This window comes from Aquarana catesbeiana, linkage group LG12, assembly GCF_042186555.1.
Source record: "Aquarana catesbeiana isolate 2022-GZ linkage group LG12, ASM4218655v1, whole genome shotgun sequence".
Classification (NCBI taxonomy): Eukaryota; Metazoa; Chordata; class Amphibia; order Anura; family Ranidae; genus Aquarana; species Aquarana catesbeiana.
The window spans coordinates 186314947-186459125 of NC_133335.1; the positions used below are offsets into that span (position 1 = coordinate 186314947).

At 43.0% G+C, this 144179-nt stretch overlaps 1 protein-coding gene across 1 annotated transcript; it reads right to left on the reverse strand.

Moving 5' to 3' along the window:
- Nucleotides 1-32967: 32967 nt before the first annotated feature.
- On the reverse strand, nucleotides 32968-98037 carry LOC141113283 (protein-glutamine gamma-glutamyltransferase E-like). The gene is made up of 13 exons (XM_073606315.1): nucleotides 97882-98037; nucleotides 92432-92605; nucleotides 82798-83040; nucleotides 80276-80394; nucleotides 75179-75307; nucleotides 74922-75093; nucleotides 73889-74027; nucleotides 58778-58881; nucleotides 56668-56910; nucleotides 51725-52066; nucleotides 45369-45526; nucleotides 41840-41973; nucleotides 32968-34452 (listed from the first exon to the last, which is right to left on the reverse strand). The coding sequence occupies exons 1-13, from the start codon at nucleotides 97886-97888 to the stop codon at nucleotides 34269-34271; spliced, it is 2148 nt and encodes a 715-aa protein (XP_073462416.1). The 5' UTR covers nucleotides 97889-98037; the 3' UTR covers nucleotides 32968-34268.
- Between the last annotated feature and the right edge of the window lie 46142 nt (nucleotides 98038-144179).

Below are 144179 nucleotides of genomic sequence, written 5' to 3' on the forward strand. Positions count from 1 at the left end.
TACATTCTCCTTTAGTCTTGTACAAGGGTGTGTGTTGGAAAAGGTTTGACAAAGAATATGCCAATTATGATTACTCAGAGAAGCTCAAATTTGTGTACATTGTTTGCATCTACTGAGAGAAATTACATTTTACAATAAGAAATTAATTGAAAAGAAACAAAATGGGTGTAGGAGTTCAAATAGGCCAATAGGTTAATTAGCATCATTTGGTGCTTGTCATCCTAATTATTTCATGTAACTATCAAAATGTTGGATTGGGTGCTTGTTACAGATAAAAACGTCAGGGATTGATTTACTAAACACAACTAGGCTGTTCATTTTGCATGTGTAATACTATCCTGGCAGGGGTTGCAGGTGACTAGGTTTCCCACTCCTGCACAGCCAGGCAACAAGCATTTTCCACACAGGGAACAGTCTTCGAGCTTGTTTTTGTTGTTTTATTAGGGGTAATACTGGTAATTTAGATGGGGATGCCCAGGTTGTTTGCAACAAAACAGGAACAACTTCCTCTCTATGTACACGCTCCAGAACTGTCTTCCTCCTGAACACTGACAGTCTCTGACAATAAAAGATGCAAAAGCCCCTTAAGGAGTAGGAACTCTCAGTCCCTTAGAAAGTAGCACACAGTGTTGTAGGCTGCATTCCAAGATTCTACTGACTGCAAGAAATACCAGCCCACCTGGCTGCTTCTTCACCAGCCCACCTGGCTGCTCCAAAGATCTCCCAGGGCAAGGAAAAGGAAAGCTTTAAAGGGTAACTCCGCTTTCACAGGGAAAAAAAATAGCAAATAAAGAAAAAATAATATAGTGTGTACAATTGCGACACAAGTCATATTGTTATTGAACTTCTTGTGTGATTGGCTCGCTGATTTTCCCTGAAGTCTGCACTAAAATACAAGTCAGATTAAAGGCATCCCCTGCAACAAAAATGTAATTTTTGGTGAGATACTTTCAATAGGAAATCACATCTAAAGGGATGCAGATTCAACAGCTGTTCTCATTAGAGCTCTGCAGGTGCACAGCTGGTTGATAATTATGAAACCACTCTCATTAGACTCACTCAGAACATGGGCAAAGACAAAGACACAGGGATTTCTTCAGAATAACAAAAGGTAGAAAAGGTAGGAATCTGCAACAAAGTTTGTTAGAATCCCTGTAATGTACATAGATCATCCAGAGGGGAATATTTTTTTCTCAACAAAAGTGGAGTTACGCTTTAAGCACAATGCTGTCTTCCAGAAAGGTTTGCTACAGGTGGCAGTCTCTCCCCTTGTGAGTCCCTGAGTGTGCTGATGTACTACACTATCCTTCTTGCTTTCCTTTCAAACCGCCCTGCTGTCAAGATCCTCCCAAGCCAGCCCCAAGCTCCAGTCCGAGGCAGAGCCTCCCCCAAACCAGGGTCTCTCCTCCAAGGTCACAGACAGTCTCCTCAGCACTCCATCTTCCACCTGACTTCCCTGCTGGCCTGACTCATCTATATTTAAGGGCTGTTTCCACCACCATGTCAGCCCCACTTCCTGGGGGTTGGCTAAGCTCCCCTAAGTAAGCAGATCAACCCGCCTGGCCTCCCCCCTCCAGCTACTAGCAATTTCCAAACTTGCAGAACCAGGGGGAGGTCCCAGAGACCTGCCTGTATAAGTCATCCAGCCTGACCTGCAGTATGACCCAATTCAGACTCAAAATTTAACTAAACATAAACTTGACAAAACATAAATTTGCCTACACTCACACTAGTAGCACACTAGAGGGTGCTACACATGTGAAGTTGCACTTTGCAGGGGAATTTGCTCCAAAGCTTAGTGAATGTATTGAAGTTTTCACCCAGTCATGAGTATACAAAGGCAAGCAGTCACTTCCAGCGCTATGAGGTCTACTGTAGTGTAGAACAGTAAGGACAATGGTAATACCAAAGAACTAAGTGGATGCTGTCCTCCTCAGATGGTATAACCCGATTTGATACTACAAAGAAAAAATATAATGGAAGGCACACGCACCTAGTGCATTACCAAAAGAATATTTATTCAATAATAGGATCAATAAAAAATGAATACTCACAAAATGGCAAATAATTGTAGGCCATAAAAACACATAATGCTGGACAATGTGGACACACATGCCGTATTCACATCGCAGGGTACACAACTGATGCATTTTGGGGGTGCACCCCCTTCCTCAGAGCTCTTAGTAAATCAACCCCACTGTGCCCAGAGCAGAGCCATAGATGTGGGTCATAGAGGTTGTGGCTATTACTAGGCTTACAAGAAACCATCATCTATACCAAGACTCTGTTTCCACAAAACCAGAGAGCTTGTGCCCCCCCTCCAGGAAAAGGAATTGCAATAATTAAAAATATTTAGCTGTGAACAGCTTGAGCTTGGACCTTGACAGGAGAGTTTGAGAGGCTGCTGAAGGTATGCTAGGGTACCCCTGCAGTTTATTGCTGCAGCAGTTTTTGATTTTTTCCCCATAACAGAGTCTGTAATGCTCACGCAGCTTAAATTACACTATTGACAGCAGAGAAAAATTGCTCCTGCGCACAAGTGGATAACCAGACCAATGGTATAAAGACACAGGCCTTGCTGCCTCAAGGATGGGGAATCCTAATAGTCAACGATAAAAAAGAAAGAAAGGGCGCACCAGCCATGTGCATTATCGTTTGGATGTGAATTTATTAAAAGCGATCAAAAGAAACTACTCACAAACAGTCATAGAAGATCTCACAATGTAGAAAGTCATCGACTAACAGCATACAGTCTATGATGAACAGAGCTCTCCAGAGGTCACAAAGGAACTCACAGGGATCACTGCCAGCTGACGTGTTTCAAAGGGAACATCCCTTCTTCCTCAGAGCTCAGCAGTCTGCTGAGATTCTGAGGAAGAAGGGATGTTCCCTTCGAAACGCTTCATAGAAGATCTCGCAATGTGATTCTGTTTATTTAAACAAATTATAAAAACAATCCATAGATCACACTCACATTTCCTGGTACAAATGAAGGCATGTAGTACATAAATACTCCTCTTCCAGATGGCCACTGCTGGGAGCGACAAGTGGACAGGGAACATCCAACCTCCAAAATGCTGGATGGCAATTCACAAACAACTCGGCGTAACATCCGGCATGTGCTGCAGACCATGCATGCACCTGGACCAGCTGGAATGGCGCTGTGGTGATGAACCGATGGAATACTTGGTTCCTCAATGCATTTCACAGGATGTAACTTACTTCCTCAGTAAGATAGGGGAGAGTAATTATTCTGCAAGTATGTAAGTAAACATTTTTGATCATGGATAATTCAGAAACTGATATCCTCATTAGTGCATCACAATACACATAGATAAATTATTAGTACTCACTACATTTGTGCATAAAATCCCATATACATAGTATAGTATCATGTGGACAGAGTATCATAGTATCATGTGGACAGAGATGCTGGTTCTCCCCCCCCCTTTTATTTATTTCTACCTTCTTAGACTTTTGTATGTTTTATTAGTTAGGTAATATGCTCCATGACAATAAATAAATGATTGATGATACCGTTTGGTGATTTTTAGAAGTCTTGTGGGAAATACAATACATTATGGGGGAGATTTACTAAAACTTGAGAATGCAAAATCTGGAGCAGCTCTGCACAGAAACCAATCAGCTTCCAGATTTTATTGCAAAAGCTTAAGCTCTTCCTGCAAAATGACGTACCTGTATGTCATTTTGCTGAAGTGGTGGTACCAAAGTAATGTCTGCAGCTACAGGCATCACCCCGGTACTGTTTTTTAGAGCTGACGGTCGGCTTTTCTAGTAACAACAACCAATGCCGCTAAGCGGGGCCAGGACAAGGGGTGGGCAGAAGGGACGGATTTACCATTTACTGGAGGAAGGGGGGGCGCAGTAGAGGCCATGCTACAGGCCGCCTGTCCTGGGGCCGCTTTGATCTGTGGCTGCAGCGCTCCCCTCCCACCCCCTCCTTTTGTTTGTCACACAGCGCTGGGAGATGTGTGTGTGTGTTCTGCAGTGCCGTAACAAGGTCCCGTCCCCCTAGACCAGCTCATGTGGTAGCAGATTAAATCAGCGTTCCGCCTATCACACGAGCCAGTCTAGGGGGGTGGGACCTTGTTACGGTGCCGCCAAACACACACACACACAGACCCAGCTATGTGACACACAGTGCTGCGGGAGATGTCCGCTGTGTGATCCAGGGCAGGCTATGGTGAGTCTGCATTCATAGGCAAAGTGAGGCTGCTATTATGGGCACTGAGAGGCTGCGATTATGGGCACCAAGGGGCTGCGATTATGGGCACTGAGTGGCTGTGATTATGGGCACCAAGAGGCTGCAATTATGGGCACAGAGAAGCTGCGATTATGGGCACAGAGAGGCTTCAATTATGGGCACCGAGAGGCTGCGATTATGGGCACCAAGAGGCTGCGATTATGGGCACCGAGAGGCTGTGATTATGGGCACCAAGAGGCTGCGATTATGGGCACAGAGAGGCTGTGATTATGGGCACCGAGAGGCTGCGATTATTGGCACAGAGAAGCTGCGATTATGGGCACAGAGAAGCTGCATGTATGGGCACAGAGAGGCTGCGATTATGGGCACCGAGAGGCTGCAATTATGGGCACAGAGAAGCTGTGATTATGGGCACAGAGAGGCTGCGATTATGGGCACAGAGAAGCTGCGTTTATGGGCACCGAGAGGCTGTGATTATGGGCACCGAGAGGCTGCGATTATGGGCACAGAGAGGCTGCGATTATGGGCACTGAGAGGCTATGATTATGGGCACAGAGAGTGTGCTATTATGGGCACCGAGAGGCTGCAATTATGGGTAACGAGAGGCTGCCATTATGGGCACAGAGAGGCTGCGATCATGGGCACTGTGAGGCTGCGATTATGGGCACAAAGAGGCTGCAATTATGGGCACAGAGATGCTGCAATTATGGGCACAGAGAGGCTGCTTTATTAACCCTAACCGATGCTGCTAAGCAGGGCCGGTACAAGGGGTGAGCAGAAGGGACGGATTTACTATTTACTGGAGGAAGGGGGGCACAGTAGAGGCCATGCTACAGGCCACCTGTCCTGGGGCCGCTTTGATCTGTGGCTGCGGCGCTCCCCTCCCACCCCCTCCTCTTGTTTGTCACACAGCACCGGGAGCGCTGTGTGTCAGGGAGCTGGGTCTGTGTGTGTGTTCTGCAGCGCCGTAACAAGGTCCCGCCCCCCTAGACCAGCTCATGTGGTAGCAGATTGAATCAGTGTTCCGCCTATCACACGAGCCGGTCTAGGGGGGTGGGACCTTGTTATGGTGCCGCCGAACACACACACACAGACCCAGCTATGTGACACACAGTGCTGCGGGAGATGTCCGCTATGTGATCCAGGGCAGGCTATGGTGAGTCTGCATTCATAGGCAAAGTGTGGCTGCTATTATGGGCACCAAGAGGCTGCGATTATGGGCACAGAGAGGCTGTGATTAAGGGCGCTGAGAGGCTGCATTTATGGGCACAGAGAGGCTGTGATTATGGGCACAGAGAAGTTGTGATCATGGGCACCGAGAGGCTGCGATTATGGGCACATAGAGGCTGTGATTATGTGCACCAAGAGGCTGCGATTATGGGCACCGAGAGGCTGCGATTATGGGCACAGAGAAGCTGCGTTTATGGGCACAGAGAGGCTGCGATTATGGGCACAGAGAGGTTGCGATTATGGGCACAGAGAAGTTGAGATCATGGGCACAGAGAGGCTGTGATTATGGGCACCGAGAGGCTGTGATTATGGGCACATAGAGGCTGCGATTATGGGCACGAGAGTCTATGATTATGGGCACCAAGAGGCTGCGATTATGGGCACAGAGAGGCTGCTATTATGGGCACCGAGAGGCTGCGATTATGGGTACCGAGAGGCTGTGATTATGGGCACAGAGAGGCTGCGATTATGGGCACAGAGAGGCTGCGATTATGGGCACAGTGAGCGGCATTGATGGGCACAGGGAGGCGGCATTGATGGGCACAGTGAGGCGGCATTATGGGCACAGTGAGGCTGTCATTATGGGCACCGAGAGGCTGCGATTATGGGCACTGAGAGGCTGCTATTATGGGCACAGAGAGGCTGCGATTATGGTCACAGTGAGGTGGCATTGATGGGCACAGTGAGGCGGCATTGATGGGCACAGTGAGGCGGCATTGATGGGCACAGGGAGGCGGCATTGATGGGCACAGCAGTAGGCTGCATTTGATGGGCACTGGTGAGACTGCATTGATCTCTTGTATCACGTCTGCAGTCTCTGATCATCTTTAGTATGATGTCCTCAGTCTCTAACCATCTCTTGCCTTATATCATGTCTGCAGTCTCTGAGGGGAGTTTGCTTAATTAGCAATGGTATTGGTAATATGCAGCAGGAAGGGGGTTAATGCACTGTCACTGATGCATTAGTATAGATCCCATCGGCTATAGGCGCTGTAGCTTTTCACATCGGGGGGGGGCGTAGTTTTTCATCTTCGCCCTGGGCACCGAATGACCTTGTCCAGGCACTGCCGCTAAGTAGCCACTCAGCTGTTATTACAAGGAGCAGGAAAGGATGTCCCCACCCTCCCTCCACCTTCCGCCGCTCCACCATCTCCACTGGCTGGCCAGAGTCCCGATCAAAGCCAAATTCGACTGATCGGGTCTCCGATGTAGAAACCCAGAAGCGAGATCAAAATGTCACTTCCGGTTTAACTAAATAAAGTGGTCTCGTGCAAAAATTATATCACTGAATAACACTGTGATACAGTGTACACACTTAGTGGTATTAAATTAATATCCAAATGGGTAAAACATACAATGTGAAAAATCAATGTGCAAAGTTATTGAAATTCTATACGTATCAATGCATAGTGGTCATGCGGATACGGTCTAGGTTGCACGTGCCACGTCTTATTTTAATGAATTGGAAGAAATTAACAGGTTTGGGCTTGAGACTTTTTAGGCACAGTAATTACTAAATGTGTAATTAAAATTCTAGTTTATTAGAAAATATTTAAAATGAAGAAATAAAACAGAGGAAACAAATAGAATTCAGTTCATGATCACACAGTTTTACAAGTTATACACTCCATACATAGCTAAATGGTTATAAAAAAACAATTTGAACAATGTTTAGAATTGGAAACTCTATCCAATATAGTTACATTGTGTTGAACCAGAAGCTATGCGGTGGTAACAATCAAATTCTGTATTGGCTCGACATGTTGCGCGCCGCATGCGCTTCTTCAAGAGCACAGAACTGAATACTGCAATGAACAACATATTTACAGTAAATAATTCATCATAGTGTATTATACTGTAGTTAAATATTGTTAGATCAAAAGTATAGTAATATCATAAGTACCAGAGAGGCTGCCCCTAAGGCCCAATGGGATGTGCCCGTCCCACAGAGTCCCAGTGATAATCAAGAAATGTGGGGACGTATGTAACATAATAAGAGAATAATATTTAAAATTTGAAAATTCTGTTCAACTCCGACATGGGGTAGGGCTACTGCATGATCAAACGGGAATGAAGGGGGGGAAAGGAAGGGAGGGGGAGGGGGAGGGGAGGGGGAAGGAAAAGGAAAGAAAGGGGGGGAGAAGGTAGAGGGGGAGGGGGGGGGAAGGGGGATGGAAAGGGGGAGGGAGAAACCTTTTTTCCCCCCCATCCCCTTGGTTTCTCCCTCCCCCTTTCCATCCCTCTTTCCTCCCCCCCTCCCCCTCACAGCCCGAAGGATAGATATAGGTGTTGTTATGTATTTATATGTATTTATAGATGGCTTCCCGGTATTAAAGTCTCCCAGAACTCTCACCTTAATATTGTGGGTTAGTAGCTTATAGTACCTGAGATCTCCAATGTTCCCCATAAGTGGGACGGTCCTCTGGTACTTCTCCAATAGGTAAACGAATCCACTCAGTTATCCCAATGTATAGGGAGGGAATACCTCAGTGAGATATGGGGAATAAAACAAAGAAGCCTCCAATAGCGCAGTATGTCAGGACCAAACAGTATATTTATTTAAAAACTGGGCAAAGTGAACTCTTCCATTTCAACATTAAAAACAAGCAGGGAAGAAATTTGGCGTTCCATACCTTCGTACGTCACTTCTGGTGTGCGTCTATCTCAGCCAATCCCTACGCGTTACTTCGCATCTCGTGACTTCAGCTGGGGAACCGGATTGGCTGTTAAGCCATGACTTAAATATTGTATAACCGGAAGTTGTCTAGCGGCCATTTTTTTTAAGTCTGCTAAAAGTAAACATAGCGGCCATTATTCTGGCTGCCTAGTACTATTACGGTTGGCCATTTTCTTGTGGTTTGGTGTCTGCAATGTATGTATATGCAGACCAAACTTCGTGTGTGTTAGGAATAGAATCAACACGTCTGGTTCACTAATATTTTATCATTAAATTCACAGGTAGTATAAAACTAGATACTGATATATCAATAAATACTATAAATAATAGATGGGGCAAATTCTAATTGCCGATCTAGTCGCACCACACAAGTTAGGCAAGAAAGCGTTCTTACAGTAATAATGATCATAATGGCCTAAAATATATATATAGAACATGTCTACCAGGTTAATCATGATTCTATTTCAACATATTATATATGGACCTTAATATAAGGTCCCAACATTGGATAAATATCAATCCATCAATATATATAAAATTTAAATAAAATAAATATAGATCTAAAAAATAGAGAATAAAAAATAATAATTTATAAAAAATAAAAATAAACTGTAGTTGTGAATAAATGAATTAGAAATTGCTGAGGAATCAGTTTAGGTCAAATTCTATATTCATACCCCCAGGTGTAAGTGTACGCATGGTATATATCCATTTTGATTCCTTCTGACTTATTGTCCTGATTTTATGGCTTCCTCTCCATGCCTTTTTATATTTTTCTATACCCCAAAATTGTAGTTGTGAGGGATCTTTGTTATGTTTCAGTACAAAATGCTTCCATACATTGTGCTTGGGGAAGCCATTAATTATGTTTTGTATATGTTCCTGTATCCTTACTTTCAGTGCTCTCTTAGTTCTACCAACGTATTGCAAATTGCAACTGCACTGAAGTACATATACAACTCCCTCAGTGTGACAACTTATAAAATCATGAATGGTATATGATTGTCTTGTGTTTGTGGCCACAAATTTTATTTTGAAATTTTTTTGAGTGGCGACAGGCATAGCAGTTTCTACATGGGTAAAACCCTTTTCCATCAAAGAATGTGAATGTTGGTTTGGGCGGTGGTTAAACTACTGATTTCACAATCAAATCTTTGATCGTAGGTGCTCTTTTATAAACAATGTTAGGGCGGTCAGGTAAAATCTTTTGGAGGTCCTTATCATTTTTTAGGATGTGCCAATGTCTCTGTATGAATTTGGCTATATCCTTATGTTGAACATTGTAGTCCAATATAATATATGGTGCTTCTTGTTGTGGTTTCTTTTCTAGTTTATTTTGTAACATTTTTGTTCTATCCATCTCCTCAACCTGGTGTATTTGGTCCTTGATCCATGTATCATCATATCCTTTGGCTTTAAATCGATACCTATATAGGTATATAGAAATGCATAAGGAAATTAACATCAAGAAATCCATCATGAATAATCCTTGCCTATCTAGTAATACTCTTACCAGAAAGGGTGGACCCGGATGTCAGCGACACCGGGTCAAAAAAGCTTAAATGGTCAAATCAGTCACCTGCTACACATTGCGGATTGTCACTTGCCACAATGTCACCTGCCACACATTGTGGATTGTCACTTGCCACTACGTCACCTGACACACATTGAGAATTGTCACTTGCCATGATGTCACCTGCCACACATTGCAGATTGTCACCTGCCACACATTGCGCATTGTTACTTGCCACAATGTCACCTGCCACACATTGCGGATTGTCACTTGCCACGATGTCACCTGCCACACATTGGGGATTGTCACTTGCCACGATGTCACCTGCCACACATTGCAGATTGTCACTTGCCACTACGTCACCTGCCACACATTGCGGATTGTCACTTGCCACAATGTCACCTGCCACATTGCAGATTGTCACTTGGCACGACATCACCTGCCACACATTGCGGATTGTCACTTGCCACAACGTCACCTGCCACACATTGCGGATTGTCACTTGCCACAACGTCACCTGCCACACATTGCAGATTGTCACCTGCCAAACATTGTGGATTATCACTTGCCACTACGTCACCTGCTACACATTGTGGATTGTCACTTGCCACAACGTCACCTGCTACACATTGCGGATTGTCACTTGCCATGATGTCACCTGCCACACATTGCAGATTGTCACTTGCCACTACGTCACCTGCCACACATTGAGGATTGTCACTTGCCACAACGTCACCTGCCACACATTGCGGATTGTCACTTGCCACAACGTCACCTGCTACACATTGCAGATTGTCACTTGCCACAATGTCACCTGCCACACATTGCGGATTGTCACTTGCCACTACGTCACCTGCCACACATTGCGGATTGTCACTTGCCACAATGTCACCTGCCACACATTGCGGATTGTCACTTGCCACTACGTCACCTGCCACACATTGCGGATTGTCACTTGCCACGATGTCACCTGCCACATTGCAGATTGTCACTTGGCACGACGTCACCTGCCACACATTGCGGATTGTCACTTGCCACGATGTCACCTGCCACACATTGCGGATTGTCACTTGATACAACGTCACCTGCCACACATTGCAGATTGTCACCTGCCAAATATTGTGGATTATCACTTGCCACTACGTCACCTGCTACACATTGTGGATTGTCGCTTGCCACGACGTCACCTGCCACAAATTGTGGATTGTTACTTGCCACGATGTCACCTGCCACACATTCCAGATTGTCACCTGCCACACATTGCGGATTGTCACTTGCCACAACGTCACCTGCTACACATTGCGGATTGTCACTTGCCACAATGTCACCTGCCACACATTGCGGATTGTCACTTGCTACGATGTCACCTGCTACACATTGCAGATTGTCACTTGCCACGACGTCACCTGCCACACATTGCGGATTGTCAATTGCCACAACGTCACCTGCCACACATTGCGGATTGTCACTTGCCACAACGTCACCTGCCACACAAATGCAGATTGTCACCTGCCACACGTTGTGAATTGTCACTTGCTGTGTCTCAAAATGAAGGCAGGCAGCAGAGAGATGATGTAATCTCTCTGCTGCCCGCGGCTGCACAGTAAGGGCAGAACTGCAGTAATGCAGGGAGGGCGGTGAGAGATGATGTCATCCCCCGCCCGCCGGCCCGCTGATTGGCCAACACCTGCCGACTCACTCAACCACCGACCTGCCCGCTGGCTAATCCCCTGTTCTGCCCGCACGCTCCTGCCACCTCGGCACCGGGCTCCTCCACGCTCCACCTCCACATCTGCGCCATGGGATTAGCAGCAAAGCGTCGGAACGGCTGGGTGGCGGGCGGAAATTTGCCACACACCTGAAAGTCCCATGGTAGGGCAGGCCCTGTTGGCATCAATATGTAATTTAATTTTAAAAACTATGTTTTTGAGTATAGTATGTAATTATGCATGTACAGAACATGTCGACGACCTTATTTGTTCTTTACAAGCAGAATCTACTTCCAGCTTTGAAGTGCTATATACGGTAGCAATTGTGCTTTTCTGCTCCTCCTTGCAATAAAAACCTATGAGCCAACTGACTAATTGAAAACAATGCCCTCTCTAAGTGGCCAATTTTTTTTTTTTTTTACAGCTGTCAAATAGGAAAGCTAAATAAACCTGTTACAATGAACTCCCTTCTAGATTTTAGCCCCTTCATGCCTAAGCCTTTTTCTGACATTTGCTGCTTAGAAGGTAAAATCTGTATTTATTACTAGAAAATCTTAGAACCTCCAAACATATAAATATATTTGTTTAGCAGAGACCCTAGAGAATAAAATGGCAATCATAGCAATATTTTATGTCACACTGTGTTTGCGCAGCAGTATTTACATTTTTCTGGAAGAAATACACTTTCATGAATAAAAAACAAAAAAAACAGTAGTTAGCACAATTTGTTTGTATAATGTGAAAGATGATGTTGATGTTACGCCGAGTAAATAGATACCTAACATATCATGCTTTAAAATTGCACACTCGTAGAATGGCAACAAACTATGGTACTTCTGTAGCACTGCTCTCGTGAGGGTCGCAAGTGTAGCAGGCATGTTGTAATGCAATTTCTCCTTTTGGCCACAAGATGGAGACAGAGAGATGCTGAATTGTCCCTCCAGAAAACTCAGACACAAAGCTCACTGGGTAAAAGGGGAGTTTCAGGAAGTGCTGAGGAAAATGAGGAGAGAGAAGTGCTGAGGTGAGAGAAAAGAGAGAGAGGCAGGTTTTCCACACAGCACTACAGAGAGTGCTGACAGGAGACTGAAGAGAGGGAAATGCTGAGATGATTGAAAGAGAAAGAGACATGTTTTCTACGGAGAGAGTGCTGACAGAAGACCTGCGGAGGGCTGTCCGAGAAGAGTGAGGAGAGCGGTCTGAGGTACCAGCTTCTGATTGAGGGGAGAGACACACGCTGACACCAGGGACTGTGTGACCCAACAGAGGGAGAGAAAGCCACGTTTCTCTTGAGACTACTGGAGAGAGTTACCGTGAGGAGAGGGGACAGAGGACAGGAGTGGTGAGGAGACGGGACTGTGTGATGGAACTCAAGAACTGGAACTAAGAAAGAGAATGTCACACTGTCTACCAGTATCTAAGAGAGAGAGAGACATGCTTTTCCCGAGACTGTTGCCAAGAGACTGAGGATAAAGGTGCCAGGAACAGTGTCACCCACACAATCCTCCACCGTTCAGCCCAGGGACCCTGCTCAGCAACTCAGCACCATCTAGCCCAGCGGAAACAACCAACACCCCACTTCGGGGATCACAAGACCCATCCAGGTGTCCTTTTGGCCGTTGTCCCATCACCCTGCCAGTTGAGCTACCAGCCATCCTGATCGGCCCACAGGAGGTGATCCAGTGCCTTACAACATTGCCAGGAGCCTGAACCACCATTTGGGACTTCCGTTGTGTCATCACCCAGAGGATTGATGAGTGGGTGTAAACCCAACATCTTTCTTAGCACAGTACAGACACTGTATGCAGACAGCTATTCCCCTTTCTACTGTCAGAGGATTCTTGTTTGGAGCTGCCACTTTTAGCCATTCTGTTCTTACAAACCACTACCTAACGGGATTTCCTAGAGAATTACTGTCTCACTTTTGATTGATTAAACCTACTCTCTTTAAAAAGGGGCCCAACGTTTGCTAGCAGAAGACACTAGTACCCTTCAACTCAGGACCTTTAACGTTACAGATCTGTGCTTACTGTATGTTAACCCATTTCTTCATTTTGTATTGTTATTTTCTATGGTGTTTGTGGCCCAGAAGCGTCTGTGTTATGGGCATATAGATTACTGCCCTTTTCTAAATTTAAAGTTGCTAAGTATTGAAGATTGTCTTTTCTAATGTAATAATTCTTTGCAGAAAGGTTTAACAGTGTTGTAAGCTTCCATATGCTTTAAACCGTGATAATATATTCAATTTGTTTATCACTACCAGGTGTGTGTCTGTTTTTTTGGTGATAATCCACAGCCAAGATAACAGTATTTTCCACATGTGTCTTTAAATGTGTTTGCAGTAATTTAATTTAACCAGATATGCCAGAGGGGCTGAAGTCATTCTTGGGGTTGAGGTGGAGATCAGAGAACCCAAATTTACCAAGCTACTCCTTTGGGGGTGGTGCTACACGTGGGGGCTCATCCGGTATTTCCTGTTCTGCTAGCAAACCACCAAGACAACACCCTTGAAAGCATCAAGATGGATCTTGATGGGGTGGCACTACACAAGTTAAATCAGTACCCCCCTGGTTGCCTTGACCCTGTGAGTCCTCCGCCACCTCTGACACCCTGGGTTCATCCATTTTCCCTCTTTAGTAACAATAATGAAGAAGTAGGTACACTAGAATTGTTTTAACCAATTAACTTGTTTACTTAGTGAAATGAAAATGATTGGAAAGTCAACTCAAGTTTACAATTCAAAATGGTATTTCTTATAGCAATGTTATCAATAACTAAATGGCAATCACATATCAGATTTAAACATTCAACAGTGAGAACTATAATCTCTGTACACAGCAAGGCACATACAATGCCTAATGTGAACAGGTTACAGGAGAGCAGAGGAATGGCTCTTATTGGTGTCAGGCACCTCTCTTCTGTTCCTCAACACATAGATGCAGCAAAGTAAATACAATGCTTTAACCTTTGGCATAAACTAAATTGAAATTCAACCTGCTGTTTCGGAGCGTTCTTCGTGAATTGTAGCTCTGTGAATTCAGCAAAGACAAATCCCTGAAAGGGGGAAAGAGGTGAAAAGTAGTCCTGTATTACTGTGCGGCAGTCTGGTTGATCTTCAGTTAACCCTTGATAATAATTGCATGCAAGGAATTTTTTGAATGGCAAAGCAAAGCAACCTGAATCAATCTTCCTGTGTTGAACAAATTGCAACTGGATTCACAGTGATTACTGACTTAAAGATTATGCCCTCTGTATAACTACAAGTAGAAGCAGGTAAATAGAAGGTAGATATGTCTGTATATAGTGTCTATGATATTAGGCCTAGATCCTTGACACTAATGCCCCGTACACACGGTCGGATTTTCCGTCGGAAAATCTGTGATAGGACCTTGTTGTCGGAAATTCCGACCGTGTGGGCTCCATCACACATTTTCCATCGGAATTTCCGTCACACAAAGTTTGTCGGAAATTCCGATCGTGTGTACACAAATCCGACGCACAAAGTGCCACGCATGATCAGAATAAATTAAAATTAAATTAAATTAGAAAGCTATTGGCTACTGCACCGTTTATAGTCCCGACGTACGTGTTTTACGTCACCGCATTCAGAACGATCGGATTTTCCGACTACTTTGTGTGACCATGTGTATGCAAGACAAGTTTGAGCCAACATCCGTCGGAAAAAATCCATAGATTTTGTTGTCGGAATGTCCGATCAATGTCCGACCGTGTGTACGGGGCATAAGGCTGATAGAAACTGCAGGATGCAATGGTGTCTATATACAGTGTCTATAAGGTCGGGCTATTGCCCGCTCACCACACTGGAACAAAGGATGACTATGATGATGGTGATGATAATGGTGGCTGTCTCTTGAGAATGTGGCTCAGGGGATGATTTCCGGGTCATGGCTCACCCGAATTTGATGTCACCGCTGGATAGATGGAATAGGAGCGGCCTCCAGGCCGGGGATGCTGCCCGCAGGTGTCCCTCCGAATATCCAATGGATGGTTCCGCTGATGCAGGCCAGGACTCAGCTGCAGCTCACACCATCACAGAATCCCTGCACTTAGATCCAGGCTGTGTCTCAAGAGAGTGCACCAGGCCTCAATCCTTTCCTCTTATAGTCCCTCCCAGCGGTCTGTTCTTCCCCATCAGTCATCTGGTAGTTGTAGTTCCTGATGATTCAGCAAGATGGCAAATCTTTAACTGACAATTGCACGGGCATGCAATATTGTACCCAAACAAAATTTGCATCCTTTTTTTCCCACAAATAGAGCTTTCTTTTGGTGGTATTTGATCACCTCTGCAGTTTTAATTTTTTTGCGCTATAAACAAAAAAAGACCAACAATTTTGAAAAAAAAATATTTTTTACTTTTTGCTATAATAAATATCCCCATTTTTTAAAAAACAAACAAATTTCTTCATCAGTTTAAGCCGATATGTATTCTACTACATATTTTTGGTAAAAAAAAATCGCAATAAGTGTATATTGATTGGTTTGCACAAAAGTTATAGCATCTATAAACTGGGAAAGATTCATGCCATTTTTATGGCATTTTTATTATTTTTTTTTTACTAGTAATGGCGGTGATCTGTGATTTTTAGCAGTACTGCGACATTGCAATGGACAGATCGGACACTTTTGACATATTTTTGGGACCATTGACATTTGATAATGATATTATGATATGTCTCCTCTGCCCTGACAGCACAGGGATTTGTGTGTTTACACACACAAATCCCCTCGCTTACTCTCATGCATGCGATCGCACATGGTCGGCGGCGATCCAGCCACGTACATTGGGTCCCCCCGCTGTGCAGCGGGCATGCGCTCCTGCCTCCGACGGTGCGTGCGCCCTCTGGCGACTCTTAAAGGGAAACCCCGTACCCGTACGGGGTTTTGTGCAGGGGAGCCATTCTGCCCCCCCGTAAAAAGACGTGAGCCAGTCGGTAACTGGTTAATCTAAAGCCTAGTACACACAATGAGAATATTGGACAAATGATCGTCTGTTTTTTGTTTGTTTTTTTGCATGCTTATCTCATATCGAAAATGAAGAGGTTACTATACTTACAAATATTTTCGCAAGACAATAAAAATTCGGAAGTGATATTGTATTTTTATTGCCTTTTCTGCCAAAAATTCTACTGATTAAGCAAAAATCATATGATCTGTTATGGTATGAGAATAATTTTCGTGCTTGTCGGATAATTTTGCATGAATTGTTGTGATCGGCTCTCGAAAGCTGTGTACTAACCATCAGATTATCGTATGATCGCTTCAAAAGCGGTATTTTTCATATGACTTTCTGATCGTGTGTGCAGGCCTTAAAGTGTTACTAAACCCTCAACAGTAAAATCAGTCTGTATATGCCGTAAAGCATGCTTGTTATACTCACTGTGAAACCTAAGGGGTTAATCCTCTGCATTGTATAAAAAGGCTCTCTGATCCTGTCTTCTCTGATCTTCCAATTCCTTTACTGTCCCCAATCCATCTGCTGATAGAACAGAGCCTTGGGGGGACTTTGCACATGCTCAGTTTGGTGTGTATTGCTAGAGAGTTTATTTATTTATTTTTGGGATGATGTGTGTGATCGGCACAGGGCCAATCAGCACTGTCCAGACAGAAAGGGGTCATACAGCCTCATAGGACAGTCAGAGGAGAATGAAATCTTTTCCTACAAGCTTTAACCAGTGCTTGGCCAGACACTGGTAGATGTCACAAGACTTGCATTCCCATGTTTTTTGTACTGTGGGAGACCAGATATAGTTAATGCAGGGTTCTGGGTTTAGTAACAGTTTAAGGAGCACCAAAATGTCCCATAGATACAACACAGGCCTAAGGGCCACCTGTGTTCTCACACATTTTGCCCACACATTTATTTTAGTGGTTAAATGTAGGTGCCCGCCCAGTGCAAATATCCTAGGCACCATGTTTCATGTATCTCTATATTAAGAAGGGAAGACAACTGCAATAAAATTTTCAATACAAAAGCAATATTTCCAAAAAGTGATTCACTGTGGTCTACTGAGCCTCTTGAATACCAATAGTAGTGTGTTCTAAAGTTTTAAGTATCAGAAGGGGGGCAACTTATTAAGCTTTAACCTGAAACAGCATTTTAAACCCAAATGAAGCCTCCCCATTTATTACTGTAATGCAGCCAAGCCGCATATACAATAATAAGTATTGTCCCATATGAAGTGCTGCAGCAAGGGTTACAATTATAGCAAGTGGAGAGCCAGACTGCTGCTCTCACGCATAAGCAGTGGTCCAGGTCTCCAGTGGTCTGACATTTCCCCTTGTACACTATTTCACAGTGATTTAGCTTACTGTTGTTTTTTTTTATCTGATGCAAAAGTAGAAATTCCTTTAACCACTTGACCACTGGGCACTTAAACCCCCTTCCTAACCAGACCAATTTTCAGCTTTTGGTGCTCTCACACTTTGAATGACAATTACTCAGTCATGCAACACTGTACTCATATGAAATTTTTGTCCTTTTTTTCACACAAATAGAGTTTTCTTTTGGTGGTATTTAATCACTGCTGGGTTTTTTATTTTTTGTGCTATAAATCAAAAAAGACAGAACATTCGATTAAAAAAAAAAAATTCTTTGTTTCTGTTAAAATTTATTGCAGAGTATTGGCAGAGTATTGGCAGAGTGTTGGCGAGTATTGGCAGAGTATTGGCGAGTATTGGCAGAGTTTTGCAGAGTATTGGCAGAGTTCTGCACAGTGCTGCAGAGTATTGCACAGTGTTGCAGCGTATTGCACAGTTTTGCAGAGCATTGCACAAATTTGCAGAGTATTGCACAGTTTTGCAGAGTATTGCAGTGTTGCAGAGTATTGCTGACATTGAGCAGTGCTTTGGGCACTAAACATCCAGCCCACAACGCTGCCATCTCTCCCCCACCTCCCCTCTCCCCTCGCACTGTACCGATCAGTACATAGAGGGGAGGGAGGAACCGGCGTCATGATGTGACGCCAGTTTGTTTACATGTGATCGCTCCGTCATCTGACGGAACGATCACGTGGTAAACGGCCGCAAATAGTCACGGATGTTCCCGGGTGAGCGCCCCAGGGGGCGCGCGGGAGCAACAATCTGGAATGACGTCCCACAGACGTCCACCCAGAACTAGCCGACCGTGCTGCAGCCGTCTTTCGGCTATGGCCCGGTCGGCAAGTGGTTAAAGGGTAAACCCAGCTGAAAAATTGTCATCCATTGCTCATACATAATTATACTATTTTTTTTTTTTTTTATATTTTAATTTCTTTATTAATTTTTCTGTATCAAAAAAAGGAAAAATAAACACATAGCATGGATGCAACCTTGCTGTATCATCAATATACACAATTTCTTAATACATTCTTAACACAACCCCCCCCCCCCCAATCTACAGTATCCCTTTCCCTCCCCAGCTACCTTTTTCAATCCCAATCTATCCTATTCTTTTCCACTGATCCTCCTCTCCCAGTATGTATCTATCTTATGCTTCCACAGCTATAGATTATAACCTATGCTCCCATTATTTCTCCAAATCTTATTGTTTGCTTGTAGACAACCCAATCCTGCCATTTCTCTTCATATTCCTCTAACCTCCATCGCTGAACCTTAAATATTCAAAATTTTGGATTTAATTTATTTTGTTACACCAGCTCTTCATGGTGGGCCTTTCTGGTTCCTGACAATGTCTGGTTATAAGGCTTTTAGCCGCGTTTAAAAGCTGGGGGAGCAACATTCTTGCATATTGCTTAGTTGGCATTCTTATCCCGTGGAATAGGCACCCCCACGGGTCATCGGGAATCTCTATGTTGGTTATCTCTTTAGTTATTTTTCTAATCTGCTCCCAGAATTTTTTTTATTTCAGGACAATGCCACCAAATATGGGCCATGGTCCCAATTTCTTTACACCCTCACCAGCATAATTGTGATTTTTCACTTTTTGGCATTTATGTGCCTTGTCGGGGGTGATGTACCATCGGGCCAAGCACTTATAATTTAACTTTATTATATTGCTATTGACCGAAGTGAGATTAACCCGCCTCAATAGCTGCCTAATCTCGACTTTATTTACTGGTGCTCCCAGTTCCCTCTCCCACTTCTCAATGTATATCGGTATCCCCCCATTCTGTCCGATCATTCAGCACTCTGTAGATCCTAGAGATCGCCTTCTTCTTCCCTTTGTCAACACAGATTTTCTCAAAGGGAAGCAGATTTTCTGCCGATCTATTGGGCTGTGACAGAGTCTCGGTAAAGTGTTTTAATTGACTATACCGCCATACATCTATCCCCATCGACTCCCGTTTATTTTTTCCTTGTCAAAAGAAGTTTATTGAGTATACAATATTATAAAGATACATAAAGTAAGTTTACAAGGATCTATAAAGTAAGCTCATTGTTTTACAGTAGGGTTTATATAGGTAAATATCATGAAATTTCAAATATTAAACATTGGGTTCACGTAAACCTAAATTAAAGATATATATCATTTCCTTAGTTACTTTTGTAGGTATTTAAATGATTTATACCTACTATACATATTGTTTACAGGTAGAGTGTATATAGGTCAAATAAATTCTGATAATGAGCTTTAATCGTAAGGTGGAGAAAAGGAAAGAGAAAGAAGAAAAAGTGTAGAAAGGCAGAGGTATGGTCCACAAGGTTGTCCCGCTCGTCAGTTTATTATTCTTTTTAGTTCTCTTTGAAGCCTTAGAATGGGTGTCTCTGTAAGTCATTTAATCTGTTACCATGGCAACAGGACAGAGTCATTGAAATTTGGCAGGAACTGTTGTTTTATCCAAGGATGCCAAAGTTTTTCAAATTTTGGAATTTGATTTTGATCGATGGCTACCATCTTAGCATGGGGCATTGTATTATTCATTCTGTGAATTGTTTCTGCTAGTACCAATGTAGGAGATTTCCATGCCTTGGCCACTGTTTGTTTTGCAGCCGTTATTAGTTGGATCATAAGTTTGAATTGAGAGAGTGTTAACCATTCCGGTTTTAGATTAAGTAAAGTTATATATCGATCTGGTTGTATTATTTTTTTAAATATTTTAGATGCAATCACGAAGACTTCCTTCCAGAAGGTTTGGATTACTGGGCACGTCCACCATATGTTCCCGTTTATTTTTTAATTCCTGAAAAGTGAGTATTTTACCATTGTACATTATATCTTTTAATTGTGCGTTCTCTTGTTTTATCCAATTACCGAACAGTGTCTCTATTCCTGGTGTGAAATATTCTGTATTTTTCAGTGGTATTAAAGGTGAGTTATACTCCCACTTCTCCCTTTTGTGTATATTGCCCCATATTTTTAATACATTCCTCGTGATCGCGTGTGTGTCTTTACTGAGATTCCTATATTGTGCCAGGATCCATATTATTTTACCCAATGTGACCATGCTTATTGTGCATTCCATCTTTACCCATCTCTTTTCCTTATTATTGTTTACCCATTCAGTTACCCATTCATAATTATACTATTGATCCTTTAGCTACAAAACAATGGTGTCTAAAGATTTCATAATGTGACACAAAATTAGCAATTTGTAAATGAATCAGTGATTTCTGTATGTAGGTTTACCTACCTATAGTTCTATGAACCTTAGGCTCCATTCACACTTGTGCGACTTCAAAATCGTGCAGTTTCCATTGCGACATTACAGTGCAACTTTATACGACTTAGATGCCATTTGGATGTGATTTTGGATCAGTATGACTTTGTTGCGACACAATTCCTTTTCCTGCTGCAGTGTTTTCCTGTTCCTCTTTGCTTCCTGGTTTTTGTGGTGTGGTGCAGTGTGGTGTGGTGTGGTTTGGGAAAATATATTTGCTAATGGGTGAAAATGTAGTGCTGATAAATGTAAACAGTGTTAATAAAAAACTGTGCAAACTCGAACATATTAGTCCCAACTGTGTAAGAGTAAAAGAACAACTAATAAGTCCCAAGTGGGTAAGTAAAAAAAATGGCGAATTCACCACAGACACATGGTTGTTCACGCAAGAAAGAAATGATGGGCTGAGTTGTATAACATCCGGAAAACAGTGACATCCAAATTGGAATAAGAATGGTTACTCTTACCGGAACCAATGGACCCGGATGTCAGTGACACCAGGTCAGTCAGGCATGCATATCCAGAGATCTCTCTGTGGGCTCTCAATGATGGAGACAACTGATAAGCTGTGAATAACAGGATGGAAGGGTCAGACAGACTCACATCAAGGAGGATATGCAAAAAAGAAGGGGACTTCCAATGGTGCAGATCAAAAAGGTGGGTTTTTATTCATAAAAACCAACATACAAGACAAAAATGTGATCACAGGTAAAAATGCAATATGGGAAGTGGTAAAAACCAAGCCCTATGCGTTTCGTCCTACTAGGACTTCTACTGGGGCATCTAACAGCGCCCTCATATTGCTTATATATATCTATAAATATGTGAAACCAATCAAAGAAGCAATAAAAGGTCAGCAGTAACGGGTTCCCTGATAGGGGGAGAACTGGTCACATGACAGCCCATGTTCCAACCTCCTAATAAGGACCAATTGTACCACAGTATACATGGCCCTACAATCAACTACAAGGTCACCCGGAAGTGGATAGATCCACACATGGTGCAAACAACGTGGGTGAAAAGCCCGCAAAAACGGATGTAATAGGCACGTGATCAGCACCGTCAAATCACTATCAATGCTATGGACGGGATAAGCATGTAACACACCACAAATCAGGATTAAACAATATACATATATCCGGAGCGGGTCGGCGCTTGCCTCACAACGAGGCTTAGAACGACAACCACATACTCGAACTGGCATCATATGTTGGTCACGCCAGCGTGATGATGCATGTAGTGCGTCAGGTGCAAGGCGTGAAACAACAAAGGGGGGGCACGTGACAAGGACGACCGACACCACATGACAGGGCTGGCCAATTACACCGAACACTCAGCAGTAATGGTACAATGGAAGTCCAAGTCACATGACCCACAAGGTCCGGAGGCACGGTCGGTAACCACACTGCACAGCCAACATCAAGTTAATCGTCATAAATATGACAAACCAAAAACATATATGTAATTAAAAACAAGGACATAAATACATCAGAGACATGATGTCAAAATCCTAAACTGACATAATAAAAATCACAACATAATAAGGTTAACGATGGTATATAAACTTAACAAAAGTAAAGGAAAAACAATAATTGTATGACGACAGAGATGATCACCCAAAACTAGGAGAACCTCACACGTCAGCAACCCCTAAATATCTGCATTCTATGAAATGTGACTGAGCAAAAAAGTATTAAACAGTATAATAATATCGAAGAACAAAATGGATGCGATAAGAAAACCATTAAGCTTTATTTATAAATGTGTTAATGTCCCACTTGATGTTCATGCCGAACAACAAGTAGGTCCTAAGCTCATAAATCCAATAGGTTTCAAGGCGAGATACCCCGTGGAGGCGGGACTCGCCCCTCCAATGAGCAACAAACTTGTCAATGACATCAAATTGTGTTCCAGTGGGATCTCAATCATGGTGTTCCAAATAGTTCCAAATCGTTTGTAGCTGCTCACTTGTTCCCTTTTTTTTGGGTAGCGCAATAATTATTTGCACTTTACACTGATCTTTTGACCTTTTTTATTGCTGCCAATATCTGACTATCTTCTAGTCACCATGGACGTTTTTGAATATAGAACCACTAGGTTACTCAATACAGATGGTGTATTCACCACTACTGGTTCTGATACAGAAATTAGTGGTATGTTCATTAGGTTGAAAAATACATCTCCAATGGGACACAGCCTTCTTGGAACAGTACATTAAAGAACAAATGGTTCCGAGAGGCCTCCGTTGGGACGTGTTTCCACAACAAGGGGACCCTGACATCGAGTCTTGGTTCAGATATTTTAATGAGATTGGGATTAAACTTCTTGGCTTCTTAGTAGACAAGAAACAACTTAAATTGTCTATTATTGATAAGGAGATCAAGGATCTCAAAGAGAAACTCACTCCTTATAAAACTACCTCAGAATATATTTCTCTTTCTACCAGTTTGAGAAATAATCTAAAGAAAGAAGAAAAAGACCAAAGGAATAAGAAGCAAAAGAAACATAACTGTGATATAGTAGACTACAAAACGAACCTCGTTTTCAATTGGCAGAAAAAGATTGGCTCTTTGGTGCCATCTGAAGGCGAGATTTCTGAGATGGAAGTTGCTAATCCTGTTATACAGAACCCCGATAGGAGGCTTGTATACGAGCCGAATGCAAAGGAAGGTTCAAGTAAACTACGAAACACTCCACAGGGCTCTAAAAGTGGAACCAATAAACTCCAAGATTCCAGGAAAAGGCCCTATTACCCTTAAAATCCTTACCTGGTACACCCTCCCATTGTTAGAGGCAGAGGTGCCAAGAATAATGGTAGAGGAGTGTCTCGCGGGCAATCAAGGAATTCATATTATAATTAGGGAATGAGAGGACCACCACCAGGGTGGCATGATTCATGCGATGATTATAATCGAGGTAGTCATGAGAATGACTATATGACACGGACACCTATCCGCACTCATAATCGTTTTCTCCCCCTTCCGGGGAAGGGACCGAGAGAAACATACCAGAATTCCTATGGGTATGTAGATAGAGAGGAAGACCTATTTTCTAGGTCTCCCTATCATTATAACCAGAATCAACCTGGGCCCTCCTACAAATCAGGTTTTCCGGGGTCCACACAGGATTACCTGGGAAGTGCAGAAAGAAGAGAGGTACCAGAGGGGGTGGAGGATCCAAAGCAAAAAGAAAAAGAACTTGATAGGCTCTGGTATCTTTAACCTGAGTTCGGTTATTCTGACGGATGAGGAGAAGTTAGTGCTCGATAAATGACTGAAATGCGTTCCTCCTACTAAGTCACTGAATAAATTTTTCCACCTTTATAGACATCCAAAAATTCATCCGGAAACTCAGTATCCAGAGACATTTTCTTTCCTTCCCCTCCAGTACTAGTCCTGCCATTAGTGATGGTCAAACACATACAGGTTTTTCAAACCCGTCTCTATTCAACCCTTCGGGGGCTATGGCACCCGCCTTAGTGTTTTTCGCAGACTTTTATTACGATATCTAGACAAATTACCCAGCAAAAAAAATATACAGATCCCAATAAAAAGAAGGGGCTTAAACAATTATGCGAACAAAAAAATTTGATTATTCGCCCTGCCGACAAAGGCGGAGCAATAGTCATATTAAATAAGGAGGATTATATTATAGAGATGAATAAGATTCTTGGAGATTCCAATACCTACAGTCTTATTCACACTGACCCTACTACTACTTACGAGCGGTCCCTCACTGAACTTGTTAACGAAGGTTATTCTTTGGATATCCTGGACAAGAAGGAGCAGAGTTTTCTTGTTCCTCTTGCACCTTGGTATCCCGCTATATATTATCTCCCGAACGTGTATAAAGATCAGGTCAATCCCCCTGGTCATCCCATAGTCATCGGGATTGACTCGGTGACATCTAGGATCGGGAAATATGTCGACTTCCATCTGCAGCCACTAGTGCAGCTAGTACCCTTTTATTTAAAGGATACTGGCGATACTATTAGGCTGCTAGAGTCCATTGCATACCAGAAGGGCATATTCTTGGTCACAGCGGATGTGGCCGCTTTATATACCTGCATTCTGCATGATTTAGGTTTAGGTGCTGTAGAGTATTATTTATCTAAAAATACCACTCTTTCTTTGATTCAGCGCAATTTTATTATGGAACGCCTTAGAATTGCCACACAGCATAATTATTTTTGGTTTCAGAATAATTTTTATTTGCAGACTAGAGGAGTGGCCATGGGGGGCAAAGTTTGCCCCTGGTTTAGCCAAATTGTTTATGACCAAGTGGGAGGAGGATGTCGTCTATGCCCTTAAGAGACCTGAATTGGTCCTTTGGGCTAGGTATATAGACGACATCCTCCTCCTATGGAAAGAGGACCGTCAATCCCTTGATGAATTCATGTCCCTCCTGAATCTAAATGATAGAGGTATACATCTGAGCTATGCGACTAGTCTTATCTCTATTCATTTTTTGGATCTGGAGATAAAAATCTGGAATTTAAAACCTATTTCAAACCTACTGACCGAATGGGTTCATTCCGGTAGATAGTTGTCATCATCCTCAATGGTTGAAATCTGTTCCCCGTAGTCAGTTCCTTTGGATTTGGAAATTGATAGGATTTCCAAATTAGATAGGGACTTATTGTTGATGTCCGGCCCCAAAACCGCCAAGGATGACAAATTCAGATGGTCATTTTTTACCTCATATTTGGTACAATCAAGACAAATCAAGGAGATTGTTAAAAAACATTGGGGAATTCTCCAGAGTGACAGATTTTTGGATCCAGCTATCCCAGATAGTGTTGGTGTTATATTTAGGGGAGCACGTTCTATTCAGGGACAAATTGCACCTAACGTGATAGATCCCCCTAAACATACTCCCTTCTTTCAACAATGCAGGGATTACTATCCGTGCCGTAAATGCAATGTCTGCCTTCACAACGTTTGTGGCAGACGTAAGAGTGACACTTTTCAATCCATGGTCACTCAACTCATTTACTCTATGGAACATTTTACCACATGTGCCACTAAATTCGTAGTCTATCTACTGACTTGTTCTTGTAACAAGCAGTACATAGGACGTACTATTAGAACATTCTCCATCCGGGTTAATGAACATCTAACCAATATTAAAAGTGGGAAGACCAATCATAGTGTTCCCTGTCACTATTTGGAACACCATGATCGTGATCCCACTGGAACACAATTTGTTGTCATTGACAAGTTTGTTGCTCATTGGAGGGGCGAGTCCCATCTCCGCGGGATATCTCGCCTCAAAACCTATTGGATTTATGAGCTTAGGACCTACTCGCCGTTCGGCATGAACGTCGAGTGGGACATTAACTCATTTATCAATAAAGCTTAATCGTTTTCTTATCGCATCCATTTTGTTCTTCGATATTATACTGTTTAATACTTTTTTGCTGGGTCGCGTTTATTAGAATGCAGATATTTAGGGGTTGCTGACATGTGAGGTTCTCCTAGTTTTGGGTGATCATCTCTGTCGTCATACAATTATTGTTTTTCCTTTACTGTTGTTAAGTTTATTTACCATCGTTAACCTTATTATGTTGTGATTTTTATTATGTCAGTTTAGGATTTTGACATCATGTCTCTGATGTATTTGTATCCTTGTTTTTAATTTCATATAGGTTTTTGGTTTGTCATATTTATGATGATTAATTGATGTTGGCTGTGCAGTGTGGTTACCGACCGTGCCTCCAGACCTTGTGGGTCACGTGACTTGGACTTCCATTGTACCATTACTGCTGAGTGTTCGGTGTAATTGGCCGGCCCTGTCATGTGGTGTTGGTCGTCCTTATCACGTGGCCCCCTTTGTTGTTTCACACCTTGCGCCTGACGCACTACATGTGTCATCACGCTGGCACGACCAATGTATGATGCCAGTTCGGGTATGTGGTTGCTGCTCTAAGACTCATTGTGAGGCGAGCGCCAACCCGATCCAGATATATGTCTGTATTACATGTGTCGGGACGCTGGTGTGATCAACACATGTCAGTTCTGGTATGAGGTCGCCGCTCCAAGCTTCGTTGTGAGGCGAGCACCGATCTGATCCGGATATATGTATATTGTTTAATCTTGATTGGTGGTGTGTTACGTGCTTATCCCATCCACAGCATTGATCTTGATTTGACAGTGCTGATCACGTGGCTATTACGTCTGTTTTCGCTGGCTTTTTACCCACACTGTTTGCACCATGTGTAGATCTATCCACTTCTGGGTGACCTTGTAGTTGATTGTAGGGCCATGTATACTGTGGTACGATTGGTCCTTATTAGGAGGTTGGAACATGGGCTGTCATGTGACCAGTTCTCCCCCTATCAGGGAACCCGTTACTGCTGACCTTTTTTTGCTTCTTTGATTGGTTTCACAATTTTATAGGTATCTATATATATATGAGCAATATGGGGGAGCTGTTAGATGCTCCAGTAGAAGTCGTAGTAGGACGAAACACGTAGGGCTTGGCTTTTACCGCTTCCCATATTGCTTTTTTACCTGTGATCACATTTTTATGAATAAAAACCCACCTTTTTGATCTGCCCCACTGGAAGTCCCCTTCTTTTTTGCATATTCTCCGTGATGTGAGTCTGTCTGACCCATCTGGTTATTCACGGCTTATCGGCTGTTTCCATCATTGAGCCCCCAACGAGAGATCTCTGGACCTTTCTGGACCCCTTGGACTGTTTCTGTTGATCCGTAGATCTGGATATCCATGCCTGACTGACCTGGTGTCGCTGACATCCGGGTCCATTGGTTCCAGTAAGAGTAACCATTCTTATTCCAATTTGGATGTCACTGTTTTCCGGATGTTATACAACTCAGCCCATCATTTCTTTCTTGTGTGAACAACCATGTGTCTGTGGTGAATTTGCCATTTTTTTGGACTTACCGACGTTGGACTTATTAGTTGTTCTTTTACTCTCACACAGTTGGGACTAATATGTTCGAGTTTGCACAGTTCTTTGTTAACACTGTTTACATTTATCAGCGCTACATTTTCACCCATTTACATTTATGAATTTTTGTCACATTCATTTGTAGTTGCTCACTTGTTCCCTTTTTTTGGGTAGCGCAATAATTATTTGCAAAATATGTTTGCTGCCTGTTAAATTGCTGCAGCAGTTGTCATGGCTGCTGTAGCAGTGCATGAAGAGGAAGATGAGGTGAAGCGGTGGTGGAGAAGACGTCTGTACTGGGTCCATCCCGATATCGCCAATCATGAAAATAGAGGATAGTTCTATGATGACCAGCATGCACATGAAGAAACCTTTTAAAATTATACACACATGTCAATTACAAGGTGAGAACATGTGCTTAACCTCACACTAGGCTAACCCTAAGTCCCACCTAACCCTAAGACTAGCCTAACCCCCACACTAGGCTACCTATGTCCCTCTTAACCTTAAAGCCTCGTACACACGGTAGGAAAATCAGAAGGGGATTGTCCTTTGACAGGCTGTTGTCCGAAGTTCTTATCATTAGTACGCTCCTTTCAACAATTGTTTTCCAATTTTCAGCCAACAAATGTTGGATGACCGGCTAGTAATTTTTTGTCAAACAACAGCTTCACGTTAGATTTTCGGATGGTCAGTACACAAATCCGTCACTCAAAAGTCGAAAGTTTTTTGCTTTCTGGAACTTACTTTAAACCCCATAATTGTATATTTTCTGAATATTTTTTTAAATTAGAGATCCTGTTGAATAAAGTGGTGGCAGTTGCATTATTTTAAAATATCAAACAATATTTGCGCAGCTGCCTATCAAACACATGTTTTCGGGACAAAAAAAATACACTAAAATGAATTTTAATGCAAACAAACACAATATTATACCCAATGTGTTTTAGTAAAATACAAAAGATGGGGTTGTGTTGAGTAAATAGATACTAAACATGTCAAGCCATAAAACGACACCTTCTTATGAATTCACAAAAAAAGTGTGATACCAAAAATTCACAATAGGCTTCCACAATGGTTTCCATAATTTTAGTTTATATTGTCTCTATTCTGGGAAAAGGTTGCCACCACCCCTAATTACAAATAGTTTATCTCATTTAACCTCCATTGGAAGTTTGAAGGCAACCAAACAAAATGAACAATATCATATTTCATAAAAAATTACATCCTTAATATTGAAGTCAGTAAAAAATTATTTTACAAAATTTTAAAACCACAAAAACGACCACTGTTGACATATGTATGGTTCACATTAATTGCATATGCATGTTAGGTAGAGTACCACCTAACATATATATGCAATTAATGTAAACCGTACATAAGTCAGTTGTGGCTGTTTTTGTGGTTTTACATTTTTGTAAAATTATTCTTTATTGACTTCAATATTAAATATGTAATTTTTATTGAAATAATGGTTTCCATGGAGTAAGGCTTGGGAAACAACAAGAAAGGATAAAGCTGGCCATAGATGGATGGAATTTTTAACAAAAAATCTCAGAAAAAAGATTTCTTCAGAACATTTTCTACATTTTAAAATGTTGTTTGAAAGATTTTGTTTACTTTTAACATTTGATTTTGGAATGAATGGACTTTTTTAATTTGAGAAACATTTTCCATCCTGCTCCGTAGAATTTGCTCATCACTGCGGTCAAAGATGAGTGTTAATTTGACCCACTAATGATTAGAAAAATGAACGCACTTTCTTAGAACATCCTTTTCCTAAGAATTTTTATTCAAAATTCTACACATCTTTAGCCTGATTTACTTGACAATTTACAATGAAGACAGGCTAAACAATACCAAAAAACCCTCTACTCAACAAGTGCCAAGATCATGAAACAGAGGGTATCTGTAGGTCTTACTTTCATCACAATCCCAAATAAAAGTCATGGCTGTCAAATACGGCAATTGTGGCTACTGAGAAACCTGACCATCGCCCAAATCCAGCAGAACATGGGTGCATTATTGAAATGTATTCCATAAAGAGGCAAGAATCTAGAAACTGTGGTGAAGAAAGCCTCCAGCATACTTTATTTTATAACTAGTTCTTCTAATGCCTGCCTGACACTTGTTATCACACCTTGATTGGATTGTTGCAAACCACATCAGAACTGAAGAGATTACTTTCTTTAATTGGACTGTATATGATCACTTTTGGCCTTCCTAGGTACCAGAACTTAATAGAAAAGTCCCCAGATTTATGCCTAGAGGTCTTTGTTCTTTAGCACTGAGGCAAGTGTAATAAGGATCTTATATGTGTGATCCCTATGCTTTACAGTATACATGGGCAAAGAATAAGCCAGTCCCCAAGTGCCAATCAAAGTGGTCAGAATGGCAAGCTCTCTATACAAATTAGGGATTGGACAAGATATTTGTTTTACACACACACACACATATATTATGTGTATATATATATATATATATATATATACACACACACACACACACACAATATCCCACAAAAGTGAGTACACCCCTCACATTTTTTGTAAATATTTTATTATATCTTTTCATGTGACAACACTGAAGGAATGACACTTTGCTACAATGTAAAGTAGTGAGTGTACAGATTGTATAACAGTGTAAATTAGCTGTCCCCTCAAAAAAACTCAACACGCAGCTATTAATGTCTAAACCGCTGGCAACAAAAGTGAGTACACCCCTAAGTGATTGGGCCCAATTAGCCATTTTCCCTCCCCAGTGTCATTTGACTTGTTACTGTTGCAAGGTCTCAGGTGTGAATGGGGAGCAGGTGTGTTACAATTGGTGTTATCACTCTCAATCTCTCATACTGGTCACTGGAAGTTCAACATGGCACCTTGTGGCAAAGAACTCTGAGGATCTGAAAAAAAGAATTGTTGCTCTACATAAACATGGCCTATAAGATGATTGCCAAGACCCTAAAAGTGAGCTGCAGCACGGTGGCCAAGACCATACAGCAGTTTAACAGGACAGGTTCCACTCAGAACAGGCTTCACCAGGGTCGACCAAAGAATTTGAGTGCACATGCACAGCGTCATATCCAGAGGTTGTCTTTGGGAAATAGACATATGAGTGCTGCCAGCATTGCTGCAGAGGTTGAAGGGGTGGGGAATCAGCCTGTCAGCGCTCAGACCATACGCCACGCACTGCATTAAAATGGTGTGCATGGCTGTCTCTCCAGAAGGAAGCCTCTTCTAAAAATTATGCACAAGAAAGCCCGCAAACAGTTTGCTAAAGACAAGCAGACTAAGGACATGGATTACTGGAACCATGTTCTGTTGTCTGTTGGGACCAAGATAATTTGGTTCAGATGATTTCAAGCGTGTGTGGCGGCAAACAGGTAAGGAGTACAAAGACAAATGTGTCTTGCCTACAGTCAAGAATGGTGGTGGGAGTGTCATGGTCTGGGCTGCATGAGTGCTGCCAACACTGGGGAGCTACAGTTCATTGAGGGAACCATGAATGCCAACATGTACTGTGATATACTGAAGCAGAGCATGATCCACTCCCTTCGGAGACTGGGCCGCAGGACAGTATTCCAAATGATAAGGACCCCAAACACACCTCCAATATGACCACTGCCTTGCTAAAGAAGCTGAGGGTAAAGGTGATGGACTGGCCAAGCATGTCTCCCAACCTAAACCCTATTGAGAATCAGTGGGGCAGCCTCAAATCGAAGGCGGAGGAGCGCAAGGTCTCTAACATCCACCAGCTCCATGATGTCATCATGGAGGAGTAGAAGAGGACTCCAGTGGCAACCTGTGAAACTCTGGTGAACTCCATGCCCAAGAGGTTAAGGCAGTGCTGGAAAAATAGGCGTGCGTACAGGGTGTGCCAGGTGTGCCTGGGCACACCCTAATCGCCTTTTGTGGTGCATATTCCCCCCTGTTTAGACCACTGATATTTCATCCAAAAAAAAAAAATGTTACAAAATAAAATAATTTAAAAAGAATAAAAATAAAACTACTGACACTGTCCACTGCCCTACTGACGCTATCAGTACATATACACATGCATACGTATTTGAGCTTTGGGGTGCACACCCTAATGCAATAGGCTGCGCACACCTATGGCTGGAAAATAGTGGTGGCCATGCAAAATATTGATACTATGGACCCAATTTAGACATTTTCACTTAGGGGTGTACTCACTTTTGTTTCCAGCAGTTTAGACATTATTGGCTGTGTGTTGAGTTATTTTGAGGGGACAGCAAATTTACACTGTTATACAAGCTGTACATTCACTACTTTACATTGTAGCAAAGTGTAATTTCTTCAGTGTTGTCACATGAAAAGATATAATACAATATTTACAAAAATATGAGGGGTGTACTCACTTTTGTGATATACTGTGTATATATATATATAAACCAGACTTCAGACATTGTCAGATTTGGCTCTGAAGAAGAGGGGCTGCCTCTCAAAATGCACAAGCAATATTGGACGAAAAAAGAGGTCTTCCTGCCCTATAGGATTTGCGTTGCTGATCTGGAGATAGTTGGCTCTTGGTCCATTAATATGCTTGTTTTTATTTAGCAATAAATGGTGTATTATGGTGAGGCAATAGACTGGTGTGCCCTCTTTTTGTTTTGTAGTGCTGAATATGAAGGAATACCCATGGCCCCAAGAGGGCTGGAAAGCTTGTGAGTGCTACAACTAAAAAGAGTTAAGAGCCTGCCCCTAGTACCACATTCCAGCACAGAAGATAGAGTGTACAAATTATTTGCTTTGTTGTATTGGTTGTCCTAATTCCAGAGGAGTTACATGGTACTGGGGGGAAGGAACTAGGCAATAGCTGTTCTATCATTTATTAATAACTCTCGGACAAATATACAACATGATGACTTGTATTACAATGGGCATGCAGTAGCCAAGTAGAGTAGCTCTTGAGCTATGTACTGTATATATCGTATTTTATGTAATTTAACTGGATAAGAATGATTCTTTTAGGGTGAGTGTTCTATTTGCGTGGTATACCTAAAGTATATGTACAGCCAATTTTTTTTTTTTTTATAATTGTATTTTTATTAAATTCTACAAAATTTAACAAAGGAACAGGTTTACAATTTAATTTTATCAAAGACAATAATGGTCATAGTAGATCAAGATACAGGCACAATGAAAGCAGAACATAGTAAAGTATACAGTCTGCTGGTGAGCAACAATTAGGAGAAGTATACAAAATGGTCCAAATGTCAGCTGCAGGATCTTCCAACTATGGTTTCTTCTGTGAGCTGAGATAACAACATGTAACCAGGGGAAGAAGGTAATGGAAGGAGGAGCAAGGAGAAGGGAAAGGGTATAAGGAAAACAACTAGGGACAGAACATAGCAAACCCAGAAAACAATATAAAGTATGTCAACCTGTAAGTCATCAGAAAATATAACAAATCAAGTTCTACCTTTAGTTAATTTTTCAAATTTTGGATGGAGCTGGGAAAGATTAGAACCCTATCAATATTGCTGCCTGTGTCCAGCCTGGGAAGATTCACCCTCTTTATTTGTGATTATTAGCACTGGTACAGAATGCAATAGGAAATCCAAAATGTTACAGTAGATGACTAGAAATTTTCCAGGGATATCTCTTCTGGTAACAATTGTCTAAACAGGAATTTCCTTCACTTTGTAGAGATTTTATCTTACTTACCATACATGGAACGAAACACAGACAGTACAGAATAAACCGAAAAAAGGATTTGCTTTACATACGCTAAATACCTTTCTGATGTCCTACTCAGACTTTGTGACATTCCTTTAAAGCAGAGCTTCATCCAAAAGGGGAAACTCTGCTTTTTGGCCCCTCCACCCCCCTCCGCTGCCACATTTGGCACCTTTTGGGGGGGTACCTGGGGCAAACTCAGCTGAATGTTCGGCCCCCCTCCTCCTTCTCCCGCAGCTGTCCCATTCACAAAGTATACTGCTCACTGCTGGTTTCCCTTAGTGTAGATGGCAGCGGCGGCCCCCGATAGCCAACTGAATAATTGGCCCCAGGTGAAGACACCACTGGATTCCTGGACAGGTAAGTGTCCTAATATTAAAAGTCAGCAGCTACAGTATTTGTAGCTGCTGACTTTCATTTTTTTCTGCAGGAGGCTGGAGCTCCTTTTTAAGAATATCTATGTATTCTATTCTTGGGACATTCCAATACTTGTCTGTTATCATTCACTTTTTAACTTGTATAGTCAGCATAGCTTACTTTTAAATTAAAGATACCACTTTTTTCTTAATTAATTAAACAGGCTTTCATTTATTTGGAAATAAATGCAAATGACAAAATGCCTAAAAATCTTTTTGCATGGTGATGTTTCCATGTACCAACAACAAATGAGGCTTCTAAATTAGGTTTATTTTCTCTTCCCTCCGGCAGTTATGGCTTTTTGTGATGAAGCCACTGAAACTGTTTGAAAGCCCTTCACATTTGGAAACTTCATAGAGGAGAAATCCGCTAGGAGACATCTGTCACCTTCTCTGTGTGGGGTCATCTCGAACTGAATTGTAACCCTCTGATTTGGTTTCAGACATGGTACACTAGAAGAAAAAAAGATGTTTATTAGTAAGTTGTGGGAAGTATGTAATTGTTTATGTAGATATACAGAAAGGCAGGCAAATGGGTGGAAATATTGTATTGCAGTAATTTTTTAGCATACACGTTTCTCTATTCCTATGAACTTCCATGCATGGAATGAAGCCTATTTTGTTAGAAGGGATCTTGGATCCTTTTATAATGGATGTCAGATACAACTTTTCATGAAACATGCTGGATAGATAGATAGATAGATAGATAGATAGATAGATAGATAGATAGATAGATAGATAGATAGATAGATAGATAGATAGATAGATAGATACTAAACTTAGGCTGTATAATTTGTACCATAAGGTGCAGTAGTACACTTTGGTATTATGCAAACTCCTTAATGTCCAAAGCAAACCATTAATAGGGCGTACACACGGTCGGACTTTATTCGGACATTCTGACAACAAAATCCATGGATTTTTTCCGACGGATGTTGGCTCAAACTTGTCTTGCATACACACGGTCACACAAAGTTGTCGGAAAATCTGATCGTTCTGAACGCGGTGACGTAAAACACGTACGTCAGGACTATAAACGGGGCAGTGGCCAATAGCTTTCATCTCTTTATTTATTCTGAGCATGCGTGGCACTTTGTCCGTCGGATTTGTGTACATACGATCGGAATTTCCTACAACGGATTTTGTTGTCGGAAAATTTTATCTCCTGCTCTCCAACTTTGTGTGTCGGAAAATCCGATGGAAAATGTCCGATGGAGCCCATACATGGTCGGAATTTCCGACAACACGCTCCGATCGGACACTTTCCATCGGAAAATCCGACCGTGTGTACAGGGCATAAGGGTGCACAGGCACTGCCTCCCCTTTGCATCACCGCCGCCACCCCCTATTCATGCGCCCGGCCCATTTCAGGATGCCACAGGCATAAATTACAGCGGCAGGGTTTTTTTTTTAAGCACCTGATTAGAGCCAAATGCTCTAATAGGCTTCAAAATAGGGCGTGCTGTGGACGCAGAGTATTGTGTTAGAATAGCAAATGAATATTCACTATTCTCACACTGCATCACCTCTCCGCCAATCGGGAAGCAGGGGTGTGAAACGCGTTTCCCGATTGTCCGGAAAGCCGGGAAAGCCGCCCAAGGTTGAGGTAAGTGCACCTACCGACTCAATTCGGGGTCGGATGCACGGTTTGCCGCCCCCCCCCCCCCCAAAAAAAAAAAAAAATGACCACCAGCCGTCACTGGTCAAAATATCATTGAAGCCTAGATGCCCAGGCTAAATTCAATTGTGTTTCTATCTGCTGGTTAACTTTAAAGGATGAGTTCACCTTTAGTAATATAATACATGTTACACCCATATTTGCCAACCTCCCCCTCTCGGGAGATGGACAGGAATGTGGAGGTCCCCCCCCCCGCAAGGGAGACGGACGGAAATGCAGGGTGATCAGAGGCCTCCTTACCTTAGGAAGGAGGCAGATCAGGCAGAGATGGATCCAGGCTGCAGCTCTTTGCTCTGGTACCATTGCTTCTCCTCCAGGCCACACAGGAAGTGGGTCCTGACTGAGACTCCCTGGCTAATCGGGTCCCAGGAACTGCTTCCTGATTGGCTGGGAGGAGAATCAGGAAGACAATAGCAAATATTATCACACAAGTGGGTGGGCTCGGGTGGCGCAGTGCTCTGCGCCCGAGCCCACCCTTTTTTGAAGCCAATTAGAGCCTCAGGCTCTAATCATGTGCTTAAAAAAAATAAAAACCCCATTGAAATTCATGCGTCCGGCGTCCCGCATGTAGATTAGGGGGCCAGATGCATGGATGGGGGGGTGCCTGTGTGCCCCCTATGGATGGGCCGCCACTGGTGAGTACTCTAGTAGTTCATTGATCTTACTGCAATTCAGTAACTGACTGCTCCAATGCTGCAGGATCCTGGCATGGCTTTACATGGCACCGAGGTATTGAGGACCAGTGCTGTTAATTACAGATGATTCTGACAGCTAGAAGCTGTGCAAAGTGTCAGCTGCTAGCTGTCAAAGGGATATGGTAAATTAACATATCCTCAGCAGGGTTATCATGAATTGGAATATTGATCTACAGATTGTGGGCAGAAAGTGGTTCAGGTACCCAAGTTTTGGGTATGCAGAGAGCAAGCAGATCTTCTCTATGCCACAATGTACCTGTGCTGCAGCAACCTATCACCTTATTTGCAAACCACCACATCAAGATGGCCAAAGACTGACAACCAGAAAAAGCCAGGAAGAAGATGCTTGTGTTGACAAGGGAGGAGAGGAGCCTGTACCTTTGAAAAACAGGTTAGCGTTGCTACTTTAACGCTAGTAGTTAGACACGTTTTCATCATCAAACTAAAATTAAATGTGATTTACTTTCTAGAACATTATCTATTATTTAGAACATTCAAAGGAATTTTTTTTTCATCTGTCACAATTATTTTGCTAGTTCCCTAATAGAGAGAAGGTACAGTATTATGAGCAGATATCCCGTGGGAAAGCCAGCATATTCTTCTTAATATGCTCATAAAATATGCTCCTCCCGGGTATGACTATATAATTTTGCCATTTAGAACTTGATTGTTCTTGTTGGTTCAATTTTTCTTTTTTATTAGTCAACTGTCACAGCACATATTTATACTATATTATCTTGCCATGGATATCTCTGTGGCTCAGGTGTATCATTTTGTTTATTGAACTATTTTTTTCTCATCATTGTGAAAGATTTACTTTTTTTTTTCACCATAAAATTTGTTTATGTTATCAAATAAGAACATGACAATTAAAGTTGTTGCAAATGGTACATAACATTATAATAATAAACAAATTGAAAAGGCATATAAAATAGGCTTCGATCAGATCTTGATGGCCTATTCCAGCCTCCAATTATTTAAAAGAATGCAAACTCTAAATTACCCCACAGCCTGAAATAATGCCTTCACCCAATTAAGTAATATGTGGACGTAGAACATTACTTATGTTGCCCTCTATTTTCTGCTTTTCCTTTTTTGTTACCCTCCCCCTTCCCAATTGATTCCCCTACTTAAAGTTGTACAGGCTGACTAGCGGCTCAAAGTGATGACCTCCCCAGACCTACAGCCCTAAAGATTTACTTTAACCACTCGCGCTGATATACGTTGGCAAAGTGGCACGGGTGCACAAAACCACGTACCCGTATATCACTCCGTCATCGGCGGCTAGCGGGCGCGTGCGCACGCCACCGGCGTGGCGCGCGTGCCCGACCCGCATCCCTGGACCGTGCCCACGGACTCGATGTCTGCTGGTGGCCCGCAATCGTGGCATGGAGAGGCAGAACGGGGAGATGCCTATGTAAACAAGGCATTTCCCTGTTCTGCCTAGCAACATGACAGGGATCTACTGCTCCCAATGATCTGTCATGTTCTAGTGAGCCCATCCTCCCTACAGTTAGAACATGCTGAGGGAACACAGTTGACCCCTTGATCATCCCCTAGTGTTTAACCCCTTCCCTGCCAGTGACATTTACACAGTAATCAGTGCATTTTTATAGCACTGATCGCTGTATAAATGTCAATGGTTTCAAAATAGTGTCAAAAGTGTCCAATCTGTCCGCCGCAATGCTGCAGTCATGATAAAAATCGCAGATCGCCGCCATTACTAATTAAAAAAAAAAAATTAAAATGCCATAAAATCTATCTCCTATTTTGTAGACACCATAACTTTTGCACAATTTTTGCGCAATTATTTTTTACCAAAAATATGTAGAATAATACATATTGGCCTAAACTGAGGAAGAAATTCGTTTTTTTATAAATTTTATGGGGATATTTATTATAGCAAAAAGTAAAAAATATTGCTTTTTTTTTCAAAATTGTCGACCGCGCAATTGTCAGTTAAAGCGACATAGTGCTGTATAGCAAAAAAAGGAGGTAAGGCAGGGGGTAAATCTTTCCGGGGCTGAAGTGGTTAAAGTTCTTTTGGCCCTACTTTTCCTGTGTGTCAAATGAGTGTACTTAGTTCTGCACTCCTGTGACCCAGATTCTACCAACAGTGGGCTAAAGACTACTGTCGTCTAACATCACAGATGTCACGGAGCTGGTCCAGGCTCTGCAGGCATCCTGACGTTTAGGGTTGCACCGATACTAGTATCGGTATTGGTGCCGATACCGAACATTTGCACGAGTACTTGTGCAAATGCTCCGATGCTTGACCCGATACTTAGGCAGCCTCAGGGGTGATCGGTACGGCGGTGGGGGGGGGAGTTACAAGCACCGATCTCTCTGTATAGATTTTCTGGCAGCTGCTTTTTAGGTAGATTGGTACTTGTAACTCCCCCCCACTTTCCCCCTCTGTGCTCCCAGTGTCGTCCTCCTGGTCCTCCTGCGTTCTCCCTGGCTCTCCGAGTCCTCCTCCGGGTCCCAATCCAATTTATCCTCAGGGTCCACCGCTTTGTCCCCCTGTGTCCTTCCTGGCTCCCTGGCTCCTCCATCAGTCCCCCATGTCCTCCTCCAGGTCCCCCTTGTCCTCCTCTGGGTCCCCCTGCATCCTTCCTGGCTCTCCGGCTCCTCCTCCAGTCCCCCCATGTCCTCCTTCTGTCCTCCCCTGGGTCCCCCTGCATCCTTCTCGGGTTCCTCCTTTGGTCCCCCCATGTCCTCCTCTGGTCCCCCCATGTCCTCCTCCAGTCCCCACATGTCCTCCTCTGGGTCCCCCTGTGTCCTCCCCGGCCCTCCGGGTCTTCCTCAGGTCGCCCCCTGTCCCGGATCTGTCAGGAAGGAGAGCGGAGTAAGGAGCCGGTAAATCTGTATTTTTCTGACTCCTTCCTTTTCCGAGTGATCCCTGACTCTGTTCATTCATAACTGTCACTGAGCATCGTAAACTGTTTACGATGCTTCAGTTTATGAATGGAGAGGAGCCTCTGTTTCCTGTTAATTCATTTTCAGTGCAGCTGAAGCTGCAGAGAAAGGGACTGGGGAATCTCTGTCCTCAGTCCCTTTCCCTGTCTCAAAGGGGAGATATCGGGGGTCTGTTTGGACCCCTGATATCTCACCAACCCCCCCCCAACAGGGCTGAAATTTCAATGTTAATTATTAAAAAAAACAATAAACACTGACACCGTCCATTCCCCCACCCCCCACAAAAAAAGAAAGCACTGTAAAAAAATAACAGAAAAATATAAAATTGTAAAAAATAATTATATAAGAAAAAAATTGTAAAAAAAAAATACTGACACATGTGCCACTGTCACATGACACTAAAAAAAAAAGTATTGTTAGTCGGTATCGGCGAGTACTTGAAAAAAGTTTTGGTACGTGTACTTGGTCTTACAAAAGTGGTAAGCATTCCTGACAATAATATCAGGATTGGCACAGATTCCTGACTGGCAAGTTGGCTCAGCCTCTCAGTGCACCACCAAGAGCCTGAGCCGGAGGGTCCAGCCCCTTCCACAGCCAGACAGTGTAGAGCCTACAGGGGACAGCATGTTTGGATTTTGGTTTCCCACACTTCTCTTTTGAAGTTGAACTCCTGAATCAATCAGCTTATATTCTTAAATTGGAATTCCATCTATTGTGGAGTAATTGTATTCTATGATTAATCTATAGTAGGGAGCAAAATATATCATATGAAAGAATGGATGCAGTATCTCTGCTGTTAGTATTGCATGTGGAATTAAAAGGAGTGTGACAAGACCTAGAATATTGCCTGCGCCCTCGGCTTAAAGGATAAGTTCACCTTTGGGAACATGTTACACGTTGCGCACGATGTTCCTGATCTTGAAGCTGCTCCCCAATCCCTGTACTCCCTGTGACAGCAGGTCGAGGATCTTCTCCCCATACTTGCTGTCTCTATTTGAAAAGAGCGTGGCCGTGCAGGGCTCTGCCCATAACAGCCACATAATTGATTCACAGATTCCTGTGAATCAATGAACTACAAGTACCAACAGCCTTTGCAGCTGTCAGCTCATAGTTCTCAATGAACTACCAGGGAGCTGTTGAGCGCCGTGGTAGTTCATTAAATCTTCCTGTCTTTGTGAAACTGCCTGGCTGTACTATGAGTCCTGCATGGCTTCCACAATCTGCTGATCGCGGGTGCAATGCTTTCCTAGCTTCATCGAGAAAAAAAATTATAAATGCATTTTTTTTACCTGCAAAAAAAATGTGCATTTATTATTTTGTTAAAAAAGTGAACTTATCCTTTAAATGTTTCTTGAGTCCTTTCAGCAGTGAATTTGGCTCAGTAAAGTGGCACTACAGCAATTTATTTTTGGTGTAAGTAGAGAAAGGTTAGCAGTAAGCAATGTCAGGTTTGTATTTCTTTCTCTCAGAGTACTCCATACTTGTCCTGATGATCACTGTCACCGGGACAAAACATGAGGAGAAACCCAAAATGTTACATTTGACAAAGAGGAAATCGTCCAAGATTTCCTCACTTCCTGTTGTATCTCTGGGACAAGAATTGATAAACAATCTCTCTACTTAGGAGGCAGACAGCCTCTAACCTCTCTTTACATTGTCTAAAGCTTGGTTTTAGCTAGAATTCCACTTATATTTGAACTAGTTTTCCAGTGAAAGGATTTGCAATTCTGCTCAACCAGTCTTGTGACATCCGCTGCACATCCAGCAGGTGACAATTGAATTTTGTGGACTGCTTTTATAGCTTCCGGAGTCGCCAGCACCACCAAATGCTAATTCATTTGTCCAGTCAGCAGAAACGCTGAACCAAAAGATGGATCCCATCTTATGTATAGCAAAGGCGTGTTAAAGCGGTTGTATACCCGCACATAAAAAAAAAAAAAAAAAAAACTGCAAGGCAAAGGCATAATAAGCTAGTATGCAGTGCATACTAGCTCATTATAAAATACTTACTTCAGATCGAAGCCCCCGTATCTGAGCCCGATCCACGCTGAGGGAGCTGACATCTTGTCCTCGGCGTGTCTTCCGGGTACACGGCTCCGGCGCTGTGAGTGGCCGGAGCCATGATGACGTCACTCCCGCGTATTCGCACTGGAGTTTTATTCCCGGCAAGGTCCAGCATCGTCTGCCGGACCTTCAGCCGGACATTCAGAGCACATGAGCCGCTGATGTCAGCAGCTGCATGCAAAGGGAATATCTCCTAAACCGTATAGGTTTAGGAGATATTAATTTTACCTACAGGTAAGCCTTATTATAGGTAAAAATGTCAAATTTGGGTATACAAACACTTTAAGCACAAAACTAGCTGAACAAAACGGCATATGGTAGACCACTTTTATAATAGGCCATGTCTGAAAACTGTCCTGTCCATTCAGTACTGGCTAAACAGCCTACCATGCCTGGCATTGGTCAAGATAGTGAAAAAAAAAACTGCTTTAAGCTAAGTGCATATTACATTTTATATAATTTTTCAAATAATATTTATACTCACTTGACAAATAGTTGGTCACGCAAAAGGCCACTCCCCTCTACAATCAAAATGCTGTTCGGGACATCCTCTTTGATTGGGTTAGTAAATATGCAATCCACACGTGCAGTTTTGTCAAATTTGACTTCTTCAATAGGCTATAAATAAAATACATATACAATCTGTATTATTATTAGTATCAGTATTATAGTAGTATTATTAGTAGTAGCTTTAACATGCAAAATAATATGTATAAATTAAAGTGTATAGCAACCCTAATAATGCACTTCTCTTCGCTTCCTTTCAGCATGTTAAGATTACATTTATATTACATGTTATATCCTTGGCAGGTGATCCTGCCAGAATCTTGTGAAATGCTAACTTCCTGTGCTGCACTCTTACATGAAGTTTACACTAGCGTCAAGAGCAGGCATTTCATCTGCGTTTTTGAACGCTTGTCAATGCTCTGTGTTACTTACATGTATTAAAGCGAACAGTGTTGTTCTTATGGTTGCATTTGCTTCACTTTGTTGTGTGTTGCACCAAAATTTATCTCACAAGAAACATGCGCCTGGCTTTACTGCTCCCCAAATGCCTCCATTAATGTCAATGTAAATGCTCTGCAAACTCACTACAAATGGCCCTATGGTGCTTACAGTGCATTTGAGATGCTATTAGAAAGCTTTACTAGCCAAGATGATTGTAAACTAATTTATACGAAAGAAAACCAACACGAAAAAAGAACCTGGAAAGCATCTAAAATGCATACAGAATGCATCACGAATGAATAGTAACATGATAGGCACATTAATGGGCATCCATGGTATCTAAAATTTCAAAGAATGTCTGAACGAGCCCTTATGAGTTATCATTGTTCCCATCTTTCTCTCTGTGGACTACAGTACACTTTCCCTCTCTGTAATGGAGATGGGGAGAGGGAGAAGTTATCAGAAGTTATTAGTTCTGTGCTAAGGTGACAATGCTGCTACTCCATATATAAAGTAAAAACCTTGGATTGAGAGTAACTTGGTCTGAGAGTGTTTTGCAAGACAAGCAACATTTTTTTATAAATTTTAACATGAGAAACAAGCAAGTAGTGTCATCCCTTCCATGCTGCACTTCAAGCCTCACTTTCAGATCGTTCTACACAGGGCTTTTTTTCTCAAATAGGTGCTGGAACTTAACCACGGCCCTACAAAATCCCTCCACCTACACACACCCTCCAAATCACATCAAATAGTGGGTGTGTTCAGTCAAATTTCACGAAAACAGTAGAAGGGTCTTAAAGGGGCATTAAATACCAGGATTGCACTACATACAGAGTGCAGAGCTGTCACTTGTAAACACAGAAACCAGACTTCTGTGTTTACAAGTGATTGTGGTGAGCAGGCACCAAAGGGTCTGAGCCAGAGGTGGTGGAACTGAGTTCCACCAAGTTACCCCTGAAAAAAAAGCCCTGCTTCTACAGCAGAGTAGTCTTCCAGGTCACAATTGCAGGCTGACAGCGGTGAAAGTTGGCAGTGCGGGGGATGGTCTATGTGGACAGCTTTACCTCAGATGCCTGCATACTTAGATGTGCCTCTTTTAATCATCAACCATGTGAGTTGCTAAATGTGGTACCTTCATTCATGCAGGAGTCACTGTGGACATTTGGGTACAACGTCGCACGACCCGCGCAATTGTCAGTTAAAGCGATGCAGTGCCCTATCGCAAAAAATGGCCTGGTCATTAACCACTTCCCTACCCGCGTATAGGCCATATGACATCCACAGATGGGATCTCCCATCCTGGGTGGACGTCATATGACGGCCTCAGGTTCCCGGCCGCCTAGGGCTAGGGGGCGCGCGCGCGCCCGCCGCGTTGCTCGGGACCCGGTGCGTGTGCCCGGCGCCTGCGATGTCCGACGGGCACCCGCAATTGCCCGTTAACCGGCCTGGACTGTGGATCTGTGTGTGTGTGTCAGCTCAGAGGAGAGCGATCTGTGTTCCCAGAACAGCGGAACACTGATCGGTCTCCTCCCCTTGTGTCCCTCCTCCCCCTACAGTTAGAAGCATTCCCTAGGAAACACATTTAACCCCTCCCCGCCCCCTAGTGGTTAACCCCTTCACTGCCTGTCACATTTACACAGTAATCAATGCAATTTTATAGCATTGATCGCTGTATAAATGTAAATGGTCCCAAAAATGTGTCAAAAGTGTCCAATGTGTCTACCATAATGTCGCAGTCACGAAAAAATCGCGATCGCCACTATTACTAGTAAAAAAATAAATAAATAATTTTTTTTTAAAAATGCCATAAATTTATCCCGTATTTTATAGACGCTATAACTTTTGCGCAAACCAATCAATATACGCTTATTGCGATTTTTTTTACCAAAAATATGTAGAAGAATACGTATCGGCCGAAACTGAGGAAAAAATTTGTTTGTTTTTTTTTTAAATTGGGATATTTATTATAGCAAAAAGTAAAAAATATTGTGTTTTTTTTCAAAATTGTCGCTCTTCTTTTGTTTATAGCGCAAAAAATAAAAACCGCAGAGGTGATCAAATACCACCAAAAGAAAGCTCTATTTGTGGGGAAAAAAGGACGTCAATTTTGTTTGGGTACAACGTTGCACGACCGCGCAATTGTCGTTTAAAGTGCAGCAGCGCTGAAAACTAAAAATTGGTCTGGGAAGGAAGGGGGTGAAAATTGCCGGTATTGAACCGGTTAAGTGGGTAAATCCTTCCGGTCCTTAATTGGTTAAAGTTATGGTCAAAATGTGCCATTATTACAGATGGTCAAAATTCTACCTGTACAAACACCTAAAAAGGTAAATGGTGTCACACAGAGGCGTTGGCCTCAGAACTATGCAGGAGGCATGAAATAGGAGGTCTGTTGCTGCAGCCCGAGGAACCCCTAGCAACCTTTGGAGGAACTCTAGTTGAGAATGTCTGCTCTATATGATCCAATCTCACTCTCAGCACTATGTTCGTCTGTGTGGAAGTTTGCACAGAGTTAATGACCTCATCCCTTAATGGAGATTGGTTTTCACTGTTTGGGAAAATACAGTATGTGGGTATAGTGCCTCTTTTCCTTCCTCTTCCGCTTTTTCTCTCTCTTCCTTCCTTCCTCTCAGTATAGAAAACTAAGAGGCTCATTTATAGGAATGAACTGATATGGCTATGTGCTCTTCATTATACTTTGCAGACTGCGCACTATGGTTTCCCATTCATAAAATATGGGTCACGGTATGCATCCTATGTATTCCTATGCAGCAGAGAGAGCTCTGTAATTAGAGAAAAGCTGATCAGATGAGTAAGAGGTCATGTGACTGTGCTCTCCTGCTGTTTTTTTTTCTTCTTCTTCTGTTCAGTAATATTGCAGAAGTCAGGTGCCACAGGAGTGCAATGCAAAGTTGTATTGCACACCGATGTTTTATAAATGTGCAAATGTATTTTGTTTTTTTTTGTTAAAGCAGTGGTATGACCCATGGCATGGCCATGGTTTTGTAACTAGACCCCTTATTGTACCTCTGGACATTGGAGTGCAGTAAGAAGATTGAGCGTCCTACCCTTATCAGCAGTGCTGGATTCATCAGTGTAGTCACTGTTTGTACTAGCAAGTTGCCTCCCCTTTCATCGGTACACACAGCTACAACTTGAATCATGTTGTCTGCAGTTATGGCATCTCTATAAAGAACATATGGTAATTTCATCTCAAGACTTTTCTCTGGAAAACAAGTACATAAAGAAAGGTTATGAAAAGGCATCAAAGTACAGCAAAATATGGTTTCACATGTAGGCTGAAAAAGTACAGGTTCATCAAGTTCAACAAATAGAAGAAACCCACAGTTCATCCACAGTTCATCCACAGTAAGGCTAAAGACCCATATAAAGCATGGTCTAGTTTGCTCCAATAAGGGAAGAACTTCATTCATTTTCCCCTAGTAAACATGCTCAACCTGTGGCTGCAGGGATGATCACTAAATCAACATACTACAGCATGTGTCAAAAACAAGGCCCATGGGCCTAATCCAGCCCGCCAGACCATTTCATGTGGCCCTCACACCCAGGGCTTTCTTTCGAGTGGAACAGTGTTCCACCATTTCCGGCTCTCACCCTCCGCTCCCCAATCACCACTGTCACTTGTAAACACGGAAGCCTTCTATGTTTTCAGGGACAGCTTTCCTTTCGGGAGCTCTCACAGATCCCTGCCTGTCCTGCACTCACAGTGGGGACAAGGGAGATGCAGATGTAGGTGGAGTGTGGGATGGGATATCACGTGGTAAGCTGCACTGTGATCCTCATTTGTGCTGACCAATGATCTCACTGCAACAGAGAGAGAGAGGTGAAGCCGCCTACACTGCCAGGAGGTGCTACAGCCGGGCCAGATAGGTGAGATGCACTCTGTACATAGCACACCCCTGAATTCTGCACTCTGTACATAGCACACCCCTGAATTCTGCACTCTGCACACAGCACATCCCTGAACTCCGCACATAATGGACTCCTGGTATTTACTGCCCCTTTAAGATCCTCCCACTATTAGTGCATGTTGGTCACACACATCGTTCAATGAAGTTCGGGGGGGGGGGGGGGGGGCGTGGTGGAATTCCTGCACCTATTCTCTGTGGAAAAAAAGCCCTGGATAAATTTACATATAGTGTTACAGATACAACTGGCCCTTTGAGGGCAATCATAATGCTGATGATGTCCATGATTAAATTGAGTTTGACACCGCTGTCATTAATATAAACATTAATAATGAGTTACATTCTGTGCATTTAAAAGCACATCTGGCTTTTTTCTTTTTAAAGCAGAACTTCGGTCATCTCAGAAAAAATGCAAAGTGAGAACGTCTCCCCCTACACTGCAGATGTTAAAGGATAAGTTCACTTTTGGAACATGTTTTTAAAAACAGTGGACAGCCACATCATTAATTCACAGATTCCTGTAAATTAACTGCAAATACCATGTTCCACTGCGGCAGATAGACTTGTAGTTTCAGTGGGCTACAGGGGTGCTAATGAGCACCCTCATAGTCCACTGATACATCCCTAAACAGAAAGCCTGTATGGAGGTAAGGGCTTAAACCTGGAGGATATATCTGCAGGAGCTCATATTACACCTGTGATTTACTGATCATGGGTGCAATGCTTTCCAGGCTCCTGCAGGAAAAAATAATAAATGCACATTTTCTTGTTTCTGCAACAAAAATAGATGCATTTATTATTTATTCTGTAAAGGTGAACTTAGCCTTTAATTGCTCAGGGGATTGGAATAAGCACAATATTATATATATATATACAGTATATATATATATATATATATATATATATATATATATATATATATATATATATATATATATATATATATACGTAATCAGGTGTATAAAAATCTTCAATTAACCAATATGAGGATAGGAGTTACCTATCTATAAAATGTCCTGTCATATATGTAAATAGAAGGTGCAATCAGCGCAAAAAAATACTAAAACCCCCCAAAATGCAAGCTGGACACTAAAAGATTTTCACAAAAATCAATAACAAATAATAAAAATATAAGAAGTGCAGCGTAATCAAACAATAAAACACAGTCCAAAATGCTGGTGAACAACAAATCCCAGAAAGATGAAAAGATGACTCCACCAGTGAAAATCAGCATTTCAATAATGGTGACAGACCCTCCACCTTCGATATAAGTTCTACGCTCACCTCAAAGCATGGACTCCTGAGCTAACAGGTAGTCATGCAGGTCCCACACAAAAGGTTGGTAGTAAAACAGATCAAGTAGAACTTCTCCTCCAGATCAATACTCTCAGTGGGGGCATCAAACCGTATGTATAAAAAGAAAAGTGAGATCTAAGTGCTCACTGTGCAAACATTAAAAATGTATTTAAAGAGGGAGTCCACCCAAACCGCAAAAAAAAAAAATATTAAAAGCCAGCAGCTACAAATACTGCAGCTGCTGACTTTTAATAAATGGCCACTTACCTGTCCCAGGGTCCAGCGATGTCGGCAGGCGACGCCGAGAACCCGCTCGGTTCTCGGCAGCTGCCGCCGCCATCCTGGGTGAGTGAATCAGGAAGTGAAGCATTGCGGCTTCACTTCCCGGTTCCCTACTGTGCATGCGCGAGTCACGCTGTGCATCGTAAGTGGTCCCCGCTATCTCCTGGGAGCTGTGTGTTTCCCAGGAGACAGCGCAGTGGGGACGGGATGAGGCGTAGACTCCCATGGGAGTCTATGCCAGAAGTGGGTGCAAATACCTGTCTTAGATAGGTATCTGCACCCCCCTCCCCCCTGAAAGGTGCCAAATGTGACACCGGAGGGGGGGAGGGTTCCGAAAAGCGGAAGTTCCATTTTTGTGTGGAACTCCGCTTTAAGTCCAAATACGGACTACTCACATACTCACTCACTCACGTATCGTTGAAAACGATACAGGCATATAGTACAACCGTGTGCTGTTTGTTTCAAAGGATGGCAGTGTGTGACGTCGTCCGTGCGTGGCTCCTCCCCGTATGCGTTACGTTTGTCAGAACTTCCTCAGCGGGGCGGGAAATATTAACACTGATCTCTCTCTTCCCCTAGTCAGTCCCATCCCCCTACAGTTAGAACACACCTAGGGAACACAGTTAACCCCTTGATCGCCCCCTAGTGTTAACCCCTTCCCTGCCAGTGACATTTATACAGTAATCAGTGCATTTTTATAGCACTGATCGCTGTATAATTGTCAATGGTCTCAAAGATGTGTCAAAAGTGTCAAATTTGTCCACCGCAATATCGCAGTCCCCATAAAAATCGCATATCGCCGCCATTACTAGTACAAAAATAATAATAAAAATGCCATAAATCTATCCCCTATTTTGTAGACGCTATAGCTTTTGCGCAACCCAATCAATATACGCTTATTGTGATTTTTTTTTTACCAAAAATATGTAAAAGAATACATATCGGCCTAAACTGAAGAAAAAAAAAATGTTTTTTTGAAAAAAAATGTGGGATATTTATTATAGCAAAAAGTAAAAGATGTGTTTTTTTTTTCAAAATTGTCGCTCTTCTTTTGTTTATAGCTCAAAAAATAAAAGCCGCAGAGGTGATCAAATACCACCAAAAGAAAGCTCTATTTGTGGGGAAAAAAAGGACATCAATTTTGTTTGGGTACAGCATCGCACGGCCGCGCAATTGTCAGTTAAGGCGACGCAGTGCCGTATCACAAAAAAATGGCCTGGTCATGGAGCAGCCAAATCTTCCAGGGCTGAAGTGGTTAAAATACATGCATGTGTTCTGGCTAGATATGCTGATCATCCACTAGGGGGCAGTGGACTGACTGGGAACACATTTTTAAATACTTTTTTTCTTTATAGGTCTATTTTTGAACTAATTGCAATTTTAGTAATTTATTTGCATATATAACAGTATTAGGGCCTGTCCTGATGCCCGGACCACAGACCGGCTGCTATTTTATGTCTATTTACGAGCCTCGCATATCGCCGCTCGTTTGTGTACTCCGTTGGTATGACAACAGAACACTATAAGTAAGCTGCTGGGTGACGCCGTGGCCCCGCCCCGCTGAGGAAGTTCTGACGAACGTAACACGTACGGGGAGGAGCCACGCACGGATGACGTCACACGCTGCCATCCTTTGAAACAAACAGCGCACAGTTGTGCTATATGCCTGTATCATTTTCAACTCATGTGAGTAGTCTGTATTTGGACTTAATTAAATTTTAAATGTTTGCACAGTGAGCACTTAGATCTCCCTTTTCTTTTTATACATACGGTTTGATGCCCCCACTGAGAGTATTGATCTGGAGGAGAAGTTCTACTTGATCTGTTTTACTGCCTACCTTTTGTGTGGGACCTGCATGACTACCTGTTAGCTCAGGAGTCCATGCTTTGAGGTGAGTGTAGAACTTATACCGAAGGTGGAGGGTCTGTCGCCATTATTGAAATTGCTGATCTTCACCGGTGGAGTCATCTTTTTATCTTTCTGGGACTTGTTTTTCACCAGCATTTTGGACTGTGTTTTATTGTTTGATTACACTGCACTTCTTATATTTTTATTATTTGTTACTGATTTTTGTGAAAATCTTTTAGTGTCCAGCTTGCATTTTGGGGGGTTTTAGTATTTTTTTGCGCTGACTGCACCTTCTATTTACATATATGACAGGACATTTTATAGATAGGTAACTCCTATCCTCATATTGATTTATTGAAGGTTTTTATACACCCGATTACGTAGGTATCACATTAATATTACAATTGTACGTTTATGGTAACAAGGGGCGTATCATAGGCAGGCTAATTCTAACCAGGACTCGAAAGAATTGAATATATATAGAATATATTATTCTATTCTTCACTCCCCCAGCATCCATTTCTCTCTAATGCTCCTGGTATGTGGGAAGGCCCTTGGAATTCTGGTCCTACATTATACATGACGACATCAGGCTGGGACCAGAGAGAAGTGGCTTTGTAGACCAGTTGTATAGTAGGGAGGAAGCCTGAAGGAGCCAAAAATAATTTCAGTTCCTTGATAATATGAGCAAATAACCCTAAAGCCATGTACACACGGTCGGATTTTCTGATGGGGAATGTTCTATAGGAACTTGTTGTCAGAAATTCCGACCGTGTGTAGGCTCCATCGGACATTTTCCATCGGAATTTCCGACAAACAAAATTTGAGATCTGGATTTCAAATTTTCCGACAACAAAATCTGTTGTCGGAAATTTCGATCGTGTGTACACAATTCTGATGCACAAAATTCCACGCATGCTCGGAATCAAGCAGATGAGCCGCACTGGCTATTGAACTTCATTCTTCTTGACTCGTCGTACGTGTTGTACGTCACCGCGTTCTTGACGTTCGGAATTTGCGACAAGATTTGTGTGACCGTGTGTATGCAAGACAAGTTTGAGCCAACATCCTTTGGAAAAAATCCATGGATTTTGTTGTCGGAATGTGGGATCCTGTGTACGCGGCATTACAATGCAGGGGAAGGGTGTGTGTGAGTATAAGGTGAATTTTAAAGATGCCAGGAATGTAGGTTTAAAAGAAAATACAGTATTGGCTAGGTCTACCCAACTTCGGGAAAAAAAGTTTCCCTTCCCCAATAAAAATAGTGCATGGTAAAACAAGGAGCGGTATGTTATAAAAAAAAAACAACTGTGAGAACCCTGGCTCTATCCCATGCTCTCTTAGTGTATGGAATACAGATTTCCAGTAATAGTGTTAAGGCTAGTTAAAGTGTTTGAAAACCTCAGACATGACACCTCTAGAGTGTGTGCTTGTCTCAATCCAGAGCACTAAGTATCATTTCTCTCTGCTACACTGTTCCTCTGCTATCTGCATGAGTCACTTCCGACAAGTTTTCCTGACACCAAGAGAAAAAAAAAGTGAGAGGGAAGGGAGCTCCAACACACAGCCTGTGATTGACAGCCCCATCTCTCCTCCTGTGTGCTGCGTGAAGGGGGATGTGTCTCTTCCCTCCAATTAGCTCTCCTCAATGTAATTTCAGCCCTCTCCCCTCTGGGGTACCGGCGACTACCTGCAAGTGCAGTCTGCATCCAAAGGCCGATCACTCACAGGTAACTGCTGCATGGTGATTACATGCGAGAGGCACCAACCGGGCGTAGGGTCAGCGACAAAAAGGCAAAAACTGGGCATAAGGTCAGTGACAAAGCACAGGGAATTAGCAACATTGGTGTCAGCCAATCACAATGGTCATGTAATCAGTCGGGTCTTTCTGCCACCATTTGTAACATACTAACCAACGTTCACCTTCAATGGGAATCTTGTCCATTTACCATTTGTAGAACAGTGGCTTTATGTATTCCCTGGCAGAAAAATTCCCCGTGTGCAATACTGTATTTCTGGTTTATTTGTTTATATATACAGTACATTGGCATACATACATTGTACCTACCTTCATTAGGTCCTAGTGAAACAGAGTGGGATTTAGTGAGAAAATCTTTAACTGGTTTATTGTTGTATATTATGGCGGTGGCTGTCATTTTGATCTCTATCTTCTGGGGGTCAGTTACAGTGTTTTTGAGTATCAAGGTGAGTTCCAGGTCTTCACCAACTTGTGTTTCAGCGGCCTTTTTAAAACTGCCAGAAAATAAAGGTTTTACAGGAGCAGAGTCATCAGCGGAAGTAGCAGCAAAAGCAGATTCACGCAAAGACATTCGAGACATTGTACGTAATGGTCTGGGTGGCTCTGCTATATTTCTTGCTTTTTCAAACACCTCTCTTTCCTTAGCAGAACCTGCAAATAAATTTGATATAACAGTGAGTAAATGTGGACTTTAACATTTTTTAACCCTTTTTTGAGCTGAAGAGCAGAAAAACCTGGAATGTGCCTGAACATGTTTAAACACGCAGAAACATTAGACACATCTAGCGTTTGAGTTTGAATGCATTACAATGGCTAGAAAAATGAATATTGTGGCCAACAGAATGCAATAATGCTCAAATGCTAGACGTGCCTAAACACATGTGCAATATGCGGCTTTTAGCTCATTTTAACCACGTGCCTACTGGCTTATACCCCCTTCCTAACTAGGCCAATTATCAGCTTTCATCGCTCTCACACTTTGAATGACAATTACCCAGTCATGTAACACTGTACCCATATAACATTTTTGTCCCTTTTTCACAAAAATGGAGCTTTCTTTTGGTGGTATTTAATCACCACTGGGTTTTTTATTTTTTTACACTATAAAAAAAAGGCCGAAAATTTTGCTTGTTATAAAATTTTGTAAATTAGTCATTTTTCTTCATAAAATTTTACCAACATTTATACTGCTACATTTCTTTGGTAAAAATAACCAAAATAAGTGTATGTTATTTGGTCTTTGTGAAGGTTATAGAGTCTACAAGCTATGGTGCCAATCATTGAAAATTGATCACATGTAATCACACCTGATGTACTGATGGCTTATCTAATTTCTTGAGACACTTGACCCCTTTTTGGAAAGTAGACATTAAAAAGGTTTTTAGTAAGAAGCATGGTGAGTTTTTTGAAGTTGTAATTTTTTTCCCACAAGTCTTAGCAAAATGAAGATTTTTTTTCACAAAATTGTCATAATAATAGGTTATTTCTCTCACATGGCATATGCCTACTTGAAATAAAATTACACCATTTACATTCTGCTACTCCTCCTGAGTATGGCGATACCACATGTGTTAGACTTTTACAAAGTCTGACCACATAGAGAGGCCCAACATGCAGGGAGCACCATCAGGTATTCTAGGGACATAAATTACACATCTAATTTCTTGACAACCTATAACACTTTTGAAGTCCCTGGAGCACCAGGTCAATGGAAACACCCAAAAAATTACTCCGTTTTGGAAACACCCCAACATACATTCTATAACGCATAATCCTTTGTCCTGAGTCCTTTGAACCTGTCATTTTTTACACATTTTTATGGGACTGATGGGCATATTGTGCACTACTGGGCACTAATAGGGCACTGTAGTGGCACTGATGAGCACTAATAGGGCACTATATTGGCACTCATGAGCTCTGTAGTGGCACCGATGCTTACTTAAGTGGCATTGATGAGCACTTTAGTGGCTCTGATTAGCAGTCACTGATGGCACTGTAGGGCACTAATGTGCACTGTAGGGCACTGATGGCACTGTAGGGCACTGATAAGCACTTGCTGATGGGCACTGTGGGGCACTAATGACACTGATGGGCACTGTAGGGCAGTGATGAGCACTGCAGTGGCACTGATGAGCACTGTAGTGACACCGTAGGGCACTAAACAGCACTGTAGGGGCACTGATGAGCAGTGTAGTGGCACCGTAGTGCACTGATGAGCACTGTAGTGGCACCGTAGGGCACTGATGAGCACTGTAGTGGCACCGTAGGGCACTGTAGTGGCACTGATAGGCACTGTAGTGGCACTGATATTACTGTAGGGGCACTGTAGTGGCACTGATGGTATGATAGTGGCACTGAAGTGGCACTGAAGGTACTGTAGGGGGCACTGATGGCACCGTAGTGGCACTGATTAGCACTATAATGGTACTGATGGCACTGTTGAACACTGTAGTGTCACTGATGGCACTGTAGGGCACTCAGGATCATGCCAACTCACGCTGCTGTGGTGTTTTTCTCTCCTCGCCTCACACCAGTACACAGAGAGAAAAACATTGCAGCAGCGTGAGCTGAATCGGGCATGATCCCGAATTGTTGATAAAGTGATCACTCCGTCATTGGAAGGAGTGATCCTGTGGTAAAGGGTCGCTGTGATTGGCCCTTTACCCTGATCCGTGATCACGGACATTTCCTGGATGTGCACCCACGAGAAGTGCGAGCATGGGAGGACCTCAATAGCCATGCTGTAGTCGCCATACGGCTATAGCGCTGTTGGCAAGTGTTTAAAGTGGAGGTCCGCCTACCACTGCAAAAATGAAAAGCCAGCAGCTGCACATACTGCAGCTACTGACTTTTAATAATAGGACACTTACCTGTCCTGGAGTTCAGCGATGTCGGCACCGCAGCTGATGTTTCCATCGGGTGCTGCCGCAGCCTTTGCGGGTAAGGGAACCTGGCAGTGTAGCATTACGGCTTCACGCTGGGAACCCTACTGCGCATGCACGAGGCTCTACTCCTCCTTCCTACTGGCCTGACGGCGGGGGGAAGGAGGAGGGAGCCGAGCGGTGACATCAACGGCCACGGCCAAGACTCCCGGTCACAGACAGGTATCCTCTCCCCCCAAAAGATGCCAAATGTGGCACTGGAGGGGGGGGGGGGAGGAGACAAATGAGAGAAAGTTCCACTTTTGGGTGGAACTCCACTTTAAGCAGCATTTTGCTGTCAGGGGTGCTGGCATTCAGAGGGGCTTAAATAGACTCAATTCAGTAGAACCCTGTTTTACATTTGTGTCAGATCTTTAATATTTCTTTGATTTCTTTAAAAAAAAAAAAAGCTTAAGTATAGGTTTACACATGCAGAAGTGCTTGCCGCCCTTCTAAAAGGCAGTCTGTGATGGATTGTGATGGAGTTGCTCGGCAGGCGGTGACACTACCTGTTTTAACCCTGTGTTTCAATAAAGCCTAGAAGCTACAGAGGAGGCTCTTCTTGTTACTTAACAGAAGGGCCATAGTTCTTACTTATCCTGTGGAAAGCTCTATTATATAGGTCCATCCCGATTCCTAATAGAAACGGGAGAAAGCTGGTGGGCTTCGTGTTCTTGGCAGCCTGGCAGACACTAGCTAAAGCTTGGAGACGGTAGCTGAAGTTAAAGTGATATTAAAGGCATTTTAAAAAAAAAATAACAAACATGTTATACTTACCTGCTCTGTGCAGTGTTTTTGCACAGAGCAGCCTCGACCCTCCTCGGGTCCCCCACCGGCCCTCCTGGTCCCGCTACTGCTGAGTGCCCCCAGAGCAAGCAGCTTGCTATGGAGGCACCCAAGCAGTCTTACTCCCGAGCCACTGCTCTGCATGTCCATACACACACAGAGCTGGATCAAGATGGGGCTCGGGTAAGTATTGGGGGAGACTGGGGGGTGCTGCTGCACACAGAAGGTTTTTTATCTTCATGGATAGAATGCATGAAAGTAAAAAACCTTGAGCCTTTAGAATCACTTTAAACAGAGGCTTATGGGGACTATGACACATGAGAAGCTCACTTCCAAACCTAATGACACACTACATTTCTCAAGGTTTGGGATCTGAGGATGAGCTATAATGATCACTTGAGCGTGGACCGCTCCTTACTTTCAGTGTGATCGGATACATTAATTATGGTGGATGCTGCCGCCTGGTCGGGCCTCAGAAGAAAATCTCTGTGTCTTTGTCTCCCCTTTCTCTCTTCTTTTTTTCCCATGTCCAATTTTTTCTTCTGTGCGTGTTCTTTTCCTCTTCCCTTCTCCTTTTCTACCTCACTGTTTCTATTTTGTCTTCCTCTTTTCTAGTTTTAGTGTCTCATGAGTGAATTAATTCGCTCCTTCCACTCTCTTTCCACTCTCCACAGGGACACATTACAACTGGAACTTAAACATTTTTTTTTTACTTTTTGCTATAAAACTTACTTATCCAATAAAAAATGTAAAAAAATCTAATTTCTTCATACATTTAAGCCAAAATGTATGCTGCTAGATGCCTTCATTAGAAAAAAATCCCTATACGCTTATATTAATTGATTTGCGTGAAAGTTATAGGGACTGTGATAGTGTGACGGACAATCTGACGCTAACTGCCACTGAGTGTGAACTGACTAGCTGCCACTAACATAACCGGTCACACGAATACAGTGATCAGTACTAATACTATACTCTGTAAAAAATCCAATGACATCTTTTGTGAAACAGATAGGCCTTGCACCACTAACACACACTTGCAAGTGGTAAAGTAAACCTATTAAGATAGAAATGCAAGGGAAACTTTTGCTTACTACTGAAAATGCTATTTGCTGGACTGTCAGGCCTACCTAGGGACTCACTATTTGCTGTATCATTGATCTGTAACAAGAGTACAGGTCAGCGATATCAGAAAAAAATGAGAATTCCTGATTTTCACACTTGTCCTGAGCCAGCGCTTTCGAAAGAACTGAAGTCAGAGGGTCAGCATGAGAGCCAGAAAGATAGCACTTTGAGAAGTGGGTCCAAGGCAGCCTCTGCGTCTCTCTCAGTTCTTTCTTACATCTTTACATGCATATATACAGTATAAATAACAGTCGGCTCAAAGCTTGGCTTGTTATTGGAGTTTTATCCCCTGACCCATCATATTCATCCTTTGTGCTGCTTATTTCTTCATCATATGACAAGTATTTAACTCATACGCTTCAAACAAGATTTGAACACATTATGCTGTCATTAAATGAGCCATATCAACTTAAAAGATACCTTCGGGGTATTTGTAGTCACTGGTTACATCCTTGCGTTCAAAGGTACCAACGGCTTTGGTGCTGGTGAGCTTCCCTACAGCTGCAGTATCAGTGTAAACCTTTCTCTTGGTTCCATCTCTGCTTTTTACCCAGGTTACTGTGTCTGCATTCACTTCAGCAAACACAAATAGCGTATCGTGAGGTTTGTCTACATCTCCTTCCTTCACAGCATACAATGAGGTTGGTCCCAATCGGTATTTACCTGTATGAAAAAACAGTCATGTATTGTTTGTTAGTATAACATGATTAGATCTGTGTTTAGATACGTGTTAAAAATTATGGAATGTACTACTTCATAAGAAAGTTATTCTCCTTAATCTTACATTACATACACAGGACACAGAATTAAGGTAAAATTGCTTCAGGAGATCAGAGAAAACAAAGTTGTAAGGACAGCCCAAAATAACCTTTCCCAGTCTTAGCATGCCTTGGTTTTATGCTATTGTCCTAGGAGAATGAACATCTCTCCTCTGCTAGAAGGAAAAGCTTTACTTTACTCAAAATGTATTTTTGCCACTAGCACGTTTCTAAAGTTGCTGCAGAATCAGAAGGCGATCATTTTGAAGCTTTCCAGATCAGCTGATTCTTGGCATTGCCATGCTGGCACAGCCTCTCCCACCACCCCCTCAGTAGATTCCTCTGATGGGGTATATGGGCTACACGACTACCTCCAGTGATGAATCACAGATGGGATGGTAGTAGGCCTTTCTTGCTTCTGCAGTTTTGCTGTGAGTACCCCTCCTGGCAATACCTAGAGTATGACCGTTCACAAGCGCAATGGCAGCAGTCCCGAAGCCCTGCCAGTATGCAATCCTCTAACTATTTAGTTGGGGAGGGGGGGCAGATAGGGAGTGGGGCTTGCACTGTAACTTTTAAAGAACCTGATGCTGATAGCCCAGATCGTTGTCTCCTGCTTGATTTGCAGTATCCCGGGTCTTCCTTCTCTTAAAAGAGCACACAACTTATTAACGATCAGTGCCACCGGGAAGTGCCACTTAGGCGACACTGATCAGTGTATTGTGATGGTGGGGAAGGGACCAATGGTTCAGCAGGAAGGATTCCCTCATCCACATGTCATTTTTTTTCTTAAACCCTCTGGTTGAACGAAAAAAAATAATAATGTATGGACTGCTTTACTTTTGGCTTCTGTATGACGTAACATTAATTTGGGTGAGTTCCTGGGACAGATGAGGTTCCCAAATATCCTACACAGTATAGCAGTATCTTTTCGAAAGATTTTGGATACTCTGTTTTCCCAGATCTCGCTCGAAGGGCTGTTACGTCACTTTCTTCAGTTTGAAATTTAGGATGTAAGTTAAGTATATTTTCTAACTTTTTATGCAGGGTTTTTGGCAATAAAACTAGGATGATAAATAGACAGGGTAGCCCTGATGTAATAAGGGGGTTTTGCAAAAGAATAAAAGGTATTCTTTAGGCTTTGAATTTGTAAATCTAACATGCCAGGATTCAGATCTGCTGATCTGTTGTTACCTAGTTCCAAACGGATCAAATTATTACATAAGTAGATGCTATTGTCCACCAAATGTATGTAGCTATCTATTATTATTATATTATACAGGATTTATATAGCGCCAACAGTTTATGCAGCACTTTACAATACAAAAGGGAGACAATTCAGTTATGCCGCGTACACACGGCCGGAATTCCCGACAGAAAAAGTCCGATGGGAGCTTTTGGTCGGATATTCCGACCGTGTGTATGCCCTATCGGACTTTTTCTGACGGACTTAGATAGAGAACATGTTCTATCTTTCCGTCGGAAATGCCGACAGAGGTTAGCCCGTTGGCAAGTCCGACCATGTGTATGGGGCTTTATAATACAATAAAATACAAGAGGATTAAGAGGGGCCTGCTCAGAAGAGCTTACAATCTATCTATCTATCTATCTATCTATCTATCTATCTATCTATCTATCTATCTATCTATCTATCTATCTATCTATCTATCTATCTATCTATCTATATCTGTCCATCCAGTATATGTAAATAATAGAAATGTACTTTATGTGTATTTATACAGAGCACATTTTTTTTAATCTCAGTCACACACCCTCGCTGAGTTCCTGTGGAGTTGCATCATATATTTGCCATCCACCATAATTGGGTCCAAGATCCTTTCTTGCTAAATAGGCTTCATTCCATGCATGGAAGTTCCTAGGAATAGAAAAACATATACATCATAACTAAAATAAAAATGAACACTTCTGACCTACTGCAACACAATTTTTTGAATGGGCCCTCAAATAATCAACTTATTAAAGGATTAGTCTATCCAAAAATATATATTACAATTTTGGTAGATGCTGGAGAGTAAAACTAATTGACAATTTCTTATTTCTCTTATATATTTATCTCAGGGACTCCATTGGTGTTATATCTGCAACCGAGTTCCTGAACACCTACTGTAATAATTAGGAGAGCGTCACATTCTCCTTGTTGACATAATAGAATAAGATTTCCATACCAGTATGGGACTGTTACGGTACCAAGAATGAAAACAAGGATTTACCTAAAAAAAAAAAAAACACACCGTAGAGAGAGTAAATGATGATCATCTTGGGTACATCTAATTTAAGGGATGCCATACCACAAAGTACAACTATTGTATAGACACATCACTCTAATTCATCCCAAAGGTGTTCTATAGGGTTGAGATCAGGACTCAGTGCAGGCCAGTCAAGTTCCGCTACCCCAACTCGATCATCAATGTCTTTATAGACCTTGCTTTGTACACTGTGTGCAGTCATGTTGGAACAGGAAGGGACCATCCCCAAACTGTTCCCACAAAGTCGGGAGCATGAAATTGTCCAAAATGTCTTGGTATGCTGATGCCTTAAGAGTTCCCTTCACTGGAACGAAGGGGCTAAGCCCAATGCCTGAAAAACAACCCCACACCATAAACCCCCTCCACCAAATGATTTGAACCAGTGCACAAAGCAAGGTCCGTAAAGACATGGAAGAGCGAGTTTGGAATAAAGGAACTTGACTGGCCTGTACAGAGTCCTTTCCTCAACCCAATAAAAAACACCTTTGGAATGAATTAGAGCGGACACTGCAAGCCAGGCCTTCTCGTCCACATCAGTGCCTGAAATCACAAATGCACTTCTGGAAGAATGGTCAAACATTCCCATAGACACACTCCTAAACCTTATGGACAGCCTTCCCAGAAAAGTTGAAGCTGTTATAGCTGCAAAGGGTGGGCTCATTTCTCATCAAAAGTATTTGTGTTGAGATGTTGTGTTACACCCACTTAAAGGGTCATATGAAGTGCCAATCGCAATCTAAAGACAGCTTCCACTAGAACACAGAGGGGTCTTTGGTGGATTGTAGGGGGAGAAGGAAAAGGGAAGTATACCAGCTCAACAATTATGAAAAATGTATATATGTGAATATACTCAAACATAACCATCTTTTTTAATGTGATGTGTCTATACAAGAGTTGTACCTTGCAGTATGGCTTCCTATCCCCTAAATAGGATGTGTTGGTGATCAGCGCCATCTTTAATATTGATTGGACCCTGGGCAAACATTTTCTTGGGGCCCCCCTCCATGCAAATTTTCTCTCCACCCCAACATTCCAAAAACACACGTAAACTTATGTATTGAATTGTATTGTAACTGTACCGTCTGCCCTCATGTTGTAAAGCGCTGCACAAACTTTCGGCGCTACATAAATCCTGTATAATAATAATGATGATGAGGGTGGGGAGATAAAGTAGTCCAGGATGATGGTTAGGGGGGGTGATAGCGGAGTGCAGGATGATGGGGGGGAGAGATAGGGAAGTCCAGGATGATGGGGGAGATAGGAGAGTTCATGATGATTGGGGGGGAGAGATGGGGGAGTTCTAGATGATGCGGGGGGTAATAGTGGAGTCCAGGATGATGGGGGGAAGGGGGAGATAGAGGAGTCCAGGATGACACACAGGGATTGGGAGTGTGTACCGTGAGGTGTTTGTATCATACAGGGCACAGAAAAAATCAGCACAAGGGGCAGTAATTGCATATTCTCCCCCCTCCCCCAAAATAACCATCTATTGGTCACCTCTGCACACCACTTTGCTTACCTCTGCACCCTCATCCACAATTCACCTCTGTACCCCCCTCCATCCACAGCTCACCTCTGTACCCCCTCCATCCACAGCTCACCTCTGTACCCCCCTCCATCCACAGCTCACCTCTGTACCCCCCTCCATCCACAGCTCACCTCTGTACCCCCTCCATCCACAGCTCACCTCTGTACCCCCCTCCATCCACAGCTCACCTCTGTACCCCCCTCCATCCACAGCTCACCTCTGTACCCCCCTCCATCCACAGCTCACCTCTGTACCCCGCTTCCATCCACAGCTCACCTCTGTACCCCCCTCCATCCACAGCTCACCTCTGTACCCCCCTCCATCCACAGCTCACCTCTGTACCCCCCTCCATCCACAGCTCACCTCTGTACCCCCCTCCATCCACAGCTCACCTCTGTACCCCCCTCCATCCACAGCTCACCTCTGTACCCCGCTTCCATCCACAGCTCACCTCTGTACCCCCCTCCATCCACAGCTCACCTCTGTACCCCCCTCCATCCACAGCTCACCTCTGTACCCCCCTTCATCCACAGCTCACCTCTGTACCCCCCTCCATCCATAGCTCACCTCTGTACCCCCTCCATCCACAGCTCACCTCTGTACCCCCTCCATCCACAGCTCACCTCTGTACCCCCCTCCATCCACAGCTCACCTCTGTACCCCCCTCCATCCACAGCTCACCTCTGTACCCCTCTCCATCCACAGCTCACCTGTGTACCCCTCTCCATCCACAGCTCACCTCTGTACCCCGCTTCCATCCACAGCTCACCTAGGTACCCCCCTCCATCCACAGCTCACCTCTGTACCCCCTCCATCCATAACTCACCTCTGTACCCCCCTCCATAGCTCACTTCTGTACCCCCCTCCATCCACAGCTCACCTATGTACCCCCCTACATCCACAGCTCACCTCTGTACCCCCCTACATCCACAGCTCACCTCTATACCCCCCTCCATCCATAGTTCACTTCTCTAAACCCTTCCATCCACAGTTCACCTCTGTACCCCCCTCCATCCACAGTTCACCTCTGTACCCCTCCATCCACAGCTCACCTCTGTACCCCCCTCCATCCACAGCTCACCTATGTACCCCCCTACATCCACAGCTCACCTCTGTACCCCCCTACATCCACAGCTCACCTCTATACCCCCCTCCATCCATAGTTCACTTCTCTAAACCCTTCCATCCACAGTTCACCTCTGTACCCCCCTCCATCCAGAGTTCACCTCTGTACCCCTCCATCCACAGCTCACCTCTGTACCCCCTCCATCCACAGCTCACCTCTGTACCACCCTTAATCCACAGCTCACCTCTGTACCCCCTCCATCCACAGCTCACCTCTGTACCCCCTCCATCCACAGCTCACCTCTGTACCCCCCTTCATCCACAGCTCACCTCTGTACCCCCCTCCATCCACAGCTTACCTCTGTACCCCCCCTCCATTCACAGTTCACCTCTGTACCCCCCCTCCATTCACAGTTCACCTCTGTACCCCCCTCCATCCACAGCTCACCTCTGTACCCCTCCATCCACTGTTCACCTCTGTATTCCACATTTACGTCTGTACCCCTCCATTCACAGCTCACTTCTGTATCCCCTGTCTACCTCTGTACCACCCCCCATCCACAGTTCACCTCTGTTTCCCCCATCAACAATCACCTCTGTATCCCCCCATCCACATTCACCTCTGTTTTTCTCTGTCCATCTCTGCACCCCCCCCCGTCCACCTCTGTACCCCCCATCCACATTCACCTCTGTTTCTCTCTGTCCATCTCTGTACCCCCCTGTCCATCTCTGTACCCCCATCCACGTCCACTTCTGTACCCCTCTATCCACAGCTCACTTCTCTATCCACCTTACACTTCTGTACCCCCATCCATGTTCACGTTATACTTTAACACCTTCCCCTCCGGCCTATTGTAAAATGACAGCCAGGCGGGAACATTGTTGTTCTGGGAAGACATCAGATGGCATTCTCCCAGGATCGCGTCTCACTCCAGTGCGATCTCTCACCCACTGTGTCCAGCTGACATGGTCAATGACAGATCACTGTACTGGCCTGATGCCCGTACCATGTGACCACTGTGGCCAATCACAGCAGATCACATTACAGTTGTAAACAATAAAAGGCTTTGATTTATGTCTTTCATTCTGTACTATTGTGATGAGCTCTGTGATTGGTCACAGTCATTACATGGCCAATCACATCTAATCACAATAGTAAACACCCAGATAGCGAGGATAACTTGCCACAAATTTGTTGCAGTGTTGAATTGTAAGTCTGTTAACGTGCTGCACAATTTCACTGGCAATTTGTACACTGGCAGAGCACTTGAAGCACAATTTCTAGTTGAAACTTTTCCAATTTTCAGCAAATTTGCGTGGCAAGTCTTTAGCAAGAGCAAAGTTGCAATGGTTAGTCTACAGCAAGAACTCTGCAAGTCTAAAGCATTAAAATTCTGCCACAGTGACCCCTGTGGTGGGATGACTTTTCACAACATAACTGAACCAGAACTTGCAGCAGACTTGCAGAATGTTTGCAAAGAAAGTTGATCTGGAGTCATGCAATGCTGACTTGCTGCAATTGTGCAACGAACTTGTGAAGAATGGCAAGTCTAGGAATAGCTTAGCAATTTATTTTCAAACTTTCAATCTCAATTGCTTGCTATCTGGGCACTGAATGAGTAGTTTTCATGCAAAAAAATGGTTGCTTATAACTGTAAAATTCATAGTTTGAAGCTACCATAGTGTGTAAAAAAAAAAAAAAAAAATCCTGATCATCTCCCCAGAGTAGTACAGTGAGCACTGTATTACTATGGCCACTGTATGGCCACAGTTTTTTTACATACTGTCACCAGTCAGTGTCCCTGATCACCATACACCAGTTATATGATGATGCTGTACTGCACTGGTGACAGTATATAAAAGAATAAAAAAAAAAGTGACAAAAAAGTACAACTTCAAAAAACTTGCCATGCCTGTTACTACATACATTGGACTGCCTACTTTCCAAAAAGGGTCATTTGGGGCATATTTGTATAGTCCTGGCATTTTCGGGTCTCAAGAAATTAGATAGGCCGTCAGTACATAAGGACTGATCAATTTTCAGGTATATGTACCATAGTTTATGGACTCTATAACTTTCCTACTGACTAAATAATATATACTGATTTGGGATATTTTCACCAGAGAAATGTAGCAGAATACATTTTGGCCTACATTTATGAAGAAAGCTTATTTATTTGTAAAATGGCATAACAGAAATGAAGAAAAATATTTTATTAATATATAATATATTTATTATTTTTTTTTCAAAATTTTCTGTCTTTTTTCATTCGTTTTGTAAAAAAAAAGAAAGAAAAACAGCATTGCTGAAGGCAGAGCTCCAACCCCCTCTCCAAAAATTGAAAGTCAACAGCTACAAATACTGTAGCTGATGACTTTTAATATTGGGACACTTACCTGTCCAGGGATCCCCCCGATGTCGGCACCCCAGACGATTTTTCAGTCGGCTCTCGTGTGCTGCTGCCACCATTCCTTGTAAGAGAAAGCCTTGCAGCTTCACAGCCGGTTTTCTACTGCACATGCACGAAGCGTGCTGCGCTTTTCTGAATGTACCGGCGGCGGTGGAAGAAGGAGGGGGCGAACTTCTGGCGAGGTCTCCCGGATGTGGGGACAGGTATCTGTCAAAAACAGGTACCCACTCCCCCCGAAAGGTGCCAAATATGGCAGTGGAGCGGGGGAGGAAGCAAACAAGTGGAGCTTCCCCTTTGGGTGGAGCTCTGCTTTAAATACCACTCTAAGAAATCTCTATGTGTGCAAAAAGTTTCACATGGGTACAGTATTGCATGATCGCGCAATAGTCATTCAAAGTGTGACAGCGCTAAAAGCTGAAAACTGGCCTGGGCAGGAAGGTGGTAAAAGAGTCCGGTATTGAAGTGGTTAATGCCAGTGACAGGCCGCTATATTTATATATCATTTTTAGATTAGGCCAGGACTCGTCAAACCTTTTTATACAAAGCAGTACTGTACTGTGCCATCAAACGCAGCCACTGTGCCCATCAATCGCAGCCAGTGTAACTGTGCCCATCAAATGCAGCCACTGTGCCATCAAATGCAGCCACTGTGCCCATCAAATACAGCCACTGTGCTCATCAATTCTAGCCACTGTGCCCATCAAACGCTGCCACTGTGCCATCAAATGCTCCCACTGTGCCATCAAATGCTCCCACTGTGCCATCCAATGCTGCCACTGTGCCATCCAATGCTGCCACTGTGCCATCAAATGCTCCCAATGCTGCCACTGTGCCATCAAATGCTCCCACTGTGCCATCCAATGCTGCCACTGTGCCATCCAATGCTGCCACTGTGATCCCCCCCCCACCTGCTCGCCATCTGCCTGGCATTTACCCTGTCTCTGTGGGGCAGCAGGTGACGGCGAGCGGTGTCTTCCATGCGTCTTCTCCCCTCCATGCGTCTTCCCCCCTCCATGTGTCTTCTCCTGTTCTCTCCTACTGTCCTCTCCTATGATTGGACACCTGATAGGCGTCCAATCACAGCGCCGGACGTTTCAGCCAATCAGGCGACCGGTAACAGACCCGGCAACCTGACTGGATGAGAAGCGGGTCAATGTTAGCAAAGCGAATTCCTTCGGCTTTGCTAACATTGAGCTGAGTGACAAGGAACGCACAGCGTTGCACCCGCTTTTCACTTTTTTGGACGCCTATTAGAGCATACGGCTCTAATCAGGTGCTTCCAAAAAAAACACCCCCATCGCTGTAATTCAGGTGCCCAGTGACCGAAAAGGGGCCGGACACCTGAATAGGGGGTGTCAGCAGCGACCATAGATAGATTCATGTAATGCATGAATCTATCTGTGGTGATTAGACAGTGACAGAAGGGGGGGGGGGCGCTCCTGCGCCCTTATGGACGCACCACCACTAATACAAAGGATCAGTTTATTGTCCTTCAGACTTCAGAGGGGCCGGACTGTGGCCAGAGGGAGAGGACATTTTCCTGGCATCAGTGGGAGCAAACATCACCACAGTTGTTATTAGGGGGAGCAATTGTACCCCATCGCTGGCATCATTGGGTGGAATAGTGACCCAAGATTGGTGTCAGTGGCAGAAATTGGGCCCCATAGTTTGTGTCAGTTGGCATAATAGTGTTTTGTACCAGGTGGAGTAATAATGCCCAAAGGCTGGGTAAAGGCCAGCAACGAGCCACATCTGGCCCTAGGGCTGCAGTTTGGAGACCACTGGTTTAGACCATAGTTACATTTAAAGGAAACCTGTGCTGAAAGACGTACGGTACACTACGGTTGCTGTCATTGCTAATCTCTTCTTCAGAAATCTCTAACTACCCAGCTGTCATGCTTATCCAAGGGCTTCAATATGTCTTGCTAACCAGAACCCGCTATGCATAATAAATGCTCTGACTGCATACTTGTTTAGGTTTAGTGACCCTAAATGTATTGAACCAGAGACAGTCAGACGACTAGCATTTTTCAGAAGGTTAGCACTGGCAGACTACATACAATATTTATTTTAAACTAAAATTGCCTTGGATCTCAACAATTTACATTTCACAGATCAGAAATGTAAATGATCAGCCATGCTCATCTCTAATCTCCATTTTTGAATATATTAGCATTCAACAGACAACCTGCATATGATAATTGCCAGTTAGCAATATCAGTAATTCTAAAATTTTTCTGCAAGAGGATTTAATTTTAGGTGTGTTCTTCTTAGAAACAGAGATGTTGTGATAAGCATTTCATTGTAAATAGTTCTGTTAAAAATGCATATTATTTATGATAATTATCCATGCCAACAAAGACATCCCCAAAAATGAAAGCCCAACCCCATTTTTTTTTTAGTTCTGAATAGAATGGGGAAATGTTAGAACCTCTGTCAACTATCTAAGGCCCCTTTCACACTGGAGCGGTTTTCAGGCGGTATTGCGCTAAAAATACCGCCTGCAAACCGCCCCTAAACAGCCTCCGCTGTTTGTTCAGTGTGAAAGCCCGAGGGCTTTCACACTGAAGCGGTGCGCTGGCAGGAGAAGAAAAAATCTCCTGCAAGCCACATGTTTGGAGCGGTGAAGGAGCGGTGTATTCACCGCTCCTAATCTGCTCCTGCCCATTGAAATCAATGGGACAGCGCGGCTATACTGCGGCAATACCGCCGCTATAGCCTCGCTGTACGAGTGATTTTAACCCTTTTTCGTCCGCCAGCGGGGGGTTAAAACCGCACCGCTAGCGCCCGAATACCGCGGTAAAACAGCGCTAAAAATAGCGCTGTTTTACCGCTGACGCCCCCTACCACCCCAGTGTGAAAGCAGCCTAATAGGATCTGTGACCTTGTTTATAAGGTTGCTTTTCACTTCTTGTCTGGTGTCAGAAAAAGGAAAAATCTTTCAATAAACATAAGCATCAGTATATTTTATTAATATATAATATATTTATTATTTTTTTTTCAAAATTTTCTGTCTTTTTTCATTCGTTTTGTAAAAAAAAAGAAAGAAAAACAGCATTGCTGAAGGCAGAGCTCCAACCCCCTCTCCAAAAATTGAAAGTAAACAGCTACAAATACTGTAGCTGATGACTTTTAATATTGGGACACTTACCTGTCCAGGGATCCCCCCGATGTCGGCACCCCAGACGATTTTTCAGTCGGCTCTCGTGTGCTGCTGCCACCATTCCTTGTAAGAGAAAGCCTTGCAGCTTCACAGCCGGTTTTCTACTGCACATGCACGAAGCGTGCTGCGCTTTTCTGAATGTACCGGCGGCGGTGGAAGAAGGAGGGGGCGAACTTCTGGCGAGGTCTCCCGGATGTGGGGACAGGTATCTGTCAAAAACAGGTACCCACTCCCCCCGAAAGGTGCCAAATATGGCAGTGGAGCGGGGGAGGAAGCAAACAAGTGGAGCTTCCCCTTTGGGTGGAGCTCTGCTTTAAATACCACTCTAAGAAATCTCTACGTGTGCAAAAAGTTTCACATGGGTACAGTATTGCATGATCGCGCAATAGTCATTCAAAGTGTGACAGCGCTAAAAGCTGAAAACTGGCCTGGGCAGGAAGGTGGTAAAAGAGTCCGGTATTGAAGTGGTTAATGCCAGTGACAGGCCGCTATATTTATATATCATTTTTAGATTAGGCCAGAACTCGTCAAACCTTTTTATACAAAGCAGTACTGTACTGTGCCATCAAACACAGCCACTGTGCCCATCAATCGCAGCCAGTGTAACTGTGCCCATCAAATGCAGCCACTGTGTCCATCAAATGCAGCCACTGTGCCCATCAAATGCAGCCACTGTGTCCATCAAATGCAGCCACTGTGCCCATCAAATGCAGCCACTGTGCCCATCAAATACAGCCACTGTGCTCATCAATTGCAGCCACTGTGCCCATCAAACGCTGCCACTGTGCCATCAAATGCTCCCACCATACAAAGTTTGTAATGCTTTCCCACATTATTAAAGGTTCACCTTTCTTCACATTTATTTTTCTTCTAAATTCCAGCTCCCCTATGTACCAATTTAGCATTAATGTACTTCTTTTGCAAAAATAAAACAGCTTTCCATTTATTCTACACAAGCTTACCTCACTATCTTCATAGCTGTTTGAAAACACTGCTCAATTACTTATGCCTTACTTCCTGAACAGACTTTAGAGCATGAAACAGGAAGGATTTGACCAACTAATTAACTGTGCTAATGAGGTCAGCTGGTCAACTCTTTCCTGTGTTATGACCTAGTCTGACCAGGAAGTAAGGCAGAAGTAATGGAGAAATGTTTTTAAACAGTCATACTCAAACAGTGAGGTAAGCGTGTGTAGAATAAATGGAAAGCTGTTTTATGTTTGCAAAAGAGGTACAGTAATGCTCTATTGGTACATAGGGGAGGTGGAATTTAGAAAAAAAAGTGAACGTAGCCTTTAAATTCTGAAAATAAACGGTTTCGATTAGAGTTGAAAGGTGAACTCCAGGAGAGTGGCTAAATAGTTAAAGGTTATTGCTAACCTTTTTACAAAAATTGAAAGGGTGAACTTACCCCAAATATCCTGGCTGCCCCTCCAAACCCAACTACACATAGCTGCCATGATATCCCATGCCTTATAGTGAGTATCCATCATAATGCTTGCAATGGCATATTTCTTATTTCATGAAAAGGTGAACTGAAAGTGATTCTAAAAGGTAGAAATGAAAAACAAAACAAAAACACAAACATACTATACTTACCTGTTCTGTTCAGGGGTTTTGCACAGAACAGCCCGGATCCTCCACTTTTCGGCTTCCCTGCCGGTGCTTCTGGCTTCTCCACCCTCCCGAGTGCTCCCGTAGCAAACGGCTTGCTATGGGGCACTCGTGTGTGCTTGCTCTCAAGCTGGCTCTGTGTTTCTATTGACACACAGTGCCGGATCAACCCCTCCCCCTGCTCCCTCCTCATTAGTTGTAATTGACTGTAGCAGGAGCCACTGAGCAGAGAGACAGTCGGGAGAGCCACTGCTCTCATGCACATCGCTGGATCAAGATCAGGCTCAGGTAAGTATAAGGGGAGGGGGCTGGGATGGGAGCTGCTTGCCAAAGGTCCTCTACCATAGTGCATAGAATGATGAAAGGATTGCATCAACATAATTCCTGCAGTTTTATCAACTGCACATTCATGCTGCAACTTTCCCCATTTTACCACATCATAAAGGTGTTCTGTTGGATTCAGATTCAGCGATTGGCCTACCATCAGTGTACCTCTGTGAAAATCAAGTTTCATAAATCCAGGCTACAATTTACCAGGCTTTAACTGTCCAGTTTTAGTGACCCTGTACTTTCTGTTATTGTCTGTCAGGAGTGGAACCCAATGTGGTCTTCTGCTGTGGAAGCCCATCTGCCTCAGGGTTTAATGTGCTGTGAATTCTGAGATGCTTTTCTGCTCACCATGGTTGTAAAGAGTCAATTTCTGAGTTACTACAGCCTTTTTATCAGCTCATCCAGTCTGGCTATTCTCCTCTGCAGGTCTACAGGTGTTCTTAATAATTTACTCAGTACACACACACACACACACACACACACAGATATATATATATATATATATATATATATATATATATATATATATATATATATATACACAGTATCTCTCAAAAGTGAATACATCCCTCACATTTTTGTAACTATTTTATTAAATCTTTTCATGTGACAACACTGAAGAAATGACACTTTGCTACAATGTAAAGTAGTGAGTGTACAGCTTGTATAACAGTGTAAATTAGCTGTCCCTTCCAAATAACTCAACACACAGCCATTAATGTCTAAACCGTTGGCAACAAAAGTGAGTACATCCCTAAGTGAAAATGTCCAAATTGGGCCCAATTAGCCATTTTCATCCCCCCGGTGCCATATGACTCACTAATGTTACAAGGTCTCAGGTGTGACTGGGGAGCAGGTGTGTTTAAATTTGGTGTTTTCGCTCTCACTCTGTCATACTGGTCACTGGATTTCAATATGGCACTTAATGGCAAAGAACTCTCTGAGGATCTAAAAAAAAAAAAAAAGATCACTCTGCATAAAGATGGCCTAGGCTAAAGTAAGATTGCCAAGACCCTAAAACTGAGCTGCAGCACGGTGGCCAAGACCATAGAGCCCTTTGACAGGACAGGTTCCACTCAGAACAGGCCTCACCATGGTCGACCAAAGAAGTTGAGTGCACATGCTCAGCGTCATAAACAGGGATAAAACTTTTTCGCAGAAGAGAGTTTACTAAGACTCGTGGCCACTCATTAAAATTAGAAGAAAAGAGGTTTAACCTTAAACTACGTAGAGGGTTCTTTACTGTAAGAGCGGCAAGGATGTGGAATTCCCTTCCACAGGCGGTGGTCTCAGCGGGGAGATTGATAGCTTCAAGAAACTATTAGATAAGCACCTGAATGACCACAACATACAGGGATATACAATGCAATACTGACACATAACCACACACATAGGTTGGACTTGATGGACTTGTGTCTTTTTTCAACCTCACCTACTATGTAACTATGTAACTATGTCATATCCAGGGGTTGTCTTTGGGAAATAGACGTATGAGTGCTGCCAGCATTGCTGCAGAGGTTGAAGGGGTGGGGGGGGGGGTCAGCCTGTCAGTGCTCAGACCATACACAGCACACTGCATAAAATTGGTCTGCATGGCTGTCATCCCAGAAGGAAGCCTCTTCTAAAGATGGTGCACAAGAAAGCCTGCAAACAGTTTGCTGAAGACAAGCAGACTAAGGACATGGATTACTGGAACCATGTCCTGTGGTCTGATGAGACCAAGATAAACTTATTTGGTTCAGATGGTGTCAAGCATGTGTGGGGGCAACCAGGTGAGGAGTACAAAGACAAGTGTGTCTTGCCTACAGTCAAGCATGGTGGTGGGAGTGTCATGGTCTTGGGCTGCATGAGTGCTGACAGCACTGGGGAGCTACAGTTCATTGAGGGAACGATGAATGCCAACATGTACTGTGACATACTAAAGCAGAGCATGATCCCCCTCCCTTTGGAGACTGGGCCGCAGGGCAGTATTCAAACATTATAACGAACCCAAACACGCCTCCAAAATGACCACTGCCTTGCTAAAGAAGCTGAGGGTAAAGGTGATGGACTGGTCAAGCATTTCTCCAGACCTAAACCCTATTGAGCATCTATGGGGCATCCTCAAATGGAAGATGGAGGAGCGCAAGGTCTCTAACATCCACCAGCTCCGTGATGTCGTCATGGAGGAGTGGAAGAGGAGTCCAGTGGCAACCTGTGAAGTTCTGGTGAACTTCATGCCCAAGAGGGTTGAGGCAGTGCTGGAAAATAATGGTGCCCACACAAAGCATTGACACTTTGGCCCAATTTGGACATTTTCATCTAGGGGTGTACTCACTTTTGTTGCCAGCGATTTAGACATTAATGGCTGTGTGTTGAGTTATTTTGAGGGGACAGCAAATTTACACTGTTATACAAGCTGTACACTTACTACTTTACATTGTAGCAAAGTGTCATTTCAGATATTTACAAAAATGTGAGGGTTTTGTGAGATACTATATACATACATATACACACACACACACACACACACAGCTATACCAGCTTCAACTCTTCTGGGAAGGCTGTCCACAAGGTTTAGGAGTGTGTCTATGGGAATGTTTGACCATTCTTCCAGAAGAGCATTTGTGAGGTCAGGCACTGATAAGGATGAGAAGGCCTAATGCCCCATACACACGAGCGGAATTTCCGTCGGAAAAATCTTGGATGGTTTTTCCGACGGAATTCCGCTCAAGCTTGACTTGCATACACACGGTCACACAAAAGTTCTCTGAACTTTCGACCATCAAGAACGTGGTGACGTACAATACTACAACGAGCCCAGAAAATGAAGTTTAATGCTTCCGAGCGTGCGTCGAATTGTTTCCGAGCATGCGTGTTTTTTTGCGCGTCGGAATTGCATACAGACGAACGGAATTTCCGTCAAGAACTTTTTCAGTCGGAAAAATAGAGAACCAGCTCTCAATCTTTTGCTGGCGGAAATTCAGACAGAAAAATTTGGATGGAGCATACACACGGTCGGAATATCCGACCAAAAGCTCTCATCACACTTTTTTTGATGGAAATTCTGACCGTGTGTATGTAGCATAACTCACAATCTCCGCTCTGATTCATCCCAAAGGTATTCTATCGGGTTGAGGTCAGGTTTCTGTGCAAGCCGGTCAAGTTCCTCCACCCCAAACTCACTCATCCATGTCTTTATGGACCTTGCTTTGTGCACTGGTCCAAATCATTTGGTGGAGGGGGGATTATGGTGTGGAGTTTTTTTATTAGGGGTTGGGCTTGGCCCCTTGGTTCCAGTGAAGGCACTCTTAAGGCATCAGCATACCAAGACATTTTGTACAATTTCATGCTCCCAACTTTGTGGGAACAGTTTGGGGATGGCCCCTTCCTCTTCCAACATGACTGCACACAGTGTACAAAGCAAGGTCCATAATGACATAAATGAGCACGTTTGGGGTAGAGGAACTTGACTGGCCTGCACAGAGTCCTGACCTCAACCCAGCAGAACACATTTGAGATGAATTAGAGCAGAAACTGCAAGCCAGGCCTTCTCGTCCAACATCTGTGCCTGACCTGACAAATGCGCTCCTGGAAGAATGGTCAAACATTCCCATAGACACACTCCTAAACCTTGTGGACAGCCTTCCCAGAAGAGTTGAAGCTGTTATAGCTGCAAAGAGTGGGCCAACTCAATATTGAACCCTACAGACTAATGCCGCGTACACACGATCAGGATTTTGGTCCGGAAAAAGATATGAATTCTGCTCAAGCTTGCCTTGCATACACACGGTGACACAAAAGTTCGCTGAACTTTCGAGCGTCAAGAATGCGGTGACATACAACACTACGATGAGCCGAGAAAATGAAGTTCAATGCTTCCGAGCATGCATGAAATTGTTTCCGAGCATGCGTAGGAATTTTGCGTGTCGGAATTGCTACAGACGATCGCATTTTCGGATAGGAACTTTTTCCGTCCGAAAAATTGAGAATATGTCCTCAATCTTTTGCTGTCTGGAATTCGGCCAGCAAAAGTCCGATGGAGCATACACACAGTCGCATTTTCCGACCAAAAGCTCTCATCGGTCTTTTGCTGGCTGAATTTCCGATCGTGTGTATGCGGCATTAGACTGGGATCCCATTAAACTTCATGTGCATGTAAAGGCAGGCATCACAATACTTTTGACAATATAGTAAAATATATATATATATATATATATATATATATATATATATATATATTTCTTGTGCCATTTTCTTTTAGATTTACCAAAACCATATAATATGAGGTCAGATCTAAACACTTTCAATTTGTATGCAATCGGACAGGCTTTTGTACTACATAGTTGAAGGTCAATCTAAAAGAAATTTAATCAGAAAATAATATATTGTATGGCCAGCCTAAATCTCCCCCATGAGATTGCAGACAGCGATAAAAACCTGACATAGGATAAAAAGTTTTATTTTAAGTCTAATAGTCCAACAACAGTTTTTTTTTTTTCATTAGGTGCACCTGAGACACTTACCAAACGCTGTCCTGACTCTCATATTCATCCCTTACACCATTTTCATCATAGACCTCATCAACAAGGAGATTTCCATCAGTGTCATGAGCAGACTGGAAATTTATGATTACACGGGCTGGTATTCCCAAACATCTGAGCACTGGGCAACAAAAGAAAAAAAAATATTATTGCAAAACTATTTTCCATTTATTCATGTCATGTAGATGTCCATTAGAACGTCTTTTCATAGATTGAAAACTTTCTCTAAGTATATTTATACAATATTAATCGTATATGTTATAAATATATTTTTTATGCTCTTGTTGATTATGGCTGTTCAACTAAAATAGTTTGTATTTCAAATTTATTTTGGGCAGTTTGGGGTTGAAAGCCACCCTGTCAGGTCTTTTTATACCCTTTCCTCTTGTCTTTGCAAAGTGCTCACAGCCAGGACAAGCTGCAGCTATGAATCAGCCCTCTCCTTCAAAGCTGTTGTCAGATCAGCCATGGCAGGAGGAGGGGGGGGGGGGCAGGTTGGAACTTGAAATATGGTAAGAAAGTACTTTGCTAAACAAAAAATTATAATGACAGATCTTTTTCAAGTTATGTGTATTTGATGGGTTTGATAAAGAAGAGCAAACATATTTTAGAAATCTGAGACAGATTTTGAAATTTTGTCAGTGCTTTATTGCTTTCCATGTCCCATAGCTGTGGTGAGGGAGATTTACACTTTTAGTCTGATTTAGACTTCTATAAAATGTAGGTTTAACTATCAAAAGTGTCACTGTATGCTGTACTAAACTTTTTATCTGACCTTCAAATAATTGCATTTGTTATTTTGAAAAGCCACCATAGAAAAAAGTGGTTAAAAAGCACTGGAGAGTTTAACTAATCATTTGCACATTAGGTTTACATAGAGGCATGGCGGAGTGTGCCCTTTGTGCTAAATGCTTTCTCATCTCAGAAAGTTGGTGCCTCATATCTCAACCTTCCCCACCAAAGTTCTACTGAAAAGGATTATACTGCTAGTCTAAATAATTTTGAAAAGCTGCACCTGTACAAAGTACTCCTGCATATACCCAGCACTGCCCAAATCTGACCGGTCCTCTCTGCATCCATTGGCGGAGAATGGCAGCACTTCCGTTCCATGTTGTTGGGCTCACTCCACCACTATAGTCTCCGCTCCATCTCCCAATAATGACTCCATTGTCATCATTGCTGTTCACCTATAGAATATATTCAAATTACTTTGTCGAGTTTATTTAGAGTTAAATCTTTCTAATTATGACAAGTTAAATTTATTTCACCCACCATAGCACTTAGTACTCTTCCCACGTAAATGGGATCATTTCTGCGAGACACATCTGTAGCTGGGTTCCTCTTGTAGTCTAGACTCTTGTCAAGCATGGAGAGGGTGATGTTCAATATGTCTTTTTCAAACTGTGTGAAGGTGATTAAAACAAAATAATATACATCTCAACCAAAGTCACAATTGAAACAGTGATGTCATAAATAAATAAAGGCATATAGTAGAGGCTATACTCACAAATATGGTATATCTAGGCAAGAAAGCTATTTAGGACAACGTTTAGTGAGAAGGATGACTCCACCATGCCTCACTACATTTTTAATATGTACATTTTAAATTAGATCTCAACTCTTAACTGGACAGAAATTAGTTTTCTAGATTATGTGTATCATAAACAATTGCCATTTTTTTATTTTACCAAATATTGTCTTTACATTTTTTAAATCCTCTTTTGCATCGCCTTCAGCCTCTTCTTGCCTATATACTGTACACTTGCTCCAGCATTGGCTGCACATCGTTGCTCGGAAGCAGCTTCCTCACAGTGACAACGGTGGATCAGGCCTGCACTACGTGTGTCAGCACAGCTGCTTGTAGTCACCGCCAGAGAAGCAAGGAAGAAACACCAGGTAATACTTGTATAGTTACATAGAAGGTGAGGTTGAAAAAGACACAAGTCCATCAAGTCCAACCTATGTGTGTGATTATATGTCAGTATTACATTGTATATCCCTGTTACGGTCGTTCGGGTGCTTATCTAATAGTTTATTGAAACTATCGATGCTCCCCGCTGAAACCACCGCCTGTGGAAGGGAATTCCACATCCTTGCCGCTCTTGCAGTAAAGAACCCTCAACGTAGTTTAAGGTTAAACCTCTTTCCTTCTAATTTTAATGAGTGGCCACCTGTCTTGTTAAACTCCCTTCCACGAGAAAGTTATATCCCTATTGTGGGGTCACCAGTACGGTATTTGTAAATTGAAATCATATCCCCTCTCAAGCGTCTCTTCTCCAGAGAGAATAAGTTCAGTGCTCGCAACCTTTCCTCATAACTAACATCCTCCAGACCCTTTATTAGCTTTGTTGCCCTTCTTTGTACTCGCTCCATTTCCAGTACATCCTTCCTAAGGACTGGTGCCCAGAACTGGACAGCATACTCTAGGTGCGGCCGGACCAGAGTCTTATAGAGCGGGAGAATGATTGTTTTATCTTTGGAGTTGATCCCCTTTTTAATGCATGTCAATATTCTGTTTGCTTTGTTAGCAGCAGCTTGGCATTGCATGCCATTGCTGAGCCTATCATCTACTAGGAACCCCAGGTCCTTTTCCATCCTAGATTCCCCCAGAGGTTCTCCCTCTCCCCGTGTATAGATTGCATTCATATTTTTGCCACCCAAATGCATTATTTTACGTTTTTCTACATTAAACCTCATTTGCCATGTAGTTACCCTCCCCATTAATTTGTTCAGATCTTTTTGCAAGGTTTCCACATCCTGCGGAGAAGTTATTACCCTGCTTAACTTAGTATTGTCCCCAAATACAGAGATTGAACCCCCATCCTCCAGGTCGTTTATGAACAAATTAAATAGGATTTATCCCAGCACAAAAACCTGCGGGACCCCACTACCCACCCCTGACCATTCCGAGTACTCCCCATTTATCACCACCCTCTGAACTCGCCCTTGTAGCCAGTTTTCAATCCATGTACTCACCCTATGGTCCATGCCAACGGACCTTATTTTGTACAGTAAAGATTTATGGGGAACTGTGTCAAATGCTTTTGTAAAATCCAGATACACCACATCTACAGGCCTTCCTTTATCTAGATGGCAACTCGCCTCCTCATAGAAGGTTAATAGATTGGTTTGGCAAGAACAATTCTTCATGAATCCATGCTGATTACTGCTAATGATACCATTCTCATTACTAAAATCATATATATAGTCCCTTATCATCCTCTCCAAGAGCTTGCATACTATTGATGTTAGGCTAACTGGTCTGTAATTCCCAGGGATGTATTTTGGGTCCTTTTTAAATATTGGTGCTACATTGGCTTTTCTCCAATCAGCTGGTACCATTCCAGTCAGTAGACTGTCAGTAAAAATTAGGAACAATGGTCTGGCAATTACTTGACTGAGTTCCCTAAGTACCCTCGCGTGCAAGCCATCTGGTCCCAGTGATTTATTAATGTTAAGTTTCCCAAGGCTAATTCTGTCCTCTGTTAACCATGGAGATGCTTCCTGTGATGTGTCATGAGGATAAACACTGCAGTTTTGGTTACTGAAGCCCCCCGATTCCCTCGTGAAGACTGAATAGAAGAATAAATTCAATACCTTCGCCATCTCCCCATCCTCTGTAACCAGATGACCTTCCTCATTCTTTATGAGGCCAATATGGTCTGTCCTCCCTTTTTTACTGTTTTCTTGTTGCATTCCTTATAAAGTCTGAATGCTGATGATGATCCCTCAACCTTGTATTTTTTGAAGGCTTTCTCCTTTGCTTTTATATGCATTTTTACATTGGAGTTAAGCCATCCAAGACTTTTGTTCGCTCTTTTAAATTTATTACCCAATGTGATGCATTGGCTAGAGCCCTAATTTAATATGCTCTTAAAGCAAACCCATCTCTCCTGTGTTCTTTGTTCCTAAGATTTTATCACATCTCTCACATTCACTTGTACATTATTCTTGATATATAGACAGACCTCTCCCCCTTTTTTACCCTCTCTATCCCTGCGATATAGGGTATACCCTTGAATGGTTGCCAGCCAATCATGAGAGCTGTTGAACCAGGTCTCTGAAATTCCCACAAAATCCAAACCCTCCTCGTACAACAGTATCTCTAGTTCATCCATCTTGTCCGCCAGGCTCCTGGCATTGGTGAGCATGCCACATAGTTTAAACTGGTCGCATACTATCCTCTTATTGGGTGTTCCGAGATTGCATCTAGGACTTGTTACTATACTTACTTTGGGTTTATGTGCTTTAGTCAACCTACCACTAATGTCTCCAATACTACCCTCTGGAATGTGTTCCGTGCTGACAATCTCTACCTCTGGGCCCTTCCCCCCATTGCCTAGTTTAAAAACCCTTCTAACTTTTTGGCCATCTTTACTCCCAGCTGATCTTTAATGAGAGCTTTTGATTTAAAGGGGTTGCAAAAACACCTTGCAGTCACCGGCCCCCTAGCCCCCCGTTTTACTTACCTGAGCCATGAAATTCCGTCGCTGCGTTCCCACTGTCCCTCTCTCCGTGGGTTCCCGGCTCTTGATTGGATAGATTGATAGCAGCGCAGCCATTGGCTCCTGCTGCTGTCAATCAAATCCAATGACCCGGGCGCAGGGAAGCGTGCCCGCAAGGTAACCCCCTCAGGAGAGCGCTTCTCCAAGGGGGTTATCTAATGTGGAGGAGCCTCAAGAGCCGCCGAGGGACCCCAGAAATGGATGTTCGGGGCCACTCTGTGCAAAATGAGCTGCACAGTGGAGGTAAGTATGACATGTTTATTATTTTAAAAAAATAAAAAGCGATCCTTTAGTATCACTTTAAAGAGGCTAAACAACTTTTGGATATTACCTTGTTAAAGCTTCTATAAGATTTTAGAGTCTGGATTTACCACTTTAAATTTCAAATATTTGGGGCTAATTAAACAGTGTGACCAGTAAGACCAGCTCTCATAAAGGATACCACAATGAGAGTGGTCATTCTAGTTTACTGCCTTAGAAATTGTGGGAAAAGGGCTGTGGCCGAATGGAGTTCTGCCACCTCCAGCAGTGGCTCTGTGCGCACCATTAATTAATGTCACTTGTAAACACAGAAGCCTGGCTTCTGTGACAGCACATCTCTCTTGGCAGCTCCCACAGAACCCTCCCTGCCCTGCACTCAGGGAGGGTACAAGGGAGGGACAGCTACCGGAGTGCAGTGTGTTTATGGACTGCAGGGATGGCATCCCATGCTCAGCTGCAGCCTGGTGCCTGGATAGCAAGCCCCCTGTTGGATGATCTTGCTGCCACTGCTGGCCAACGGGGGAGAGGCAGAGCCGCAAAATGAGTGTGCACTGGGTGGGAAACGAAGAGAGGTGGCTGTTGAGAGGGGAGCAGATGAATTTTGTGTGCAAAGGTGAGGACTGTGGAGGTGCACAGGTCAGACTTGAAGATAATGCCTGCAGAGCTTAGCAGAGGAAAGGTTGGGGGGTTGCAGACATAAGCTGTGGAAAAAGGGTGCAGAGGTGAGTTTTGGATGTAGGTGTAGAGGTGCACCCACTGCACAGTGCACTTTTGAACCCTGCATTCTGTGCATAATGTACTCCTGAACCCTGTATTTTATACATAATACACTCCTAAACCCTGCATTCTGTACATAACGCACTCCTGAACTCTGCATTTTATACATAATACACTCCTAAACCCTGCATTCTGTACATAACGCACTCCTCAACTCTGCATTTTATACATAATACACTCCTAAACCCTGCATTCTGTGCATAGCACACTCTCAAACCCTGCACTCTGTACGTAATGCACTTTTGAACCCTGCATTCTGTGTGTAACACACTCTCGAACCCTCCATTCTGTACATAGGTTACTCCTGAACCTTGCATTCTGTGTATAATGCACCCCTGGACCCTGCATTCTATGTGCACCACACTCCCACATCCTGCACCCTTATGAACCCAATGGAATGTAAAATTTTTAAAAAGTTATGTTTTAGGGCTTTCTTTATAATGGTGAATAGATGACATTATCAGACACAAAGAACACCAAATTATTTCCACAATGCACCTACTTGATATCCAAGTCACATTACCTATTAAATACTTTATTTTCATATTAAAGTGTAGGTGCAACCAAAATATTTTTCTTATTATTTGGATAGAGTGAAGGAGGGCTAGATGTCGAAATGTCCCTACAACCTGGGGCTCTGTTGGAGAGATTTGTCTTTTCTTCTTCTGCAGACAATATTTTACTAGGCAAGAAGTGAGTGAAACTCTCCAACAGCAACCCAAACATAAATAAAAATGCTTCAGGCTTGTTGGCCATCATTAGTGTAGTGCATGGAAACAGCGTATTCATACTAATTATAAGACAAATATTTAGGAATGGCAATCACCTGTGCATAATCCCATCTTCTAGATCCATAACTGGTCACATTTCCAAACCAGTAGAGTCCAGTCTCATTCAGAACGTACTCTGTTTTCTCTGCTTCATTGCTCATGTACACCTCATCAGCTGTGGAGACAAAGGAACCTTCAATTATGTATTCATTAAGCAAGAATAGTTGGAGTAGGGCATGGTGAGCATAACATGTAAAAAAATAAATGTCCCATCCACCCATTTAAAACATAAAACATCAAGTTCTGAAAATGTTAGACTGTCCTTCAAGCTAAACTCTGTCCAGGGATAAAACTCTCTTTGTTACTCTCTGCTCACTCCCAGGCATTCTATAACTTTTATAAAAATAAAATAAAAAATAGTTTCTAAGATACTAACTTTAGGCCGGGTTCACACTGGTATAACATCACAGTCGTACCACTTTGGATCCGACTTTGACCTGTGACTTGAAGTCGGACATGCTTTTGACTTCAATGAACAAGGATCCGACTTTGATCCCCGACAATACCAGGCACTGTGTCTGGTATGAATCTTTAGGGGGAACTCCATGCAAAATGTAAAAAAAAAAAAAAAAAAACGGAATGGGTTCCCCCTCTAAGAACATACCAGGCCCTTTGGTCTGGTATAGATTTTAAGGGGAACCCCCACGCCAAAAAACGGCATATGGGTCCCCCCAAAAGCCATACCAGACCCTTATCCGAGCACGCAGCCTGGCAGGTCAGGAAAGGGGTGGGGACGAGGGAGTGCCCCCCCTCCTGAACCGTACCAGGCCTCATGCCCTCAACATGGGGGGGTGGGTGCTTTGGGGGCAGGGGGGCCTGTACCCCCCCACCCCAAAGCACCTTGCTCCCATGTTGATAAGGACAAGAGCCTCTTCCCAACAAATCTCACCATTGGTTGCCAGGGTCTGCGGGCGGGGAGCTTATCGGAATCTGGAAGCCCCCTTTGGGGTCACAATAGTGGAAACGTAGACTAGTATTCCGTTTCCACTAGTATAAATTGTCATGTGACTTTGGGCATATAAAGTCGCATGACAAGTCTCACCCCATTGATTTTAATGGCCCCCTTTTCCCATCTATGCAACATTGAAAATCAGCGACTTTGAAAAGGTACCTGCAATACTTTGATGCAATTTTTGATGTGACTTTGATCCAGAGAGTGTAAAGTTGAATCAAAGTTGCACTCCAAAGTCGCACTCTAGCCTTAGGCTATGTTTTCACTAGTGCAACCCCAAAGCTTTGCGATTTAGAGTGCAACTTTGAGTGCAGTTTTGATCCAACTTTACACTCTGGATCAAATTCGCATCAACAGTTGCATCAAAGTAGTGCAGGCATCTTTTGAAAGTCGCTGATTTTTAAAGGCGCATAGATGGGAATGTTTGCCTTTGAAATCAATGGGCTGTGAATTGTCATGCGACTTTATGTGTCCAAAGTTGCCTGTCAAGTCACACTATTAGAGACAGAGCCTTAAACTCATTACTCACATGTAGCCTACTCAGCTGGGCGTGTGCCACACCATGCACACAGCGCCCATCACAGTGCCACACCATGCACACAGTGCCATCACTGGGCCACACCATGCACACAGTGTCATCACCGGGCCACACCATGCACACAGTGCCCATCACAGTGCCACACCATGCAAACAGTGCCATCACCGGGTCACACCATACACATAGTGCCATGCATAAACAACCAGAAACTGCTGACCAAAACGAGGCAATGAAGACAGGAGGAGATCTGTGAAAGAGAGGAGGGATGGGGCTGGGCAGGGCTGGGCAAGACAGAGGCGGTTAGAATGAACAGTAGGCATGCCTGTGTAGAAGAGAAGGACAACGTTTTCAGGAAGTGAGAGGCCCCCATGCAGAATTTAGAAATAAGGAAGTAAGGTTGTCCCTGAAGAACAGGAAGAAGCTGATTGTCTAGCTTTGGTTAGACTTTTAAAGCTAGACAATCAGCTACCCAGAAAATGAATTATGTCAAAGATAAAGATATTTTACATACAATTAATAGAAAAATTGTCATTTTTGACTGGACGTCCACTTTAATATATTTAAAACAAAAACTTCTCCTTCAGTTTTAGATAGTGTGGCTATATTAGGACTCCTGTAAGGTTTTAACCGCTCATAAAATAGAAAAAAAAAAAACAACACCCTATAATGAACCTCAGTTGTTTATTGAGGGCTCATCAAAACAGGTAACAAATACAGTGTCAAAAACATGTTCCTCCATTGCCATTTTGGGGCCACGCAGGACCCCTTTCTCAAGATGACACACCATATCACAGGTAGTCATGCACTCCCTATCCGAGACTTCAGGGTTAGGTGCTGGTTGGATTTGTATATAGGGTTTAACTGCCATCGGTGATAATGCTGCAGAGATTTACCCTCCAACTCAAGATGTGTGTGTGTGGGTATGTGTTGTTGATGACTAGTGAGTGTCTCTTCAGTTGTTGCACATGCTAATCATACTATCAAGTAAACAAGTAAAACATGCTTTCAAAGCAATTTAGATAACCTACCATTTGCCCATGGGTTAAACAGCACAATGAAGGTTCCCAATCTGGAGACATTTGGCCTTCCTCCACTGGTAGTCTGTAGACTCATGTTATAGCGGCCAATAACTGCATTGACTGGAATATTTGTTGTAATGTTCATGACGTTGTTACTGCTTGATCCACGTACCGCACTCCAGGATGTCCCACTACTAGAGCTGGACACTGGCATTTCTGCCCTTGTATTTGTCTGCGTTGATGGAGAGGGGCCTGACAATAAAAGTCATTATTTGTTAAAATGGAAATTCTATACTTTTTATATACTATTTTCTTAAATACATGTGATGAAACCAGTTACACATTAGCCATTGCAATCTAAACAACATCTGATTAGTTATCGTGGCATTGCCTTGACTGAGGGACCGACAGAATGCAGAAGCTCTAATTATCTATAAAACATTAATCACTTGACCAATCCCCCCTTCCAAAATGACCAGACGACACATTTTTATTTGGAGTCGAATAGCCATAGCAGCCTTTTATTACAAATCATTAACCATAACTTCAGCTTATGCCCGGTCTAAGGTCTTTGAAGGCCTATATACTCACGATTAACCAGTTGTATCTGCCACCCAATCAAAGGCCCCCAGCCACAACTACACCGGCTCAGGGACAATTAACCACTTACGTACTACCAGATACAACCTAATTAATACCCTAATTTTACCACCGTATTGTTAGGAAGGGACACCCATACCTCAGATGGGCCCAACCTACAATTTTCCACAATTATTTAACCAGCACCGCCTTCAAAGACCCAATAGACCTCCTGCCTGCTGCTATGACAAGAAAATAAGGTCTAAGGTCTAAGAGAGTCTATATACTCACAATTAACCAGTTGTATCTGCCACCCAATCAAAGGCCCCCAGCCGCAACTACATCGGCTCAGGGACAATTAACATCAACATGTACTACTAGATGCAACCTAATTAGTACCCCAGTGTTACCACCGTATTGCTAGAAAGGGAAACCCGTACCTCAGATGGGCCCAACCCACAATTTTCCACAGTTAAGAAGGGGCACCCATACCTCAGATGGGCCCAACCCACAATTTTCCACAGATATTTAACCAGCAACGCCTTCAAATGCCCAACAGACCCCCTGTCTGCTGCTATGACAAAAAAAATAAAAGGACCAAGAAATTGAATGGCAAGCTAACAACATAAAACCCGAAAACCCACTACAAATACCCAAGCACCTTGAGAAAGTAGGACGCTCCCTAAAACCAAAAACAAACAAGGGAGGAAGGGTGGGAGAAAACGGTCTGATGCTGTGATGAGCTCTGACTGAGCTGTGACACAATCCCCCTGTTAGCAGAGTATTGAAATCATGCTGGAAGCTTGTGGTATGCAGTAATACGGTTTTACTTTCTTGGAGAAATATCAATGCATGTCTTTACAGAATGGAGAAACATGAACACAGGAACAAGGAGCACCCAAGTACATAGAGAGAGGATAGACAAACATCCTGTTATATCATAGATAACATACCTATACACTATAATACTATAGCGCCACCTGCTGCTTAGACAGGCATAATGCATATGCAGTATATAGTCAGTTTATAAGCAACTTTGATGTTGTACTTTTCCAACCCCCCCTCCTCTCTACCCACTACAGGACACACCCTCTGCCTTGAACTCTTCAATCTGCTAAGCAGCCTGCATCATATCATAATCACCCACTAATACTCCGCCTCTTCTGCAGGCCCCAGTCATGCTGGCCCTCCTCCCAGTTTCACTCAGCTCCAGGCCATATACTTTCTTTATTTCTTTAGGTTTAAAGCGGAACTAAACTCGATTTAACAGTTTCAAAAAGTTACATTATCAGCACTTGCCGGAAATGTACAGTAACTGTCACATTGGTTGTGCTCTCAACCACATTGTCAAACAATCAAATGGCTGGTATTAGACATGTGCACACTGAAATATTTTGTTTTGGAACTTCATTTTTGTTTGAAAAATAAATTTATTTAGTTACTCCTGAAATTCGTTTTCATTTATTTAGTTTTTCGTTAAAAATTGCATTCGTCCGAAAATCCAAATTAATTAAGGTCGAATCTGTCATTGAAGGCTTATGGTGTTGTTCGAATGTTCAAAGAAGATTCGACGGAGCAGCTAAACTGTATGTGTACATTTCCAGTCGAATTTTCTGCCTACAAGCTAGCTGTAGTAGAATTCTCATGTTGTATGACTAGTAATAGTTATATTTATTAATTATTTTATTAGTCAACCAACATCAGAATTTTTCTATAGCCTATGGGCGGATACATTTGACCGGAAATGTACGATTGCAGCGTCGTACAGTTTAGCTGCTCTGTTGAATCTTCTTCGAACTTTCGACAGACACCATAAGCCAAAGATTCCACGTTTGTATGTTTTTCGTTGCTTTGTCGAATCTTCGTCGTTCATGTTGAATGGTCTACTCTACCCCAACAGTCAGCCAACTTTCACATTCGTTTCTCAATCTCCAAGTGCAATGGCGGGCACGGCATTCGACGTTGTGTCAGATATTGATATGGCATTATAATATAGAATCTATAATTATAAATCCCCCCCCCCCACACAACACGGGCAGCCTCTGAGGCTATCACAACACTAGCAACACTAGTATCACTATTAAGTTCACAAAACTAACACAATAGCAGCAGATTATTATGAAAAAGTTAAGTTGAACTGTCGCTTGCTTCACTATTGTTCTGCTGCTGTGCTTATGCTTAATTGCTAAATAATTCAGGTTCTCTGACAAACGGACCAGCTAAGATTGACTGTCTTCTGAAAGGATTCAGTGTGTGTGTCTCTCTCTGCTAGCAAATCATAAGTGAAAGTAAGTTGGCTGTACGTGTGTACTTAGTTCTAGCTATTTTACTGCCCCTCCTCTTTGGTACAATCAGCCAATAACATTCATCATTATTTTTATTTTACTTCCCCCACCCAATTCCAGCAGCGATCTTTTCTCTCTATGTCGAATCCTATGTCGAATCTTTTCTCTCTATGTCGAATAATCTTATGCCCCGTACACACGGTCGGATTTTCCAACGGAAAATGTGTGATAGGTTCTTGTTGTCGGAAATTCCGACCGTGTGTAGGTTCCATCACACATTTTCCATCGGATTTTCCGACACACAAAGTTTGAGAGCAGGATATAAAATTTTCCGACAACAAAATCCGATCGCATCAATTCCGACCGTGTGTGGCTAGTTCCGATGCACAAAGTGCCACGCATGCTCAGAATAAATAAAGAGATGAAAGCTATTGGCCACTGCCCCTTTATAGTCCCAACGTACGTGTTTTACGTCACTGCGTTTAGAACGATCGGATTTTCCGACAACTTTGTGTGACCGTGTGTATGCAAGACAAGTTTGAGCCAACATCCGTCGGAAAAAATCCTAGGATTTTGTTGTCGGAATGTCCGAACAAAGTCCGACCGTGTGTACGGGGCATTAGACTAATAGAGTTAAGGTTAGGCACATTCGACCCCAGGTTCGATAGACACAGATTGTTATTGTCAGCGTCATGTCGAATCTCCTATCAAACTGTTGTCGCAACGAAAATGAAAATAAAGCATTTGTTTATGTTGGATCTTTTGGTTTTCGTATTCTGCACTTTCGTTATCGTTTGTTAAAACGATAACGAACATACCTGAAATTTGGACGAAAATGCATTCGGACGAAAAAGAAAGCACATGTTTAGCTGGTATCATAAACGATCACATGTGTAGCATCATAGCAGTTGAAAATCAAACAGAGGCCAAAATGGCAGCTTATTTGGCCTAAAACAATTGGAGGGTTTAGTTCCGCCTTAAACAAAAATAACTTCACATTTCTGCTGTAAGTGAAAACTGGCATAGAATGGATGATCTAATGCATACATTTTTCAACTAGTTATCTACTATCTAAAGCTGAACTCCAAACTGTTAATGTACATGGCTCAAGAGCAGTCGAGAGCCACAAGTGTGGAAAGGTCCCCCAGCTTCTTCCTGGTTGACATAACGATGCCTATACACGCTATCCTCTCCTGGTACTTACACTCCTCTTACTGTGGCTCTCATAACCTCTATTGTGTACATTCCACTAGCACCCAACAGATTCTTGCTTGCCATATTGTCACCTACACACACAGTAGGAGATATTGCTCTTTTGTGCTGTGAGCATCACTATGTCAACAAGAAAGCAGCGTGGAAGGTAGGTGCTAATGGAGCACAGTGTGTGTGTGTGCATCAATATGGGAACCATGAAGCAGCTGAGGCACCGACACACACTTTCACATTCATTGCCACTGCACCATATTGAGCTGTCCTACCTGCTGCCACTGAATTGATACATAGTTCTGCACTTGCTGCCATTTCACCAACATACATGACCTCATTCAGGCCAATGCACTGATGTGCACCTTTGGATTTACTGCAACTGCACCACTGTGCATGCAGGACCCTATCAACTGCTACTGCATTGATCTGACATTACATTTGTTGTCATTGTGCCAATGCATCTTCATTTACTGCCACAGCATTTATGTGCACTACTCCACTTGCTGCCTCTTTATCTATGTGCACTACTCAGCTTGCTCCCACTGCACAAAAAAAGCACTACACCACTCTCCACCACTTCAAACACATGTCAATGCACCAATGCTCTGTATCCCACTTGCCATCATTTCACCAATGTGCACTTCTGCTCTTGCCACTACTATGCCAATGTTCACTACTTAAATTGCTCACAACTAACACTGAACAATTCTGCACTTGGTACCACTGCACCATTGCACATAACCTCACTCTTCACCACTACACCAAAGTGCACTGCCCTACTCTTTGCCACTGCACAAGCATGCACTTCTGTATTAATTCTGTTCAGTGATCAACACAGTGTTGCTGGTATTGAAAACTTTAACACAGTTTTCACTGAACGCTACTTCTTCTTTGGCATTTCCCATATTTAGCTGATTAGTCTGCTCTATCCTTATCTATGCTATCAAATGTTAAATAACTTTCTTTTCTGTAAAATGTATCAAGTTTATTGAAGAAAATGTTCTTACTTTTGTAACTATGCCCTTTAATGTCCAAATATGTCCATAAATGTTTCGGTTGTAGGTCCACATCTAGTGATATTCACATAACTTTTTAGATTTGACTATTCGAAGTGAAGATGACACATTGGTCACCTCCACGTATTTCAAAACGGCCGATCGAAATTCGTTTATACCTCAAGATAGTTGCCTTCATAGCTCATGGCTAGACTTAGTCCCTAAAAGTCAATTTATTCGTATGAGAAGAAATTGTACAAAAGTCGATGATTTCGATTTACAAAGTAGAATACTCAGAGACAGACTCAGTGACAAGGGTTATGATATGACCACACTTAATGATAGAATTGTGGAAGTTCGAATGTTAGACCGTGATCTTCTATTGGCAGATAAACCTGCAGTTTCGGTATGCGAATCTAATAATTTCTCTTGTCCTTTTATTTATGCTATTCTCAACAGCACTTTTCTATTAAAAAGCTTATATGCAAGCACTGGTACATAGTTAAAAACGACCACGTTTTGGGTCCAGTGCTCCCCGTAGGCCACAGGTGGTATTTAGGGGGGGTCCTTCAATTAAACAACTGGTGGCCCCCAGTGTTTGTGATCAACCGACCAATAAACCAATGTTCTTTCAGAACCTAGTTGGGTTCTGTAGATGTAACAACTGTGCTGTTTGTTCTATCAATGGCACTAAGGTTAGGAAGACCACACAGTTAATTTCTAGAAGAACGAACCAAACTTTTCCCATTAAATCCTTTATAACCTGCTCTACTCTCTGTGTTGTCTAACTCCTGACCTGCCCATGCGGGCTTCAGTATGTGGGCCGCACTGTACACCCACTACAGGTCAGGTTGAATGAACACATAGGGAACATTAGGAGAGAGTTTAAAGGTCATCCATTTTCCAGACACTATCTAGAGGTTCACCAACAAAACCCTAAGGGTACCTCTATAATAGGGATTGATAGGCTTAGATTACCTTGGAGGGGTGGACCAAAGAGGCGGGCTATCTCAAAGCTCGAAATGAACTGGATATACAAAATTAGATGCCTCAAACCCTCCGGTTTGAATACAGATATAGAAATTAATGCTTTTATTGACAATTCCTAAAACTTTTTGATTATTGCCAAACTGAATAGTTTGTCAGTATTTTTGTTATTCAGTGATTATATCATTGTGTGTTTGTACATAAGCATTTTTGATGCAAAGTTAATCTGGAGAGAATCTCCCCTTTCGCCTTCTTTTTTCCCTTTCCTTATTCCACATCTGGAGTAATTACCAAGTTTGCACTAGATGGATGCTATTGCTGTATAAGTTTATAATGCATTATATGTTCATTCATGATATGTATGTATTAATATAAAATAGAAGCGCTATCATGTGACCTGTATGAATTTCAGATTGAGGTCTGGTTTCCACTTGCGTTCCATATGAGCTCTAGATCGAGGTCTGGTTCCTGCTTGCGTTCCATGTTCTTTCTGAGCTCTAATATGGCGCCTGAGTGAAAGCGAGGTTTGGTCTCGGCTGTATGTTTCTGAGCTCTAATATGGTGCCCGAGTGAAAATGAGGCTTGGTCTCTGCTGTATGTTATTTAAGTGATGTGTCAGCACATCGCCCATGCCCCAGGAAGACCCAAGGTATTGCGAAACATGTAGGACGGTGCATTGTGCTGACGCAATCACACCACGTGTGACCCCGGCACACGGGTGTTCTATTTGTTTTTAGCTAGCTGGCTTTTTATGTAACCTATTTGTATATGTCCTCTTGCGAGCTCCTGCTCGTTTTATTTAGCATTAAAGCTTTATTTTTTAATCTACTACACGATCGGAGTCCCTCTCTGTTTGCTCACTCGTGGCTTTAAGCCCGAGTGTGTTTTTTTCCAGATTGTGAACATCCATCTGATGAGTGCATCATCGCAATTTGGCGAATTCTCCCCCAACTATCTGAGGCAATCGAAGGATTGGAGACATTGAAGGATCCACATGTCCCTGCAGAGGGCTTAATCTGTCTGATTTTATGACCCTGCTCTTTAGGGGGTTCACCAGCTCTGGTAAGGGTTCTCATATATAGAGCTTCACTTCCAGGTTGGGACCCCTTTTTTGTCAGTTGTGGCATTAAAGGGCGAGGGCGGTCACCCGGAATTTCTACCTGTTGTGGACCTCATTGACCAAATTTACCCATTCCTCCACACACTTATCAATTGTGTATTCATTGTGTACACATTTTTAAAGGACACTATTTCCTGCACTATTGGTGTATATGTACATTCATTTTATTTTCATATTTTTTATTTTTGTATTCAACAATGCAGTATTGACGCATATGGACACTTATTTTCATTACTTAATTTATTTACTGTATATGTTTGCATTATATGATTGATTTATTTTGTATGTTTCACCTCTACTTGGTCTCTTTAAAGAGATTATTTAATGTAGCGCAACTTTATTTATAACTTGTACACTAGCACCATTATTAGATGGTTTTTGCTGCTGCTTTTTGCTTTATTCTAAGCGCGGTATTTTCTTAATTTTTTATATGCACATAACTACATGACCATTACTAGCTGCTCATTCCTCACAAACAAACTCATCAGGTATGCCTGATGTGTCAATGTCTTCTTCTGAAAAACTGGAGGTACTCCCACCCCCCAAGTCACATTCAAATTTCAGCTTGATTGATGGTTGTTGGGAAATAGCTTCAAAAAGATGCATCTGACCTGATTGTTTACTTTAATGTCAATGGATTATGAAATTTGATAAATTCTAGGCTAGGCGAGACAGGGAGTGAGACAATTCTTGAAAGACTAGTTTTAAATCCCTGAGAGAATGTAATTTTCAGACATCGCCCCTTCGGGTCACATAAGGATAGTGTTAAGTTCTTCTCATGTTTAACCATGGATATACTTTTACAGAGAATTGGTAAAAACTTGGCTTAAAAAAAACTGAATAGTAATGCTTTAACCGGTTCAATACAGGGCAATTTCACCCCCTTCCTTCCCAGGCCAATTTTTAGGTATCAGCGCTGTCGCACTTTAAACGTCAATTGCGCGGTCGTGCGACGTTGTACCCAAAAAAAATTGACGTCCTTTTTTCACCACAAATAGAGCTTTTTTTTGGTGGTATTTGATCGCCTCTGCGGTTTTTATTTTTTGCGCTATAAACAAAAGAAGAGCGACAATTTTGAAAAAACACAATATTTTTTACTTTTTGCTATAATAAATATCCCAATTTTTTTTTTTAAAACACATTTTTTCCTCAGTTTTGGCCGATACGTATTCTTCTACATATTTTTGGTTAAAAAAAATCGCAATAAGCGTATATTGATTGGTTTGCGCAAAAGTTATAGCGTCTACAAAATACGGGATAGATTTATGACATTTTAAAAAAAAAAATTTTTTTTTATTTTTTTAGTGGCGATCGTGATTTTTTTTTGGTGACTGCGACATTATGGTGGACACATCGGACACTTTTGACACATTTTTGGGACCAATCACATTTATACATATGTAAACATATATATATGTATACATATATAAAATTGCATTGATTACTGTGTAAATGTGACAGGCAGTGAAGGGGTTAACCACTAGGGGGTGGGGAGGGGTTAAGTATGTTTCCTAGGGAATGATTCTAACTGAAGGGGGAGGGGACGCACTAGGGGAGGAGACCGATCAGTGTTCCTCCGTTCTGGGAACACAGATCGCTCTCCTCAGAGCTGACAGGCTGTGGATCTGTGTGTTTACACACACAGATCCACATGCCGGCCCGGTTAACGGGCAATCGCGGGTGCCCGGCGGACATCGCGGCCGCCGGGCACACGCACCAGGTCCAGAAGAGCGCGGCGGGCGCGCGCGCTCCCCCTAGACGGCCGGGAATCCCAGGACGTCATATGACGTCCACCCAGGATGGGAGATCCCATCTGTGGACGTCATATGACTATACGCGGGTATTGAAGTGGTTAATTAGAACTCTGCGGTCTTACTTTTGAAGCATTTATATGTTCTTTATTAAGTTTACTGACTTTGCCTAAACCTGACTCCTCAGTTTCTGAGTCAGAAGTGGCAAATGCACCAGAATTGTGACTACTGGTAAACTCCTGAAAATGAATAACAGGGTCATTTAACACAGTATAGTAGTTAAAGTGCATCTAAATCCATTTATGTTACTTGTAGTTTTGCATAGAGTCAAAAAGGGTGAGAACCCCATAGTGCCCCCTACCAACTGCGCCCCCCCCCCTCCACTTTGCTGCCAACTCCACCTCTGCTGCTTACTGAGTTCAGATATTATTTTGCCTTGCACATCTCTGCAGGCGCCATACACTCTACCAAGAAGGGTCAGCCCTAGTCTCCTGAAATGCATAGGCTGTATTTTTTATCATACATTAAGAAAATGTTTATTTTTCTCCTAGCAGTTCCAAGATTTTGATGATTAAGACACGGCACCACTCGCTGACCTCCACAACCTCTTTCATAATGACATTATACCCCCAGTTTGTTCTGCTCAAATCATTGCCTATGTGTATTCTGCATCTGCTTCTTGGGAGCTAACAGAATAGTCACTTTAGAAAACCATATTACCTGTTTCCACAATTATTTTAAGCTCATCTCTAGAAGTTATTTGTCTGTTGAATGTAAGAGCCATTGTAAATGGCTGTCCCCTTCTGAGCACCATATCACTGGTGTCGTAGTCTAGGGTCTTGTGAGCTGTGGCATTTCTGACTTTGCTGAAGTCAGTATTGGTCACCAATAGATCTGAAAAAAAAAGATTATTTTATGTTACAACCATATAAAAACACATTTGCAATGTTAATCCTGACCTGTTTCCAGTGGAAATGCATGCACTGCTTTGAAATGCATAGTGTTTGCTGTCATTGCATTATTAAGAATAATTATAGAAAATTTAACAACTCTTCATATGCATTGTCAGATTATGTAAAGTAGGTTGGAAAGATTTTGCTGCATTTGGCACCTTCAAGCAAGCAAGGTGTGGTGGCCTTTATAGGTTCTATGGCCTAGTTTTCACAGTGCAATCAGAGCAGTACTTTATACTTACAGCAGACTCATTAGAATCTTTTAATATATAAATTAACTTGGTATGAAAGCGCAAATCTGGCCAGAGCTTAAACTTGTATAGACTAGAGAAATGGTAAAACCATAATTATTTTACTGCTAACTTTTTCCCCACGTGGGAGATTTATCCTCGTGTAACTGTGACCACAAAGGAAGTAAGGAGAATTTTGTGAATGCAATAGTGCTGTGTGCCGTTGCTCATTGCAAATGTGTGCATTAACACTGTAGTCTGGATGAGTCCTCAAATCTTTTATTTTTCTGCGAGTTTTGACCAGGGCATCCCAGTACTCCAGCAGTGGGTTTGGTATTATGAACCAATCTAGAGCAGATGATGTCTACAATTGTACAGTATAGAACAGGGGTCTCCAAAATTTGTAAACAAAGGGCCGGTTTACTGTCCCTCAGATTTTAGGGGGGGGCCTGAGTGGCCAGTGGAAGTAGAAAATGCCCCAGCATCAGTAGGAGTAAAAAAATTACACAGTGCCTATAGTATGTAGGAGGACTAGTGTCCTATTACTGGAATTATGCCCCTGTGTGGGTGTCAGTGGGAGGAATAGTACCCCATCATTGGTGTCAGTAGGAGGAATAGTACCCCATCATTGGTGTCAGTAGGAGGAATAGTGCCCTATCATTGCTGTCAGTGAAAGGAAAAATGCCCCATTGTTGGTGTCAGTGGCAGGAATGGTACCCTCTTGGTTTCAGTGGGAGTAAAAGTGCCCCGAGGGCCGGATCAAGGCAAGCAAAGGGGCGCATTTGGCTCACAGACCACAGTTTGGGGACCCCTGGTATAGAATAAGCTGGAAAGAACTAGTTCTAGTCGTAAAGTATGAGTTTATTATATATGGGGAGCAAGGGGAAAAGGGAATGGGGAAAAAGCAGTATGTGAGAAGGGAGGGGAAGAAAGAGGTAAAGAAAAAAGGGGAAGGGAGGAAGTTAAGAGGGGCAAGAGAAGTGTGGTTGACTGACCACTTACCCAAAGTTAAATATGCAAGGTTCCAGGGTTACCTTGGTAGTAGTCTATTCATGGGGACCAAATTTTAAGGAACCTCTCATGTATCTAGCAAGATAGCTGTTCATTTGCTGTTATTCATTGTTTCATTTAGTTGTGCTTTAACTACAGTAGGGCTTCTATGGGGTTCTTGCATAAATTACAACTCAGAACTATATATTGTATATTAAAGAGTAAACCCAAATGCAAAGTCCTTGGGCTTTCAGCCGACCATAGACGGTTCAGATGTCAGCTGGTTTAGCAGGAACCAGCCGAAATCCGAACGATGTATGGGCAGGCTGAATCTACCCAAGTTGATGGATCAATCAACGTGGGAACAACCAGCCTGTCGGATTTTACATGTGATTATTGCTAGTGGCTGTTATAGCCTGTTATAGCCTCTGTGTTCTCCCGGTGGGTACGGTTTTCTCCATCAACACTGACCGTGGCTGGAAAGAAAATTGCTCTGTCTATGGCAGGCTTTAGGGCATGAACACCAAACATGTAACCTTTCACCTTCCTGTCCCGAAAGCAAAGAGGTGAATAATGAGGTACATGTTTAGCAATACAAGAGGGAATTAAATACCATGAATTAGATTCTTATACACATTCTCTGATGTTAAAATATTAAACTCCTAGTCTTAGAAGATTTCTGTCCAGACTTTATCTGATAAAGTTTTGCCTAATTTTGCCTCCCAACGCAGCATATAAATATTTTTAAAGCAAAAGTGTGGGAATGCAAAAAAAAAAAAAAAATGAGCATACATACACGCCCCTATGCTGCAGCATCAGTCTGGCTCTAAGCCTGAGAACTGAGCAGTCACATGACTGTTGATCGCTCGCTCAATTCTTAGTCTTCCTAAAGCAGAGAACTATGACTGTCACTCACTGCTCTGTGCTCTGCCCATTCAGCACTCACTGGAGCGCTGGGCTGGGAAGGGGACGAGAACCCAGGATCTCAGCAGCATGTTTTAGCCCACTGTCAGCTGATTCTAGATCACAGGAGATCACTCCTGCACTCCTGTGACACAGAAGAGAAGTATGGGCAAAAAAACTTTGGCCATGGTTCTCTTTTAAGGGGCATCTTAAGCAATTGGACGATTGAATGGCAAAGATAAGATTCTGTGGAGTGGGAAGCAGTCCGGCACTTACTTTCAAAGCTAGGGAGGATGATTCTTTTTCAGAAGAGTAAAAATAGAATATTGTAATTGTAAATACTGATGGAGTCCCTAACTAGGTGCCCCATGCTTTTCGTGAAAATACTCAAAGGATTTGATATCAAAGGCTAAGGGCAATATACATCTGTGAAACCTTTTGGGTCTATCGCCTGAATCTTTTAAGAGATTGCTATCCAGGCGGGGAATAGAGGTCATTTTAATAAACACAATGAGGGCAGGAGGGGAGAAAAAACACCTCCTGAGTACCATACTTTGTCCCACACTTTAAGCAAGTACATTATTGAAGGGAATAAGGTTGTTGGCCATGCTTGGGGTGGTAGCTAAATGAGGGAATCCTAACAGTATCATGGTATTCAGTGGAGTCGTCAAGACCCAAATAGGGATTTCTGTTTGTATATGCAAGAGAGCTAATGTGGCTATATTCACTACAGCAGTCTGCCAATACCTATATGCCTAAGCCTCCATTAGTTTTATGTTAAAGTGTAGGCCTATTGTTTTGCACAGAACCCCATATAAATTTTAATATATTGGTCTGAAGTGACTGCAATATAAATCTAGGAACCACAATGGGCAACATTCATAAATAGAACAGAATAGGATGAAACACCATATTAAAGACATTACTGATCCAGAACAAGTATGATCAGATGAACCAACAAGTGTGATCAGACCTATCAACTGCACACTACTTGTTCTGGATCACTGAATTAGAAACATTTAAACTCTGGGACAGAAAAAATAAGAACCATTTTCAGAAGATCAGCAATAGCATATAATTCTTTGGGTAAAGGTTTTTTATTTAATTTTCTCGGTCCCTAATCTTTTTAAAGAAAACCTGTGCTGAAAAAAAACTTAAGATTGCCATTGATGTCCTAATTCTAAATATGCTAGAGTAAATTGGCTGTCATGCTGTTCTAGTGGCTCCAGTATTTTTACAGTCATTATTGCGAGCGAGCATGTGGTAAGGGATGTCAGCAATACGTCAGAAGTAATCTGTAGACTAGTTATTGGATCAGCATGACAGCCAGCCAAATAGCATTTTCAAAAAAAAAGATCAGCAGTGGAACCTACATGTTCCCGCAGTACAGGTCTCCTCTGTGCTAAGATGAATGGAATGTGTAGGTGATCCAAGGCACTCACCACTCTAATTTGTTTAACAATATATGAATATACAATGCTCAAAAGATCTTATCTATGTGATGACTGCAAAATATTTTTTCTTTCATCCATAATACGGGCACATAAACAGATAAGCCTGTAGTCTTAAAGTGGTTTTAAACCCAAAAGCAAACATTTATTATATTGCAGCTCACAAATTCTTAGATATGATGGCTGCATTTGTTTTCCTTTTTGGGCTTTCTTTCTTTTATTTTCATCTGGTGATCCAGCCAGTAAGTCTGTTGTTTTTCAAAAGAACAAGCTCTCTTGCAGATGTATCAGTTACAGGCATGGGAGAAACCATTTGCCACTGGCAGGGGTGCTTACAATGGAAAAGGAAAAGGTAACAGCGCTCTCTGCAGGGACAACCCAATTCATACACCAGGTCCACTCACAGGTGCCGAGGTTCGATGTATCCCAACACACTCCAATGCAACAATAGTAAGAAGACCCGGCAAAACTGTAATCCTTGAAGTGTCTAATAGCATTATTGTTTTATTGTCACTCTGATGTACCAATAAATGACACTTCAAGGATTACAGTCTTGCCGGCTCTTCTTGCTATGGGTGCTTACAATGGTCAGCTTCTATTTATTTATGTAAAACCTTTATCCCAAAAGAAAGATAAACTGTTGCTCTAACTGCTTATAAAGTGTTAGCTGGAGTTTGGCTTCAATTTGTTAGAGCATTTAAATCTTCTAGTCCATCTAACACTCCCCCCCCCCCAGATTGACAATGCTACTATCCAAAGGTGCCCCCTGTGCTCCTTCATATAGAGTGGCCACTCTAATACAGGAGGTGTGTTACTGCCCAGATCACCAGTTGAAAACAGAAGGAAAAGAGCCTAAAAAAGCAAACCACCACATCTCATGATTGGTAAGCTGCAATATATTTAATTTTTGGTTTTAGAGTTAATATCACTTTAAAGCGTATCTTTACCCTCCCTCCCCACATTTTTTTAACCCCTGCTGGTCCTACACAGTTAGGATACTCACCCACCCAGCAGACCCAGCGTTGTCCTGCTAAGATCCTCTTTTCTTCTGCCCCCCACTCGGTCTCGCTTCACCATCTGCGTAACATGATCGGGAAGCTGCAGACTCTTCCAGGTTCAGCTGATTATATATATATATATATATATATATATATATATATATATATATATATATATATATATATATATATATATATATGCATTATGGGGTCATGGACCCATTGGATTGGACCCCCTGAGGACATGAACGTTGATACTCCTCTGTACCCTATAGACAGGGTGTCATTAACTTATTTTCATACTGAAAACTTTTATGGTAACAATTACATCTTGCCATCATGACATACCCCTGGCCTAAAACTCAGCGTAAATGTCTTTTTGATAGTTCAATCAATGATGTTTTGCAAAATTTAACAGAAGCTTGTAATATTGTTAGCATTGTCAGTATTTACAGCTTATTGAGCTATATAAATTTGTTAGATTTTTTTATATTTTAGATTGTTTTTATGTTTTAAAACTTCTATTACAAAAGTATTTAAAATGCCTAACTAGTATAATTATTTATATTGCTCTGCCAGTCACTTATTCAATCATACAACATTCAGTAGGCTACCAGGTACACACACCCATATATACACACTTACTTGACATCGTGCTCGTTGTATCTCCGTGTATCAGTCAGTCTTTGGTATACTTGTATCCAACATTGTTGTTGTGTGTTCTTATATTGTCTTCAGTATGCAAAACATCTGGGTGAGGTTTTTTCCTCCTTTTTTTTACTACTGTACACTCATATTGGGGTTGCTCAATGCTGGATATATAATTACTGAAGTCTCATAGTCACAACAGCCAGAACTTGTCTGGGGACATGCCAGTCAGAGCTACTCATACATATACAAATTATTATTATACATGATTTATATAGTGCCAACAGTTTGCACAGCGCTTTACAACACGAGGGCAGACAGTACAGTTACAATACAATTCAATACAGGAGGAATCAAAGAGCCCTGCTCGTTAGAGCTTCTATTCTAGAAGATGTACTTATAGCTTCAGTAGGGAGATTACATACATACATACAGCTTGATCACATGTTTTATATTTAATTACAAATTGGAGGATTTTGTATTACTTGGCTGGACACCATTTCCTAAAGGAAACTTGTGCTAAGAGAAATAATAACATGGCCATCATTACATTACTGCCCCACCTCTCTATCTCCTCCAATCACAAAATTGAGTTTGAGACGCATTCTCTGAATGAGGCCCTCACAGAGAGAGCACCCACCCGTGGGTACTATGGCAGGGCAGCCACTTGGCACATAACTTGGAAAACTGTGGTGATCACTATGGTAGCAGGAAAGTCTACAGTGATTTCCAGCTTCCACAGGGATCCCACAGTTATGAAATATGCATACCTACATTGGTCAAAGCAGGACAATACCATACCTGGATTAGACCTGTGCAATTCGTTTTGTTACTAATTCATTTTCAGACTAAATTCTGCATTTTCGGTAATTCGGAAGCATCCCAATGAACAAAAGATTCTTTTGGTGAATGCATATGAAAACTAATTGTCAGAAAGAACGAAAACCCGAAAGAACGAAAATCCAAAAGAATGAAAATCTGAAAATACAAAAATACAAAAGAACGAAAAACGATTCAACCTACGAGTTTAACGAATTGTTTACATTCAGATAATTTTGATTTTAGAATTTTCTATTATAATTCAATCATTAACTATTATTATAGTTTTTATTATTATTATTTATTATAAATGTAGCACTCTGATGTTTAGGCAGGGTTGCTCTTAAATTTACCTGCCAGGTATAGTAGCCTTGACCAATTGATTTCACCCTAAGCCTGGAATTGTTGCACTTCTCCCTTGTGTCACTAGATGGCTGGGTATCTGGTAACATTAGATGAGACAAAGGCAAAGCAAGGACAGATTTGGAGTATATGGGGTATCTCAGCCAATGGGCAGGGGTTTTCTTAAAGTCCCTTGGCCTGCTGGGAGAACCTATATGTTTGGGTGGAGTCAGATGATAGGTGTTCCGTGCCACCTGGATGGCTGTCTGGGTGGAGCTGCCCGGGCTGGATAGTTTAGGCCTATCCTGGGTACATCTGGCTACCAGGTCTGAAGGCCTATCCAAAAGCAAAAAAGAGCAGCGTAGCTTGCAGTTCAACCAGAAGTCACAGTTCTGCTGGCCGGAGAACCTGTCATGGTCGGAGGTAGAGGGGAAGCTGTCGCCACTAAGGAACCAACCACGTTATTTCCAGGGACCACAGTGAGTAGCTGAAGCAAGTACTGGAGCGGTAGTCTCATCAATGGGGGACAGTGAAGAATCGGGAAAATTCAGCAGGTGCCAAGCCATGGACCCAGTCAGTGGGGTGATGCTTGAGGAGTATCTGGAGTGCCAAGCCAGGGACCCAGCAAAGAAGCGGGGATGACGCCTGAGGAAGATACTAAGTAAGAAGATTGCAAGAGCTCACGGGATTCAGTGGCAGTGAATCAGCAAGTCTAGAGAGAGAGATTGGGAGCTCAGTGGCCTGAGAATCTACAAGAGGCGATTGTAGAGGAAGTAAAGGAATTTGTTACAACTTGTGTTAGGAACTGTTATAAGACTTTTGTCATAGGAGACAGAGATCCTACACATGCAGATGTGGTGTCTTGTTGGATGCCTTTCCCTGCATGGCTGTCTACCTGTAGAAGTCTCGGAATCTGACAATTAACATTGCAACTGCCTAAGGTGTGTCCTGGCCCTAACCCTTTCTCCCACTGTTCAAGAGAAAATAAATCTCTTTGCATTCAAGAAGTGTCTGGTGCCCATAATTCTATCTTGCACTACACCCACCATGCCTTGTAACCCACTCTATATAGAAGGATGCCAGCTGTCTCTTGCTCTGGGGGTTCTTATTAGACTAAAGGAGGCCTGGGACCTCGCTCCATAAACTATTAAATTCTAGGTAAAAAAGTCAGTAATTTTTCTGTTCGGGTCTCTGCACCATAGTAGCTAATTTGGGATAGATTAGATTTCCATTTTATTAGAATTTCCTTTCCAATTTTCCTAAAGTGGCTGTTAGTGAATGTAACAAATACGAAAGCATCCGAAGTTATGAATTATCCGAAGTAACGAATGCCACATCTTAACGAATGGAACGGAATGATAATGAATACATCCAAAGTTACAAATGATCCGAAAGTAACGAATGCCGATCATAACGAATGATGCGATAAATAAAAAACGAATGAAGCGAAAAGGAAGCAACAAATTTTTCGGTAGTGCACATGTCTAACCTGGATATCGGTTATAAATAATCTTTACTAGGAAATACAATTGTATATAAAGGATTGTGTCAATAGGCTTTGGGCTTGAGTTGACAGCATACATTTTTCATCAGTTCCAGATCCTGTTGAGATTATTGAGAATATACTGACAGGTATATTTGACCAACAGTTTCTTCTAACCAGCAGTTGTCCTCCTCTTGACCTGCACTTGACCTGCTTCAAGCAAGTTTTGAATCCAATAAAGAGAACAAAAGACCATTGACACAGGCACTATGGGAAGAGTTGAGCAGCCCATATATGTTTCGATTTTTTTTCTTCCAAGAACACTGCTCGATTTCCTTATCAATACGGTCAATGTTAATGGGGGAATCCCTTCCGCAACACTATTGTGTTCTACCAGCCAACAAAACACAATGATTACTGCTATAGCCTCCGGCTGTAATCATATGTACAAAATCCAAAAGGCAGTCGGTGAATCCACTTGGGTACAATCAGCCTGCTCATACATGGATCGAAATTCGACCATTCCCTACCAAACTGGCTGAGTTTGGATCCATGTATTAGAATTAATCAGTTTTCCCTTGCCGCATAGCAACAGCCTGGCTTCTCTCTTAATTAAATCATTCTCTCTAGTCAATGTAAACCCATATGTGATCAGAAGGAGGGGTAGTGACTTTATAAAAGTAGTCACTAGTTCTTGAGTAAGATCTTTTAGTGAACAGTAATACAAGTGAAATACACCCACCATGTGAGGGTGAGTCAGTCTTTTATCACAGTTACGTTAGCTGTGTTTCCCGGAGCATTATGTGGTACTTCTTGGTGGAGGCTATCCAGAAAAATAACAATTAACTTCAAAAGTCATGCTAAGAAAAACAGCTGCAGTATCAGGGGTTCTGCATATCTGCTTCAATGCAAGGTAAGTTGAAAAAGAAAGTTCAGTAAAAAAAACTGTTGAAGTGGACCTTAACCTAAAAATTAGAGTTTCATCATTCCCTTCCTCCCCCAGCCTGCTCAGAAATCACAGATATTTTTATTTTTTTCATGAAGTGAATATTTTTTTTTTTGAGGATTATGTCACCTTGGCCAGTCCCACTTTCCACCCCATCCACAGCCACCTGGGATCTTGACTCACTTCCTAGGCAACAAAGTAATAAAAACAATTTTATTAGTACAAATATACAATATACATAAGAATAAGGCTAAAGCAATAACATTGAATATACAACAAAGTAGTAAAATGAGGAATATACTGATGTAGAGATCGAATGTATATTCGTGTAGTCTTCCACCTGGGCCTACGCGTTTCGGGACTGCCCATAGAGACCCTTCATCAAGGGCAACTTGTAGGAGGAATTACACTACATAATTTTTTTAATTCTTTTTCTCCTTTACAAGGGATGGTGGCAACCTATATGACCTAGTTGGATGGTACTCCCCTCCCCTTTTTATATTGACTCACTTCCTGGGTGGCTTCAAGCCTAGTCTCACAGCTGGCTGCCATCTTGTTTAGAAATGTAATAATAAAATAGCCTTTACCAACCTACCTCTTTATACTCTGAATTTGGTTTAGCCGATCCTAGTGCGCAAAAGAATTTTTAGAGAGGTAAGACTTAATGACAATATTCTCCCTATACAAACTTCAGTGTAATGTTCTAGAAAGCTTATATTCAAAAAAGAAAAAGTAAATTTGGGACTTGAAATGAGGCTGGCACCAAAGAGATGCTTGCCTCCATCCCGGTCATTGGTTTAAAAAAAAAGAAAAAGAGAAGTGGGACTTTAAATGAAGCACACAGCAGCACAAAAGCAGGTCAAGTGACCAAAATGCATTTATTTGGTATAATCCATGGTATGTAAAAAACATTTTGGGCATCCAACCTCTAAAATGCTGTGGGCATCAAGCCTCTATATAATAAACCATGGATTAATTATACATAAATTACACAATAAATTATGATCCGTTGTCACACACAGATAGCAAAGATAACAGTCAATATACATTTGTTACTATGGTTGAACCCAAAAAGACCCATAAAAAATAAAGACAGAAAATTCAAACAATAAGAGACTTAATGCCATAACAGATACTTATGGGGGTAAGTGGAATCATTGAATTCTTGATATTACATGATAAGGGAAGATTGGTAATATTCAAAGCTCTACATGTTTCGAGGTATAACAACCGCTCATCAGGAGCATACATCATGGAATGATTCTAAAAAATATTTAAAAAAAAAAAAATTTTTAGATTCAATAAATAAGCAGGGGATGAAAAAGGTTTTTTATATAAGAATAGTTTGATTGTATAGAATTAATTAAAGGTTGTGCGTCCAAACTAACGTCTGCATCAGCAATCCAGTAAAACTGCATTCAGAATCACAGAGAGCTGCAAAGCAACGCCGCCGGATGCCAGGGTGATCTGCGGGAATGAGAACATAAACAATAAAGGCTGGTGAAAAAGATGAGATGAGGAAAAAAGGAGACAATACCTGGTTTGCACAGAGTGGACAATTCCATACACATGAGTTTGATGCTGAACAGAAAGGAAGGTAAAGTGTTTGAAGCCCAGCCTTGGAGAACAACCGCCATAGGCAAAACCGTAACTGGTGGGTGCAGTGAGTGTAGAATGTGGACCTCCATGTGGGAAACCTAGATGGAAAAAAAAAAAAAATCGCAGTGATGTGTGATGATGTGTAAGTGTGGGAAAATGTAAAAAAGGAGTGATGTAGTGACAAACAGGGAAATAAAGAGAGAGGGTGTGATAGGAAGGAGTGAAAAAAGGGTGGAAAAACAGAGGATAAAATGAAGCCAAGAAAAAACAAACAATAAAGACTGGTGAAAAAGATGATATGAGGAAAAAAGGAGACAATACCTGGTGTGCACAGAGTGGACAATTCCAGGAAGGTAAAGTGTGTGAAGCCCAGCCATGGAGATGCCTATATAGGTGTTCCATCATGGCCCAACCCCCAACGTCAGGTCTACAAACAACACCTGAGAGTGGAGCACTTTCACCTGGGTGGCTCAGCCGTCAGGCAATTAGCGCCTATCCATCTCCCCAGTGTGCTGAACAATGACACACTGCCGGAAACACTGCGCCACAAGGATGCCTGGTGACCGGAGCATGTGGCATGATGCAGAAAGGGAGGGACCATGCATCCGCCCCCTCCACAACACCAAACGGGCAGGGAGAGGGGGGTAGGAGACCCACATGAGACATCGCAGCTACCAGAGGCGAGCAAATGCAGACAGATCAGCGAAAGCAAAAACACTGCCAAAGGGATCGAAGATGCAAACTCGGCAGGACACAACAACCAATCAGTATGGAAAATTGATTGTAGGACCGCTGATACCAACGGCCTACATGGATAGAGGGAGTAATTGTGTGACTGCTGCTGTGTGCTTCCATACCGGGTTATATATTCAAAAAAGGAAAAATAAATTTGGGACTTTAAATGAGGCTGGTACCAAAGAGATGCTCGCCTCCATCCCGGTCATTGGTTTAAAAAAAGAAAAAGAGAAGTGGGACTTTAAATGAAGCACACAGCAGCACAAAATCAGGTCAAGTTACCAAAATGCATTTATTTGGTATAATCCGTGGTATGTAAAAAACATTTTGGGCATCCGACCTCTAAAATGCTGTGGGCATAAAGCCTCTAATAAGCCATGGATTAATTATACATAAATTACACAATAAATCATGATCCATTGTCACACACAGAGAGCAAAGATAACAGTCAATATACATGTGTACATTTGTTACTATGGTTGGACCCAAAAAGAGCCATAAAAAATAAAGACAGAAAATTAATTTAAAGTCCCACTTCTCTTTTTCTTTTTTTAAACATTCTAGAAAGCTTGTTCCTTTATTCTAAAAGGTTCAATAGCTTGTAATGTTTAGTTAAAAGCATGTATAATGGTTTTAGGAACTAAACTGCATGTGAGTGAACTATAAATTGAAGACTAACTGAGCAGCATATGTAGACTGTGAAATGGCTGCTGTATATGAATAAGGGCCCTTTCATTGTGTTGCAGATTGATAGTGGGTTACACCTGCAAGGAGTTTGTTAAATTTCCTCTTTCAGTATGGCATTCCTCCAGCTACATAGATGCCAGCAGCTTGAATAACCAATTGACTTCTGTCATCAAGTAATATATTGAGTTAAGGGTGTTAAGGGTGTGTAATGAGCAAAGCACAAAAAGCAGAACGTATAAAGCAGGGATATGCAATTAGCAGATCTCCAGCTGTTGCAAAACTACAAGTCCCATCATGCCACTGCCTCTGGGTGTCATGCTTGTGGCTGTCAGAGTCTTGCTATGCCTCATGAGTAGGGATGAGCCGAACACCCCCCTGTTCGGTTCGCACCAGAACATGCGAACAGGAAAAAAGTTCGTTCGAACACGCGAACACCGTTAAAGTCTATGGGACACGAACATGAATAATCAAAAGTGCTAATTTTAAAGGCTAATATGCAAGTTATTGTCATAAAAAGTGTTTGGGGACCTGGGTCCTGCCCCAGGGGACATGGATCAATGCAAAAAAAAGTTTTAAAAACGGCTGTTTTTTCAGGAGCAGTGATTTTAATAATGCTTAAAGTCAAACAATAAAAGTGTAATATCCCTTTAAATTTTGTACCTGGGGGGTGTCTATAGTATGCCTGTAAAGGGGCGCATGTTTCCTGTGTTTAGAACAGTCTGACAGCAAAATGACATTTTGAAGGAAAAAACTCATTTAAAACTACCCGCGGCTATTGCATTGCCGACAATACACATAGAAGTTCATTGATAAAAACGGCATGGGTATTCCCCAAAGGGGAACCCCGAACCAAAATTAAAAAAAAAAAATGACGTGGGAGTCCCCCTAAATTCCATACCAGGCCCTTCAGGTCTGGTATGGATATTAAGGGGAACCCTGGCCAAAATTTTAAAAAAAAAATGACGTAGGGTTCCCCCTAAATTCCATACCAGACCCTTCAGGTCTGGTATTGATTTTAAGGGGAACCCCGCGCCAAAAAAAAAAAAAAAACGGCGTGGGGTCCCCCCAAAAATCCATACCAGACCCTTATCCGAGCACGCAACCTGGCAGGCCGCAGGAAAAGAGGGGGGGACGAGAGTGCGGCCCCCCCCTCCTGAACCGTACCAGGCCACATGCCCTCAACATTGGGAGGGTGCTTTGGGGTAGCCCCCCAAAACACCTTGTCCCCATGTTGATGAGGACAAGGGCCTCATCCCCACAACCCTGGCCGGTGGTTGTGGGGGTCTGCGGGCGGGGGGCTTATCGGAATCTGGAAGCCCCCTTTAACAAGGGGACCCCCAGATCCTGGCCCCCCCTGTGTGAAATGGTAAGGGGGTACAAATGTACCCCTACCATTTCACTAAAAAACTGTCAAAAATGTTAAAAATGACAAGAGACAGTTTTTGACAATTCCTTTATTTAAATACTTCTTCTTTCTTCTATCTTCCTTCATCCCATGCCGTTTTTATCAATGAACTTCTATGTGTATTGTCGGCAATGCAATAGCCGCGGGTAGTTTTAAATGAGTTTTTTCCTTCAAAATGTAATTTTGCTGTCAGACTGTTCTAAACACAGGAAACATGCGCCCCTTTACAGGCATACTATAGACACCCCCAGGTACGAAATTTAAAGGGATATTACACTTTTATTGTTTGACTTTAAGCATTATTAAAATCACTGAAAAAACGGCCGTTTTTAAAACTTTTTTTTGCATTGATCCATGTCCCCTGGGGCAGGACCCAGGTCCCCAAACACTTTTTATGACAATAACTTGCATATTAGCCTTTAAAATTAGCACTTTTGATTTCTCCCATAGACTTTTAAAGGGTGTTCCGCGGCATTCGAATTTGCCGCGAACACCCCAAATTGTTCGCTGTTCGGCGAACTTGCGAACAGCCAATGTTCGAGTCGAACATGAGTTCGACTCGAACTCGAAGCTCATCCCTACTCATGAGACTAGTAGTTCTGCAACAGCTGGAGGTCCGCTAATTGCATATCCCTGGTATAAAGTATAAGTTTAATTTTATCCAGACTCTTGTATTTTAAAAGCCTCTGTGTTTCAGGGGTTTAAAGGGTCCCCTAGTGCTCTGTTTGGGGTGTCTCGATTCTAATGAAGAACGGCTAGGTCTTAACATAAGGTTTGTGTTTATTTACAAATAGGGATGCAAATACAATGCCTTGAAATGTAGTCATACCCCTTGAAATTTTCCACATTTTGTCATCTTACAACCAAAAACGTAAATGTATTTTATTGGGATTTTATGTGATAGACCAACACAAATTGGCACATAATTGTGAAGTGAAAGAAAAATGAAAATGTTTTTTAAAATGTTTTACAAATAAATATCTGAAAAGTGTGGCGTGCATTTGTATTCAGCCCCCTTTACTCTGATACCACTAACTAAAATCTGGTGTCACCAGTTGCCTTCAGAAGTCACCTAATTAGTAAATAGAATCCACCTGTGTGTACCGTATTTTCCGCACCATAAGGCGCACCGGATTATAAGGTGCAGTCTCAATTACGGGGACTATATCTGTACTTGACCATACATAAGGCATTATAAGGCGCATGCTAAAACATACGGTCTACAAAAAAACAAGCAAACAAAAGCCGTGGGGGGTAAATGCCCTACCCTTACCCAGGGCCGTGTATATGGGCTTCAATGAAAGCTTGCTTTAATTTCCGGTATCTGCAGACAATGCCAAAGTAGTAAGTAAAACTTACTGGTCCCTGCGGGAATGATCAGCGGTATCACCAAAAGTAGATTGCCCAGCTCACAGGTAGGAGAAACACCGGCCACACTGCACTGCAGATACAGTTCATATGAAGGGACGAATGACTTCCCGGTCCGTACGGGGATATTCAGTAGTCTCACTGAGATTGGGGCGCTCCACTCACACAGTGATACACACACCAGCCGTGTAGCACTGGAGTAGGAACCCACTTGATATGGCTCCAGGTGGAGACTCAGAGCGCATCAACAGTGTGCTAGTGCCCAGGTGTAAAAGGGGTTTGATGGATCTGTTTAGATTCTAGATCTCCTTCAAAGTGCAGTGCTTGGTTTATCGCTGCCAGTGTACGTCCCTGTGTCAGAGCGGGAAATGATTTTGGAACTCAGTGCACATATAAGGCGCACGGCCGATTTGGAGGAAAATATAAGGCTTTTAGGTGTGCCTTATAGTGCAGAAAATACGGTAATTTAATCACAGTATAAATACAGCTGTTCTGTGAATCCCTCAGAGGTTTGTTAGAGAACCTTAGTGAACAAACAGCATCATGAAGGCCAAGGAACACACCAGACAGGTCAGGGATAAAGTTGTGGAGAAGTTTAAAGCAGTGTTAGGTTAAAAAAAATATCCCAACATTTCACGGAGCACTGCTTAATCCATCATCTGAAAATGGAAAGAATATGGCACAACTGCAAAGCTACCAAGACATGGCCATCCACCTAAACTGACAGGCCAGGCAAAGACAGCATTATTCAGAGAAGCAGCCAAGAGGCCCATGGTAACTCTAGAGGAGCTGCAGAGATCCACAGCTCAGGTGGAAGAATCTGTCCACAGGACAATTATTATGGGGAGTACACATGGTCTGACTTTTCGGCTACAAAAGTCTGACAGCCCGTCCGACAAACTTTCGATGGACTTTTGGCGGACTTGCGGCGAACTTTCTAACGAACGGACTTGCCTACATATGATCACACAAAAGTCTGACAGATTCGTACGTGATGACGTACGACTGGACTAAATTAAGGAAGTTGATAGCCAGTAGCCAATAGCTGCCCTAGCGTGGGTTTTTGTCCGTCGGACTAGCATACAGATAAGCGGATTTCTGGGTCCGGCGGAGTTACGACGTAAAGATTTGAAGCAAGTTCCAAATCTAAAGTCCGTCAGATTTGTGACTGGAAAAGTCCGCTGAAAGTCTGGGGAAGCCCACACACGATCGGATTGTCCGCCGGATTTGGCCTGTCGGCGTCCGTTGGACTTTTGTAGCCGAAAGGTCCGACCGTGTGTACGTCCCATTAGTCGTGCACTCCAAAAATCGGACCTTTATGTGGCAAGAAGAAAGCCATTGTTGAAAGACAGCCAAAGGAAGTCCCGTTTGTAGTTTGCGAGAAGCCATGTGGGGGACACAGCAAACGTGGAAGAATGTGCTCTGGTCAGATGAAACCAAAGTTGAACTTTCTGGCCTAAAAGCAAAACGTGATCCCAGAGCCATAGAAAATTCAATCAGTTACATCAGCATTAGGTGCTTGATAGCTGCTGATCCAGGACTGATTAATTTTTATAAATGTGAGCCTATCAACAGAGTCTGTGGACAGGCGCACTCTTTGATCCATTACAAACCCTTCAACAGCACTGAATGTGCGTTCAGAAAGCATGCTGGATGCAGGACAGGCCATTAGCTCAATTGCATATTGAGCAAGTTCTGGCCAGTGGTCCATCCTGAAGACCCAGTAACCCAGTGGATGCTCTGTCGGAAAAGTCTCCAAGTCTGCTCTTGCCCCTAGATATTCCTGCACCATATAATGCAGACGCTGGCGATGGTTGCCAATCAGACCCTGGCGCTGAGGACTGAAAAATTGTTTAAAGGCATCAGTCAGCCAGCCACCTTCTCCACCGCTCTTCCTAAAGCCTCAGAAACATGTTGTCCAGCACCAGGAAATGGTAACCTCCCAGGGTCTGGAAATGCGTTACACAAACTTTTCTTCAAGGCCTCCTGAAGATGTTTCATTCTCTGCTCCCTCTACGAAGGCAGGATGAGTTCTGCAACCTTACCCTTGTAACGTGGATCAAGAAGGGTAGCCAGCAAGTAATGATCCCTCTCCTTGATACCACAAATCCTAGGGTCCTTTTGCAGGCTTTGCATAATCAGGGAGGCCATGCAGCGTAAGTTTGCAGAGGCATTCGATTCTGAGTCCTCTGGTGACTAAGGATCACATTATCCATAACTACGTCCTCCCAGCCACGTACAACTCCTTGGGTTTCTGGGGACTGAAAACCATCCCTTGAAGACTGCTGCATGTTATCCTCGACATTTATGCTGACACAATCCTCTTTCTCCTCCTCTTCTTCCTGTTAGTTTGGCAGCCCCACCTGAATGCTATCTGGATAAAAGGGGCCTTGAGAGGAAAGGAAGTCCTCCTCTTCCTCCCACTGTTCTGTCTCAAGTACCCTCTCCATGATTCCACAAAGTGTGTGCTCCAGCAGGAAGACTAGAGGGACAGTGTCACTGATGCATGCATTGTCGCTGCTCACCATCCTTGTGGCCTCCTCAAATGTTGACAGGACAGTACATGCATCCTTGAACAGTAGCCACTGGCGTGGCGAAAAGAATCCAAGCTCCCCTGACCCTGTCCTGGTACCAAACTCGCACAGGTACTCATTGATGGCCTTCTGCTGTGTGTGCAGCTGCTGCAGCATTGCCAACATTGGCTTCCACCTGGTGGGAAAGTCGCAAATGAGGCAGTTGGTGGGCAGGTTGCATTCCCTTTGAATGTCAGCCAGCCGGGCACTGGCATTGTATGACCGGCGGAAATGACCACAGACTTTTCTGGCCTGACTCAGGAAATTTTGCAAGCCTGGGTACCTGGTCAAGAAATGCTGCACCACCAAAGTGAAGACGTGTGTCAAACATGGAACATGGGTCAAGTGTCCCTGTCGGAGGGCAGAGAGAAGGTTGGTGCCATTGTCGCATACAACCATTTCTGGCTGAAGCTGGTGTGGCGTCAACCACCTCTGAGACTGCTCCTGCAGAGCTGATAGAATCTCTGGCCCAGTGTGTCTCCTTTCCCCTAGGCAGACCAACTCAAGCGCCACTTGACATCTTTTTGCCTGACTGCTTGCGTAGCCCCTTGAGCACTTAGGGAGCACTGCTGGTTCAATTCTGCAGAAGAGGCTATAGAGAAAGAAAGAGGAGGGAGGGGAACATACAGATGTTGTGGCAGAATCACCACTAGCTTTTTGGAGGCGTGGTGGTGGAACAAGTTCCAACACTGAACCCTGTCCTGCATCCTTCCCAGCTGCCAGCATGCCCATGCCTGCTGGACCATGAGTCAGCGGTAATATGAACCTTACTTCTGACCACCCTGTCCAACGTGGCCAAACCATTGCCTTCCACATGGCGATAGAGAGCTGGAATGGCCTTATGTGAAAAGAAATGGTGTTTTGGAACCTGCCATTGTGGTACAGCACATTCCACAAATTCATGAAAAGGGGCTGAGCAGCAGTTGCAGTGCTAGCAATTCGGCCAAGCTAGCATTTAGATGCTGAGCATGTGGATGACTGGGAACAAATTTCTTTTTATGGTTCAGGAACTGGGGCAGGGAAATTTGCCTGCTGAAATCAACTGGTGGTGTACTGCTAGCAGATTGGCTGCAAGTACTTGTGACACCTATTGCTATACCTTCCTTCCTCTCAGTGCAGGTTTGAGAGGACTGGAGGTATAGTAGGGTTTGAGATCCCAGATGAGGAGCAAGGAGAAGTCCGCCTTTTTCTATGATGTGGGTATTTCAGGTGCTGCTGCCAACAGACTGCATGGCAGGTCGTCATATGTCTGGTCAAGCATGTGGTGCCCAAGCGGCTGCTGTTCGGGCCATGCTTGATCCGCTTCAGACATAGGTTGCAAACAGCAACTGTGTGCTTTGCTGCACACATGTCGAAAAAGGCGCACACCAAGGAACTTTTCAAAATCAGCGGGGAGTCAGCCGCATCCTGCACCTGCGGATCTCTCCGGTGTGATGCAATAGAGCGGCTGCCCTTAAGCTGCTCCCTGGAGGACATCCTGCCTTGTTGGAGTTATGCCTCCTCCTCCTCACTCTTCTCCTCTCTTCTCTCAGGCACCCAAGTAGTCAGTGACCTCATCATCCCCTCCCTCCTCATCACTGGAGCAAACTTGGTAGTATGCTGCAGCTTGGGAAACATGAATGCCAGTTTTTTTGTCCTTCTGTGGCACCCCCTATCTAGGCTCATGTTACTCCCTTCCTCAACCTGGGAACAAACATAAGAGCATTCAAATTGCTGCGCATCCTGCAGCAGCATGTAACTGAAACTGTGGTTGAATAATTCTGGGGACTCCTCCATGCATGATGTTGGGGCTACAGAAGGAGTAACTGTGGACAAGGAGCCAGTGGAATAGGCCTGGGTGACAGAGGAGGAGGACGGCTTTGTTATCCACTCCACCAACTCTTCTGCATGTTGTGGCTCAATAACATGGCCAGCAGCAGAAAAAAAAAGGACAATCGTGCCGCACGGCCACCTGCAGAGGATGCACCATGTCCACGACCACCACTGGTGACTGTAGACACAGAGGCTGCTTGCCCTCTTTTAGTGGCCTGTGAGCGTCTGCCTCTCCTTGGTGGCCTTCCAGACATGATGGGGATTTTTTTCTTTTCACAGCGCACTACACTGTATTATATACTGTGTACACTGCCTGAAGCATATGAGGAACTGTACACACTGTATTATATAATGTGTACACCGCCTGCACTGTATAAGAAACTGTACACCGGCTGCACTGTATTATATACTGTGTACACCGCCTGAAGTGTATTAGGAACTGTACACACTGTATTATATACTGTGTACACCGCCTGCACTGTATTAGAAACTGTGCACCGGCTGCACTGTATTAGAAACTGTGTACACCACCTGAAGTGCATTAGAAACTGTATACACTGTTTTATATACTGTGTACACCATCTGCACTGTATTAGAAACTGTACACTGGCTGCACTGTATTATAAACTGTGTACACCGCCTGAAGTGTATTAGAAACTGTACACCGGTACACTGAATGCAGAGTATATATATATATATATATATGTATATATATATATATATATATATATATATATATATATATATATATATATATATATATACACACACACACACACACACACACACACACACACACTAGACATATATATATATATATACACACACACACACACATACACACACACATACACACACACACACACACATACACACACAGAAAGTGCAGAAAAGGGCAACCTGTCAGAAACCATGAACCAGACCGAAACAGAAGTACAGTAAAATCACACTTGTTTATTAATAAAAATAAAAAGGTAAATAGAGTAAGCGTAGTCAGCCAAGTCAGAGTTCAGTAACCAGATCGGGTAATCAGCCAGACCAGAAGTCAGGGATCCAAGTAGAGGAACAGCAAGCAGGATAAGGAACCAGAAGGGATGTCAGCAAAGCCAGTCTTTAAACAGGAACGCAGGAGATGGTTTCTTTTTATGTGACCAAGGCGAAGGCAGGGATCAAGTGAGCTGGACAGCTTTAAGTAGGCAGGACTGACAAGCAGAATCAACAACAGCTGGGTAACTGTGGAGAGAGATGGGAGCTGGCAATTAGCCGACAGCTGAGCGGCCAGCTCAGAAAAGGAAGAACTGAGCCCAGCCCTGACACAACCAAACTGATAAGAGGCATGGAGGAGCTCAGCTATGAGGAAAGATTAGAGGAACCGAATCTATTTCCTCTTGAGAAGAGGAGATTAAGGGGGATATGATCAACATGTACAAATACATAAATTAATATATTGAACTTTTTACGTCTAGAGGAAAAAGGATTTCATCTCCAAATAACTAAAGGTTTCTTCACATTAAGAGCTATGAAAATGGGGAATAGACTCCCTCCAGAGGTGGTTCTGGCAAGCTCAGTAGATTGCTTTACAAAAGGCCTGGGTTCTTTCCTAAATCTATATAATATAACAGGATACTGACATTTATAGATAAGGTTGATCCAGGAAAAATCTGATTGCCTTTCGGGGGATCAGGAAGAAATTTTTTTTCCTGCTGTAGCAAATTGGAGCATGTTTTGCAGGGGTTTTTCGCCCTCCTCTGGATCACCTGTGGGTGAAGGATTGTGTATATGGGATTGTATTTTTTTTTGGTTGAACTAGATGGACTTGTGTCTTTTTTCAACCTATGTTACTATTGTCATGGCCGAGATACATCAAAATATTATATTTTTTATGTAGACTTCAGCTAAGAAGTCATCATTCCAGGAGAGCGTCCCCCCCCCCCCACCCCAACAGAGAAGGCTGATTAAATTATCCTATCCAGTGGAGAGCTGAAGTCAAGATACAAAACTTATATTGAAACAGAGTAACCTGGACAATGGTGCCCCCTTACACAAAACCAACTGACAATGGTCAAATTTGTGTTTTAAGATCCGTATAACAAAGCCTTTGATTAAAGGAAGAGGTAGGGTAAATAACCCCATTGTGTCAAAGGGTGAGATCGCCTCCCTAGTAAAAACCCAATGTTGACTCTCACCTGCTGCTTTTACCCAGACAATGACTGACAATGACTGAGATGCGAGGTTAATGATACACCAGAACGACAACAGTCACAAGATCTGGACAGTCAAAAATGATAATATGTCTAAAATTGCCTAAAAGGAGGAATTGTTTGTACACCTGAATGCTTATCTAAATCTTCATTGAGCCTGTCCAAGGTTCATTTCAAATGCTTTAGGAAAACACTTAAATCCTGGATACATGTGAAATTTTAAATACGTATGATTATAAGTAATTCAAATTCTATATTAGATTCCAGGTCACAAATACAACTATGATTTTAGTATCCACTGACCCAATGAATACTCTATCATAAGGTAGAAATATAATACTTTGAGATAGAACAAATTAGGAATTGTGTTAAGATACCCATCATTGTTATAAAGACATATAAATCGTGACCGCATCTACATAAAAATACCCATATAGCATGTGTTGTCCCAAGATAAATAGGTCTTCATATGATATGCAGGAGTTATACATTTATCCATATAGACAATCATTTTATGTGATATTGATTAATTAGAATTATACTGAGCACATTGTATATTGTACCAGTTGCCTGAGTCCCTAAATAATATAGATATATATTCATAAACCCCAATATACAGGCAGATACCCATCATGAAAGAGAACATATTTTCTTTTAATAAATAGTTCAGAACACATTTTTTTGGCCTCAGACACACCTAGTGGCTGAAGATGATATTACCTGGGCTCCCCAGGTAAATCAATAGAGTTCTCCAACCAATGGAGAATAAGCCAAACCTTCTGGGCTAAGCTCATGAAATTTTATGAGCTTATTGTCCCAGATGGTATAAAGTATGTGAGGGCCATAGAGAGTGGATCACAGACCCACACGCCGGATACACCCCCTAGACGATCCAGAAGCTTGCTGATACTTGACCACTCTCCATCTTGCTGGACCTTGTTACTGAAACTACTCAAAGTACTTATGATTTGTCGAATATATTCCCCTTTTAAGCTGTGGTAAGATACAGACCATACAAATATTAATTAATCTTTTCCTCTCCAAATTGTAGGGATTGTATTTTACAGTTTATGTGTCAACCTTATCATGTACAAGTGTGTAGGGTAGTTTTATAATTAATTTTCCCATATTGATTGTCTAGGCTGTATGTGTTGAAGCTGTGTTTGGAGGGATTTAGATATAAATCTGTATTACAACAATTTAGATTACTGTGGTCCCAGGGAAAGTATTTATCGCCCCATTCAATTTAGTTGCTCTGTTGGATTAATATTTCTTTCAAATTGACAATCTATCTGTTGACTTTGTGAGACATAATTTGTATTCCTTCCAGCTGGAGAAATTCAGAGGACTGTTTCCCTGAGCGACAGGGGATATTGGGGCTGATTTATGAAACATTCCCATGAGTTGCGGCGCATGTCAAAGGACTTTTTCGTATTTACAAAACATTTGCACCGGTAACACAGCGCAGTTCCCCATTTACTATTCTCTTCCCGGCGCACAGGAGGAGGTGATCGGTGCGCCACTATAGACATGGCGCACGGCATCTTTAACTTAAAATTTAAACAAGCTGGAAGTGCCAGTATTATGGGGGTGATGTGAGTGATGTGAGGAAGTATAGTAATAACTGCCCAAGTAACAAATATGCCCAAAATAGAATGAGAAAATAACTTTATCTGAACAAGCCTGCTGCGCCGGCAAGTACATTTAGAACTGCAGAGGTCAATTTTTGCACCACGCATGCGCAAATGGCATTTGCGCTTGTTCAAATGCTTTGGTTCACTGCGCCGGCAAAATCTTAGTAAATGTCAAGCAACGTAAATGCATTTGCATAGGTTGAACGGGCGCACCTCTAAACTTTTTTTTTTTTTTTTTTTTTTTACGCTGGTTCACTTCACGGCTATAATGAAATGTCGGTACAGCAATACACATAAAAGTTCATTGATAAAAACAGCATTAAGAAAAAAAACAAAATTAAGAAAAAAAAATGTGTGGGGTTCCCCCAAAATTCCATACCAGGCCCTTCAGGTCTGGTATGGATATTAAGGGGAACCCCAAGCAAAAAAACAAAAAAACGGTGTGGGGGTCGCCCTTCAGGTCTGGTATGAATTTTAGGGGAACTCCGTGCCAAAATTAAAAATAAAAAATGATGTGAGGGTCCCCCCAAAAATCCATGCCAGACCCTTATGCGAGCACGCAACCTGGCAGGCCGCAGGAAAAGGGGGAGGGGTGAGAGAGCGCCCCCCCTCCTGAACCGTACCAGGCCACATGCCCTCAACATTGGGAGGGTGCTTTGGGGACTGCACTGGACTGCATCAAAAACGCACTGGAACGCATCAAAAATGTGCATGCAGAAAAGCACCTGGAATGCATCCGGACTGCGTTTCTTTGGTGTAAACTTAGGGCCAGTTCACACCATAGAAACGCAGTCCTGATGCGTTCCAGGTGCTTTTCTGCATGCACGTTTTTGATGCGTTCCAGTGCGTTTTTGGTGCATTTTTGATGCAGTCCAGTGCTCTTTTTTCCCCCCTCTTATTTCTTAACCTTAAATAAGGACAAGTGTGTTGCAGTGCATTTTTTGGTGCATGTAGGTGCGTTTTTGATGTGTTCCAGTGCGTTTTTGGTGCGTTTGATATAGTCCAGTGCTTTTCCCCCCCTTTTTTCTTAACCTTAAATAAGGACAAGTGTGTTGAGGTGCGTTTTTGGTGCATTTAGTGCATTCCGTTGCGTTTTTGATGCGGTTTACAGCTTTCCAGTACAGTCCAGTGCAGAAAAAATGCAGCATGTTCTACTTTTTTTCTGGAACTGGAACGCACTGGAACTGCAAGCACTGGTGTGAACAATGCCATTGAAAACCATATAACCGACTTTCCATGCATTTTTGATGCATAAAATATGCACTCGACTGCATTGGTATGAACTGGCCCTTAAGCAATTTGGCATATTTAAAGGCATTTCTCCTTGTTTCGTTTTTGGGGTTGTCCAATTGGCGACATTGATATATGTCCCTTAGGGTGGGACCTGGGCCCCCATACCCATTTTAAGGCCAATAGCTAGAACATAAGCCAGCCAAGTGGGGACTAGTAAAATTACCAAGTCAGTTCCCTTAGACTGCAATGGTATTTGTTGTATAACTTTTGCACATGTTAGGCTCTTTAGTTGCCCCCCTGGACTGGGGGGTGTTTTGTCCCATCTGTAATTTTGGTGCATGCTGGATGATGTGCTTATTTTTGGACGGGGGGTGGCTTATTTTGTGCTATCTGCATTTGGGTTGTTCTGGGCATGCTCAGGGACTTTGTTTTTCTCCTGTGCCTTTTGGTGTGTGAAATGCATTTGGGTTGGTCTGGGCATGCTCAGGGACTTTTTGCAATTGCCTCATTAGCACACAAACCTATGTTATATAAAGCTTGCAGATAGCAATCTTTACTTTGCCCTAAAAAGAGCCAAGATTGTGTGTGTGTGTGGGAGGCAGCAAGAGAGTACACTTGGGTGTCCTTATCGAGTTTCTAACATGTATTTTCTCTTTGTATTTTGTTTGTTATGTTGCAAAACGGATGTGTTTTTATGCAATTTATTTGTTACTTGTTTATTGTATTTTTTTGGGTGGTGGTTATTTTACCATGAAATCTTTTTTATGTTGGCAATGTTTGTTGTTTTTACATTGTTCACTTTGATTTAACTGTCTGTGCTGCATTATTTTTAAAATTCTTTCTCAAGATGTTGTGCCTAATGTTGTTTTAATCCTTAATAGATGTCCATTTGTGGGTACACTCCTTTTAACTCCTGTTAATTTGCAAAAGGGTCAAACCTCAAACATATTCTGTTAGTGTCTCAAATGAACATACATGTGTGTATTTTCTATATGTGTGTATTTTGCTTTCCTTCTTTTCCAAGACCTGTTTCTTTTGGACCAATAAAATTGTTTCAAATTTTGTATGTTTTATGTGTGTTCTTTTCATGCAACGGATTTCCCAGCTGCAGCTTAACTAGGCTGATTGGCATGTCTTAGACAAATCCCTTTTTTATTTATAGTTTTAATGTACTTTTCTGGTGCCTTCATGGTAGCACATGCATGGATTGTCTGTATGCTGCCATGGATAGTGACCAGGAAAGTAACATTTCAGAGTGGTAAGGTGGTAAGTATTCAATTTTCTTTTTGAGCAGTGGTTTTCAGCCTCAGTCCTCAGTCCTTTTTTTTTTCTTTTCCTTGCATGTCCCCCTTGGATCTCCAGCAACTGCACTTCTAAGTGCACTTGTACCTTTTAGTAAATAAACCCCAAGATACATAATAATTTGGGATGTACATGGCAAAATGCTAGAGTGCAATTTCCCGAATGGGGAAACTATTTAGATTGACCTGTGTCTCCCCAAGGACATACATTGGTAGGGTTTTACCCTCACTTCCTGTTTGGCTATGTGACAGGAAGTGAATAATTTTGAATGAGAAATTGGCTAAATTTGGGAGTTGTCTTCACCCTATCACGGGTGTAGACATTTGACAAAACTTCTAATTCCTCTGCAGTCTATCCCCAAGCAAAAATAAGAAAGGATTTTAATTAGTTTAACTTTGCAAAGACACATTGCTAAGTTCAATTGTGATGCATGTTAATGGCCCATTTAGACCTTTAATAGAAAGTCATCAGTTGTCTTTGACTCTAAATATTATTTTTGGCCAGTCATAGAAATCTGCATCTGATTTTCTATTAACCACTTGGTGTCTGTGCTATAGCCAAACGACGGCCACAGCATGGACCTGAATTTCTGAGAGGCTGTCATAGGACGGGCTCCCCATGTGCTCACTGCAGGGCGCGCAACACGCACTGAGTCACTGAGACTTGGGTGATCACAGATCGAAGTAAGGGCCGATCCCGGCCCCTTACCACGCGATTAGCTGTCAGCCAATGACAGCTGATCACATGATGTAAACTAAAGCTCGGTAATTGTTTATTTTTTCTCCTCACGCTGACAGCATGAGGATAAACATAAAAGCTGATCACCGGCTTAGGTGCAAGGGACATTGGTCCCGAAGAGGCAATTCTGCCTCATCTGTGGCCACCAGTACCACCTGCCAGTGCCTGTTCTTTCTCTGGGACAGCTAGCTAAACCTTCTTATCCCAATAACTGTAGATACCATATTTCTTTGATCTCAGTTTTATTAGAACAAGCCAGGTGAAACTACAAATAACAGAAATAGACTTCAATAAGTACAATATCACATACAATACAGCATACATTGCAGAAACAACGGTGTACAATACAAGATGTGATAGTAAAAACTTACTTTTTAAGTTCTCTAAGTGGTGAAGGCAATATATTGAGAAAGACATGTCTTGCTTCCTGCAATGTGTTGAAAAGAATGGTGACTGGTTCACTTCCTATTAAGATCCTACCCAGAATTCCCTGCTTGCTGACAACTTCCTTATTTACACATACAATAAACAATTAAACAGAACTGCAGCAATAACAAAAAGGAACGCTAGATGGAGCCTGCACACCACATATGATTGTCTTAAAGTGGATGTAAACCCAATGTCATACTTTCTAAACTACTGCCATAGGGGTTATCTATAAGGATATACATGCCTCCTGCATGTATCTTTACCTGTCAAATGTCTCCCCTCTGTCTGTTATGAGAGCTGAAAAACTGCAGATTCTGTGGGTGGGTCTGTTGTCTGGAGCTCGGTGGGTGGAGTCGTGATGTCAGTAGACTCCCAGCCCACCTCTACACTCCCCTTGTCAATATGCATTTTCTCCTGTGTATTTCTAACACTGAACTTCTGCTATGATCTCTAACATCCAGGGAAAAGACAGGAAAGTAACCACATGACTTCAGCATGCCAAATCATGCTGAGGTGTGGAACAGCCAATCCTTGCAGAGCTGCTGAAGAAAGGAGGGGGAGGGAATTAAAAAATACTGCATGTATTAAGCTAATGCACGAGATATGTAAATCACCTGTCACTCACAGCAACGGGGAGGATTTGACAAAGTTTTTCTCTGTTTTTCAAGATTTACCTCACTGAACAATAAAAGAGGATTGCTCAGAGATGGATTAACTCTGTGCGGCAAGACTGGGCTCAAATGATAGGAAATCTTATACTCTACAGTATGATATATATATATAAAAAAAAAAAAAAAAAACATTTTTTGGGTTTACATCCACTTTAAGTAAATTACACATTTTGCATGTAAATTTAACAACACAGGTACAAATAGCCTGTATAAAACATCTGGTGGACAGAACACTCCCCGCCTGACATCAAGTGATGTCACTAACAGAGTCCTCCGTAGAAAGCAACAGAATAAGTTTGGTCATTGGTCTCAAGAATACTTTAGCCTCATTCTGTTAAAAGATCTTAACCTCGAACCTTACAGACACGATTATCCTTGCTTGGTAGTACTTTGTTGATCAGACCTAAAGGCCACATATTCCTTAGTGTCTGGCAATCTTTCATGAGCACAACATCACCAGGTTTAAGATTAGGCTTTTCAGTGTGCCACTTTCTCCTTCTCCTTGTAGAGTATATATATATTGTTCCCTCCACCGGTTCCAGAAGGTATTGGCAAGGGTTTGTACTTGTCTCGATTGAGGTTTGTAAAGGTCCTTCTCACAAAACTCTCTAGCTGGATCACTGGCAACACTAATCTTTTGCGTGAGTAACATGGCAGGTGTGAGGACCACTGGATCTCCAGAGTCATTTGAAATGGAGGTCAAAGGTCTGGCGTTAATGATAGCTGTAACCTCTGCCATAAATGTCACTAAACATTCGTGAGTAAGCCTTTCAGTTCCTACTTGTAGGAAGATAGAGTCAAGAATTCTGCGGGCTATGCCTATCATCCTCTCCGAAACACCTCCCATGTGAGAAGAGTGAGGTGGGTTGAAAATCCACTTGCAGTCTTGTTCACTCAAGTATCTTTCTACTCTAAGAACATCCAAGTTAGAAGGAATTTGAAGTTCTTTTACTGCTCCTACAAACTTAGACCCTCTGTCAGAGCGAATGAGTTTCACTGGGCCTCTGATTGCAAAGAGTTCAGCTAGCTCTGTGGCTAATACTGCAACACAAAGTTCCAGCCTGGGTATGGTGTATTCAGGAAGTGGTGCAGGTTTTGCTTTCCCCATTACAAACTCTATGGGGCATTGTCCTTTAGTGTCTATGGTTTTCAGGTAAGCTACAGCAGCAATTGCTTTAGCAGAAGCATCTGAAAACACACAAAGTCTTTGCATCTGAACATTAGCAGATGACAGAGGAGCTTAAGGTCGTGGAATTTTAAGGTTGGATAGAGCTGTTAGTGAGTCCTTCCACTCTAGCCATAGGTTCTTCCTGTCAGTGGGTAGAGGGTGGTCCCAATCTAGCGACTCACAGGTTAAGTCTCTCAGTAGTGCTTTACCCTGGATGGTGACAGGTGCTGCAAAACCTAAGGGATCATACAGGCTGTTTATGGTAGACAGGACACCTCTACAGGTAAAAGGTTTCTCTTCTGTGTTTACTTGGAAAGTAAACATATCAGATCTTAAAGCGGGGTTCCACCCAAATTTTGAACAATATCTGTATGTATTCTCTTCCTTGCCTAGATGCTGACATGCTGTTTAAAAAAATTTAAATCACCGTAATTACCTTTTATTTTTCTATTCTTCTTTGCACTTCCTGGTTCTCCTCCCGTGGGAGTAGGCGTGTTTCTAGCCTCTCCCAGACTCCGCACAGAATCCTGGGAGCTAGTCTCAGGCTTCCCAGGATGCCACTGAGCATGTGCGGGAAGGAGCAGTGAATGCTGGGAGCACAGCATTCACCACATCCAGGAAATAAATGCTTGTGGGTTTCAAATGCCCACAATGAAGATGGAAACCGCCTGCAGTGAATAATATAAGTTATTCTTTCCGACGAAATCTGACACAGGCGGACATATTACACACAATATGTGAGTATGTAATGCTGAGAAGAAAAGTTTGTGAATGAACTAAAAAAAAAAAAAACGATAGATAGGTGGACCCCCGCTTTAAGTCCCAAAGCAGACCAAGGCTGCGTTGCATGGAAAGTGAGTCTGTGCCTAGATCTAAGTCCTTTAAATCATTAAAATGATCTTAGACAGGAAAGGCTTCTAAAACTTCTCTGCTGTTGGAAGCAATCTTGTGGAGTCTTAAGATGAAACAAGCAAGCATTGCCTGAGTTCTCTTGAGGAGACTGATTGCAGCTTCATTTGTGGGTAGTGATTTCAAGCAATCGTCTACATAGAAATCCTTGTCCACAAACTGTCTGACATCTGACCCATACTCTAATAGGGCGTACACACGGTCGGACTTTGTTCGGACATTCCGACAACAAAATCCTAGGATTTTTTCCGACGGATGTTGGCTCAAACTTGTTTTGTCTACACACGGTCGCACAAAGTTGTCGGAAAATCTGATCGTTCTAAACGTGGTGACGTAAAACACGTAAGTCGGGACTATAAACGGGGCAGTAGCCAATAGCTTTCATCTCTTTATTTATTCTGAGCATGCGTGGCACTTTGTCCGTCGGATTTGTGTACACACGATCGGAATTTCCGACAACGGATTTTGTTGTCGGAAAATTTTATCTCCTGCTCTCCAACTTTGTGTGTCGGAAAATCCGATGGAAAATGTCCGATGGAGCCCACACACGGTCGGAATTTCCGACAACACGCTCCGATCGGACATTTTCCATCGGAAAATCCGACCGTGTGTACGGGGCATTACTCTCCCACTCTAGCAGAGTGTCTGAGGCCATGTATAGCAACTGCAGGGGAAGGACTGTTGCCAAATATGTGTACCCTCATGCAGTATTCTGTGATGTCTCCAGAGGGGTTGTTGTCCCTGAACCAGAGAAACCTCATAAAGTTTTGGTGTTCTTCTTTAACAAGAAAGCATTAGAACATTTGTTGTATGTCTGCCATGAATGCGACTGAATCTTTGCGAAAGCCAAGAAGTACTCCTAATAGTCTGTTGTTCAGGTCAGGGCCAGAGAGAAGGACATCATTTAGAGAGACACCCTCATATTTGGCACTGGAATCGAACACTACTCTAATCTGTCCTGGCTTCTTAGGGTGATAGACCCCAAATATGGGTAAGTACCAGCATTCCTCTGAGTCTTTGAGGTTTGGGGCTATCTCAGCATGACCATTTTCAATATTTTCTCCATGAAGGAAAACAAATGTTCTTTCATCTCTGGTTTCCTTTGAAGATTGTGTCTTAGGGAAGTGAGACGTTTATATGCTAGTTCTTTGTTGTTAGGCAAACGTCTTTGTGGTCTAAAGGGAAGAGGTGCAACCCAGTTATTAGTCCCTTCTTTCTCCATACTCTTTTACAAAAGTTCTAGGAAGAGCCTATCCTCAATAGACATTGCTACCTGGTTATCTTCCTTTGTTCTCTGGAACACTGTGCTTCCCAAGTCGCTTTGGTCATTGTCATAGGTATTGCTGTCACAGAGGGGACTTAGGAAGGGAAGAGGTACAGGGTTGTTGTGTGGTAGCTCCTTTATGAGGATGTGATTTTGACAGAGTTGGAAAAGAGAAGGACAACCATTCTCAAGGGTACTAGTGAGCAGGTTATTAACAGATGCAGGTTTGTGTGCACCTCTCAGGCAAACATCACCTATAATGACCCACCCGAGATCCAGTTTTTGGGCATATGGGGCATTTTTAGGACCGTTGATCAGTTTTCTTACTTTGTGGACTTGCAAGATATCCCTTCCTAGGAGTAAGATTATCTGAGCCTGATCATCTAGTTCTGGTATGAGATGTGCTATGCGATTCAAGTGAGTCTGGTGAGCTGCTGCGTCTGGTGTGGGAATCTCTGATCTGTTGTCTGGCATCTGGTTGCACTCTATTATGGTCTGTAAGGGTAGGCATGTCTTACCATCCATAGATTCAATTTGTAGGCTGTCAGCTCTTCTCCCCGCCGTTTCCACTGTACTTGCACAAGTCCTAAGGGAGTAAGGACTGCTGGGGCCTTTAATTTTTAGAATGTCAAAAAAACATGGATCTAAAGTCTAGTGACTTGTTACTCTGATCATCCAAGATAACGTAGAGCTTGACTGCTTTGTCTCTGCGTCCTTTTGGATAAAATTTCACGAGACAGATTTTAGAGCAGGATCTGCCACATGTACTTCCTTTGTAGACTTCAGTGCACTGTGAAGTGATTGCTATGGCGTCTGTACTAAAGTCTTTGGTCTCCCCGTCTTGCTCCTTGTCCCTATGAACAGGTGGGAAAGTTCTTGGAGTAGGCCTTGGGTGTAGAGCTGTGTTGTGCTCTGTGCTGTCACATTCTGTACATTTGACACTGACCGTACAGTCTTTGGTGAAGTGGGTGGACGAAGAGCAGCACTTGAAACAGATGTTGTTCTCTTTGAGGAAAGCTTTGCGATCCTAGATGGTCTTTGTCCTGAAGGCTCTGCATTCCAGAAGAGGATGTGGCATCTTATGTAGAGGGCAGAACTTAGTAGGGTCGCTGTCTTGATCCTCTGGCTGAGACTCTGCAAATCTGTGGGAAGAAATGTTAGTTTTGTGCACTGCTACTGGAGCTCTGAGTTGTTTAGGGCCAGAAGAAGTGGTATAAAACACTGTAAAAATGAAGCTGGGGTCATCTTTCATTCCTGCTTGTCTGTCTACAAAGTCCACAAACTCACTAAAGGGTGGAAAAGGCACATTGTGTTTTCATTTGTAGTTACAGCCATGAGTAATCCATCTTTCGTGTAACTCATAAGGACGTTTTTTTGCTAAGGAGTTAATAGCTCTATCAGAGTCAAGATAAGAAAGGCCAGGTAAGTCTCCTTCTGCTTTAGCAACTTGTAACTCCATACACAGGTCACTGAATTCTCTGAGTCTTTGGTAACCTCTGCTAGGTATTTTTGGGAAGTTTTCTATCCTTTTAAACAGTGTACTCTCTATAGCCTCTGGTGATAACGTCTATCCAGTCTGTTCCAGATGTTTGTAAGGCCTATCTCAGGGTGGTTTATATTAATGTCTCTGATCCTTTTGGCATGTTCAACAGAATCATTGCCAAGCCACTTTACGAGGAGTTCTATCTGTTCCCTGCAGGATAGATCTAGACCTTGAATGACACTCTGGAAAGCGGATCGCTACGCCCTGTAGTGTTGAGGGCGATCACTAAATTTGACAAGTCCTTGGGTAACTAACTCTCTTTTGACCAGGAACTTGGCAAAGTCTACAGTAGCCTGATTGGCATTGGGGTAGGCTGCTAGTGTATTGTGGTGCGGTGTAAAGGCATACCTGGTGAAAGTCTCTTCTTTAGGCGCGCTGGGTTCAAACTTACATAAGTTTGGCTGTTCATACCGGCTCGTTGCATACACCTTTGGAGTGAAGACTGGTGTTTGATATTTGTATGAAGGCTGGGTACCTTGTGAAGTAGAAGGTTTGGTTTATACTGGAAAGTCTGGAACTCTGAGATTTTTCTTGCTTGTAGCGCTGGGGTCCCAGGTCATCTTGTTGCTGCTTTATTTGATGTGACTCACTGATGTCATGTTTAATTTTTTGTTGTGGGATGCTGCTTGGGTCCCAGTGCTGGTAGACATAATCTGACGTGCGTTGCGAAGAATCTTGTTGGTCCTCCTCTAGACCCGGTATGCTTCTGCCTAGTCTTGGTTCATCGTAGACACCTGCTTCTAAAGCTTCTGCTTCTGCTTCTGCAATGGCGGCGGCAGTGTTTCTTTCGACTGCAAGCTTCTCCATGCAAGATAGCTTGCTGCAATTTCAGAGATGCTTCCTGCTGGGCTAGTTCTTCTTCCAGGCGTATTCTTTCCATCTCTCTCTCTTGTTCCATGCGTACTCTTTCTTGCTCCAAGCGTACTCTTTCCTTCTCACCCTCTCGCTCCTGTCTCACCTTTTCTGCAAAGAAGTGTGAACAAGATATGGTGAAAAATACTCCTGCGCTTGTGAGATTGTTTGCTGTAAAACAAAGGTAGTATTGTAGTCAGTGGTAGGACTGGGGGAGATCATGGAGCGTGTCCCGCTGCCTTAGCTGACCAGGGGTGGTCTGGAAAGGACTGTTTAGTAGGAAGTGGATGGAAGGCGCGTGATCAGACGCTTACATCAAGAAATGTATGGCTTATTTATGTAAAAGAATACAGACATACAGTCATATAGATATAAAATCATACAAATACTACATAATATTATAAAAAAAGGAAAAACAGGAAACAAAATAAGTACTAGGAAGTTAAAATTGGGGTGTGCCCATATTTCTTAAATATTTTCTTAAATATCTGCCTCAATATGGGCACACCCCAATTTTAACTTCCTAGTACTTATTTTGTTACCTGTTTTTCCTTTTTTTATAATATTATGTAGTATTTGTATGATTTTATATCTATAGGACTATATGTCTGTATTCTTTTACATAAATAAACCATACATTTCTTGATGTAAGCATCTCACCTTTTCTGCATCAAGGCGGACCTTTTCTGCATCAAGGCAGGCCTTTTCTTTTTTCATCTGCAACTCTTGGTCTGTGAATGCGGCCCTGGCTTTTGCTGCTTCGGCTTTTGAACGGGCGATAGCTGCTGCATTTGTGACGGATAACTTAGATGAGCTTGCTCGTGAACGTGTTTTGTAAGAAGATGTCCCACTGTGAGACATGGCTGCGGGGAAGAAGCTGTCTTGCTGTATAGAGACCGTTCTAGTGTCGATGTCGCTTGACAGAGCGTGTCTCTGTGTAGCGTGGCTACTTGCTTCGCCTGCCGCAGGCCTGTTTCTGACTGTATGGATACTGCGTAACCCCGGGCTGTACAGACTTCCAAAGTCGGTTTATCTTCCCTTCAGAGGTCAGCTTAAAAATTTCACTGCTCTGTCTCTGGCACAGCTAGCTAAACCTACTTATACCAATAACTGTAGATACCATATTTCTTTGATCTCAGTTTTATTAGAACAAGCCAGGTGAAACTACAAATAACATAAATAGACTTCAATAAGTACAACATCACATACAATACAGCATACATTGCAGAAACAACGATGTACAATACAAGAAGTGATAGTAAAAACGTACTTTTTAAATTCTCTAAGGGTTGATGGCAATAGATTGAGAAAGACATGTCTTGCTTCCTGCAATGTGTTAAAAAGAATGGTGACTGGTTCACTTCCTGTTAAGATTCTACCCAGAATTCCCTGCTTGCTGACAACTTCCTTATTTACATACAATAAACAATTAAACAGAACTGCAGCAATACCAAAAAGGAATGCTAGATGAAGCCTGCACACCACATATGATTGTCTTAAGTAAATTACACATTTTGCATGTAAACTTAACAACACAGGTACAAATAGCCAGTATAAAACATCTGGTGGACAGAACAGTGCCACCTATCAATGCCCACCAGTGGTCCCAAGCAGTGCTGCCTATCAGTGTAACCAATCAGTGCCGCCTCATCAGCATACATCAATGAAGGAGAAAAATTACCTGTTTGCAAAATTTAATATCAAAATATCCATACCACCAAAAGAATGCTCTATTTGTGGGAAAGGAAAATAAAAAAACAAAACAAAACATTTGGCTAAGTATGACCGCGCAATTGTCATTCAAAGTGCATCAGCACTGAAAATTGGTCTGGACAGAAGGGGGGTTTAAGTGCCCAGTAAGCAAGTGGTTAATTTCCATGCAAAATATGGATTTCTGTAATAAAGATGTGTGCCCGCTGTGTATATGGCATGTGTGCATGGGCGTAAACAAGTCACACACATATGAACGGTACTCATTGTAAATCATGGGGTACAACTTATGATGCAACTTTTCAGTCCCAAGTGCATAGTTGCCAACATTGTAAAAAAAATTTTAGGGACACTTTTTTGGCTGTAGGCAGAGTTGCATTATAATTAGGGGGGGGGCATGCGTTTGTAGGTGTGGCACAGGGGAAAAAGTAAAAATGCAGCACGCACAGCATGCCTCGCAAAAAATGGGTGTGATTTATGCAAAACAGTGGGCGTAGCTTAAATGGGCGTGGCTCAAAGGGGTGTGGTTAGAGTCTGAGATGAATGAGGGAAAGGGAGGGGGAGAGGGATGGAGGGACAGCAGCCTTAGATCCTACACCACAATAGAAATATGTGTATTCCAGAGTTTAACAATCGGCAGATAAAAATACTCTAAACACCTAGTGTTAGCGCTTCAATCAACCCGGAACCATGGTTGTTATGGTGTCAGGATAATTGAAGCGCATTATTTCTATTATTACATTGTAATATAAAATTAAATCATTCAACTCACCATAATGCAGAATCAGTGGGACCCCTGAGCGTGTCACCTGCCATGTCGCCTGCCACCAGATGCCATCAGGTGCCATCAGGTGCCCCCAGCAGAGTCCCTCCTTGCATCAGGTGCCCCCAGCAGAGTCCCTCCTTGCGTCAGGTGCCCCAGCAGAGTCCCTCCTTGTGTCAGGTGCCCCCAGTAGAGTCCCTCCTTGAGTCAGGTACCCCCAGCAGAGTCCCTCCTTGCATCAGGTGCCCCCAGCAGAGTCCCTCCTTGCGTCAGGTGCCCCCAGCAGAATCCCTCCTTACGTCAGGTGCCCCCAGCAGAGTCCCTCCTTGCGTCAGGTGCCCCCAGCAGAGTCCCTCCTTGCATCAGGTGCCCCCAGCAGAGTCCCTCCTTGCATCAGGTGCCCCCAGCAGAGTCCCTCCTTGCGTCAGGTGCCCCCAGCAGAGTCCCTCCTTGCATCAGGTGCCCCCAGCAGCAGTGGCGTAGTGTGGGTTGTCAGCGCTGGTGTAAGGCAAGAAATTTGCTCCCCCTAACCTACAGACTTTTAGCACTCCCTGAGTACCTTCCCTTCCTACAATAGTGCTTACCATCCCGATTCCTACACTGACCTACCTGATTCCTATACTGACCTCTACACTGACCTACATGATTCCTAGACTGACCATTACACCCACCTATCTGTCCACTACACTGACCTACCTGATTCCTATACTGACCAGTATATTGGCCTACCTGTCCACTACACTACAATACCCACTATACTACACTACACTGATTACCACTACACCACACTGATTACTACAACACCCACTACACTACACTGATTACTACAACACCCACTACACTACAACACCCACTACACTAATTACTACAACACCCACTACACTACAACACCCACTACATTACACTGATTACTACAATACCCACTACACTACAACACCCACTACACTGATTACTACAACCCCCTACTCCACTACATTACAACACCCACTACACTACGCTAATTACTACAACACCCACTATACTACGCTAATTACTACAACACCCACTACACTACGAACACCCACTACACCACCCACTACACTCATTACTACAACACCCACTACACTACAACACCCACTACACTACAACATGAACACCCACCACACTACGCTGATTACTACAACACCCACTACACTACACCACCCACTACACTGATTACTACAACACCCACCTACACTACACTGATTAGCAGGTTAATGGAATAATACTGCACAAATATAAACTAAATGTGACAGCTGCTACACAAATTATGACAACATTTTTAGAAGCAGAGTCCCTCCTTGCATCAGGTGCCCCCAGCAGCAGTGGCATAGTGTGGGTTGTCAGCGCCCGGTGTAAGGCAAGAAATTTGCTCCCCCTAACCTACAGACTTTTAGCACTCCCTGAGTACCTTCCCTTCCTACAATAGTGCTTACCATCCCGAATCCTACACTGACCTACCTGATTCCTATACTGACCTCTACACTGACCTACATGATTCCTAGACTGACCATTACACCCACCTATCTGTCCACTACACTGACCTACCTGATTCCTATACTGACCAGTATATTGGCCTACCTGTCCACTACACTACAATACCCACTATACTACACTACACTGATTACCACTACACCACCCACTACACTACACTGATTACTACAACACCCACTACACTACAACACCCACTACACTACACTGATTACTACAACACCCACTACACTACAACAGTACTACAATATCCACTACACTACAACACCCACTACACTGATTACTACAACCCCCTACTCCACTACAACACCCACTACACTGAATACTACAACACCCACTACACTACAACATGAACACCCACCACACTACGCTGATTATTACAACACCCACTACACTACACCACCCACTACACTACACTGATTACTACAAGACCCACTACACTACACTGATTAGCAGGTAAATGGAATAATACTGAGCAAATATAAACTAAATGTGACAGCTGCTACACAAATTATGACAACATTTTTAGAAGAACAATATTAAAAAAATGTAGCGTTAACATGATATGTGCTCTGTGATACAGTGCAAGGGAAAAAAAGGGGAAAAAATTAAACCCAAAACATGTGGGAATAAACCCAAATGTGACAGTCAATGCCAAAAGTAGGAAGTCCAAAATAAGGTGAATAAAATCAACAAAGTCCAAAGAAAGAGCGTGACAATGAAGTGTCAATCTTCAGATGTGGACTTCAACAATGGTGGATCCAATAAAGGAAATAGGTGAGGTACTCTTACCAGATATGGTGGACCCAGATGTCAGCGACACTGGGTCAAAAAGGCTAAGATGATCGAATCAGTGGCTCTCTCTGATGGAACTGGAAATCAGGGGTCTCCGCGAATGTCACTAAACAACCACATGGAACTCTCCCAGTGTAGACCCTGGTGTCACTAGTATCAGGGACCCTAGACCATGCTGGGTGATGCAATGTCATTATATAGCAAATAAGTCATGCTGGTTCTTGTAGTTCTACAAACCACTTACTGTATCTAATGGTGTCTATGCTGGATGAAATGCCATTTTAGTATAAAAACAAGCCAAGCATGCTGGCTCTTGTAGTTCCTCAGTAAATTGGTTTACGCCCTGGGCAGGCACAAATAATAAAGCCATGGACATAAATATAACAATCTCAGGCAAAGATCTCAGAGTAAACCCTTAATAAATCACCTTGGAATTGCATGGCTCTTCCAGGAAAGCCACATTGGCATTAACAATAAAAAAAAACAAGTATCTAGGCACGTTAATCAGCATGACACGTTTTCTTCACTCACTTTGCTTTCTCACATACTGGAAGGAGGATCTGAACCATCACTAATCTGAAGGGGAGCGGTCACATGTTGCTCCACGGGGGTTGACGGCGTCTGATCTCTTCCTGCTGTGTTCAGTGGAGAGGGGAGGCGTCTCCAATCCCTGCAGCACTGAAGAGAGAAGCAGATTGGTTGCCCTCTCCTTTCCACTGAACACAAGGGGAAACAATACTCCTGACAAAGACAGCGGCCATCTTTGTGTAGCCCGCTGCCGTTTTTAGCCCAAAGCATTCCCGATTTTCCTGGGACAAAAATAAAAATCCCGGGAAAATAATCGGGACAAGCTGAAATCGGGATGAGGATCTAAAAATCATGATTGTCCCGGGAAAATCGGGACTGTTGGCAAGTATGCAAGTGGCCTTAGGCTCTCTTTCCACTACTGCGAGTTGTTGTGCGACTTGACACATGTGAAGTCACAGGACAAGTCAAAACACATGTATTTCAATGTTCCCACGTTCTAATTGGTGCAACTCCAAAAAAAGTTCTTGCACTACTTTGTTCCAACTTCAGTGCGACTTTTTCTCAGATGTTTTGAACTAGTCGCATGACACGGCATTAAGGCTCAGTTTCCACTATTGCAAGGCCAAAGTCGCGTGTTTTTTGCCGCGAGTTTCCCGCAACTTTTTGCCGAAACTTGAAGCAATGCCTGTGTATTTTTGAGGTCTATGGACCTCAAGTCACATCAAAGTGGGACCAAAGTAGTGCAGGGACTAATTTGAAGTTGCTGCGGTACTCATTGTAAATCATGGGGTAGAACTTGTGATGCAACTTTTCAGTCTCAAGTGGCATGACAAGTCGCAATAGTGGAAAACAAGCCGAAAAAGCACATTGTAAATCACACAACTTTGGGGTTGCACTGAATCTAATTTATGGAACATCTAACTGATTGCCCAATGTATGATGACCTTTAAAGATATGAAAACTTGAATTTCTGGTGTTTAAGCCTCATACACACGATGGGACTTTGTACAAACTTTCCTGTGGATTTTTGTACAAAGGGCATTGGCCTTAGGGCTCTTTCACACGTGTCCGTGTACAGGGCCCGCTCTGCTCAGCGGGGGATCGCTCCGTTGATCCCTGCTGAGCAGGCAGATGACAGGTCTTTATAGAGGTCTATGGAGTGTCTGTTCAGGTCCGACAGGCAGATGTGGGTGATTGCGGGCCACAGGGGTTAAACCGGCGCTATTTTTAGCGCCGCTTTACCATCGCTTTAGCGGCAGTATTCGGCTGCTAGCGTTTTTAACCGCCGCTAGCAGCCAAAAAGGGGTTAAATCCGCCCGCAAAATGCCGTCACAGCTGCGTTTTGCCAGCGGTATAGCCGCGCTGTCCCATTGATTTCAATGGGCAGGAGCGGTTTATACACCGCTCCTTCACCGCTCCAAAGATGCTGCTAGCAGGACTTTTTTTAGGCCCCTTTCACACTGGGGTGTTTTTCTTCAGGTGCTACAGCGCTAAAAATAGTGCCCTAAAGAAGCGGCTCCATTCACACCAGTGAGGGCTTTCACACTGGAGCGGTACGCTGGCAGGGCGTCACAAAAAGTCCTGCCAGCAGCTTCTTTGGAGTGGTGATGGAGCGGTGAACTCACCGCTCCTCCACCGCTGCTCCCTATTGAAATCAATGGGGCAGCGCTGTGATACCGCCGGAAAAATGCCGCTCCGGATTTAAGCCCTTTTCGGCCGCTAGAGGGGGGTTTAAACGCCGCTAAAACGACAGTAAAGCTGCACTAAAAATAGCTCCGCTTTACCGCAGACGCCCCCAGTGTGAAAGGGGCCTTACTTTCCTGCTAGTGCACTGCTCCAGTGTGAAAGCCCTCGGGCTTTCACACTGGAGTGAATGGAGCCACTTCTTTACGGCATTTTTCAGGTGCTATTTTTAGCGCTATAGTGCCTGAAAAATGCCCCAGTGTGAAAGGGGCCTTAGGCCCCTTTCACACGGACGGATAGAATTGTGCTTTTAGCTGCGTTTTCTACCGCAGCTAAACGCACACAATGCTTTCCTATGGCCCCATTCACACACTTGCGTTTAGCTGCGTTTTGATTACATGCGGTTTGGTGCGGATAGAAAAAATAGAATTGACTGCGTCCAGGAGCGATTTAGCGCAGCTAAACCGCACATAACCGCAGATAATTGCAGAGCACTGTGTCAGCTGCGGATAGCAGCGCCGAGCTGGCTCGCTCATCGGGAAAGGAAAAAATGTTTTTTTCTTTCCCAATGAGCGACAAGCACGAGGATCCGACTTGGATCCCCACCAATGCAAGGCACTGTTTGGTATGAATCTTGAGGGAGAACTCCACGCCAAATTTTACAAAAAAATCCAGCATGGGTTCCCCTCCAAGAGCATACCAGGCCCTTCGGCATGGGGGTCCCCCCAAAATACGTACCAGACCCTTATCCAAGCACGCAGCCCGGCCGGTCAGGAAAGGGGGTGGGGAAGAGTGAGCGCGCCCCCTCCTGAACCGTACCAGGCCACATGCCCTCAACATGGGGGATGGGTGTTTTGGGGTGGGGGGGCATGCTGCGGCCCCCCCACCCCAAAGCACCTTGTCCCCATGTTGATGAGGACAAGGTCCTCTTCCCGACAACCCTGACCATTGGTTGTCGGGGTCTGCAGGCGGGGGCTTATCGGAATCCGGGAGCCCCCTTTAATACGGGGGCCCCCAGATCCCGGCCCCCCACCCTATGTGAATGAGTATGGGGTACATGGTACCCCTACCCATTCACCTAAGGGAAAAAAGTGTCAAGAAAAAAACACACTAGACAGGTTTTGAAAGTAATTTATTAGGCAGCTCCGGGGGTCTTCTTCTGACTTCGGAGGTCTTCTTCCGACTTCTTCGCTCTCTCCGGCCTCTTTTCCCGGTGTCTGGTTCTTCTCCCACTCTCCGGCCTCTTCTCCCGGTGTCCGGTTCTTCTCCTGCTCTCCGGTTCTTCTGCCGGGCTCCTCCGCTATCTTCTGCTCTTTTGCCGCTCTTTTTGACCCGGTCTTCTCCATCGTCTTGTTCCCTCTTCTCTTCTTCCGATGTTGACACAACGCTCTCTCCCGCTGTAATGCCATCTGCGAGGTGTGCGCCGACTCCATGCTGCATGGGACTCCATGCCGTTTTTTCGGCGTAGGTGGTTTCCCTTAAAGTCCATACTAGACCTAAGGGCCTGGTATGCCCCTGGAGGAGGAACCCATGCTGGTTTTTCTCACGCTGCTTTAATAGGAAGATATGTTTTTCCTATTGCAGCGAGCACGAGATGTACCTCGCCGAGAACCAGTGCAATGGGATTGCGCTGGAAACATTCTCAGGGGCAGGTACTGCTGTGCGTGCGGCGGTTCACACGCTCAATTAAGGATTTATCTGGCGCACCAATTAAGGTATGAACCGGCGCAGCGCATTCATCTTAGAAAATGACCCCCTCTGTGTTCTTGAACGTAAGGCGCGATTACCGTAAATATTTTTGTAACAGAGCCATTTGGGCTACCCTGAGTTATTTGTAATATATTAAGAAAAATTGTTTTATTGCCATGTTGATATTTTTGATAAGGTGTGTGAAATATTAATCATCAGAAGTCCTGGTGCTGTATGAAATTGTGTAACCATACTTGTAAATGAATAAAGTTAAATTATTTACTTATTAATTTTCTTGGGAGATATTTATACATTGGTAAGAATTCCCCATAGATTAATGAACTCAGGAAATTATTGTGGTATGTACTGATTATCTGAACAAAATTCACAATTTTATCGTAAGGTTGGAGGCACTGAACAAAACACTGAGATCTTAATTTAAATTCCATACCACACTCACAACATAAAATTGGCAAGCACTGCTGAGATATTCTGTAAGAGGGAATCTTACCACATTACAGAACAAACTGGTGATTGTATTTGCATATACATTGTGAAAGATATCTGTTGTATAATAACATGGCAGGAAGTGATAATGAATTGAGTTCATCTAGAAACAGCCGGGATGGTAATACCGCCCCAGCTGTAGCTACCTCAAACCTAAAAAAGGATACTGGGCCTCAGGAAAAAAATGAAGTCCTTGACTATGGTGTAACCGAATATATTCGTAAAAGATTAGACCTAGGAGGCAATTTAGAGAAATTTATCAAAGAGGAGAAAGAACAGGCCCAGAGGTTAAGTGATATTTTTTCTATTGAAGATGGTCAGATTTACCAAATGATTATGGCTTTTGCTAGCGCAAAAGACACAAAAAATCAAGACCGGCTCGTTATGGAGTATTGGCCGATTTTGTGGTTTTTGTGTAATGAAGTTACCAAACAAATTCCAGCCTTAAAGCGAGAATTGCTGGAAACCTGCACCACCTTAAATAACAAAACAGTGAAGATGGAATCCCTGTGAATCGAAATCCAACAGGCTGAGAGTAGACAATCTAGAGAAGGTCAGGAAGAGTTAGTGGGCCAGATCCAAAATGAAGAATCCCATCATGTACTTAAAAAACTGCAAGAGAAATATCAAAAATGTAAACAAGAAATAGAATATTACAAACGAGAGAGAAAAGGCCCCATTGAAGCAAAATCTGCTGCTGGAGATAAAGAGAGTGAAGCAGAAATTGAGAGACTCAAATCCGAGTAGAGAGCAATGGAGGGACGGATAGAAAAATTAACATACCAGTTAGACTATGAATCCATGAGCTGAAGTCGCTTGGAGGAATTGGAAATGGAAAGACGGAAATATTCATATTTCCCGGGGACACAGGTAAGTCACGATGAGACAGGGTCAGAAGACAGGTCACCCCCTAAGCTGCAAAGATACTCCCCAGAGTGTACAGAGGAGGAAGTAGAAAGAGCTTCATATGGGCAGAAAAGGAAGCCTAGGACCCTAGTTAAAAGATATGACAACCCCAAAATGATAAAATTCTTAAAAGAAACTATGCCCATTTTTTCCAGGAAGGGATCCACAACCATCACTGACCATCTAGGAACCTACAAATGTACCTTAAAAATCTTAAACATTCAGGATGATCATACCAAAATTGAGTTACTGCCATGCATATTTGAAGAGAAGTACAGACATTTCTTTTATTCATTACAGGCCCTATATGGTCAGTCATGGAGGGAGATTAAACATAGATGTCAGATGGAGTTTGGATCCTTCAAAACTGTCACTGCTGCCAAAGCAGCGGCCTACAATTTAAAATATGGCCTAATCAGAGTCCCACAGAATTTCTGGCCATATTGAGAAGCGCATACTTTCTGGCTGAAAAGGACCCCAATCCGGACCAGCCAGAATTCAAGACTCTATTTTATGAAGCACTACCTGCTTATATAAAATTAGGACTGGCAAGGGATTTTAAGAAAGGACGTTCCCTGGATTGGTTAGTTAGAGAGAGTGATCACCTGTACTCAATCCAGCAGTCTAGCGTAGGTGGGGTGAAAAGAGAAGCCAAACCTAACCCTAAAACTGTAGCAGCCACTACTGTGATCCCCCAACCTCTTGGTCTACAAACAGAGAGGAAATCATATGCTGAGGCAGTCTGAGATGGGAAACCCATGGGACCTCCCAGGTTTTCGCTCCAGCCACAGCAGATGATGGAGGACAGACAGAGGTTGCCAGGTTACAGTAGTGAGGGTGAAAGGGGCCCTGGGCACAGAAATAGCCAGAGGGGATATCTGCAGGGGTCCCACAACAACCAACATTCAAATTTGAATCAAGATCCCAATTCGAATAGGTACCCCTACTTTAATAGGAACCCTAACTTTGACAGAAACCCTAATTTTAACAAAGACCCCAACTTTCAAGGGTACCCACGCTTTAACAGAGACCCCAACTTCCAGGGGTACCCCCACTTTAACAGAAACCAACTTCCATGGGCACCCTGGTTATTACAGAGACCACAACTTCATAAGAGACCCTAATTTTAATGAAAATCCCGATAATCGCAGGGCACCTCCCAATCAGGAACATGTCAATAACCCCAGGGTTCATGTAGCATCCCCAAATTCCCAAAAATCAAAGGGAACCACAGGAACCCCTGAGAGAAAGGCCGCAGCATCAAGACCAGAGGAGTGGTGATGAGTCTGATCTCTGCAGTCCCATCCTCAACACAACTGGGTCAGGCGACAAAGGGCAGGTCGCCAAAGTGCCATGGGCCGGCAAATTGAACAGTTAAAGACGCAGATTAATCGGATGTGCGAACAAATGACACACCTGATTAACTACCAATCTGCCAACCCGTCTTTTTTAGGGGCCGCTCGTGTGACCAACCCAGGGTCACAGAATGCTTAGAACCCCAGACAGTCCTCCAGCAGGGGGCAACCCTGGGTGCGATGACAGGAGACACACACCACACCCCTAACATGCCCCTAAACAGGGGGGATCAGTGTTGGATTGTTAATTCTGCTCCTGTTTTTCAGTATCTTTCTAACCCCTCTAATGTAGCTGAGCCGCTGGGAGTGATTGTAAATGACCAATCGGGTGGGATGCCTCCTACTCCGTGTGCTTCCGTCTTGAGTAGGCCCCGCAGGCCATCCCGCAGTAATCATAAGCGCAAAGAAGCTGTGACATGCGGTGAGATAAATGCCAACTGTAAATTATTGGAAAGCCCACAGATCCTCAACCACGCCAATTTCTTTTTTTGCAAATATAATTTTTTATTAACTTTTTTTTTCAGGAACAAACAAGGTTTGTACAGAGTGACCATATTCTATAATAAAAGAGGTTGCAGCCTCTTACTATTGATAAACATGAAATAGGGAGTTACAGCACGTCCATCAATCAAGAGTTCCATTTCTTAATGAATTTCTTGAATTGTCCCTGTATTTCAGCGCCACAGGATGGAATTGCCTTGAGGTTCTACCTCTTGTCTATCTATCTCTTAAATATCAACCTTGTTTATTCTGCATATTTCTAATTCAACAAGTTAATATATTGTACGGAATAGATAGAGTAAGAAAAGCTAGTGAAGAGAGAAAAAGGCAAGGGGGGGAGGGGTATGGGGGTGATGATTGGAGGTAGGTGTGGGTGAGCTTCGTATCATGCATGTAAGATTCCTCTTACCTTGCACCTATCAGGTTGTTCATGTCTCGAGCAGGGTTTTACCCTCTTCCGAGTAAATGAACAGATTCCAAAGACTCCAGGTTTTTTGGTAAGTCTCCTGTCTATCGGTTGCTGTTAGTATCAAGTCCTCCATCTTTCTTAACAGAAAATGGCCGTTTTTTCGGGAGCAGTGATTTTAATAATGCGTAAAGTGAAACAATAAAAGTGTAATATTCCTTTAAATTTCATACCTGGGGGGTGTCTATTGTATGCCTGTAAAGTAGCCCTAGTATGCCTGTAAAGTAGCCCTTCTGATAAGCCCCCCGCCCTACTATCGCTAGCGCCGGCTATAATGGATTGTCGGTCTGGCAATACACATAAAAGTTCATATGTGTATTGCCGGACCGACAATCCATTATATCCGGCACTAGCGATAGTAGTTTTAAATTAAAACTACTATCGCTAGCGCCGGCTATAATGAATTGTCGGTCCGGCAATACACATAAAAGTTCATTGATAAAAACGGCATGGAATTTCCCCACAGGGGAACCCCGAACCAAAATTAAAAAAAAAAAATGCGTGGGGGTCCCCCTAAATTCCATACCAGGGCCTTCAGGTCTGGTATGGATATTAAGGGGAACCCTGTGCCAAAATAAAAAAAATTGTGTGGGGGTCCCCCTCAAAATCCATACCAGACCCTTCAGGTTCTTCTTCTTCCTCCATCTTCTTCCCCCGCTTCTTCCTCCGCTTCCTCCTCTGGTCTTCTCGTCCGGCATCTTCCTCCGTTTGTCCTCCGCACGATCCGCCTCAGTGGGAGTCTTCCACTGTGTGACACTTCTGTTGAGGTGACAGTTCTTATATAATGGAGGGCGGGGTCACCGGGTGGCACCTCTGACGCACGGGGACTTCTCTATGGCTTTCCCCGTGTTGTCAGAGGGGGCGGGGTCACCCTGTTTACGTAAATGGGTGACCCTGCCCCCTCTGACAACACGGGGAAAGCCATAGGGAAGTCCCCATGCGTCAGAGTGGGGTAGGGTCACCGGGTGGCCCCGCCCTTCGTTATATAAGAACTGTCACCTCAACAGAACCGTCACACAGCTGAAGACTCCCACTGAGGCGGATCGTGTGGAGGACGAAGCGGAGAAGAAGCCGGAGGAAGATGCCGGACAAGAAGACCAGTGGAAGAAGCGGGGGAAGAAGAAGATGGAGGAAGAAGAACACCGAAGGAAGACCAGAAGAAAGAAGATCGAAGAAGAAGCCAGTGTTCTGCCGAGAAAGTTCCGCTCGGTGGATAAGGACCCCCCTGTACTGCACAGGTGCAGCCGTTGCTCAGTACGAAAAACAAGGGAGCCTCCGAAAATCTTCGAAGCTGAACAGCTGTGAGTGAGCACATTGTGCCCGACGCTGCCGTACGCTCCCGATGCTCGTGCTACTCTGCAAGGGGCGGGTCTATTACTGTCATATCGTGGTAAACAATGTGAGAAGTATTGAAATGAAATCGCCCATGAAGATTGCAAAACCCGCCCTTAAACACGCCCCTTGCCGAGTAGCACGAGCATCGGGAGCGTCTGTTAGAATGTGGTGTTTTCATTGTGCAGGCGCGGTGTACAGCTGTCTCTCATTCGGCTATTTTCAGCGGCTCAGTAGGCTGGGTAGTGCTTCGCAGTACAGGGGAGGTCCTTATCCGCAGGGGGAACTTTTTCGGCAAGACACCGGGAAAGAAGACAAAAGGGTTAATAAAGGAATTGTCAAAAACCGTCTCTTGTCTTTTTTAACATTTTTTACACTTTTTTGTGAAATGGTAGGGGTACATTTGTACCCCATTACCAATTCACACAGGGGGGGTGGGATCTGGGGGTCCCCTTGTTAAAGGGGGCTTCCCTATTCCGATAAGCCCCTGCCCGCAGACCCCCACAACCACCAGGCAAGGGTTGTGGGGATGAGGCCCTTCTTCCCATCAACATGGGGACAAGGTGCTTTGGGGGGGCACTACTCCAAAGCACCCTCCCAATGTTGAGGGCATATGGCCTGATACAGTTCTTTTCCTGCGGCCTGCCAGGTTGCGTGCTCGGATAGGGGTCTGGTATGGATTTTTGGGGGGACCCCACGCCATTTTTTTTAAATTTTGGCACGAGGTTCCCCTTAAATCCATACCAGACCTAAAATCACTGCTCCTGAAAAAATGGTCATTTTTAAAACTTTTTTTGCATTGATACATGTCCCCTGGGACAGGACCCAGGTCCCCAAACAGTTTTTATGACAATAACTTGCATATAAGCATTTAAAATGAGCACTTTTGATTTCTCTCATAGACTTTTAAAGGGTGTTCCGCGGCTTTCGAATTTGCCGCGAACACCCCAAATTGTTCATTCCTCTGTCTGTGCCACATCTCGAGCAGTGTTCTGGTGTGTCTGGGAAAATAGTGTGGAGTCTGCTGGGTGTCATGTACCATCTCATTAGTATCTTGTAGTTGGTTTCTTGTATCTTAGTACAGAGTGATGATTTGAAGGATAGGTTTAACATGTTCTGAATTTGTGGTATAGTAAACGTGCGGTTTAAGTCTGTCTCCCATTTCTGTATACTGGCTAGTGTTGGTTGTTCCTGGGGGTGTTGAGTAAGGCATATGCTTTGGACAGGACCTGGGGCATTGGTCCCATGCCCGAGCAGTACTCCTCAAATGCGGTTAGCTGTCTAGTGTATGCCTGGGGGTTCTTTATAATTTGAAGGAATTGGTGTATTTGTGCTGCGTTCCAGAAGGTCAGGTGGTAGGGGCCCTTTGGGTCCATCAGCTTCTCAATGGTGGGCCATTTATCTCCAGTCACGAACTGGGAGGCAATTACTTGGTCTGTGTCTCGTAAAGTCAGAAACTGGAGGGCTGTATGCCCGGGGGAAATTTAGGGTTACCAATAATTGGTGTTAGAGGTGAAGTCCTAGTAGTTTGCGAGGTTTGCAAGGTGGCCTATTAACATTGTCTCAGAGTATTCCCTATCAGAGGGTGTGACTTAAGGGTTGTTGGAATAGAGTCCCAACACCACAGTGCTCTCTTCAAAAGTATAGGAGACTGACTTTGCTCTATTTGTGTCCATAGTTTCAGTTCACCATGGCGTTGCCAATCAATGACTCTGCCAAGGTGAACTGCCTGGTAATATTTCCGGACGCCTGGCAACGCCAGTCCCCCCTAGTGTTTTGGTAAAGTTAGTTGTGTGCGGGGGATGCGTGGCTTCTTGTGAGCCCAGATTAAGTGGGTGAATATGGCCTGTATCTATTTAAAGTATGAGGACGGTATCCTGATCGGTAGAGCTTGAAACAGATAGAGGAATTTTGGCAAAATGCACATTTTAATTAAGTTACTCCTGCCAAACCATGAATGAATGTTTGTGTGCCATTTCTCAAGTGTTATTTTGGTTTTTGCTAAAAATGAAGGAAAATTGAGTTCGTATACACGGGAGCGATCTGCTGGAATGCTCGTGCCCAAATAGTTCAGTGCGGAATCCAGATTGCACTGTTGTAAGGGTTTGTGGTGATTCCCATCACCTCTGACTTGGTAAAATGTATTTTCAGGTTGGATAATGTGCCATATTTCTCAATTTGTTTGAGGTGATTCGGAAGTGAAACTGCAGGGTTTGTAATGGGAAAATAGCATATCATCAGCATAAGCTGAGATCTTGTGTTGTATTTTATCAGTCGTAATTACCTGTATGTTGGGATCTAATCTGATTGTAGATAGGAAGGGTTCTAGGGAGAGGGCAAATAAGAGGGGGGATAGAGGGCAACCTTGCCTAGTTCCATTTTGGATTGGAAAGGGTGTCGAGAGTACCTCGTTTGCCTTAACTTGTGCCGACGGGTTGGAATATATTCTGGCTATCCGATTCAGCATCACCTCTCCTAGTTCAATGTGTTTGAGGACAGAGAACATGAATGACCAGTTCACCCAGTCAAACGCCTTTTCCGCGTCAGTATTTAAGAAGACACATGGGGTTTTTGTGGATTGTGCTACATGCAGCAGATTCAGCACTTTAGAGGTGCTGTCTCTTGCCTCTCGTGTGGATATAAATCCAACCTGATCTAGGTGGATAAGCTTTTGCAGATGCTGTACATATCGGGTAGCCAAGATTTTAGTGTATAGCTTGAGGTCTACGTTTAATAATGATATAGGCCTGTAACTGTCACATGCAGTAGGGTCCTTCCCTTCTTTCAGTGGCGTAATGAGAACCTTCAGGGCCCCGGTGCAAGAAATCATGAAGGGCCTCCCTGACCCCCAGTTGGGGCCCTTCCCTCTGAGCCGATGGCGTAAATGCCAAGGCCCGGTCGCAAGTGTGATGTTTGTGACCCTGGTAGTTCTGCCACTGGCGTCTGTTTTTTTTATTTTTATTGTATTTTTCTACTATTTATTTATTGTTTTACAATATTATTTTATAAAAAATATTTTAATTTTTTTTTTTAAGAGTTCTGATGTTTCACCTTTGAGAACGAGAAAGGAGATTGAGAGCACAGCCTCAGCTGCACAGAATGAATGGACAGGAATAGCTCTGTATAGAGCTGCCCCTTTATTCGCAAACTGAAGCATAGTAAATACAGTTTACTATGTTTCAGTTATGAATGGATTGAGTCTGTGATCGGTATGGATCACTGACTCTCCATGCAGATACCCTACAGCAGCTGGCAGGAGAGGGGAGGGGGAACTCTGCTGAGCTGTGGGGACAAGGGGAGGGGCCAGGAGAGAGTGGGGGGGGGGCAGGAAAAAGTACAGGGGGGCTGGAGAGCACATGGGGGGCAGCAGAAAGAAGCTGCATAGGAGGCGTGGTGGGTGCGACTGCATATAGAGGAACTGATCTTTCCATTTCCCCCACTTCTCATCTCCTTTCAGCAGCTGCAGGAGGAGAATGGAGAGATCAGTTTCTCTGTATCAGTATTTCTCAACATTTCTTCAACATTTTAGTCAAGGTGCAACATATTGCCTCTTCACTGCCTGTCAAATGCCTCTGAAAAGTGATCTGCATCGCTTTTCAGAGGAATGGTATTTTCTTGTTGGTATTATGAACCCACCCTAAAAAAATCTGTTCTGAACGTAAAGCAAAAGGGGGTCAGAATTACAAGTAATGTGTATACATACACGCATGTAAACACACATGTACGCAAATACACACATATACATATAAATACATGGCCACACATAAATGCACACACATAAACGCACACACATGAGCAAACACACAAACATGCACATACGCATATAACTCTATACACATGCACACACATGCGCACACACATATAACTCTATACACATGCACACACACACACATGCGCACACACATATAACTCTATACACATGCACACTTACACACACACATGCGCACACACATATAACTCTATACACATGCACACATGCGCGCACACATATAACTCTATACACATGCACACACACATGCGCACACACATATAACTCTATACACATGCACACACACACACATGCGCGCACACACATATAACTCTATACACATGCACACACACACACATGCGCACACACATATAACTCTATACACATGCACACACATGCGCACACACATATAACTATATACACATGCACACACACACACACACACAAACATGCACATACATATATAACTCTATATACATGCGCACACACATATAAGTCTATACACATGCACACACATGCGCACACACATGTAAACATACACATGCACACAAATAAACGCACACACACATATATAAAACACACACACACACGCACACACCCAAACATGCAGACACACACACATATAAGCACACACACATGCATACAAACATATATAGATCGCCTTTTCAAAAATCTGCAGCTGCAGCTCTGTACCTTAAACTCTCCATGCCGGGTACTGCACTGCACTTACTTTCACTTTGTGACCGAGCTCCTGCACTGCCGAATGATTTCGCATCGGCTGAGGATGAGGGAGCTCGGTCCCATATGCAGCCACCGCTCGGGGAGAGGGGGCACATGGACCCCCTGCAGCATGGGGCCCAGTCGCAATGGTGACTTTTGCGACCCCTATACTTCCGCCCCTGCCTTCTTTATGGATGACCGAGATGTGGGCTCCCAATGTGTCTTTTGCAAAAGAAGAGCCAGAATCAATTGCGTTGTATAGATTAATCATGTGTGGGCCTAACGTTGGGAGTAATGTCTTATAATATTGTAAAGTATATCCGTCTGGGCCTGGAGCTTTTCCTGGTTTCATGGTCCCTAGCGCTTGTTG

Excerpts from the sequence above, each read along its gene's own strand:
- LOC141113283 (XM_073606315.1), bottom strand. Across the intron at positions 41,974-45,368 it reads ATCCAGCACTGCTGATAAGG|CCTATTGAAGAAGTCAAATT; the intron begins GTAGGACGCTCA and ends TTTTATTTATAG. Across the intron at positions 34,453-41,839 it reads CGTGACCAACTATTTGTCAA|TGTACCATGTCTGAAACCAA; the intron begins GTGAGTATAAAT and ends TTTTTCTTCTAG.